At 41.8% G+C, this 144,179-nt stretch overlaps 2 protein-coding genes and 1 long non-coding RNA gene across 4 annotated transcripts; 1 reads left to right on the top strand and 2 right to left on the bottom strand.

Moving 5' to 3' along the window:
- Positions 1 to 75,232: 75,232 nt before the first annotated feature.
- Positions 75,233 to 84,177, bottom strand: DLL1 (delta like canonical Notch ligand 1). The gene is made up of 11 exons (XM_041468653.1): positions 83,289 to 84,177; positions 82,776 to 83,087; positions 82,510 to 82,570; positions 81,992 to 82,249; positions 79,496 to 79,556; positions 78,876 to 79,006; positions 78,561 to 78,730; positions 78,217 to 78,433; positions 76,450 to 77,242; positions 76,220 to 76,334; positions 75,233 to 75,909 (listed from the first exon to the last, which is right to left on the bottom strand). The coding sequence occupies exons 1-11, from the start codon at positions 83,346 to 83,348 to the stop codon at positions 75,904 to 75,906; spliced, it is 2,184 nt and encodes a 727-aa protein (XP_041324587.1). The 5' UTR covers positions 83,349 to 84,177; the 3' UTR covers positions 75,233 to 75,903.
- Positions 84,178 to 86,295: 2,118 nt separating this feature from the next.
- Positions 86,296 to 139,384, top strand: FAM120B (family with sequence similarity 120B). Of its 2 annotated transcripts, none has more exons than XM_041469106.1 (10): positions 86,296 to 86,634; positions 91,512 to 92,557; positions 96,948 to 97,128; positions 103,206 to 103,301; positions 109,470 to 109,642; positions 113,444 to 113,536; positions 128,518 to 128,724; positions 132,477 to 132,585; positions 133,856 to 133,969; positions 137,654 to 139,384. In XM_041469106.1, exons 2-10 carry the CDS (start codon positions 91,538 to 91,540, stop codon positions 137,704 to 137,706), a joined length of 2,046 nt encoding a protein of 681 aa, XP_041325040.1. In that variant the 5' UTR covers positions 86,296 to 86,634; positions 91,512 to 91,537; the 3' UTR covers positions 137,707 to 139,384. The 2 variants fall into 2 exon arrangements, with proteins under 2 accessions (XP_041325040.1, XP_041325049.1); XM_041469115.1 differs by lacking the exon at positions 86,296 to 86,634 and adding an exon at positions 90,764 to 90,778.
- LOC121354460 lies at positions 86,614 to 88,750 on the bottom strand. Its single transcript, XR_005955283.1, has 3 exons — positions 88,610 to 88,750; positions 86,929 to 87,094; positions 86,614 to 86,750 (listed from the first exon to the last, which is right to left on the bottom strand). It is a non-coding gene; the product is annotated as an uncharacterized LOC121354460 (long non-coding RNA).
- Positions 139,385 to 144,179: the final 4,795 nt, after the last annotated feature.

The raw sequence follows: 144,179 nt of genomic DNA, 5'->3' as shown, positions 1-144,179 counted from the left end.
TGTCCCCAGCCTCTGCACACCTGGCCTGAGGTCAGAGGAAGAGAAAGGCACCGGTGTGACACCAACCTCTTGCAACACATGGAAATTCCAGGATGGGGACTGTGCATTTCCCTCAGGGCAGAAAAAGCAAGCCTTTGCAGAGTCGCAGTGTCCCACTGCATCCCACCCTGCCATAATGAATAGGTAGGCTGTAAGTACAAGCTATTAATAGGCCCTACAAAGTGCTACTAAAGCAGCATACACATCTGTGGTGTTGCTTGCCTCAGCCGAAAGTGTCACAAATTATGAGCACAACAGCAGAAAAGGATATCACAGCCTGATGAGCACTTGTGAGTGATTCTGCGGTCTAAGAGATAATGGAGCAACAAGTCTGCAGGCTGCAGAGCTCCCCAGCACCAGGACAGGCACCATCCCATCACTTCCTTCTTCTCAGGAGAGATGGCCAAAGAGGAAGACACAGCTCCTTTGCTATCTCCTCTCAGGCCTCAGCTGCTCTACCAAGAGCCACAACAAAGGTGTGAGTAAATAGCAATGATGAAATTTCCTCCATAATTGTCCAAGTAAGTGTCAAGTACCCCACCACAGAAGTACAGCCAGGGAGCAAAGTGATACATTATTCTTGCACAAGGCCAGCCATAAACAAGCACTCCTAATGGGTCTGGGGCAAGGGCTTTGCTGTCCATTAGTTACCTGCAGAGCATAAATGTCTTTGGCTGCATGGATGTACTGACATGGGCATGTTCATATGCTCTTCCTCTAAATAATGAGAATAGACAAAAATATGCACTGTAGTAAAAGCCATGAGAGAAACCTGTAGCTGCAGTCCTGCAAGAAAGAGGACTTCTGCTTCTGGGCTGCTTAGAAGCAGTGGGAATAGCTGTTCAATATAATTTTGTCTAATATTTGATCTCACCTATGGATGTCTGCACCAGGATGATCAGGATTTTCTGACATTCCAGGAATCTCTGTGCCACCTTGTGTAGTCTGGAACATTCCTTCCATCTTGCCATATACATAACATATGTTCACTGTTTTTCACTGATGTCATAAGATTGCAATATCCTTATCTGATTAGCAAGTTCAGGCTTGGCTCATGTTGTATCTCAATTAATTTTACCGACAAACATTGATGTACTAAATCCTGAAACAATGCCTACATAATTCCCCAGGGCATTGTTTTGATTCCACCCTGGAACAAGGTCACTCTCCTCTTGACGGATGGTTTTTCATTCTTTATCTTTTCCTAACAGTTGTTTCTTAAACCAGATTTTCACTGTCAATAAACAGAGTAATCTTCACAAACTGTTTCAAAATTTAATGTCTCCTGCCAGCTGTTGTTCAGAAGTTTATAGTACATATTTTAATTTTACTGCTTGTTGAATCCAATAGCCCAATACAGATTTGATGTCAAAGGTTTCCTCTAACAACCTGAGTACTCTGCAAAACAGAGATGCAGAGGTAGCAAGCACACAGTCTCCAAAGTAAGCCTGATTGCATTTGCAGAATGTCAAATGTACTGACCTGAAATTTTCTGACTGCTGTCAGTGCCCAGGCTGCACCTCTCCAGAGCACTGCATTGCTCACCCTACACACCTCTGTGGCCAGATGGCACCAGGTACTGGCAGGCACCTCTCACCATGGACAGCTGGGAGAATCTCTTGAGGAAATTGTGCTTTCACTGTTGCTTAACCTACTTTCTCATACCTCCCACCTGGATGGGAGGACCACACATCCTTTCCGGAATGCTTTTTTTTACTTTCTGCCTTATCAGCTCTGCTGGAAAAGAGTTCTGAACTGTTCCAGGATCCTGGCATGCTGCCTCACCCATCCTGCCTGCTGCTCGCAGCACCACCCATCCCACCAATATTTCATCCTCCAGTGACTATTACAAGCCACTTGTCTGGAGACCATGATTCTCCAGGCACTTGCACTTTTTAAAACTTTTCTCAGCATCCAGAGCACCTGAGAATTTGCCCCACATGCTGGGTGGGTGTTGGGGGACTGTGGGCCTCTGCCAAGGGGTTCAGCTCCAGACTTCCCTTCCAGCAAATGACCTGCGAGTGAAATGTAGGAAAAGTAGTATCCAGATCATCATCTGGTATAAATCAACAAAGTCCGACTAAAGACAGTAAAGCTCTACTGGTTTACACCATCTGGGAATTTGGCCACAGGGGAGGACTTAATGTTTTTAGCCTTTATCACAGATATACATGGGAGGAAGGCTAGTGCCCTATCTGCTCTCAGCTAGCATTACCAACCCCTACAGAGATCAATAGGAGCTCCCTGCTCACATCAAGAGCAGAATGATGCCCTAAAATGAGCATGTGTTTGAATCAGTGCATTGTATCTTGTTTGCAGATTAGTAGCACTGAACAGATATTGAGAGCATCACAAAGCTAGCCAGTTTAAAGAAAATAAGAATTGACCTAAATTTCTGCTAAGCCGAAACTGATCTTTTTGGAAGAGAGAGAGAGAAAAAGATATCCAGAAATACTCATGTTTTGGTTCATTTCATTATTTCATGCACCTATCTTCAGCAGACAAGAAATAGTAAAATTTCACAGCTTGGACTTGAACCAGGAAGTGTTGGGCTCCTGTCTTCAGAATGGAAGACTTCAATTCTAATTTATAGACCAAACAGATAATGACAAATAGGCTTTGGGAGGTTTATCTAAATCCACCAAAGCTGTGCCCATCAACTAGCTATAAGCTTGGGCAACAACTTGGTTAGTCCAGATTGTCTTGCAAAGACAATTCATATTTGCTGTGTAATGTATCACATATTTCTGCATGCTGTCTCACAATCATATTCTAAATAGCAAAATTGGAGGAAATCTGGAGTGAAATGAAAGTAACGTGTTTATTCTTTATATTATGGTGGCAATAAATTTCCTTAAGGTGCTGCCTTTTCCATTTAATGCAGTGAGTACCAAACATGGGCTGGCTAATGGATGTTTTATGAATACAGCCTTGCCTTGAGCAATTAACTGGTTAATTGAAAAGACTAAAGATTGAAGCAGGCAAAAATAAGAAAGAAAAAAAAAACTACCATGAACAGGCTATGATTATATATCGATTTCAGCAAGCTAGCAGATAAATTACAATTATAATAGAAGATTTAATATTATTAAATATTCAATAAAGACCCTCTTCCTCTAAGAACACTTTTGTAATATTTTACAACTTCTGTACTTTACTGAAAGAAAAAAGTCCCACACTCTGATTTGTACCTTATATTTCTTTAAACCGGACAAGATTTTTGGGGTGTTTCTTTTTTTTTTTTTTTTGTCATTGCATATTTCTTTTTCTGTGGATAATATTTTTCCTGATGGAAGAATGTAGAGGGTGTATGCAGAGAAATGTTTCCTCTACGTCCTGGTGCACTTGTCTCTCTGCATCTAAGCCACAAGCCTAAAAAGACCTGAGTGAGTTGCTATTTCACAATGCAGAAGTGTAAGCACTCTTGTTGTCTTTCTGTTGTTTTTTTTTTTTTTTTTTTCATCTAGCTGTGTGTTTTTCTTGTTTGTCGTGGAGATACATCTCTTTCATCTCTTTTTTTTTTTTCTTCATCTAATATAGCCCATGGGCAAATGATTAGAGATTCAGTGAAAAGTAAAATTACTGAGATGGTCTGGTTACTGATGTGAGGTGGTTTTGCTAGTGTATTTATCCACTGATTCCTCTGTTATGAATAATACACATATTCATCACACCACTGCTTCCAGAGACAATGTTCTCATCCAGGCCCTCTGTGCATTTTAAGTAGCTGGGGCATCCCCTGAGATCTGGGACTAAAGGACTAAACTTATCTTTGGTGTAAACTCTACAGAGATCAGTGAAACCACTGAGACCTAGGATGAATCTGACCCAGGGAGAGAGACGCTCAGGGGCTCCATTTAATCTCTGTCACAGCATGATTTTCCCCAGGAATCACCATAGCCATCCATCTCTCTAACACCCATAATAAATAATTTACTCACAGATATAAGGAAGCACTTTGCCTCAATCTACTAATGCTTTTAGCTCTGAAAAGGACTCTGCCATGCTTAAACCCTCTTTACATTGCCTGAGAGATTCAAAGAGCCATTATAGTAAAATGAGATAACAAGAAATGAATAGGAGACAGTACAGTACAGTAGTTATCAGCATTTCCACTGCAGTTTTCAAGTGGATCTTCAGCTATTTAAATATCCAAGTGACATTCATCTGAAGTCACCTTAGCTGTCCAGTCAACAGAGACCAACACTTCTGGAGTTGTATTACAGATGGAGCCTACGTGATGCGTAAAGGTTTTGACAGCTAAAGCCAAGTTAGATGAATCCCATTCCTAAATATCTGTTTGAACTCAGTCTCTTCTCATCAAGCTTGGTGTCCCCCCTGACACGTGCCTTGCGTACTTTCTTAAGCCACAGAGAAGGGACAATGGGGATTTGGCTTCAGCCATTTGCAAACACCACAGCTGGAAGCAGGATAGAGTTGCAAATGTCAGGATAGCCCTCATCTCCAGAGGCCGGCTTCCAGTCTTGCTTATATCCTGGCCTGACACCTGCTAAGTGTGGCAAGTGCAGCAGCAATCCTCAGAGGTGATGTCTTTGTAGCAGAGAAATGTACTTGCTGCAATCCTTTCCTCACTTGCACAGGGTCTGTCCTCTATTTGACTGGCCTCCATGTTATGTATATTTGAGGACCCTCCTCTCTAGGTAAAAATTTCCTGGATGCTGACTTTTCCTATCAAATGCTGTTCCAGTCTAGAAGCTTCCAATATAAGTCTTTCATGATAGCTTTAATATCTCTGGTTAATTTCCTCCTTGATCTGCCTGTTTTTTTATTGCCCTAAGTAATCCATTTCCATCCCTGGCACTGCACCTTTTAAGAATTGATTTAAAATTAATACATTAATAAAACATTATAAATAATGTATAGTTGCTGTATTTAATATTAATAGCCATTAAGCGAGGAGAAAAAATTGCATACCTGCAGATGATTTACAAAAGGATTGTGGGGCCATAATATTATATTTCAAAGAGAGACATTGAGGCTGCCAGTGCTTCCCATCAAAAAAGATTTTTATTTCAGCTGCCGACAAATTTGCCAGACTTCTCTCCTGCAGAGATTCTTTTGAAAACAGACTTTTGCCTCAGAGTGACTTATTCACTGCTATGCACATTGTGGAAAATATCTCCCAAATAGCTTAGACATTTCTGTGAATGGAACAAGGCAGAAAAGTGTGACATAAGACAAGCTCAGTGTACAGAGCTAGTAGCACTGTGCTGTGGAGCAGGAACGAGGCAGAGACGTAGCCAGTCTGTCTTGCAATGTCCCTGTGAAAATTCGTCTCCTCCCTCAAATCTGGCCTTGTGGAATTGTTTGAAACTACCAAGCACTGACTTGCTGGAACACCTCTGTACACATTTGCTTGCAGAGGGCATGCACCAGCCTGATACCAAGGAGTTTGTCCTCCTTTCTGTGCATCACAGCAAGCCTGAGCTCCTACAGCAGTGGTTCTGACCTTGATCTGAACTCAGTGGGCAAAAGGATCACACCAAGGAGAATCAGGATGGGGGATGCCATGGAGACATGGCAGAAAATAAGACTGCAGGCTGGTAGGCAAGGACCAGAAAGGCAAACTAGCAATTAGAGCAGAGTCCTAATGTGGTGAGGAGACCAGGACTTAGTGAAACTGGGAATTAAGGAGTGTAAGATAGAGAAGAAAACACTGGGAGGGGCAGTGCCATTCACAGAGATGCTGAATTTCCTGTCCCTGGGCATTTCAATGTGCCTTTACACCTGTGTCCCATAGCTAGTGCACACTACAGTGTACCCAGAACTTCTACAGAGCCATGAACTCCCCCACTGCCCTGCCACAAGCCCAAGCAAGCAGAAACCTGGAGGTTTTGTCTTGGCTTTCATACATACCTCTCTCTTTCATATGCTGTTTTATTCTGGGAGAAGAAGAACAGGAAGGCTCAGGCATTTAGGAAACAGCTCCCCTCCAGAAGAACTGCCCTCCCTCATCCTGACCATACACAGGGATCACACATTGCTCACTGTGTGGCTCTGCCATCACACAGGTCACATGAGCTGAGCTGACTGTCAGGGATGGTTACTAAGGGGAGGGAAAAGGCTCCCAAGAAGATCAGCATCTACAGGATATGTTTGGTATCCAGTAAGCAAAGGGTTAATGCTAGTTGTAGTCCTCACACAGGTGTCGGGGCAGAACTGATGGCTGTCAAGGGGGGAATACAGGAAACTTTCACTCTTTAGGAAGGAAGACAGAGGGGGGAAAGGATTGTTTTCACTCCTGATGAGCACAGGAGTGTTCATCACTCCATCAGTGCAGGGATTTCACCTCATTTTTTAATGAGTCAGTCAAAGGCTCGTTTTTCTCCGCATACTTTTCCATGGTGCAGACACAGCCCTGAAAGCTTTTCCTTACCTGCTTGTGCAGTTGTTATCCCACCATGACCTCATGACTCCCTTGTAAGTTTCAGTGGGGAGAGAAGGATCTTTATGTTGTTTTCACATCAGAGAGACCCTGATCAAACTTCAGCTGCAACAGCTGGGATGCTAGAAGCAAAAAGAAAGTTGTTCCAAAGATGCTTTATATGCCTGTTTAGAGGTTCTGTGAATCTGTTATTAATTTTTCTGTTTGTGTGTGATTATTTGTGAGGCTAAGACAGGAAGGAGCAAGTAGTGAGATGAGGGTTGTAGAGCTGAGAGGAACTTCTTCCACGATGAGTCCCTGCAGTGCCTCATCTGTGGGTAATTAGGCCTCCTGCACTTTGCCTTGTCTGGAGCCCTTTTCTGCTCTGGCCCCAGCTGTTTCCATAGTCTCCATAAGAAGAGAGGTTGCTTATTTATTCTTGGGTAACCTTCTCAGAAATAGGCAATGAGGATTTCCAAACCATCCTAGTGATGACAGTAAATTTCCAAGCTCTCTGGATGTGTTTTGTATACTGTTCACTTGTGATAGCAGCCTGACTTTAGAGGAAGACAGCTTCTGTCATTGAACAGCAAGACTTCATCAAGACATACTTTAGCTACAGGGCTGTCCCATGCCACAACTCAATTCCATCATTCAGCTAAAGAGGGAAAACTCAGCATCTCCAGGTGAAGCAATGACCAGAGACTACAAAATACAGCTGATTTATTTAAAATATTAAAATGTTTAAAATATTTATATGATATTAAATAATAACTGTTCTCAGAGATAATTTCATAGGGCAGAGAAAGGTAAGTTGAGTAGACCCTTCTCAGCCCATGCCTACACTGTATCTGATATCCAAGTCCAAACCCCCAGCAGCCAGGTGGGAACAGGCTTGTCTGGAGCAGCCTGACGGGGATGAAGTGATCATGCCCTGCAGAACAGCAGTTCAAATTCAGCAAAGGTCTGCAGTGATTTTTGCTACCAGAGGAAAACACAGAGTGTTTCTGCATGGAGTGACCATCACCAGTTCCACTGCACGTCTGCCTGCCTGGGGCATGAGGAAAGGAGCTGATCCACAAGGGCTGCGTGCCCAGAGGCCACTGTGGGGCCATGGCTTGTCCTGTGCGTCCAGAGAGTAGCAAACTGTGTAGGCAGACAGAAGGACTGAGAGCCTTCACCCACCCCTACCACAGCACAGCCCTCCCCATGCAGCCGAGGCTTCAGGCCTGGGGCCATATATGGAGCAGGAAGCAAACATGGAGAGCGTGACTGTTTAAATGCCTGAAGTCTGAATCGCCACCACTTTCTTGGAAGTTACGTGCTGCACTTCCCGGGTGAGTGGCGCACTGACAAACAGAGTGCTTGTCAGTTCTGAGAAACAAAAAAGAATGAAACCGTAAGTTGTCGAGTTGCTCAACCTTTGCTGTGGTTTGGCAACAAAACAATGTGTAGGAATTTCTTACTACTTACTGCAAAGGGATGGACAAGTCAAATTGGGAGCGAGGTATATTGGGAACACCTTAACACGTGAAGGAAAGGGGGAGCCCAGGAGCCAGGTTTTAGCCAGAGGTGAAAAATATTGCACATCCAAAAGATCAAGACAATTTGCAGGGACGGGGACTGCAAGGTCTCAGCTTCCTGACAGCCTCTAAAAGTCACCCTCCTGGTCCTCTTCTGCTCCCACAGTTTGCCTGACCTCATCTGCCCCTCAGTGATGGATCTCTGGTCCTGTCCAATGGCCTCCCAGTCTCCTTCAAATCTCTGAAGTGTTGTGGAAGCTGCAAGAGTTAGATCTTCCCCAGCTCCAGTGAAATGTAAGAAGTTTGTGAGGAAGGACCACAATGCAGAGTCACAGCAGCCAGTGGAGATTGAGCAGATGTGTGGCTGAGAGAAGTCATGTCTGCCGGCATTGAGGGAAGCATGGAAGTATGAGGCACCCTCTAGTCCTTCCAAACAAGGGAACTTGAAATGCTCCACAGAGGAAACAACTGACCACATTATCAATGACAGCTGAAGTCAGACAAATGATTGCTGAAGTGGACTCCATGTTGGAGTGCTACCAAAGGAATTGTAAGTTCCAGAGTTGTCATCATCTGCACTTTACATGGCATTTTTTGCCTGAGATCTCTCTTAGAGTCATCTCTACGTTCACCAAATTATCTGGATCTGTTGAAAATCTGTCATGTCATAGCTGGAAACTATACTCAGACCCCAAAATGTGAGAATCTCAGAGCCATGCCCTCCTCCAAGTATGAATGTCAAAGCACACGCACAGCTGTGGAGACCTTCCTGCCTCAGGGAGGTTTTCTTCCTCTTGTTGTCACAGGAGAAAAGAGGCTCCTTTCTCTGTGCTCCTTTCCCCAAACAGCTGTCAGCATCTCACATTTTAGCCAGCTAGTTTACAGTAAGAAACACCTTTCTAAGCCTACCCTCACTTCATGTGTGCAGTGCCGGCTGTCAGAGCAAAACAAGTAGGTTTTTTTCCTGTGCCCTGTGGGCTGTGCATGCTGAGTCTGGTCCTTCCAGCCTTTTCTAACTCCAGAAGACACAAGCCTTGGCACTGAGGCCGAGAAGCTGTCCTGTTCTAGAGCGGTGGGAGCCTCTGCCTCAACGTGCACAGCTAACAAGTGTGTCCTTCCCCAGCAGCCTTGAGGCTATGTTCTTGACTTTGACATGACCTAGTCATGCCTCTTGCCTGATTCCTGCATTGTTTCAAAGGCAGAATCCAAGCATTTGCTGTCATTTTAAAGCATTCATCATCCTCTACCTCTCAGTCATTCTGCCACAGGGCTCGGGAGCAGCCTGAGCATGATGCAGCAGTTCAGCTGCCACAGGGCTGCAGATGCAATCTTTCCCTGGCACATTCAGGTCTTGTTTGCAGTCAAACCTCTGCTCGTGCCGCATGCAGATAGTGGCATGTGCAGGAATCTGCCTAACAAATACACACCTTGCCAGCTGAGAAGGAAAGGGATTTGGGGTGGAAAGGTGCTGAGCAGAAGCCAACAAGCTTCTTACTTCCTGTTCAGCAAGCTGTGCAGCTCTACAGCCACTCTCAAAGGCTGTGGGCAGAGCCAGGCAGACACTGCCTGCAGAAAACAAATCCCACTTCTCCAAAATGGCTGTTGGTGCTCAGCAGAGATGCTGAAATTCACCTGGACCCCAAGTGGCTGCAGACAGCAGGGCTGCAAACACCCATATGCAACCTTGACCATACATGCCTCCATGCTGGGGTTGGGCTGTCAGAGCTGCCACGGCCAGCTCTCCATCCTCGCCATGAAGCAGCCTCACACCCCGTGGCCTATCCCTTCCTCCCAGAAGGCCATTCTGGCTGTTTCTGAACTGCTGCCTGAGCAGCATGAGGCAGAACCATGGCAGAGAAGGAGGCACAACGGCCCGATGTTATTGACGCCAGCCAGCGAGCGGGCAGTGTAATCTGTCTGCTTTTGTTCCGTTCGCTTGGTGGTGTGCTCTCATTAGCCCCCCACCAACAGTCAACCTGTCAGCAGGTCTGCACTCCAACTGCCTGACCTCTGACTTCCACTCATTCTTCCACAAATTAATTTCCCAAATTGACAAATTAAAGTGCACAGTATGCCCAAGGTCACTAAATCACACTGGGTTCTGGTAAATGTCAACTAGCGTTGAGGGGAGAAAAGACAAAAAAAGGAAAAAATAGGGGGAGGGAAGGGATAGAGGGTAAAAAGGGATAAAGGAAAAAAGTACCATATTTGTTTGAAAGAAATGGACAAAAACTCTGAAATGTAGTTTCCAATTTGCAGAGGACGATGTTGTGTGAGAGCAATAAAAATGGAGGCTGACAGCTCACCCGGCACACAAGAAGGGCTGAAACATGGCTGGCCAGGTCTCTGTGCTCCATCAGGTCACCCTGACAGCTTCCCAAAATGGGCTTGGCTGGCCCACAAAAATGGTGAAACTGTGAAGCCCAGGCTGGGTCTCCTCTCCCTTGCAGTGCCACCACACTGAGACGTTGCAGTTGAATGTTTCCTGATTCTTGTCAGTCAAATGGGAAAGCCAGACAGAGTCTGGGCACAGATGTTAGGAAAGCCAGTGCACACAGATACCCAGGGAAAGGGCAGAAGGGCAGACTGACATTGGAAAGTCCCACGGAGTGAAGAGCATTTACCATTGTACCATTGAGCCTCAGGTACCAGCCAGCAAGACATGGCCGCAAGGACCTGCAGGGACATCAGCCCCATGACCCTGCTGCCACTGTCACCATGGTCACAATCTCTCCCAAAGACCAAATTAATGCCTTTCTGCCAAACCCTGCCCATGAGTGACCATAAACCCTGCAGTCCTCAGTGTATCCATGATCAGTTTGTATTTGTTTATTTGCCAGTTTTGTCTCTGAAGTCATGCTTTCCTCTCTACTGCGTTTACCCACTGCTTATTTAGAGAAAGCCGCTGTGTCACCTCGCAGCTGCCACTCACTGGGTGATGGAGACCAGAGCTGATATGATCCTCTGCTCCTAATAGCCTGTCTCTGCACCTGCGCTGCCAGGGCTTCATCTTTCTTTACCACAGGAGACAGCAGTGCTCCAGGGGAGATCTCACCCCTCTCCAGTGGCATTAATACTTCCCTGCCTCTTGGGAAGGCTGTGACTCATATACCCTACACTCACATTTGTCTTTTTCATGGTGGCATGATATCTCTGCTTCTTAGTTATCCCATCAACTAATACACCCAGGTCTTTCTCTTCTACGCTTGTTTTGAGCTGATAAGCTTTCAGCTTATAGTGGAAATTCGTGTTATTACTTCCTAAGTGCATGACCTTGCACTCTGTAATATTGAATTTCATCCCATTTCTATTTGTCCAGCCCTCAAGGTCAGTCAGTGCTTCCTGTATCATACCCTCATCTTGCATAATAATTATGATCCCAAACTTGCTGTCATCTATGAATTTCATCCACGCACTCCTACATTCCATCATGAGACCATACTGAAAATATTCAGACCCAAAATTATTCCTTGAGCAACTGCACAAGCAGTCCCCTCCTCCAGCTCGATCATTCCCATACCATCATCACTTGTATTCATCCCTTCCTTAGCCAGACCTCCACATACTCTTCTTCTGCTTAACCCCATCATCCCCTATTGAATTAAGTATTTCCCATGTGGCATCATATCAAATGCTTTGCTGATAGTCAGATCAGCCATGTTTCCTTTACCAGGAAAATCAACTAGCTTTCTTTGATAAGACATCAGATTCTTCTAGCACAATTCACCTTTGACAAAACCAGGCACCATGCAATCTTGCTTTTTATTTGTGTCCTTTTTTCTGTTCTGTACAGACCCCAAAGATGTTTGTCTTGCACAGAGTGTTGATGAAAGCACACTTGCTGTGCAGATACAAACAGTGATTGGTGTTCCGTTAATGGTGGTTTCATCTAGGAGGACACAAGAAAGAAAGTGCCGCGGTTGCAGTGATCCTTCTTCTGTCCTGATTTCTGTAGCCCTTCCCCCTCTACAGTGGGGATGTAGCAGCATTTGGCATAACCCCTGTCCAAATCAAGGTATTGTACATAGTGAAGAATTTGCCTACACAAGCAAAAATTGGTGTTCATTAAAAACACTAAAGAGCAGACTAAGACTAGATACTCCTGTTCTATTCTCCCTGCACATGGCACTTCGTGATCCTGTTGAAATCCCTGGGACTGTTCATGGAGTAAACTCTATTACTCTATAAACTGGGTTCAGTGGATGCCATCTGGAAAAATTTTATGGCTTGCCTGAGTTGTTTCTATGATCACTATGGACAGAGGTCAGCAAATATGAGCACTCGGCCTACATTTGTTATCTTCATTGTTTTTCTGGCTTATCAGAGTACTCTCCCAAGGAGTTATGGTTTTTATAGGCTCCACTGTCAGGTTGTCCCTTAACAGAAATATAGTCAATGCCATCCTACCATTCAGGAAGTCATTGAGAAGTGGAGAACTGAGGTTTTACTCTTGATGCATCAAGACAAAACTACCAGTCAGGAATTACTTGAAACAATTTTGTGATTCTGTAGGGCTAAGTTCTGCACAGCCCTGTACTTCCTGTATTGGGAAAGAAGTACAAGACAAGGCTTAGGGCACCGACTCCATAGGCATGATATGAAATGTTGTAACCCTGGTGAGCACAGGTTATTCCATGGTTACATCATGGTTCTGTGAAAGGATCCCTGCATCCTTCACTCTATAAGCAAAGGACAAGGAGAAATGACAGCTCTCATCCCTTCCCATATTCTCCTTCTCAGGCATCAGTACTGACAGCACAAGGGAAAAGTTTGGTCTTCCCCCTCCAAAGTGAAGCAATGCCTCTTGAAGGAAAGCATGGCAATACATTCTCTTAAGTCTTGGAGGGCAGCACTATGGTTTTGAACAGAAATCCCTCTGGGTTCCCCCTGCCCACCAAGTGTCTCCTCTAACTTGAAGGAGGGTAGGCATCTGCTGCTTCTCTCTGTCATGGGCAGTTGGAGCTACGTAGCGGGGGACAAAGACTCCACCTGTCAATGCTCAACATTCGCTGCAGCAAAAAATGAATCAGTCAAATAGTCCTGTATATTTTTATGTGTTTGGATAAAAGATGGAATCTTCCTATTAGATGTCTGAGGGTAATTCTTATGCACCTTGACTCCCTTGCACTGGCACATAATCTGGGTTAAAGATCAGCAGAATAAACTCCTAGTCCTAACTCCTCTGAGCATGGTCAGACAGGTATGAATCTGTGCATTTCTCATGGAAACTCCTTTCTTCTTCCCTGCTCCCACATGGTAAAATACAGAGTAAAAGCAAAACAGCGTCTGAATAATTTTGTTGGTCTTGGGAGGGGAATTTTTTAATGGTTTATCTGCTTCCCTAGAGTAATGACATTGCACCTCTCCAGCTAGCAGTTCAGCTCATAAAATACACTCATCTGAGTAAAAAATTAGTGTCACACAGAAGTCTAAGCATTACATTTAAGACCACTAATTGAATCTGCTGCTCTGATATCCTCTTGCAAGGGATTCCAGAGCCTAGAAACAGGCAAATGGTCTGGCACCAGCTGTCTTAAGCCTAAATCTAGTGTCCACCAAAAGTCTGGCATTAGATGTCTTCTCATTTTACATGTTTGCATTTTTAAAACATTCCACAGTTTTGAGGCTACTGTAGGCTGGCTGAAGAATCAATTTGGTGACCTACAATCTGAGTCTTACACCAGGAGATGAAAAGCAATGACCACAATAGAAAAGAAAGCTGTAAATTATTCTTTGCATCAGCTCTGGAGAGCATGCACCTCCCAGGACATGGATATAAACTAGTGTGACCATGTCATTTATTCTTCTGGGTCCAGGGACTTGTCCAATATAAGTAACGATGGGTGGTTTGTTTCCATATTGGTTGAAACCCATGAAAATTCTACCATCTCCTTTTTAATACTGCATGCTGCTGCATTTATCCTGCTGCTGCTCATGACAGCAATGTCCTCCTGCATGCTGCCTTTCTACAAGGCACACCGGGCAATCAGGATAGGCAGACACAAGTGGACAAGTCTTTTACAGCAGCTACTTAGCTAACACAGCTTGAAGTCCCATGGCACTAACGAGAATCACCTCTCCTATCTTGTAACACGTAGTGATTTTAATTTAAAAGAGATCAAACCTCGCTCCTTAGTCCTCATATCCCTTTTCACAAAACATGGGAAGTGAAAACCACAAACCACAGAGCATGTAACAAAATTCAATGGGCTACCAGTTTAAACCTCTAGCTTGGAGCTGGCAGGCACACTCTAGATTTACCCTGCTGCATCTGAAATCTCCATTTCAACCTGTTTCCTTCACAGCTAGCTGTGATTAGAGTCTGCACCTGGGATTTGCTGTTTTCAGTGTGTTAAAATAAAGCACAAAAACCGCAAACACATAAGTGAAACACAGGCACAGGAAAGAAAGGCAAGAGCATTTATTACAACCAAAGCTTTGCACTTCATGTCACCAAGTGGACTTGTCAGTCTCACATGCATAGCCAAGGAAATCAACCCTAGACCCCAGAAATTACACTACATATCATATAACCTGCTGGCATATTAATACCCTTTCCTTTTAAAATCTTTGCTCTCCCTTTGGAGCCTGCCCTCTCACTGGGGATCAGACTGACACATTATAGGCTCAGTTTTCTTTCTGAGCTGACACCTCGTCTTGGAAGAGCTGGCTAGGATGTCAGTCTTTGGAGGGTACATACAAAATTCCAATGTGCAATTTGCATATCATCACTTTACTGGAAGGCATCGTAAGAAGAAACAAATACTTTTCTCTTTTAGGGCAATACCTTCAGATTTTAGCCAGCATATGACACTTGAATTTAAAAAAAAAAAAAAATTGCACTGAGTTTCACTAGATTACCATCTTCTCAATAATTTTGAGCTGAGAAAAAGCCAGTGCAGAAACAACCACTTCGTGCATCTCCCTTTTTCCTTCTCTCCATATCTATTTATGGAAATATGTGGAAACTGAAATATAGTCCTTATTTTAGGTGACTCCAGTTGTTACCTTTTGAAACCTTCCTGAAAAGCTGCCTATAAAAAAAGAACTCTGTATAAAATGAAGTCTAGAATGATAAAATAGGAAAGAGAAAACTTGAGAAATGGATTAGTTGCTTACATCATCTTCCCAACACAGAGATTTTGGTCCCAGAAAAACCACTACTGAAAATGATAAATTGTGGGTTTTTCAAACAGAGCAGATGATTACACAGTTACGGCAATATAACATCACCTCACATACTAGAGTGACCATCTTGTAAGTATTTTTGCCATCCAACAGAGGCTTCATGTCTCCCATCACATGGTGAGTATACACTTGTATGGACATGGAATTAAATAAACTCAGAGGAAAAGCTACACCTGGACCAGAAGCCACCTACTCATAACAGTGACCTTTCAAGGGAGCCCTCTTGTAGGAGCTCAGACTGACTGGAGTCTGGGAAACATGGTGGGTCCTCCTAGCCCAGCAATGTGAGAGCAATGTAAAGCTCCACATACAAGTCAGCTACTACTGATGTCTAATTTACAAACCAGCCTTTGGATGATGTCTGTGGTCAAGAAAGGGATGAGCCTCAGCTTGCTCCCAGGACCTCAGCAGATCTAGCAGGCAGCCCAGTAGCATGTGGAGGTAGGAAAAACACAACCAGCAGCCATGAAGGGAACATGCTCTGACACAGAAATTTTTACATCTTCCACAATTTCCTATCCCATATCCTTCTAGAAAGACAGAATTCTCTTGCCTGCTGAAGAAGAAATGTGAAAAACTGAGTTATTTGGACCTTCTCAACTTGTTCCCCCATAAAGCCTATCAGAATACAGCCCTCAGCGACCTAGAGAAATTTACACGGGGCAGACCATAAAAAATTTTAAAAGTGAAGAATTTGAGAAACTAATTACATTCTGTTTATTCTATGATCTGTTTGTACATATTTTGGATCTTCTTGCACAGGAAAGGTATTATCCCACAGAGACTTGACACAGGAAAGCAAGCATTAAAATTAACTCAAACTTGTACTATCAGGATAGATGAAGGATCAGAAATGTATGAGCTCTTTTCTCCCAACTTTTGTTGAGCAAATTCTTTTCTCCTTAGAGTTACTTGCAGAAGTGGTACTGGGTGACTGTTTCCAGAGGTCTTTCTATTTTTGCCCATATGACCACAGGGTGCTTAAAAAACTGGCATGACTTACACCAAGGAGGCACAGCTGTGTGCCCAAGAAGAGTTTATTGCATTTTGCGTCTTAAAAATGTTGTCTGTTCCAAGTTAAATCCTTTTGTCTGCATTCTTCTATCCACAAAGCAGAAAGGAACAAGGCTGTGGCTCCCAAAAGTAGCTTTAGATATAGAGAGAGTCCCCCACGTCAGAGGCTTTCAGCCCTGCAGCTCTGAATTCACCTGTCTCAATGGCTTTGTCCCTACTGATTCTGACATGTTTTACTGCAGTCCTTTTGTTCTTTTTCTACTGGCCAGGCCTTTAATGGCCTGACTTGTGTCAGACAGAAGCATTTTAAAACCTCATTCCAGATCTCTGCAGCTAACACTGTACATGGCTAGCACAGTTAGGTGAACAAGGACACAGCTGCAAGCTGATGGTAGAACCTCTCCTCTCACTCACTGAATACCAGGAAAGTCCATGTGTCTTCAGCTAGTTAACGTCTTCCATAAGAAGACTTTTTTCCTCAACAATTTAATAAAAATGACCCCTAAGTCAATTTACTGACTGGTAATGACTGTACCTTCCTTCCAGTTTCTCTCCTGTAATTATTTGTGGCCAGGAGTGGCCAAGCAGATTTAATTAGTGGAAATAAAATGTTGTGGGAAGTTCTGTATCCATGACATTGCTGTTGTTCTCCAAGGATTGCTTTCAGAGGTTCTCCTAATGTTACGAAATTGCATCCTTCGGGTTTAGGGGCTGGAATATCAGGAACACAACTTTTCTCTGAGGTACTTCCTTCCTCTGCCTTACACTGATGTTGAGGTTGACTAAAGTTCACACAGGGACCAAGATGCCAAGGGAACATCAGTCCATATTGTGCTGTCTAAAGACACTCCAACAGCAGGATAAGTTCAACTCTCTCAGCACAGTAGCAACTGAAAAGAGAGCCCAGAGAAACTCTGAGGAGCAAGCCATCTATCTTGCTTTTCTTTTTACCAGGGAGCATGAGAAATTCCTGCCCTTTCCTAGGTGCTTTTCACTCTCTCTTTGGGGGTTGCTCTATCTCACCACACGTTGCTGATCTGGGAAATTCCAGAACAGCCTGGTGTGCCCCACATCAGAAAGGCAGTGCATGAGCTGCTGATCTGCAGGTGAGAGCCCCCAGGTGCGTGTGCTGGTCAGCCCTACTGCCCAGCAAACTCAATGAGAGTGGGACAACATTCCTGCTGCACAAGTTCAGTGAGGAACCACCTCAAACTGAAGGCTATCAGATTGCCACTAGCATACAGTGCTCCATCTCCAACACGGTGTAGCCAGCCTGCATTTTGTGGGTTTATTTTTTCCTGGGGGCCTTAATCTGGTCCATGGTGTTTTCCCTGTACAATAAACTCACAGAATCTTTGAGGAGGAGCTGGGATTTCAGTCAGGAAATCTCTGAACAGTATCTAAGTACTTTTCAGCATCAGCTATGGTCGGCTGTGTAGTTTCATCCGCAGATGAATCATCCACAAGAATAAACACCCTGGGTGGGGCATGGATGGGTCTCCCTCCTTACCCCACCCCCAATGCTTTGAATACTGCAGTGTTTTGATTTTTAAAACATATGTCTAACAAATGTAGCGGTGATAATGAGGAACATGTCTATCTGCCATGTTTCCTGTTCAAATTTCCCTTTTCATTTCTGAAGTTCAAGTACTTCTTGATGCCGAAAAGATAAACATGAAACAAGCAAGTACAACAGAAGTGTGAAGAGGTGAGAGTCCAGAGCTGCAATGAAAGCCAGAACCACTGCAAAACACAGCCAGGTTCTGCTGGGGGTTAAGATTGGCCCAGCAGCCCCACACCACCCTGATGACCCAGTTAGGTTGTAAGACCTCATCCCCAGTTTTGGCAGAGCCTGTGCACTGCCCCAGTGAGCCTTGTTGTGTTCAGGGTCTAATAGATTTGCTTTCTGCTGCCAAAGAGACAGTGAAAGTTTCTGTGGTCAAAATCTCCACTTCCCTCTCACACCCCAATTGCATCTAACAATTTTTTCAAACTTACCTGAACACCAAGGACCACATAAGCTGACATTTTAAGTGCCTGAAGTGCCATGTGCTGTGTCCTTGTTGCCCAGAGTCCTGCCTGTCTCAGTGGCTGATGCTGAGACTTCACAATCAGCAAAGGGCACTACCACACATAACATGATGTTATGATGTTTCAGGAAAGAGATGGCAGAGAGAAAGTTTACTCTCTTTCAAACACAATATGCATGCAGAAACTCCTCTATCACCGGACACACAGCTAAAATTTTACCAACATGAAAATACTATCCACATCTCTTAGAACACTCTTCAGCTTTTTTAGTAAAAAGAGAACGCTTTGAGTCATCCTTTCAACCACAGGCCAGTTCTGAGAGTTTGTGAGCCAATTAGATCAGTCCATCCTGACACACTTCTCTGTGGTTTTGATTCTGAGAACATCTTCACTAAGCTTAAGATTAGAGATTATAAGAAATGGAAAAATCTTGGGGGGAAGGGAAAGGAGAGAAGATGACTATCTAGGTTTATGAGAGGTATATTCGGAGATTTCAGAAGAATGGTGAACAGCTACAGAAAAGCTGACTGATCTTGCCAAAAGCCCTAATGAAAAAATATGGTCTAGATATCATGGAAGTAAAGACAAGGAGATAACATATGAAATTGCTATCAAGAGATTACTTCTGAGATGAAATCTCCTGCTTGCCACAATCATGAGTAGTTAAATTAAGTAACCAAATTCTGTCTATCACCAATGGGTTGGAACAGATAAGGGCGGTCCACTTAAGCTATTGTTCATCTGTTCCTGGCAACCTTTGAGACCAACCAACCTTCTGAGAAGCAGCATTATCTATCACAAGTTCCTCCTTGTCCTTCTCCCAGTCATGCATTTCAGGAGAAGTCCCACAGTGCCAGCCAGCACCTGGAGTTGTCTCTTTCTCCAAAGGAGACTCAGCCATACTCCTGTTTTGACTACCCTCCCATGTGCATGCAATCAGAGAAGGTTTCCACTGTCCTCAGCTGTTGTTATGCAGTCTAATATGGCCAAATAACCAGCCTAAAAAATGGGTTAAACACATTTGTCTCCTATCCCAGCTTCACCAGTGCTGGGATTTTTTCACATCTCTTAACACTAAGTCAAACACATAGGTGTCCACTGTCATTTGGGATGTCTCTGGGCATCCAGCACATCTAGAGAACAGCTGCACCTTTTAGGAGTAGGAGTTGGATGCCAGGTGGGTGTGGGGAATTGCACCGTGTGCCTCTGTGTAGGTACTACATTTATTCCTCCCTCTGGGCTGAGCTACCAGCCTCTAAGTAAACACACTTGCTTCTCCTACTCTAAAAATGCTGATGACATCTTTTAAAAGACTTCTGTACTTCAGAATAATCTTGTTTTATAGCTTCTGACAAGCCCTGATAAAGCACTTTCTCAGTTGTTTCTGCAGAAAACAGTAAATATCAGTAGAGCAAGTATCAAGATAAAACTGCAGAATCTGGCAGTGGAGCACCCAAAATCCCCATCCATTTAAGAGAACAGCCCTTTATTAATAACAATGAACTTTCCTCTGTCAAGTCTTTAAAATTCACAATACTCATAATGATGCCACTTATTTATTAGCAATGCACTAGGAACCAGGGATTGATTGTTGCATTATAATTTATCAACAGCTACTTCTGCTAGGGAAAGGGAAGAATTACTTATGGAGCTGGACACTGTGACATTTAGGCTGGCAGGGGACAGCCTGGCTGCCTCTTGCTTAAGGTTGAGCTGACTGATCAAGTGTCACACCCAAGGTGACCCTGCAAACCCATGGCTTAGGGGGGATTACAGCACAGCAAGATCCTTAGCGACACTCACTCTTGCCCTCTGAACCCTAGACCTTATGGCTCCTCATCAAAACGTGACCTGCTTAGATAAAAATATCCAGTATTTTTTCACTCTGGAGCAACTGGTTTAAAAAATGACTGGAGCCTGGTCTTGTTGTGTTTTCAGTGAGCAGCACAGTTTTTCTGCTCTGCCTGCACTACTTTTAACATGCTGTTACTGTTAAAACTAAATAGCTAAGCAAAGATCACTGGAAATGAGAATGTGCCCAATCAGCACATATTGACATGAACACACATCATCATTTTATCAGTGCATTTGGTAAAACCAGACCAGTCAATCCTTAAGGTTGCATCCAGAAAAATCACCCTCTCCCTGAGAGTATAGGAGGAGCAGGCAGCACACCGGGTTCACCAGGGGCAGTGTCTCTCAAAAATACTGCCTGTGCATCACAACCCACATGCATGTGTGGTAAACAACCCAAGTTTTGTGAGCATGCAGCTCAAGAGTTCAGACACACAGCCTGTGTGCAGGGTTTATGGATATATGTCAATCAAACCTCTACAATTGTCCGTGTCTGTGTTTTTAATCTGTTTCAGTTTAAGCTCCTTTCAGCAAGTTTTCAACCAAATGGCATCACCTCACATCTAGGGCAGACCAAAGGCAAGCATAGCAAAGAGCTGCCAAGGTTGCCACAGCTCAGCCAACCATGGCTTGTGTACAAGGGCACTACGTAGAGGAGGCTCGCACAATCAGGTAAAAACGAAGAATGCTGGGTGAAGACTACCCCAGTCCTTTAACATTTTCTTTCTGAAATCCAGAAGGCTCAGGAGGTTGGATTATTTACCTGATACCACTGAGATATATTTTCAATATGCAGTCTTTCACTGGACATTTTGCTGCCTGGAACTAGAGAAACCTAGGTGCTGAGCATGGAGTAGTGAAGCATTCCCTTCAAAGCAAAGCACTCTTTGCAGAGTCTTTAATGTTGTAGTAGGCAATCCTTACAATGAAATAATAAACCTGAAGCCACTGAATGTTGGGACTGCACAGGAACTGAGTTCCCAACATGCACCCATGGCTGATTACAAAAAAGAGCTGATGTCATAACACTTCCAAATGTCTCAATAAGATGTTGAATATGCTCAGTTTTAACTAAGGCTGTAATACAGCCTGTGCATCATCAGTGACTTCCTGCATATGAGGAATATTCATGGCAATTCAAAGCTAAAAAAAAGCCCATCACTCTGCCAAGAGTTGCATGGGAAAATGCTGCTATCTGAGGACAAGGGAGCTTAGAGATCCCATTTAAACTGGAAGGAGATTGACCACATTTCCACCATGAAATGCCTAGGATACTCAGACTTGGTAGTCTGTTTCAGTTTCATTTCCCATCAGGGCTCACTGCAATCACAGCTCCACACCACAACTTCAAGCATTTGATTTTCATTCTGCATCTTGACATCCTTTCTCTAAAGAAAATAAGTAACTCTAGAATTCCTCACTGGAGGTCTTCTGAGATTTGTTTCATGCTTGCTCAGCAACATAAGGCCCCCAGAAGGAAGGTGAAAAGGAATGCAAGGGAGGGTTATTGTTAACAAGTATTATCTGTGGGGTGAGAATATCTCTTGCTACAAAAAAAAAAAAAAAATCTCTGCACTTTCCAACTGTCGTTAATTGAACTTGTGACGTAGAGTGGAGCTGCTGGCTTTCTCAGCAATTTCAGCTCAGCTGTTATTGAGGATGTTTCTCAACACGTTGGAACAATGGAAAAGCAAACACAAATACCCAATGTCTTACCAGCAGCAGAGGAAACATTTGCAAGCAAAGTTTAGCTTAGCACACCAGGCTGAAAGTCTACTTGATTATACCAATACATGGTAGTGTGATAAAGGCAGTCCTGTGCTGGTTCAGTAATTGAAACAAAACAGGTTTTTCTCCATCTCATTCAGACCTGCTCATTCCAGTGACAATGAAGTTATCTGGGATGAAAAGTGTCATAATTGGGCTTTCATTAGCTTTGAGTTGCTGACAGAACTTCCCTCTTTCATGTTCTATCTCTCTGTCTCTTCGCTAAGAGAGCAGTGGGGAACCAGCACAGACAAAAAGCAATCCTTTATCAAAGCACCTGGTTAGTGGACAGGTGAACCACTTTAATTCCTCAAAAAGAGCTCTTGAACACTGACTCAAGTTATCCCAGTGTAGGTTTCTGGCTGGAAATGAGGTCACAGTTTCTTTATATCTCACCAAAAAAACTGGTCTTGTTCCACCAACATTGTCAACCACCCCTATCACTTTGACCAGGATGGGCTAAAGTATGCAAGGAACCTCTGTTCAATTACTCTCTCTGCCTCTCTCTGCAGTGGTCACCCACCTTTTCAGGCATTCAGGAACACATTAAGTCATTCTAGACAAGCTTTGCTATGCAGCTAAACAAATTACTCTTTCTGAGCATCAAGCAAAATAAGAGCTTGGGAACAATTGGAGGAAGTGAACCAAGCAGACTCTCCTGCAGTAATAATCATCATTCACTTAGGGAAGAGGGGGAGCAGGGGAGCACCCTAGCTAGGACCACCCTCTCCTCTGAGGCTGGGGTCTGCTCCCATTGTTCTCACCAGGAGCCATACCACTGCCTCCAGCGGGAGCAGGACCAGGTCCTTTAATCCCCATTTCCTCTTGGCCGAATGAACCACAGTGTATGCCAGTGACAGCTAAATGAAGGATTCCTTTTTCCAGAGGACCAGCAACAGCTTTTAACTCATAAACTCAAGGTAATTGACATTACAAACAAGCCTTACCCAGAGGGACCCCAAACCAGTCAACAATTGTGCTTTAATGAGTAGGAAGGGAGAAGGGGGGAAGTCTTTATATTCTGCAGTAGGACATTCTAAGAAAAGCTCTTTCCCTTTTCCAGACAAGGCAATGATTAAAGTCTGTGCATGAAACCCAGCAAGGAGGGAGACCTTGCTGAGAATGCCTTTCTTCCTGGCTTTCCTGTGGAAAAACAAGGGGGTTGAAAAATGGTTATTGGGACTTGAGAAGGACAACAGAAGCCAGTAAACAAACCCAAACAATAAAAGAGGAAGCCAAGCTCAGATGAAAAAATATGAAGATCCCAGCACTCTGGAGTTTTGCACACAAACAGAATTCAAATACTATATGAACTGCCATAGAAGGGCAGAGAGTGGGGTGGAAGTAGCTAAGGCTGATGTAACACCACTACCTTGCTGGCATTGTGCTTTAAATACAGTAAATCTGCACAAGGCAAATCAGGGGCAAATTTACAGCATACAGACTGTTGTATAAAATTAACCGTGAATTGCCCAGACCAGTAATATCATTTTGCTTGAGACCTCAAACTGAACCCAAACCACGTTACAAACTTTGAAAGGCCAGTGCATTATCTGCTAAGCCAGCCATCCTACTGGAAAATCTTCATACAAAAGAAAAATAAAATCCAGGCTGCTCTGGGCTGTAAGCCAAGTCTGAACACAACATACAACTCCCCAACAGGCAGGGGAAGTGTTGTACCAGGGTTTGGCAATTATGAACAGCACCAATATTTGCAAACTGGGCTTTTCCACAAAAGTCTTTATGTCAACTGCCTTGACTATGCTCTACCAGTTGTTTGTGAGCTGCAGGTACATTTCCTTGCTAGTGCTATTGCATTCCTCCTAGAAGGGAAGGCAAAGCTGGAGTATGCTAACCCTCAGTAGAGGAGAGCTATTTACAAAGACACTCCTGAAATGCAGGGCATCATCTTGTTTGTTCTTTTCTTCTCTGCCCTTCTGGACTGTAAGCACCTGTGTTTTACCAGGACAGGTGCAGAGGCACTCAGAACAAGATTTTCTCCTATCTTGTTCTTTGCTTTGAAATGTCTTGTCACTGCAGTCTCCTGTGAAATCTGTGTCCTACATTCCATGATAGAAACTTTCACCCAGCTGACGCGCAGTTATTCTTCAAGAACATACCTATGTGAGGCTCCATCACAGCGTAGGTCTGTTGCGACTTACACTTTAACAATTTATTGGCTTGTTCCATATCAAAGCAAGGCACCATTTATTACCCTTTATCTGCATGCCAAACTCCCCTTGAGGTGACTGAAAATGTACCCATATTTAGCTGTTATATTGCAAATAAGCTGCAGCACCCATATTTTGGTTATTGGTTAATAGTGCTCGGCTGGCACTCATGGTTTCCACAAGGATGGTGACACTTTGCCAGCAGATATGACACACTGAAAGCCCATTTCCAGGGGATACTACTGTATATTAATAAGTGACTCCCCCAACTTCTGCTTCAGAAAAACCAGCCCCATTGCCCTTCCTAGTGTTATGTTCAAGGAAAACAGCCACAGTGCTGAGGGGTGGCAACACTCCTGCAGGGTGCTGCAGTACGTGGCACTAGGCTGAAGGCAGAGCTCTGCAAATGAACTTCTCCACTGGCACTACAGGATACCCTCTTCAAGGTCACAGAACTACTTCTGATGGGATATTTTTATTGTGGAAAGACTTCCAAAAAAGTAAATGAGATGTATACACAGTGCTGGAAGGGACCTGACAGCATTACAAAAGACAGGACAGAGGGGTTATTTTTTGGATACATCAATGAAGACCAATAGCAACATGGAAAGAGCAGGAGATATCCATGTCTTTGAAAAAAGTGTAAGGCTATTTTGAATTAATTATATTTATATTTACAGAGCACAGGCATCCTGTGAGGCTTGAAAATTCATATACACCATTGCACACTGCATGTCAAGAAAGTTAAGGAGCTGAAGTGCACGCAGCTGACAAGCCTGATTCAGAGAAAAGGAAATTTATTCAGAGTCCTTCTGAGTAAACCCCTAATTTTATAAGAAACACAATGAACTACATGGCTTAGCCAATTCTGCATAGCAAACTCCTCAGTTTATCAGTTTCAAAGTGGCTTAAGACAGTATCAATTTTACCTAGATTTATATCTACAGTTCAAGAGTACAGAGATAAAATAAACTTGTGTTTAGACCACAAAGTCAATACCCCAACTCCCTCAGTAGGGTTCTTTTTATGGATCTTTTACTGCTTACTCATTGCATGGAAGAGATAAACGGACACTAGTTCACAGAATCACAGAATGGGTCAGGTTGGAAGGGACCATAGGAATTCATCTGGCCCAACCTCCCTGCTCAAGCAGGGTCATCCTAGAGCACATTGCACAGCATTGTGTCCAGGCAGTTCTTGAATATCTCCAATGAAGGACACTCCACAACCACAGTGGTTCAGAAACCATTAAAATGCACATTAGTAAACATTGGTGAGCATTATCATTGAGGTCATAATTGTGGACTCCTTGGTGATACCCCAGGAGCAATGTGGTGCTTTAATGTGGTTCCAGGTGATGTGAGATGCTTCCCAGCCACTAGCGCTTGGAAGCAGCATTTGGCAGAGTGAAAACCTTCCTAAGCTTTGGCATTTGGAAACACTGACCCCCTACCAGATTATTGCCATCCACTGAGAAATCATTCCTAGCCATGGGAATTGCCACAAACTACTCCCCAGACACTCTGTTACCATTGGGAGTGACTTCAAGTACTACATTATTTGAATTTCTTGCCTCCTTGGAGACAAAGTGCCCTATGCATGAAACTCACCTGGCCTTCTTCTAGCCACCAAATCTCCTTGGGTTGGGCATGGGTCCGACATGGATGCCCCTGGGGATTGAAAGAGCCTATAGCCCTCTGGCCTTGCCAAATCCCCAGTCAGTGCCTCCTAAGCCAGGCCAAGCTTCCCTCCTGGTCCTGCAGGAAACAGCAAGTGCTGCAAGCCGCTATGCCACTTGCATGTGCCTCCACCCAGGCTTGAAAAAAGTCCCAATCCGACTGTGGTGCAGCAATAGATTGCTTTAGATGGACGTGCCTGCAAGAGAGGGCTCCCTTCCTTCTCCAAAATATGGCTTGTTCCATGAGACCACAGGCAGGTTCACAAGACCACACATAAGACCACAAAGCAAGTTCCTCATCCTCCTAAGTGATTCTGTGGCTTCATTTTCTCAGACCCACTGAATAGGTCCAGTGTTTTCTTCGAGTAATGGGAGCTGTAGCCACTAAGCATCTGAAACACGTGGATTTCAGAGCCTTTATTCCCCATGATCAATCATTTTAACCCCTCCACGGCATTCAGAGACTAAGCTGGAGGGGCATATAGCAACCAGGGATCAGACTTCTGTGGACTGTAGCCACGTAAAGGTCTCAATCAGCAATGCAGCTGTATAAAACTGGTACAGGCACCTGGAGACAAAGAGAGCGGCTTGGAAAAAGCCTCTTCCGCCTGCCCAGCCAGCCCAGCACAGCCCCACTGCGCAGCCCAGCAGCCACGAGACGCACACACTGCCTGCAGCAGCAACTGCTATTCACAGAGATGGAAGGAGCCATTTTTTTGTCATTAACAAAAGGCAGTGTCTATTCAAAAAATAAAAGGCGTCACAAAACAAACACAATGATTCATTGGGATTTTAGAACTCACCTCCAGACACAGTGGGAGGGGAAGAGCTTGCCATTACCCATTCTGGCTACAGAATGGGATCAGCCCAAGAAAAAGCATGTTCCCACAGTAGACAGTTTGAGCTTGTTTTGTCAGACACTGAGGTTCAAATGACCTTTCTTTTTTGGCACAAGGATTTTGGCAGCCTGGAGAATGCTGGTGCTAAATAACAGTAACACCAGCTTTTTCCTGGTACCACATGGAGTAAACAATGCAAACAGTGTTTCCGGGACTTGGTGGGACTGAGCTCCCGATTCAGATACAGAGATGGATCAAACCTTGGTTAGAGAATGAATAGCTCCAATTTACTTGTAATCCCCACCTTGGTGGGAGGCACAGACATGCATGGAGAGAAACTCCTTCAAAAAGATTTTTCACCTTTCTTGTCTTTGTGCTCTTCTTGTTCAAGTATCTTCTTAGATGTCATCTTGTCAGCTAATGTGTCATGTAGAAAAGGTACCCACTCAAATTAACAGTATTGAGAAGCAATTGTACAGTATTAACAGCTACAGAAAAAGCAAACATAATCCTGCACTGCAAGTTTTCTACCTCAAGTTATCTTTTAATTCAGCTAGTTGTGACTTTATGTCTATTTTTTGTTTAAAAACTTTTGAATTCATAGGAAAATGTCAATGAATTTTGTCAGAGGGATAGGGATATTTTGTACTTCACCTTCTCACAAGGTTTGTGAAAGGCTCTGTGAGGAAAGAGTCCCTCTTAGGTTCTGATACAGAAGGACCCTGCTCTCTGGGGTCTCTCAGTCATTATTAGACACCAAAGAATCCAAGCAGAAGCCAGATTCCTTTTCCAGACCTGTCTGGTCTGCATCTTACTGAATTGCACTCCACTCCAAAATTGAGCATGCAGGTATCTACAACTCCCTCCAGCTTCCTACTGGGAGCAGACTTCTCAGAAGGCCAATAAAAGGCATTTCAGTTAGGGAAAAAAAATAAAAATAAAAAAAAAATCCAAAAAGCTAAGTGTCATTATCTTTTGATCAGCTCAGCTTTAGATTCACTCAAGGCAGCAAGGCAGAAGGCTTGCTGGGAACTCTCAAAGACACCAGACACATATTGCATGGCTCAGTATTACCTGGAAGTGTTTGATTTATTTTCTGAAGATACTGACCCACTCAAATGCTCCAACAGCTTTACTTTCTGTCTGGCTGGTTTTCCCACTGTTGACCTCACTCCTAAAAAATGTCTTCCAAATTAAGATGTTTTACACATTATTACAGCATTGAAATGAAATCAGGTGAGAGTTTTCAAAGGAGCTGAAGGTAGAAAGCCAGCATCTTGCTTCCTTTTAGAACCTTTGACAATCCCATCTTCAATCCCAACTCCCTGCAGCAGTGGGCACAGCAATTCACGCAGGAAGCACAGGGAGGGAGGGTGCAGTCAGCCACCAGCTCAAAAGAAGGACTGAGTTAGTAGTCATCAGTCTCAGCTGTGGTACCCACTTGGCAGGGAGCAATGTCCTCTGCAGTCACTGGAATGGATGCAGTGGTGCAGACTAAGCTCCCACAAAAACATAAAGCTGTCCAGGTGTCAGGCTGCAGGGAGTGCCAGAGTCTGGCACTGGAACTGGATGACAGCAGAGACAACAGCTGTGTGAAATGCAACCAGGCAGATGATGTGCTCATCACGGTGGCAGCGCTAGGAGAGGCGGGGGAAAGGTTAAAGAAGCATCAGGGACCCTGAGGAGAATATTGGCTGGTGGAGCTACTCTACACCACCCCTGTGGCAAATGCACCAGCTGGCTGCATCACAAGGAGCAGAGGATCCCCTACCGTCTCACCATGTCAGGCAGAAGAAGGGGACCTCAGATATGAGGTGGCGGGGGGAATGGAAATAAGTCTCTGCTAGAGTCAGCAGGTGAATCACTTTCCACAGGGAAATCTGGTGTACAAGTTCTTTCAAAGTGAAATTGCTTTTTGTATTGACCTGAAATATACTTTAAAACATCAGGAGGTATATGTCATCCTGTGGAAACTGATGATACTAGTTTTTTCACTGAAAGCATGTAAATGTGATATTGCTTTTGCTCTGTTCGTGTATAACAAATACTGCCCTAACCTCATGGCAGCAAAAAAGTTAAGATTGAATGAAGAAAACCTTGAACAGAATCAAGCCCTACTACATGCCAATTAACATCTACTCCTAAGGAAGGTACTTATCTTGCAATATTAAACCATTTTTCCTTTACATAACAAAAATTTATTTTTATTAAAATAGTGGGTTTGTGGTACTTCTTTCTAATCCGACCATAGATTATTCTTCTGCATATCTTTCTCTCTGTCCATCTACTTCTGTTCTCCCCACAGACACACCTGTAACACCTCAAACGTAAATAAGTTCAAACTCCTCACAAAGGTGAGAGCAACTCATGCTTTTGGTGAGGAATAACACTTTCTCATCAAGGAGATGAGGTGGAACCTGAACAGAAGCATCCAGGGGTCCCACTGTCAGTGGGAATCAGAGGAGACATACATTAAAGAAAATAATTATGTATTTTCCTATTTGTCCAAAATAATGCAGAAAAAGGAAAGGCCAGAGGCTATCTACAGGAGCGGCATGGATTAACACAGCTAACAACAGGCATTTGACCACCTTAAGTAGAAATAAGTCATTCAGGTTTAGAAACATAAGCAAAAGTATAATCTGTTCAGAAAATAGCTTATCTAACTGTTGAGCAGACAGTGTGTCCACATAGATGTCAGTGGCACAAATTCGATTTGCTTGTGTCTGGTCATATGTGTCTGGAGTATGAACAGCAGATTTTCAGGACCAAAGGTGGCTTGAAGGTGTCTTGATCAGCTGCCTGGGTATTAAGTCACAGCCTGTCCAAATGCCAAGAGAGCTGTTAAATATTTCTTCCTTTAAACTCAACTAACACTACCTCTGCTTTCCGCATGAGCAGATGGCCATACAACCCAAACCCAGCCTGATCCTTCCTGCAGCCCTTATACCCAGCCCTGACCTCAGATCCCAGGCCTTTCCTTCCCTCTAAAACTAGAGTTCTGTCTCTGCTTCAGCCTCTGCCTGAGGCACACTGCCTTGCTGCTGCCAATGAAGCTCTGAGACTGGAGTGGATGGCGATCAGAGTTCCTTTCTGCTTCTGAACTCCTGGGATGAAATGCCCCATTTTCAAACTCAGTCAATGAAGTTCAGCACCCTGACCCTGCAACACATTCTTCAAGTCTCTTTTAAATTAGTAAAACAGGTATTTAGGGAACAGTGTACTCATTTGAATGTTCAGACACAGTAATTTGGCACCTGTTCCTGATTTGAAAACTGGGTCAACTGTTATTTTCTCCTCAGATCTGCCTCCCTTTCACTGGTGACCATCAGCAAAAACTAATTTTCTAATCCGAGTCAGTCTTGCAGATTAATATGGCAGAACATCAGCACCTATATCAGAGAATTACTATCTATGGAGTTGCAAAACTACGTGGTTCATCCTATTTAAAAAGTAGGATCTCAGCAGCCTTTTCAGAATTACATCCTGAAACATTCGACAATTCTCCCAACAAACAGCTGTGTCTAGTGTAAGAGAGCTTTAATATGTCCCTGAAAAACTTTCATAGGTTGATGTTGTGAACTTGGTCAACACGTATAATTTGCAGTGTCCCTGGAGCAGATACTCAGGTAGAAGACTATATGGAGGGCAGCAGGAAAGACTGAAAAGAGGATTGATTGTGAAAAACATACTCTACAGGCTGACTGCATGTTGAGTTTATATCAGTTTCATTTTTGGTCACCTGTGTGCTGACATACTAAGGAGGGCTTGCTGTCTACTTCTCAGTTTTATTATATTTTGTGTCAATCCTGTACACAGAACTGCTCACAACCAGAAAGCCTGGGGTGCTACCCATTTTGATTCAGAAACTGTCAAAGTGAGACAAGTTGACCTCAAGCTTTCTGTTCACTAGAACAAAACCAAAAGTCTGCAAGTCCATGTTAACTCGCTTTGATCAACTACACAGAAAAACCATTATCAGGCTGGGCTCAGTCTTTTATTAGGCTGTGCCAATCTCAAACCCCAGCCCACTCCATGGAGCCTGTGAGAAGGGACAACTGAGGTAGGATAGCAAATCACAGAATCAGAGCCTCGATGCCTTTGCATGGTACCTCCAACCCAGCTTGTCTCGCCTGAAGGTGCCACAGTCCTGGGTGAACACATAAGCACCAAGCCCAAGTGGGGTCTTCAACACAGAGGCTACTTGGGTACTCAAGCCTAGTATCCGGTGACATCTTTTTAGCCTGATTCATAAATCACAGCTTCCTATACATAATTGGTGACAGTGATATAATTGTATCCAGCCCTTCTGGATACAATTACAGGTTGTTGTCTGTAGCTAAATCATTCCCTCTGTGTCATCTTGTGTGAACTCCTGCCAGTAAACCTTCATCCCAGCCCAAACCTTCTGTATATATGAGATCATCTTTTCCACCACACCAGCAACACCAACTGTAGTGAAAACATCACACTAGGTTTAGCCCCATGCTGCAGACATCACACGTGGTGTTTGCTGATTCACCCTCAGGGACTGGACACTTGAAGCCTCTGGGATCTCCCAAAGGAAAGTGATGGAGGTGACCAGTGCTTGATTGGCTTGATTGTAGCTTTGGGTGTTGCCATGATCTACTTGCAGTGCCCTTGCCCTGGCCTCTGTTATTCTCAGCATGCTGGACACACTTTAATTCACATTCTCATTTACACTTGGTGTTTTGGTATGACCCTGCAAAATTCAAATTCCTCTTTTGAGCAGCACGGTGCATGTTTATGGTGATAAGCCCCAAGACACTCATCAACAGATGCTTGTTGCTCAGGCTAACAAATGTCCTATGTCTCTCTTGTGTCTGAGATCATATACTGCGTTTTGGCTATGTGTCTTTTAAGTCTCAATTCAAGACAATTTTTTTGCCAGTTACAAAGCACAGCTGAACTACTAGAGGGACTCATGTTTAACTTGGATGTATTTACTATCAAGTGTATTATTAAAGCTCACCTTTTTCTAAATTAACTGACCTTGTGCATTTCCCTTGCAACTACTTTGGAAAGAGATGCTTGGGGGAACAGAAGCTTCTCAGAGCTCTAGTGAGACCAATCCATCTCCAAGCCCTCTTTAAGAAAAGTTACCCTGAAGACTCTTATGGTTTTGGCAGAGGCTGGCTCCAGCAGTGTGTTCCCCCAACCATCCTCTCCCAATGATAGGGCCTAAGCAGGGAGCTGTGAGGGCCAGCTGCATGGCCAAGGACTTTCAGCTGGTCACATCAGGATTTCTCCAGCCAGAAGAACTGGAAAAGTAACAAAACACTGTGTCAGCATACAGAATGTTTAAGTCTTCCAGAGAGTTGGTTTAATTTTATGATTCTGCTAATACAACATAGGGGATTGACCTATTTCACATTGTTTCTTCTTTTCCTTACTGCTTCTTCTATATTTTTCTTATCGGCTGTTCTTCCCATAAACACTTGCTGAAGCAGTGAATTTTTTTCATTAAAAAAAAAAACTCATTATCATTTCTACAGCCTGACCATGCTTCTCTGTTTGTTACACTGTGCCCCACTAGGAACTGGGAGGATGAGGTCCATGGCAGGACCCCCACTTCGAAAGCACCGGGATGCACGTGTGCATGAGCGTGTGCATGTATGCAGAAAGGGAATGCGAGAGGGAGAGTATGTGTGTGTCCCCAGTTTAATTAGAAAATTTAATTGGATGGAGTTTGGGTCATTTTTTCCCCCCCTTTAGAGCTGGGTGCAATAAACAGACTTTTCTCTTTCCCTTTCATCCTTCAGTGGTTTGTAGTTCTGCATCTGCTCTGCTGGCATTGTCTCTGCTAACGGCCATACCGATCAGGAAGCCAGAGCCAGGAGGCAAATGAAGGGACTGCATTGATACCGCTGATCACTGAGCCCCACATAACTGGCAACTGTTTCTGTCTTCTACCTCTGGAGATGAGTTGAACAGATTGTGTAAAATTTGGTGGCTTCCAAAAAAGAAAGGGGGGTGGGGGAAGAGGGAGGGACATCTTACTGCCTCGGCCCTCTTACTACCTGGTGCCCAGGGGTCTGTTCAAACAACATCCTCAACACAGGAAGCAAAAGTGAAAAATTCATGGAAGTGTGCAAATCCGCTGATTTCAGGGAATGTTTGTTCAAAAGAGAGAGAGACTAAACACACTGCTCCTTTTTCTCTGGGGGCGGATGCTACAGGCTTAAGCCCTGCCACAGTACCCTTCACCTCTCAGCTTTGGCTCTGCTGTGGCAAGAGAGCAGGCAAAGCCTTGCACCACATGCTTGGGAAAGTGCTCAGCTCGGACACAGAGGAACCAGTGCCAGGAACAGTGACTAACATTCGAGAGCGTCTGAGCATGTAGGACACTTCTCACAGGTGCTGTTTTCCATTGCTCAGCAGCATCTCATCACACAGGATATAGGCCACAGTCATAAGGTAAGATGGATATTTGTCATCTCTACCCAGAAAAAATGGCATGGGCAAACCAAGTGGTGGCTTTCTTGTTCTCCTCAGTTTGACTTTCAAGCAAGATAGTGAAGTTCTTCTCCCTCACCATGTTCTGCCACCTTTCTGCACATGTTAGCAGCTCTTCTGATGTTTGCTGTGTGTTTGAGAACACAGAGGATTTACATGGAAGAAGATGTTTACCCATCCTTGTCTAGCACAGACAAGGATTATGACAAAATAAACCTCTAATAGAGGACAAATTTTGATGCAAACAGTTCCTTTCCCTGAATTTTAAGACAAAAGGAACAAGGTGGGCCCCTACCATATCATCCTGCTGGTTCCTCAGGTGGATCAAGTTCAAACACAGAATTATATGGTCCACACGCCCCATAATCTCTCTCTCTTTTTCTTCTTGCTTTCCCTGCCCCCCCCCCCCCCCCCCCCCCCAACCACATTACACAGTCAGGCTGGGATCAAATTCAGCTTACTTGAATGTATATCATTTCCAAGTTGAACTCTAATCTGCAGCCTTGTCCCCAGTGAGATACTCAATTTACCACTCCTGTAACTAAAGCTCATTGTTACGGCTATAATAATCAAATGTATCACTTTCCTAAAGGATACTTATGGTCAACATTTTGCATTTTTAGAAAGTTCTCTAACAAACTCTTCTCTTTGTTATGTCACACGCAGGCTTCCTGCTCCATTCAACCTTTCTTTTTCTTTCTGTGTCCTGTTCACTACACCAATCTAGAGGCCAAAAAAAAAAAAAAAAAAAGCCCAAAAAAAAAATTATATTTCCCTTGGAAGAATCAAAACTGCTAGTGTCTATGAAAAAATAACAGCATCACCAGAGGACTATAGATCAATGTCATCCAGATCAGCACTTAAATGGAAATCACTCTGCATGAAAAATTCACGATGCCCTCTATCCTTCACATGGATAATGGGGACATCTGGTTATAGCAGGCAGAATCATTTTACGTACATATATATATATATGTGTGTGATATACAGAATTGTGGGCTTTCAGTGTAATCCAGACAATGACTGACATTGCCAGAATTAGTTATTTTGTAACTATTTTGAGATTAATACACCTTCCTCTAATGAAGACAAGTTCCAAATAGTAGCATTAGCAAGACAGGACAATGGGCTAGATAAGATCACTGATGAGATCCCACGATACCTGCAGGTTTTACCTGCTTGTATTTTTTAACTGAAATTTTTCATATTGATAAAAGGAATGGTGGCCAATCTTCTTGTCCATTCATTTCTCCTTCTTTGAGAAAGAGCCCCAGCGAGGTCTCTGCAGCCCTTGGACTCTTGGCAACACCTGCATTAAGGAGAAAGTGCAGAGCCTCCCCACACCCCAGACACTTTGCACACTTTTTGCCCACAGGTGTCCAAAGCAGTTTATGCCATGATGGACTCATATACAGTAGCTAGGGAAAAATCGTGTCTTAAATTTCTGACCATGCTACTGAGGATTGTACAAACCACACACTTATCTACCACCTTGACTGCCCTTCTAAAGGCTAATTCCTCAATGCTTTATGTCCCAGGACTGAACAGGACCTTCTTACCCTTTAAACACAGCTGGAGGACAAATGTCAGCAGCTCCTCTGACCTTCTGATGTGGTGTACTTGGGTTAGGAACAACCCTCAAGAAAGTGGAAAACCCAGCTTGTTCCCTTCACCGCTCCCACAGGATTTGATTCCATGCTGTCACCAGTCTGGGGAGGGAAAGCCTTGAGGAAGAGGCTGATTGGAGAGGCAATGCCTCCATCTTTCCTTCCACAAGAGGCCACTGCATGAAGGCTTCAAGGGCTAGAAGGAGAAGCAGTGTCAAACAAAGCCCTGTGCTGCAATCTTCACATTTAAAGGCATACATGAGTCTCAATTTCTCAGCCTTACCCCTCGGTGGATTTATACTTAACATGATCCAGTCTTTGGACAGAAGTTGCTCGTTTTGATTTGTAATGGGGATATCCCTGTCTTTAGTTAGTCTTTTGAAAAGAACATTAGGCCTATATTGTATTTCTTCTCATAGAACTCTCACAGCTGCTTCAGTTTTGCCTGAAAACACATCAGAAGTTTAAAGAGATCAGTAAGCTTCCCTCCTCTTTCTCAGGAAAGTCAAGAGTCATTGTGCAGTGCTGCACAGCACCACAGAACCCACAGGGTGCATCTCCTGTCTGTCCCCATTGGCAGCCAAGAACAGAGGACAGGAGGCCAAGTCTGGAGTCCAGGAAGGGACACAGCAGCACCTCATCAGTGTGCAGTAACATGAAGGAATGAAAAGTGGGCAGCAGTTGTGCTTTTAACTGTTGGGCATGAAATGTAAAGGCAGAGGCCAGCATGGAGGGAAGACCAACCCAAATGGCTTCAGAATACGCATATACAAAGGTGCACATATGTTAGAATTTGAGAATAATACTTGCAGATTAATATCTTGTCTTAAACCTTGGAAAAGACATGAACAAAATGTATAGAATCTCAGCAATCCAGAGAGAGATATTATAACAGATGAATCAAGATTATCTCCCACCACAGAGAAAAATCAAATAGCATATTTGTCATTGAAGTTAATGATATATCAGCATGTGCTTTTATTATCTATATATATTTAGCTGTCTTGGACAAGATAATCAGATTTGATCAGCAGAAGAGGAACCCATACTACACATTTATGTCCTAATAAATATGCACAAGAACTACTTCACACGCTACTCAGGCCAGAAGCTGCTCTCTCCACTGCCATTAATATTGATTGGTGTTTAAGTGGAACTCACTGTCAGTCCATTGCACCAGCTCTAATGTGACGGCCATGGTTAGTGCAATTTCTCTTTCTAACAGTGACCTTAACCTTCCTGCACTTTCTGATTCCTTCAATACCCACTGTCTCCTCAGGTGCTGCCTCAATCAAACAAAGGCCCTAGATGTGGTTTGCATAGAGGAGACTTTTTCATATATTAAAAGCATAATTTTTTTCCCATCACTACACAATTTTAAACATTCAAATGAGGAAATTAGTGTTGAGTGGTACAGACTAGATCTAATCTCATTAGTCCAACAATAATTGAAATACAGGACTTCCCCTGAGGCCATGGATTAATGACCAGCTAGGTGGAGCTGCTGACATGAAGCACAGCCAAGTGCCATTAACCCCAGCCAGGCATTATTTAATCTCAGAGGAAATGCCCTGTGCAAAATTTGTTAGCTCTTGGGCGAGAGGAAGAGGGAGGAGAAAGGTGCACGTGGTCTGGGTGCATGGAGGGCGCCCTTCCGGCTGTTGCGCACGGGGCATCCCTGCAGACTCCCACATATCTCCCATGTCTGCCCCAAACCACGCTGACCAGTGGACACATAATTAAAATGAAGTAATGATCTGAAGCAGAAACTGTGTTTAATTAAGCCCCACTCAGACTTGTGTGCTAATGCCAGCCCTGTTTGCAGACAAATATTTACTAACCTTCTGTGCATAAAGTGATAGGCCACCTGTTCTCCCCTCTCATTATGTCTCCCTAAGTCTAAAGGTAACACAGCCTGGTTAGATCTACAACATTCAACCCATTTCAGAGGCTCATAAACATCTTCAACAAAGCTGAGCCAGATCTGCCAAGCTCTATTTGTTTCAGCCTCCATCTTTTTTAACTCCAGCTACTGTACACCCCCTAGATGCAAACTCAACTAAATGCTGTTGCGTCTTCTAGCACAGGAGGTAATTTCCTGTCTAGATTCTCACCAAATAATTTCTGTCTTCTCAACCAGAAATCCTTTAAGGTTGCTCCCAGCTTTGATAAAGAGCTCCAAAGAGAAAAGCAATAGGCAATGCCATATTATTAGTTGCAATAACGATACTGGCAATACTAATAGTTATAAAAGACATCACAGTCATAACAGTCATAGCAGTTGCATTTAGCATCATTGTAATGTAATTAATAACAGTAATGGTTTAAGAGTCTACTCTTGTTTTCATTTAACTAGATGGCAGTTTTGGGATTTACGTCAGGGGGAACAGGGTCGGATCCTAAACAAGCAAGGATTAGCCTACCAAAAAAAAAAGATATCACAAAAAAAAAAAAAAAAAAAAAAAAAAAAAAGGAAGTGGTATGGGATTAAGTCTCCCTCCTCTTTCCACTCCAAGCAAAAGAAAACCAGGAAAGATTAGAAAGCTGTCAAGGAGACAGACAAGCAAGAGACAAGCAGAGGTTAAAAAGCAAACAAAGCTGCATGCATAGCACTGGGTGGTGCCCCTATTCACACCAGCAGGGGAATGTCCACATGAGCAGTCCCTTACCAACCCGAATGAGGGACTCTGTGCACAGCTCCTTTGGAGGAATTAAAGTGTGCCTCACATTTCACCTTTCTGCTCAGTGGTACATGCTTTCATGCTGTACTGAGGTGTTAGGTGCTCCTACGTGCTTGGGTTGCCCACCCATCACAACACGTGAGCATGGAAGTTCTGGCATCCATGGGAGGAGACAATGTTCCCACACAGGCAGGTAACTCTCCGCCTGTGGCACACAGGATGGAGGCTGCTGCACACAGACAGGCCTACACACTGGGGTGAGCAACTGCAGCTTGGACATTCAAGTGACACCAAACATGAGTTTCTTTACAGCAGGCCAAGTCTGAGATCACAAGAGCCAACGCTGAACCAAAACACACCCTGACAAAGACCCAGGAAAAAGAGCCCTACAGGCAGCCCTGCTCACACTGCACCACGTTCAGCACAGGTTTTGGGGTTTTTTTCAGCACAGGGTAAGCTAGACCCAGAAGGGCAGCTCTGACCCTGGAGGTAGGCTGACTCATGCACTCATGGTGGCATAAGGAAGAGTGGTTGTGAGCGCATATGAAGTCAACAGCTTTTTTCCACCTCTGCCTCTTCTGATCTGCCATCAGTGACAAAACTTTCTGTTTCACATCTGTATTTTTCTGGGAATGGCATGACACAAAGCAAAGCCCCACAGTATCACAAAGTCATGAAAAAAAGGCAACCAAAAAAAAAAAAAAAAAAAGGTACTGCCTGCTTGCTTATTCCTCCAATCTCACCACAGCCAAACATTAACAACTGACTGTTCCTTTGTAGATAGTTGACTGCTTCCAGCCCTGACATGTGCAATCACTTTCTGACGTCCCACCCGACAAAGCACAGTGTGAAAGGATGTACACATGAAAGCTAGGGTAAATTCAAAAACATCAGTCCCGGGCTGCAAGGGAGCTGAATTCAATATCAGCAAAACATACAGGAAAGGACAATGTATAATGGAAGCGGAGGGGGACAGAAGGGAGGGTGTGCAGGGGGAGGGAATAACGTAAACATTCACGCATGAAAATATTAGATGATTCTTGTTGCACAGTGACTTGAATTCAAAGTACTTATGTGGTCTTTTCCATTTCTTTTCCCAAGAGGGTGCTGGGACTGGCATGGCTGTCAGAGTAGTGTGAGAAGATGCCAGCACAGGCAAGCAGTTTCCAGGGCAGAACTACAGCAATGCCTGATATTGTATTAATGTGAGTGCTGGCCATCTGGCCATTAGGGACAAGCTGCTGCCAGGGTGTCTCTCTTTTTCCATCTCATTTCAGAAGCTCTGGAGCCTGGGACCAAGACCCCTAGGGAGATTCTGGCTAAAGATCATTCCAGCATCCACTCAGATGTTGTAGAGAAAGGGCCAGAGAGCTGATAAGGCAGGAGAATGTGCTCACACCCACACAGGAAAAAAAAAAAATTAAAAAACCAATAAACAACAGAGAATAACACTGAATGAGGGGGTTAAAGGCAGAAAGAAAATGAGAGCAGATGAACAAGGGAATGGTTTAAACAAATAAGAGGGAGGAAGCAGGAAAAGGAAAAGAAAAATAAGAGGCACAGCATTTACTCAAAGGAGCTTTTAAAAGAGAAGCGAGGAACAGAGAAGAAAAGGAGTAGAAAGGGTTCAATAAGGAGAAATGGCTATCATTAAAGGCACAGCGGCTATGAAAGAACTACTAGCACAATGCACCTTTTTGGTTTTTAACTACTCAGTACTAAAGTAAGGGCTTTCAGTCTGCCCTGCTGAATAGTACCTTATCCCAGGAGCCTGCTGTAGCCAGTGCTTGGGTTAACGGATTAGAGAGTGTGGGTAAAGGTGCCAAAACTTTGTCCTGACAAAATAAATGCTCTTCCTTATGCTTGTTTATCTACTTTTTAACAATCATTGGAGGTGCTTAGACTGGGAATTTTTCAGTGTATGGAAAGACAAGTATAAAGGTGATAGTCACTATTTATATCAGTATAGAAGATTGCATTCCTGGAAATGTCAGTGGCTTTACTTGATTGCTGCTGAGTCAGACACAGAGAGAGAGAGAGAGAGAGAAAGGAAAAAAGGGGAGAGGAAAGAAAGAAAGAAAGAAAGAAAGAAAGAAAGAAAGAAAGAAAGAAAGAAAGAAAGAAAGAAAGAAAGAAATGGATGTGGGCACCCAATTCTTCTGCAAAGTAAAGCAAACCATCACCCTACAAAATAAGTCTTGGCTAATGGGCAAGAAAGTGTCATGGAAGATCAAGAGCACTACAATGACAACCTGTGAAACCTCACTTCCTGCAAAAACTGCTCAAGAACCAGCATTACTGTGTGATTTCCTGAGTAAATTACTGTAAAGCAGGCATTATGTGCAACTGTTATTTCTGCTGCTATTATTACTACACTACTATTATTTTGGTCCTAGCAGATCTGCAGGAGGCACTGAAGTCTGACAACAGGACCTCTTCTGAGATTTCCCATGCTTCCTCATTTTACCTAACATCTGCCTGATCTGTCTCTAACATTTAAAGGATCTTCTTCAAAAAGATGCTTCTGGCATGAAAACTGGGGCATTAACTCCACAGAGAAGAGCCTAAGTCCATCTCTGGATCATGCCAGCCTAGGAGGGGCAATCTGAACTCCACTGTGACACAAAGGACATTCAAGTCTCAGTGGTGAGTCTGGTATGGGTCTCACAGTTTGGGGTTATCAGTAGTTCCAGAGGACATGGATTACAAGAGAGGGGAGCTGGGAGGAGAAGGCTTTTCACTGACATGGGGTCTCCCTCATCAGTAGAGCCACTGCAGGAGTGGTCAAAGAGATACCAGTGTTCTCTGGGGCCTCTGGGTTAATCTGATTGGACAAAGCAACCCAGAGCCCAAGTATCTGTTGCCCAGTGGAGTTAAAGATGAGAAATCAAGATGCTCCCTTCTCTCTGCAGATCACGTGGAGAAGTACAATTTCCCCCCACTTCTGAGAAGCCTGCGGCCATTACTGATTCCCCAGGGAGGTGATGTGGGGCACAGCCTGTCCTGGACTAGGAGAATAGGGGATCCCCACATTGTTCAGAGAGGTAACACTCAGCAGAAGGTTTTCTTGGGCACCGCCTGCACAGGTGCACTCCTGGTACTTCTGTTCTTTCTGAGGCCAGGAGGCAGCCACCACTGCTCTGTGGCTGGAGTCAGGCAGCTGGGGCACAAATACAGCTACTGGTTTTGCCAGAAGCACATGTTCTTGCAGCTGTGGAGATGTCTTGCCTCATCTGCTTGAGACAGCGGAGAGTAGCACAGGAATGAGAAGTGAGATGGAGACAAAACTCTGGGAAATCCAAGCAGGATACCACCAGCACCTGCCAAAACAGGAGTCTGCAATGGCCATTTCACAGAGCAACCTCAGAAATTATCACAAAACTGTTGTCAGTGTGGTTCTGTGATCTTGGCTGGACAGAGAAGCAAAGACACAGAAATAAATTACAAAGTTTCCCACGGTGTCAGTTACATGAGGTTCACAGCACAGGAGAAAGCTGAAGATCATCCTGCAGGAATGCACAAACCTTTACATCACAAGTAGTGTTGAGCCCAGCTTTACAATATTTACACCCTGTGATTATGATATTCCCTGGTTAGGAGAACAACCACCTAGCGATAATGGATTACACACGTTGTTTAGGATTTGATTTTGTCTGTGAAGGCAGAAAAGCTATGAATGACTTAATATTCAGAAATAATATAATTCATACTCCAGAAAAAGCAAATCCTAATGCAAACATTTAAAAATAAATACAACTTTTTTCATAATATGCATTTTAACACTGGAACCTAACCTTGGCATGTCCTGAAAGACCAAGTTCTTGAAAAAGAAACTAAAGGTTCTTGTTACCTTTCAGGACAAGTCCTCAGTCTCTTCTTAATGTTCATATGGGACTTTCTTCCCTTTTTAAGCTTATTTTTGTTTTTAACCAAGAGCCAATTAGACAGATTTTGAATAAGGTTGGAGGACTTTTTGTTCAAATGAGAAATTTTTAGTCCCTTGAAGTGTAATGGGTTTTCAATAGAAATCCTCTCCTGCTGTGCATTGATCAGCTATTGATTGGTGAGAGTTTAAACTAAATTATCACTGCCAAATAAAAGACTTTCAGGACGAAGGAACTGAGCTGAGCACAGTGTTATATGAAAAGTAAGCCAATCCTTTGTGATGGAATCGAAAGGCCCTGGTCACTCTTGAAGAAAAAAAATGTTAATTGAAAAATTCCTTACATAGGTAACAGCTCTGAAAGTCTGCTTTACATAAAAGATATGAAATCACAATCAGCCGACAGAGAGAAAAGGATCCTGCAGCTCAAGTGGTTTTTCTCTCTAAATGGTGCTGATTACTTTCCCATTCATGGATGACATGGAATGATGGAAATTAGTAATTTCAGAAGAAAGGACTAATGACAGCTGAACTAGTGGGCATTGGGGGAAGTTTGATGATTGGCTCCTCGAGACAGAAAGTTAAAACAAAAGAACTTCCTATTGGGTGGAAAGATTTGTCCCAAAACTAGCAGGAAAACAAACACACAAACTTGGTCAGGTTTCATAATATCAGGGTTTTAATTTTTGCTTTCACCAGCAATCACAGGAGTTTCAAACTTTGTGGAAAGAGCAAGGGAAAATAATTGCGTTGACTACACACAATTGGCTATTAAAAAAAGAGTTCTCAAGCCATTTTCTTTCAATTTGGAAATTAGAAGAATGGATCCTGCTGATTGTCTGAGACAGGTGTGGGAGGTCAGAGCTTCATCCAGCTGTTAGAACTTCAATCAAAGACGTGATCTACAGAGGCACTAAAAAGCTTTTGGTAACCTCTGTATAAGTTAAAAAGGGAGGTCAATGTTCTTGAAGACAGGCCAGATCTTTGAGGAGATAACTCTAGATACCTGTATCTCAACATGGATTGCACTCTGCCAGAGTCACAGAGCATTGCAGTCGCTCCAAAGTCTCCAAAGCTACATCCTCATATTCCCAAAGGAGCATGGACATGTCTTGTCTTGCCCACATCCTTGACTACATTCATCTCTGTCTCTATGCTGCACCACCCTGAACACCAGCACCACCCTGAACACAACTCTGCCGTCTCTGCTGGGAAATGTCTTTATTGCCAGCCCCCAGTATGTCTTTTTATGGGCCAGGTGGCATGTACATAATACTGAATATCTTTCTTATCCTATCAAAGGGTAATATGGAATAGGATCATTTAGCCAACACATTTAAACATGTCATTTTATTACAAAGTTATTTCAGGAGAACAAATCTATAACCCTGTTTGCAAGATTTCAGTACTTCAAAGTCCAATATTCAGGACAATCTTTTTCCTATTTCTGAACAGCTGGCTCCACAACTCAAACCAAAATACCATCATTCAAATTCATATTTACAGGGCTCTGTAGTGTCTGGTTTAGGGATTAGTTTAGCATGTTATTCATACCTCTGGAAAAGAAAGATCTAGTTTAGACTCCACAAAAATTCACTTTCAGCCTGGCACTTTGTACAAAAAAATCACATGCATTTCAAAATTTCAAAGGTGTCAGAGCCAAGATGGTTCATTGGTTTCTTTCAGTTAGGGGAACCATATCTACCTAGTAAAAGCAGTCTCCATAGACATGTAGATTATGCTACTCTGTAGACATTTAGCTGCTGCTAGTTGTAAACTCAGTGCTTGCCCAGATTGTGATGCAAATATTTCCTCCAGGAAGATCCAGTAGAAGCCTGCCATATAGCAGGATATCACAGCAGTAACAGAATAAATACTCCTCTCACATAACTTTGCCAGTATCAGAAATATATTGGTCAAAGCCAGAGCCCTCAAAAGAATAATAAAATGCATCATAAACCCCTCAATATTGTGGTGTAGATACTTTGAATGTTAATGTCCCAGAAGAGCCTTATCATTCATAATAAAAGACTGGACAACATTCATGTAGGTAATCTTTTTATGCACAGAGGTCTCTGCTGCTTTTTTATTTATTTTACTTATTAATATCCCAAAGCTGTGAATTTCATTAGATAATCACCTGTGCATCAAGAGAGCACAAGCTATGCTTTAGGCAAGCATGCATTCAACCAGACTTGAGAGAAAGGTAACTGGAAAAAATGCAATCTTTTCTGATAAACATGAGGTCAAACTAAATTTTTTAGTTGTCCCATCTGGCCCACAGCTCTGTGAAATGATTTAGCATTAAAAAATCATTCCCTTCTGCTAATTTTACACCCTCTGCCTCTTAATGGAGACAATTCATTTTTCATGTACTCTGTGTGCTAGAGTAAGTAGGAAATAACATCTATCTCCAGTGCAATCTCCCATTGAATACACAGATCTCCCCCAATTTTGGTTAAGAAATTACAACAGAAGAGTATGTTGGATAATGAAAGCTCAAGTTTTTTACCCTTTCAGTAGTGATGAGTCACCTGGCCTTAGTAGGAGTAGACCCTAAGGCAAATGAATTTCATGATGCCGAAGATAGCAGTCTGGGAGAAGGAAAACATATGAAAAGGAGACTGCAAATATTTTCTTTCCCTGCTGGGCACAAAATATCTTCTTCATTCTTGCTCATCTCAGCATATTTATGCAACAGACAGATTAATAAATTAAATAGTAGCTCCCTAATCTCCAATTCATCCCCAGCATGGATAGGATGAATTTTAGAATTAGAATTAAAAGAAAAACCTCTAATGAGGATGCGGAAGTTTATCATCCACATAGCAAATATCGACCAAATCACGTCAAGTTAAATCTGATGGTTTTATTGGAGGACCTGATTTGACCCACAACTCATTGCCAGATACCCTGTTATGTCTCTAGGGAATCAATGCTTTGGGTGGCCAGGAAGGTCCACTGGCCTGGAAAGTCAGGGTGCTGGAGCAATGCTGGGTGTCTTCCCAGAACACTCTCCACAAGCCTGGGGCCAGAGTTTGAAAAAATTCAATAAAGGGAAGCCAAGTCTCACCTCTCGTGCACCTTGAATTTCAGAACCTACATTTTATGTGTCAAAGTTTCAGATTACAAGCGCCTCACTGTCAGACTTTGGCATCTGACACAACATGCCTACTGGACATGTTTTTCAGACTCCAGAAACTCACTGGGCAAATGAAGAATAATTTGTTTAACCATCCACACTACTCCTTTGATGCAGGTATAATGAAAATGTCAATTTCACAACAGAAAAAATGGAGGAATGGAAAAAGTATCATCTACCTAAGGTGAGAAAACCAGCATCACAGACAATGCTAGAATGCAGATCCTCTAATTACTGGAGTGTGTTCTTCTAATTGCCAAATAAACCCACAACCCTAGCACTGGAATGATTATACCATCATCACCATCCTGTTTACTCAACAGTCCAGTAATAGAGCAATGACTGGGAGAAAATACACTTTGGTTTTGTAAAATTATCTCAAGGTTTGACAAGTCCTCACACAGAGGCCTGTAACAAGTTCAAACCACTCTTAAAACTAAAATCTGAAACAAGCTTCTGAAAAGGAATCTGTGTCACTTTCTGAAATGAACTGTTCATTTACATTCCTTTAATGATCTGACTGTATTGTATTGAACCGAACGCACTGAGCAGCCCGTACAAGAAAGCTCATTTACACTTCCAACTTTGTTTTTCCAAGGGAGCTGTATTATTTACCTCCTCATTTCCTTTGGAACATTTACGACAGGAGCTATAAGCTAAATGTTTCGAGCAATACATGGAAGATGAAAGGTGACAAAATATATTCAAGTGGGTAATAAACAGAGAGCATTTGTAGGTGAAAACAACCAGTTTGGCATGAGAGAGAGGAAGAGAGGGATAGAGGGAGAGAGGGAGAGGGGGAGAGAGAGAGAAAAAAAGAGAAAGAGAGAGAGGGAGATAATGCAGTGGATTTAATAGGAGGCTTTTATCGTTTCCTGTTCAGGATTGGCTGGCTTATTAATGATTTAAGCACAAATTGAATTAACCAAATATTGAACATATGTTCTTTTAAACTCTCTTAAATCTACCAGAGCCTTGCACGAGAGAGCTATGCGGCCATGCTGTTCAAGAGGGGGGAGGATGACAAGGGGGTATTGAGGGTGACTGGGTAAGTAAAACATAACCTGAAGGTGGTCAATTTAATGCTGTGTTAGTGGCCTGAACTTTCAGTTCCCAAAGGGAAAGGATGATTAATGCCACTACCAAATGTATACCCATACCTGACCCTGATCTCATCAAATCCTGCTGCCACCATCTGCTGTTTTTAATTCCTCTGCAATATTTGTATTTGCTACCTCCCTCCTACAAAGAGAGGGAGAAAAAAAAATGTTCCCTGCTTATGAATGGTGTGATCTGGTTGTACTGGCTGAACGCTGGCCAGGAGGCATCTGTTGCTTACAGTCCTGACAGCATCTGCTACTATTTCTCACTTTTCCCAGCATGCTGTGAGATATGGTTTCTCCCAAAGGTGGCCTTTGTATGCACCATTGTCAATTCCATCATTGTCTGCCACAGCCTGTTCCCACGATGCAATGGTAGTTATTACCATGCTGCAAAACCTTTTCTTGCAGGCTATCTGTAATCTAAGATATTGTGTGATTGAGTTATGCAGTTAACCCTTCTCCTATGCAGCAAACCATTAAAATAAAAAGAAACAGGCTGGACCATTTTTGGTAGAAAAAGCTTCAGAGCTTGCAATGGATGGGAAAATGAAGCAGATTTTTTGTTGTTATTGTTGGGGTTTTTTGGTTGTTTTTTTGTTTGTTTGTTTTTTTAGGGGTTTTTTTGGGTTTTTTTTTTTTTTTTTTTTTTTTTTTTGGGTTTTTTTTTTTTTTTTTTTTTTTTTGTTAGGTTGTTTTGGTTTAGATTTGGGGGTTTTTTTTTTCTTTTAAAATAGTGACAGTTTGGCATTAAGTCAAGGTTTAAAAACAAACAAAGATACAAAAAGCAAAAAATGTCCCAACTAGCAGTTTTAATTCCTTTAAAAATACTACAAAGGATGCATTGTTTTTTCTCCTGATTCCTGATACGGCTATTAAGCATTGTAACCAAATGTGTGTGAATGCTATTATTTATGTGTCTGATCTTTAAATACCCTCTGCTAGTGGGATACAGACTGAGACTTCTGATGGACATAGGCGTCCCAAGCTGTCATCTTCCCTTGTCCTTCTGTCAAACAGTTAGTGTGTCAAGCACTTCTCCTGGGAACTTTTAGAGTACGAGACTGGAAGCACAGAACGGTCCTGTCTCCAGAGAGCCACTTTTAACTCACGACAATATCCTTGGTGTCAGCTCAGAATAGTCCACTATGGGGCAAGGAGAACGAAAGCACAACAGATGTTACTAGTAAAACCATGTTTACAATTCAGTAAAATTACTGCCCTTGTGTACCTTCTGACCAAAACCCACTCAAAAGACAGCCAGGTTCCTAGCGGTTGAATTTTTTAAGTCAATTCTGTTCACATAAATCTTCATGTAGAGAACCAGTGCTATTAAAAGAGACTTCACACCTCTCATATGTATGTGCCTCTCCCATTCCCCCCGAATCATCTGTAACACTGTGGACTTTCAACTCATATAGTTATCACTTACATATGTATTTATGGCAATTTCTCTATCCACATAAGCATTGTAAGTATCTCTTCCTATAATACGAAGATCGCAAGTGATATTTTATCTCCTCAAATGCATTCATGCATCTCTTATCCTCTTTTTTTCCTCTTCAACTTTTCATTAATTTGGAGCTACTGACTACATATAAAATCATATTTAATCCCTTCAGAGGTACTTCTAAAATTTCACAGTAGTTAAAGTAACCAAGCTGGCTGACTCTGGAAGTAGTACTGACAATTACCTGAATTTTTAAATCCATTTTAGTGCTGACCAAAACACTGGAGAGAGGGAGGGAAAACAACCAACTATGGAATTTGTGAAGAAAGCTTTTAAAACTAAGCCCCCCACTCCCCAAATTATCATCTCTCCTTCTGCCTAGTCTCAAGGAACTGTTAGGCAGTGCAATACAACACATGGTGACAAAACAAATATCAGAGAAGCATTTACAAGACTGCATTTGGCTACTGTTTCTCTTAGTCTCATTTGTATTATATTTTGCATCATCTCTATTACATTTTTGGGTGGAAAAATACCGAGGTAATAAAATTATACCATTTAATATCTCTGTGATTCCTATTTTAAATGGGGACTCGTGCTATTTTAACAGTATTTAACACTGCCAGCTCAAATAAGGCCAAGTGCACTAACAGCATGGAAGGAACATGAACAAGTACTGTACAGACATACTACTCTCTTTAGCACCAGATCACCTTGCCTTCACACATTTGCAAGTTACTTAACATCTATTTTTGGTTTTACCATAAATTTAAATGAGGACTTCTGATTTAAAACTGGTTTGTATTCTCTCTGATCATGTAACAAGTTTAGGGAGAATAAGGACACTTTACAGGCTAAGCCAGGTATGATGTTAGACAACAGATCTGCTGAGGTGCTGCTGGTTAAGACCATTTAAAATACATTGCTGAACCCACGATCAAGGTTCTCTCTGCAGTCTGAAACCCTTTTTCCACAGGCAACAGATAGCAGAAAAACATGTATGGGTAACTCACTTGCAGCTTTTCTACCACTAAAATGAGATGAGCCTGGGGAAGCACAGATTCTCTAGAGCTGGACCCCTGGAAGTAGTATCTAGTCTTCACAATGGCTACAAAATCTGAGCAATGGAGAAATTCAGTAGTTCTTTTTAAAAATGGAGGATGAAAAAGTGTGTATGTGAAGGAATTCACATGTACAAACTGTGTATGATCCACTTTATTTATAAAACTTTATATCCATAGTCAGAAAGCAATAAAATTATCTTAGCAGGCAGAAAACACGACTTGTGACATTGAGCAGCATTATAACATACAAATGCTCTGAATGACAGATTTGAAGCTACAGATTCTTCCCAGGTCAGCTTGAGAGCTAAGTTGCTGAAAACCTACTACCCACCATTCCTGACTCTGTAGGTCCCTGAGGCACCACTGCATCCTTTGCTACTGCCATTAAGATACGGGATCCTTTACTGACAGCTTTTTTTTGCAGAAGGACCTGTGTGTTTATTATTTCCTGTAACAGGGTGAATCAAGCTAAGACCTGCCATGAAGAGCACTATGACCTTCTCGAGATCTTCAGTAAAACACAGCAAACCCCAGATGTGATGCAAGGAGGCACATAAGTGCTGCTTTCAACAGAAAGAGATTTGCACCTTATTGGCACAATATGGCTTCAACAAGCCTCACTGGGTATTTTTTCCAGCTTCAGGCCAACCATACAAACTCTGAAGCTTTTCATTTTCACCGCTTTCTGCTGGCAGCCTCGCTGGAGCCAGCACATGGCTCCTGTAAGAGGTGCCAGCCAGGGGCACAAGCCCCACCTGAACCAGCGTCAGTCAGGCTGCCAGCAGCTGCCCTGAGTGAAGAGCAGCACTGGCACATTTACAGAAACGCCTGTGTATAAATGTTTTCGTGTGTCAGGAAATACTGCAGCAGTGATTTTCTTTTTTCCCTGTTGTTCCAGCAGCAGGAACAAGTATGGACAAAATTCCTTTTAGGATGGGTGTGCAGGGTATTTAGGTGAGGAGCTGTTGCCTCTACTCCTCCCTGCAGCATTACTGCCAGCAGATACGTTTGCAAACTAGGAAAGGGCCCCTGCTGTGTGCAGGCAGGTTTGGATGGCAAGCGAGAGCTGCTGGCCGCCCCTGCTCACCCACCCTCTGTTTGGCGTGGGTTTAGCCAAGCGGCTCCAGCTCCCGCCCCGCGAAACAGAGATGGAAATAACAGCGCAGTAGCGGCAGGAGAGGCCTGTCCTGGATCGGGAAGGGGTCACAAAGGGAGCAGATCATGGCTGATCGCGCCATCGGCAGCGGCCGCCCAGGAGCTCGCCTCAGATCTCCGGGCCACGCGTGACCTCCTTCCCATCGCCCATGTGTCATCAGCCAGCGGCCTCCGCCCGCCACTGCAGCAGCGCCCAGCAGCAGGGCCGGCTGCGATGCTTCCTCCAGCCTCCTCTGGCCTTTCCCGGCCTTCTCTGGCCTGTCGCCGGCCTTCCTACCCCGGCAACAGCGGGGCGGCAGCCAATGGGGCCGTGGCGGGTCAGGGCGGCACGGTGGCGGCCGCGGCGGTGGCGGCGGCGCGAGCCTTTGTGCGGGGTGGCAGGTGACCACGGCGGGGTAACAAAGCGGGGTCAGGGCGGGAGCCGGGTCCCTTTTCTCAGGCCCATGTTCTCCACTCCTCACAATCTGTCTGAATTTAACTTGCCATTGAGAGCCCTGGCTGTAGAAAACAGCTTTATGTCGACTAATCCAGGCAGAAGTAAGGGTAGACACAGAGACAGGTTTGAAGGCGGGGACGTGGCTATTCTGCTGCCTCTTTTTTTTTTTTTTTTTTTTTTAAACTCCCCCTCCCTTCCCCACTGCCTCCAGTGAAAAGTTTTCTGAACCAAAAAACAAAAAAAATGGTGACAAGATTAATCAACCCGTGGAGCTGAAACACATGCTTGACTTAAACAACCTCTTTGCTGTTATTAACAACTGCTCCAGCATTTCTCTTGTTATGCTAATAGTACAGATTAGAGTAAAATCTATTCCTTCTTTGCTGAACAGGCCAATTGATAGACGCTGATCTATTTTCTTCCCCATTTTAATTCTTTTTTTTTGCCAGGCACAAGTGTTTGCAGCAGCAAGAACAACAGAACATGAAAAAAAAATCCTAAAAAGCAAAACTGCACACAAGAGTGACTAGACCCCACATTCACTAAAATCATTAATAAATACAAATCTATATCATTCTCCACCATGGCCTGGAAGTAATGTCTGATATTGGAAATATGTCTGTTGTAAGAGACTGACCATAAAAGACAGGAAATTCAGCATTGTGTCTGATGTCCTGCCTTTAACTCATTCATTTTTTTTAACTTGCAGACAAGTGCCTGCTAAAGGAGATGGCTTTGATTAGTTTTAATACCTTCCTTGGATGTAATATGAAGGAGAAGGGAGTGTTGCTGGCTAGTCCTGGAGAGGGCAGCTTGACTCAACACCACACCATGTGCTGGAGCGTCATTTGGATGGAATGGAAGGAGACAGTGCTGTTGCCACCATAGGTTGTAAGGCCATTTGCTCTATGGCATCAAGGGGAGCAGGGAGGGGCCTGCCTATCAGTCTGGACTTGGTGGTTTGTGCCTCCTGTTAGCTTGGGCCTGACCCTAAGTGCTCTTTAGTTTTGCAGTGTTTTCCCCCCACAGCTTTTTTGTAATCAAAGCCTGGACTCTGTCACAGGTAACTGCAAAGATGACATTGCAATCTATGAGTCTACAGTATGGTAAATATTTAAAAGCCTAGCATGTCTGAAATGTCAGAGATGACCATTCAGCATGTAATAGCTGCTGAATTAGAATGACTGCACCATCAACTTCCATTAGCAGCATGTGTATGGTATTTATATTAAACCCTTTAACATTTCATCTGGATTTGAATTGTTCCTATCTAAATAAGTGGAAATATCATCACCCAGGTTTGGCATAATCCTAAATCAACTTAAATCAGTGAGAATCCTTCCACTGATCGTGCTGATTTTCTAGATTTGGCCTACCACTGTATACAGTGTATCTGTATACAGTCACTGCCAAAAGATTAACATCTGCTGCTGCCGCCTACCTCCTTCTTCAACCCAGCCAGACCCAGTCACAGCTGGTAGATACTGTAAACTTGCTCAGTTTCAACATTCCATTGCTTCAGTGAGTCCATCTACTTGTGATGCCCAAGGTAACACCAGGCTGATCTGCCTCGGTCCAAAGACATTGAAGACAGTCCTAGGCCAAGCCTAGATTTGGAGGTCTGCACTTGGCTAGCACTAAATTTGATCACACAGATTTCATATTTGCACAGAGTCAAAGACCACAGGGATTTTTAGATCATCTGCTCTGACTTTCTGCATACCATATGCCATCATATTTTTTCCCAGTCATTCCCATATTGAATCTAATTACCTGTACTTGATTAAAATAGATCACCCATCCTGCTTTAATGAGTAGAAATTAAAAAAAAAAAAAAAAAAAGGAAACTGCTAGCTCCTGTGGTAGTTTGTGCCAGTATTTTAATGACTTTAATTCTGAAAGTCATGTATCTAATTTCTTATTTGAGTGTGCCTTGCTTCCATGTCCATTTTTGCCTGATTTGGCCTTCCTGAACCTGACTTTTTCACCTTGTAAATATATTTCTTCACAAACTTGTGTCTATATTTAAATTTTTTGACAATATAAACTGGTTGAACTCCTTAAGGTGTTCAGTGAATGCTGCTTCCTTGATCTTTCTTGGCTATTAAGTGAGGATTGACTGCTGTCACTTACAAATCCTGTGCAGGCACCCAAGGACTGCTTTGACTCCTTTGCCATAGCTCAAGCAGCTTGCCACCTGTTTCCAAAATTGTCTTGTTTCAAGAAGCAAATCCACTTTTTTCCAGGAGTGGCTCACCTATTTTGCTTCTAAGTATGGACTATTTTGGAGTTTTAAAGATGTTTTGTTTGTCTGACACATGATCACATTACTTCATATGAACTGGTGTGTCCTCAAGCCTTCCACTAATCTTTTTATGTAAATTTATATTTAGAAAGGCAATTTTTTACTCCAAGATAAGCAGGATGAGGCTTGCATCTGGCTGTTGTCAAGCACACTAGGAACAATCTCATTGAAAGATAATTAAACAGGGACACCTTCTTTTCCATACACGCCAATGTCTAGCTCTTGATCTGTTTATAATATGATCTATTGTGATATTTTAAAGGATTTCAGTCTTATTTTGTGTCCCATAGTATATAATGCTTTATGAAGTATATTTTATTTCCATAGTTATCTTTAAAAGTGGAACTTCGAATCTCATTAAAGAAGTTAGCAGTTATCTGGCAAGTTCAACTTTCTTTGGTGTCATTAATTCAAAAAATATTTCCATCATCTAATTCCTTATTGATTAAAATCTTTACTAGTCTAAGCATTATTTGCCTCAGATAAATGGTAGGCTAATTGGGTCACTGTTTCTTGAATCATCCTACTTGCTCTCTTTGAATGTTTTGCACCCTTTACAGCTGTAGTATCTGGCTCTGAGGTGGATTTAAACTGAATGTCAACAAACTGAGGATTTCATCAGTCAGTGGTTTCCAAATTTCTGTGTATAAATTACTGATCCCTGATGTTTCATGAATGACTATCACTGAAAGATGTTGCCTTGTTTTTCTTCCAGTAACTCAGTGTCTAAAAGATACTTCTATGAAAATAGGAGTACATCAAGAAAAGGGGGAAAAAAGCTGTGAAATATTTATTTTTCCACATCTGAGTAATCAATTTTTGTAATTTTCATCTCTTAATATTTATCATATCAACGGGATTTCTTTTTTTCCTACTGTGGTTTAAAAATTTGTGTTCATTGTCTTTAGCAACTCCAAACACCAATTTAGTGAACTTTAGCTTTCCCTTACCAATTTTCTAAATTTTGTCCCTTATTATATCCTATAGAGGAAGCTAGTGGGTTTTAAGAAGAGTCACCACATTGTTCAGCACTAATGCCTCTTACAGCAAAAAACTGCAACCCAACGTAGTATTATAAAAAGGGATGAAGACAATATTCCTGCAGACCAATAAGGAAAGAGCAAAAGTGGCTATAGTTGTACATGTTAGTTATATAATAATATTTGCTGTTATTATTATTATACATCATTTTTATTCCTAATGCTTCAGCCAGAGACAGTGAACTTCCTATCACAGCAAATAGTCAGGAAAGCTGAACAAAACTACAGTTTCCATTTACCAGCATTCACACAATTTGCTTTGGTCAACATACCATGCAATCCCTGGTTTACCCAGAAATAGCTTGTAGACAGAATCTGTGTCTAAAAATAAGCCAGCAAGGGAACTAAACACAGTAATAAAGAGATTTTGGTGCTGTGTGTACATTTTTCAAAAACTTGCACAATATCTAGCAACAAACACTTTTCCAAACCTGAACTACTCTGTCATTAGTTGTGTTGTGCACTGTCTCCTGTGTTGTTTATGTTTCTGTAGCATTACAGAGTCCTATTTGTGGACCCATTATATTTAGGCATCAGCACTTTGTTGAACAATACCAGATTTTGTGGTCTTGCAAACCAGCTACTGGTTGGAGAAGAAGTAATGCAGAATTGGGAGATTTTCTCAGTGTGGAAGTTATCAGGCTTTCTGGATCAGAGGCTTGTGACAGCCACTCACATTTCTATCATGAAGTAACCTTAAACATTCACCTTTTAGCTCAGTGCACTCCAGTGTGAATACTGTTTCATAAACTAGCTCCTTGGACAGCTGATGGTGTACTGCACTCAGGCTGGAAAACAACTGATTAGGCAGTATTTCATAAAAGCTCCAGGGGACAGAGTTTTTGAAATGAATCAGAACATAATAAAGAAATGCCTAGACTCTGTATCACTGTCTTAGGGTTTGGCTGCAAAAACCTGTGTAGGCTGACACAAGCTCACTCTGCCCATACTCCAGGGAAGCACAAACTCTTTCCACCCTAGTCAAAACCAAGGAAATTTTGTTTTAGCAGCCATGCAGCTGTATTAGTGCTGCATGGATCCAAGGTGGTTTCTTCTGTATCTCTCAATAGGACTTCCTATCAAAGCCTCAACAGCCCTTTAGCCACAGATTTCAGTTTGGAGCTGCCATGGGTCCAGTTACCTCACTGAACAAGCAGATTATCACACAGCATCATACAAAAATGTATTCTGTATAGTCTTTTGTGCACAAGAGATGCGCAAAACCCACTCAAAAGTCCATTGTATAAGACCCCTTAGCAAAAAATATTGCTGTACAATTCATAAGAAAAAAAATCTTATTTCTAGAATTTGTCGTAGTTATACAAAAACAGGTCAAAATCTTCTAATCTGGAAGCGACTTCTCCAGGAAAGAGGCAAAAATATCTAGTCTAGCAGTTTTTCAAGGGCAGAATAGTGTTCTTCCCAAGAAAAACAACTGGTAAAGCCACAGGTACCAGCCCCATGCCAGGACTGTGTCAGACTGCAGTTGCTGTACACTCTGAATGAATGATGCCACTGCTGTATTAATTTGGCTTGTATAAGATGTTCTGTTTATTTTCATAAATATATGTAATTTTGTAGTTTATCCTCTATGTTATATGTATATATTGACTTTACAGCAGGTGTTGTCAGTGTGTGACAGTCCTGAAGTTAGCTCACCACTGGTGCTCTGTGGAAATTTGAGTATAGCTGTAAAAGCAAAATGCACAGAAATTGGAGGAACCCCCAAGAAGATGAGAGAATGCTAAATAATTTCAGCCTGTAACGTTCAGAAAAGTCTGACTGGTACTAGATTAGGAGTCTTCAAATATGCAAAAGTTTCCAGTAAAGAAGAGAATAACCTGCTCTGCTTATCCACAAGTCAAGAGCTTAGACATTAGAAAACAGACAGACATGAGAAAGTCTTTCTGACAGTCATGACAGTGAAGCACCCAACTGGATCACTAGGAGTGGTTGCAGGATCTATGTCACTAAAAATCTGAAAGAAGCAGATAGAAAATATTTCTCAGGAAGGAGGATGAGTCTGCCTTGGTGCAGTGCTATAGACTTGAAGACCTCCCAGGGTACCTTCCAAGACTATTTTTCTGTATTTTCAGTATAACAACCTGAATATAAAGGGCTCTCCATAAAAAATGAAAGAATTCTCCCTCTAAAGACCCAAAGACAAGCAAGCTCCAGCTTGTAAATGCTAAAAGCTTCAGAATAAGGGCTAGTGCCTGCAGATTTCTGTGGGTTAAATGAAAGTGTCAGGAGAAATTAACTGCTACCCATTCCAGGTTCTCAACCATCACCCATGTGCTGGAAATGCAACTGCAGACATGACAAAGAAGCAATTATCCCAACAAAATCAGTTATTACCAGTGATTCATATGGTAATGATGGTGGTGAGGATGATGATGGTACTGCTGAACTGTAGCAAGGATGATAATAACCAGTGTTTTAGGGGATGGATTACAGGTTTAATCAAAATAAGTAGTTTATCACAGATAATGAATTTTACAGGGGAATATGGTCCTAGAAAAATTACTTGTTCTGAATGCCTCAAAATTACATTGATTTAAGTAGTGGGCTACCATATTTGCACTATTAATTTAGAAGAAGAGAGAAGCATTTTTATGTAGACATTTTTTGCCATCCTTAAAAAGTCGGTATTAATGTCATGATCATAGCAAGGAGAACCACTGGAGAGTTCCACATCTTTACTGGCATCAATTGTGTAAGACCTAAAATTTTACTTGGTTCTCATTATTTGTTTTGTCCCTGACATCAAAAGAAAAAAAAAAAAAAAAACTATGCATGTGCTAACATAAAACTAAGATTTGTGAGCATTTTGTGAATTTCATAAGCAACAATTCAGGAGAATATTTGGGCTCCTATTATTACAGTGGGAGTTAAGCATAGATGAGAGGGAAGGTCTCTCTAACAAAGAACAAATGGAGAAGCTCTGGAATAGTATATTATCGCAAAAATTGTTAAGCACATTCATTTCCCAGTATATGTTCTTTTTTCTAACAAAAAAAAAGTTAGAAGCTTCGTTTATATGTTGTAAGGGGAGACTAAGGAACAAAAAATTAGAGGGAATGGGGTGATAAAATTAAAGAGTTATCCATATTTTAAAAATGGATAGAGACATTTCAGATCCAAGAGAACATTGCTTTATTCATCAAAAGAAGTAGGTCTGGGCTACTAGCCTACTAGCTCTCCTCTCCCATTCATTTTAACTTTTGCTTGTATAGTTTGCATGTTGAAGTCTCTGTAAGACTGATTCTTGTTCATGCTTTTTTGCTACTGTTGTGATTTCAACCTATGCTCTAGTTTACTTCGCCGAGTACCCTCCAAATTCAAACAAGCTGCAGAAATCCTGAAATCAATACGTGTCTCTTGAAGGATAGACCTTCTGCAACACAAAGGGGAGAATGACTAATAGATTACTGAAGCCTTAACAAAACCTCAACAGATCCCCATATGGTGCATTGCAATTAAGAGTAGAAGATGGATTTCTAATTTTTTGGGTGGAGGAAAAAAAAAGAAAAAAAAGAAAAGAAAGCATTTTGGGCAAGAAAATGAGTGAGATGGAGACAGAAGTGATGTGTGACCATACACCAGATAGAAACCCTTCTTTCTGAGCCTTTCATCTCTGGGTCACTGGTTCCAATCGAGCCCAGGTCGATGGCGAACAAAAATCATTTTAATCTGATGGCTGTTTGCTGACCTATGTGAAATGAACTGGTTGTGTCAGTCCACTTCCCAGCTGACAGCTCTCCCCATCATCAAGGCCATTGCTACAGGTGGCAGTAATTGGTGCTTTTTTGAGGCCAGCTCAGCTAAAAGGCTGAAGAATGGAAAAATCAGTAGGGCTGAACCACCTCTTCCTCTTATTCAGCTGCTCCCTCCAGGTGAGCGCTGGGGGAAGCTGGCACTGCTGTTGCCTGCACCACATCTGCTCTTTGAGCCAACAAAAGACTTCAGGGCAAAGGCGACTCCTCCGAAGTGGTAAAGACCTCTTGTCAACACAGATCTCGGGGAGGCTGAGGGGTAGTAGGGCCTCAGGCCTGCAGTGCCCTGCAGGTGGATACCATTGTTTGTTGGTGGCCCAGGAGAGTGTTGGTGTGGGCATGGGGCTCCGAAAGGACCTATCAGGCTACCAAGGCCTCTCTCCTAGACCTAAGGGTCTATAGTTAAAAATCTGTCTGCAAAGCAGGACCAAGGCCTAAGCGCAGCTTTCACTCATGTACGTGAAGGGACATTGAGCCTCACATGCAGATATGTCCGAAGAACTTTAATAAGCTTATGTGAGGGGGGACCTGACAAAGTGAGCTCAATCTAAGATGTTAAAATAATGTAGGAAGAAATAAAATATGAACTTTGATAGCTTAACAAAAATAACGCCCTGGAGAGGAGAGCTTTAATCTTTTATTTGATCAGTGTTTCTCTGAGCAGCTGATACCTCCCCTGTTGTGAGGAGATAAAGTATTAGGAAGGGGATATTACGAGGAGGACTTTCAATTACACTGTAAGCCACAGCTACCTACCTTGTGTCCTTCAGACACCTCCTGGGAATGCTGATTTTGCCATGGGACATCAGAGATGCCAGGATGGTCTGGCTAACTGGGGCACCAACAGGTTCTCCAAAGCCTGCTCACATGGTGCTGGCCAGTGATGTTTTCCACAAGGTAAATCTGGGCCTGCCCCACTGCAGACAAGAAGAAAAGCAGTGAAGGGTGTCAGAACTGCCAGCAACACTGTCAAACCAAACCTCAAGAAGAGGAAAATGCACCTTGTAAGTATCTGTTTTCCCTTTCAGGGACACATACAGAAGTATTAAGAGGGTGAGTTCCCATCAGGCAATCTCCAAGTGAAGGATCCATGCTGCTCGTAGATTACCTGGCATCTGAATGAGCTACTCCCAAGATTGCAGTTCATGAGAAGTTTGTGTGCTAGTACAGCTATGACACATAGATGCATGGGATATGGACAAGGAATGAAAGAGGCCTTAAAAATTAGGAGGAATCTGTCTTTTGCACATTGTGCCCTGTGCAAGTCTGTACCATATGTGCTCCTCTCACACATACACAAATGTCCTTTTCACCACCTACATCAAGCATCACTGTTCATTGGTGTTGTATTCCATTTTGTTTAAATGGTATGCCCTGTCTCACCCCTCCGAAATGTATGGTATATTCTAAGCCTGTGGTCCTGCCCTGAACCATCCTGTATCTGTCATCCCACTGGCCCAATGCGATTCCGCGCCCACTTCAATTCCCCTCTTAAGCCGTGCTATAAAATCAGTCGGTCTCTTAGCCCTTCGTCTCTCTCTCAGCCTCTTCCCCTCCTCTTGCCCCTTCCCTCCCCTAGGCTCCCCCTCCTTCCCCCTTCCCCCCTTTTCCCTCAGTAGCCATGCTGTTCCTAGGGTTGGGACCCCAAATAAACCTTCATCTGATCAGCACCCTCAGAAGCCGTGTGGAGTCTGCTTGCCTGCCTGCTGCTGCCAGCCAACTCACAGCTTAGGGGGCCCTCCGGGGACATCCCCAGGGTGCCCCACCTCAAAACGAACTGCAACACATTGGCAGACTAGGTACTAAGGAAAGCAGCACCTCAATTCTCAAAGTAGATTTTAAAAAAGACACGGTTGTCCCTCATGTGGTGCCGTCCTGAGCTCCCACAGTTCCCTTTCCAGCATCAGATGGACTGTGGCTAGAGGCAATCCATGTGGAAGGCTGGAAGTGGTCCTCACAGGCATAATATAATCTCTACTGCATTTCTCTAGAGGTGGAGAGAAATAAGTGATACATCTGCATGACAGATATTCCTTTTCAGTTCTCATTGGTGATCCCAATTTGATTTCTCTCAAGAAAAGAAAACTGGAAACTTTCAGCAGCTTCAGTCTGAACATTAATGAACATGGCCCACAAGCGAAGCTGTCTGTGCACGCTGAATTCCCTTGTAGCTCACAGTCTGAAGTGTGGGAATTCTCAGGATATTTCCAAAATCTAAAAGAAAGCTGTTGCTTGCTTGTTAGCTAAAAATATTCAGAAGGCCGTAGGAGGAAGTAATGGTTTAGTAGGCATTTGTCTCACCTGATCCTGAGTCCATCTCTAGGCAGGAGGATGAAGAGCAACCGCTTAGAGGACTGCAAATCAGAGGTACATGTGATGACAACTGAGCTATCTGGGCTTTGGCTGAAGCCTTTACTTTCTAGGATCCTTTCTCAGTTCAAATGAAGTTAAGCTTTTTTTGCTCAGAGGTTTACTAGTAGGGTAGGTGCAAGGTTAATTTTGCTACTGTGAATAAGGAGTTGGAATAAATGTCCTGCCATGGGCAAGGAAGTTAAATGGCAGAGCCAAGATGTAGAGTTTGTAGCATGAGCCCATCTCCACAGTATGCTGTGGGATATAAGGTCTGTGATTCATGAAAGGGTGAGGATTTATATTAAGAAGAATGTCATTCAGATATCATAAATGGTAAGCTGAAACATGCATTGTATGTTATATGCTAGTCTTCATCTCTTAGACTACAAAAGAAAAAATAGTTCAGGGACAGATAGAAACATCATCCAGAGGTGAATTGCACCTGTGAGGTTTCTGACCTTCCTCTGAATAATTTGATCTACTCTTAAATTAGATCAGTATTGGAATAAATAGACTGTGAATGGCAGAATGCTGTTTCAGTTGGAAACAAATTTTCACAGTGGCTCAGACTTCTGGTCCACTTAATCTAGTATCCCAGTGGAGTCACCACCACATGCTTCTTCAGAAGCAGTTACATGCCTGTAATAGACAGTTCTGTGAAGAAACACCTGTTTTGAGCTGTTTATGTCTAAATATTGCCATATTGTCAGCTCTTCAGAATTTGGGTGAACCTCAGTGAATATTCATAACTTGTAAGCTAGGGGGTTTAGGGCACTGGAGTTTTATGGTAATTGGGAATTACATGAGACCACCTACTTCATTAAAGCAAAATGAAAGACAGAGTCAAAGCCAGGCCTGCAAAGGTAAACAGTGCATGAATTCACTGCCTCCATATTTAAAGCCTTCAAAGCCTTTCAGTTAAAATCCTTTTCCGCTCTGGATCTCAGCATGAGTCTGGCTGCAGGGAGGTTTTGTGTGGTGGCCTGTCAGCTTCCATCTCCAACACAGTGAAATTCAACTAATTGTAAGTGCATATTGCTTCAGGCGTACACTGCACACTGCCACTCGGGCCATGCTCACTCGCCGTGACCCCATCCACCTACTGCAGAATGTGGTATTCTCTCCCCAAACACACACACTTTTCTTTTTTGTTACTTGCAATCACTGAAAAGATGACAGGCCAGAGCAAGGAGCAGGGATCCCTGTTGTGTTTCTGCAAAAACCAGTTTGGAGGGATTTAGTCCCACAACTACATATGTGCCAAGAGTTGCAGCAATCTTTGGATTGTGCCTCCATTAATGAAAATGGGTTGGCCGGAGAGCACAGTGTGAAGCTGTGCCTGCCTGTGGGCTTTGATCTTACCTGCTGAAGCTGACCTCCCTGCCATGTCAGGTTCTGCAATGCAGCAGAGGATCAGAAAGCATCAAGAGATGCTTTCAGAAAAATCAGAAATACCTCACAGTTGAAAACTCTCTGTGACCCAACATAGCCTCCATTAGTTCTAATTCTGAGCTGCTTGTAAAGTTTTGCAAGGTTCATAGGAATAGTAGAGTCACAGACTACTGGCAAACTGTCCCCAGCAGACTTTTTTTCAGCACATACTAATTCTTCAGATTTTTCCATCTGAAATTCACAGAAGTTACCTGCATTTGTTTCTCTTTCTAGTTTAGACTGGCCTACTGGATAGGTCAGTCTTTAGTTCTGTCAAACCAGGATTTCTTCTCTCACTCCTTAAACATGAATATTTTTCAGCTATTTAATTTGGCTATCAGCTTGACCATCACAGGTTATGAGTGATGAACTGCTTGCATGAATGCCATTATCTTCAACTGGACTCTCTTGTGGGGGGCAGAATGTAGGACTAGGTTTGCCTTCCTCCCCACTAAATTTCCTAATTTTTCAGCTGAGAGGATCATTTGCATAATTTCTGCTGCTGCCAGTTTATCAGCAAACTATGATGTCTGCAAACCATATATTTTACCCTTCTGTGCTCACACTTTGTCTTTCTCTTTGTGCTCAGTGAGTTAAGCAATCACATCCTCCACCCCGCCTAGCCTCCTTTGTACAGGCCTCCATATCTTGAGGTGCATTGGGATCCAGACACACTGCGAGGTCAATGTTAGGATTCTCAAGCAGAGCATAGATGTCTCCAAAGTTCAATGAGCTGGGCCTGAAGGCAAGTGCCTGCCCCCAGAATCATAAAGCTCCTGTAGCAATGGGGGAATTTTAGGGAACTATGTGATCCAAAGCTCAGAAGCTAAATGGTACTAAGCATGCCCCCAGCAATGGGGAACTGGGTTTCTAAATCAATCCCTTTGTGCCTTAGTCTTGTTTAGCTCCTGTACAAGGTCCTGGAAGGGGTAATTTCAATCCCACCCTATGACTTTATTGTGTGTTAGTACCTGATCCTTCACTGCTGACTCAAGGTACTCCAGTTGAATGAATCATGTAAATAAGATTAATATTTGGTTATTTGTTATCACAACCTTTAAACTGATCCTCATAAAGTTAAGCTCAGTTCTGAGCAACATTCCTGATGTGACTAGCCTTTATTTTTTCTGTTATTCTACTGCAGAAATGTTTCTTATCAGATCATCTGATAGTTCTGCTCTCATATTCGACCTGTGACACTCTGTAATTCAATGCTGCTTCAGTGACAAAAACATTGAAAATCGACCACACAAGATCAACAATTTAAATAAATAGTTCTGACTGCTCTAAAAGAACTCATAATCCAAAAGACTTTCACTGCCACTCACCACTGAACCTCACCACTTCTGCTCACCTAATTATACAACAATTTTCTTCCCAAGACATTGCACCTGAAGTGCTGATTATACTGTACTTTGAGCGCTGTATGCTCTCTGAAGGGCTGTTTGCCATCTCTGTGAGGCTGCTGCTTACTTCCTGACAGAAGTGATCCCACTGCTATTTCTACTTTGTTTTGGAGAGAATAACTGGAGTAATAATATTCAGAGGTGCTTCTAAAATACTACAAGTGCAACAATTCACTTTTTGGAGATAGGAAATTGGAGCACAGCAGTTAGCCCAATATCTTGTCATCAATTCAGTGTGAGAACTATGACCCAGAAGTACTAGACCCCTCTCCTGACTGTGAGAACACCTTTGTACAAAAATATATTCTAGTCATGGGAGTTCTGAGGAAGATAATGGCTGCCACTAGCTCTGCCAGAAATTTATTGAAGATAAGACAAATATAAAAATATTTGAAGGAACAATTCAATTTAATTAAATAAATTTTAAAATCTCTGAGAAGTTCATAGAAAGAAAAAATATGGTGATGTGTATGGTGTATGTGTGCATGTATGTCAGAGATATGGATACAGATAGGGATACACATGTGTAGAAAATAAAAATATATTGTTGCTCCCTAACTATTCTCACTAGTTTTATTGCTTCATTTCTTTGTTTCTAAGTGTTTGATAAATAAATTTAAAAGACATAAGTAATTCTATGTACTAGAGTCAAGAATTACTTTTCTTGAACCTTTTGATGTTGATATGGAATATACTGGATTTTTCTTATAGAGAAAAGACAGCCTCTGAACGTATGGACAGAAGGAACTAGTGCGCCAGTGAATTCTTATTTTGAGACCTTAAATGCTAGGGACCTATATAGCTTTTTACTGATACCCTGCAAGACATGAGTTTCATGCACAAGGCTTCACAAGGTAAAAAGTGGCACCACAGCAAACTGGAGACACAAGTATTCCTCTTCTCACTTGGCCTGAAATGTCTCACCAATTTGAACTCATGCTTCCAAGAAGAGATTACAATTAGGAAGAAGCAGATTAGATAGAATTGAGTGGCTCAGCTGATCTTCACATGTGTTCTGATAGGTTTTGTGTTTCTGGAAGTAGCTATTCAAGAATTAGGCCTCCTTCCTTTAAAGGAAACAAACAAATGGGTTCTCTCAGAACACCTCACCCACCTTGTGGGCTGAGAGCCAGTGTCTAACACCAAAGTGCAGAGGGAAATATGGGAAGCAGAGCTCAAAAGAATGACAAAGATAAATCACGTATCCTCACATGCCCTTCTTTACACAGGTTTTCAAGAAGAGCCAGACCCACCATTTCCACAGATTTCTCAGACCCTGCCTTTGGGTCTCCTGCCTTAAAACTGTTTTCTGCAAAAGGCTAAATTTTTCCAACTGGGAAACTCTCAAAGGCTATCTTCTGACAGCTGAGCCATTGCATTTGCAGAGCAAACAGCTTTCCATGCTTTAAATTTACAGATCATCTGCCTATTGTCAAATCTGGATTTTTGCTTGAGCATTCTGGAGCTGAAGGCAAAGCATTTTCTCACAACGGGGTGAATACGGGGTGAATTCACTTGCCTTTTCTCCCCTACAATTGCCCTATGGTTTCTCTGAGAAGTCAGAAATTACTGGCGTTATTGCTAGTATGGGTGATTTTTGCCATATTAACAGTAAATCGTAGTCATTAGCAAGCAAATACTGAATTCCCCCTGTTGTATCTTTTTCTTGCCGCTAAAGACATTTTTCATGTCTTTCTTGTCATACTTCTTCTAAGATATCTGTAGGGTACAAAACTCATGATTAGTCTTCGACTATTCTAATCTTGATAAGCAATATATTTAAAGAGTTACTGAGAAGTCAGGAGGAGCTGTTGGTTTGAGGTGCAGCAGAAAATTGTTAACTTTCAGCTAGTTAATAATCCCCAGGAAATGTCCACCCTGCAGACGTTACTGCTCTGATGATGAACAGTGTTATATAAAAACAGACTATAATTATGTGGTGGGAAGCAGGGGAAAAAGTTGTTTTTCTGAGACTAAGTGCCCTCCAAATTTTATTTGGTTTTGATTTCCTTTTTCTAACAGTATTAAACATAAGCGGAATGAGCAGTGGGTTGCTTTAAACCATTGCTTCCCTCATATGTAAGTCAGTTTATACAGACAAGGCGGGGGTTGGGCATTTGTTGGGGGGTTTTTTTGGTGGGTTTTTTTTTTTTTTTTTTTTTTTTTTTTTTTGTTTGGGAGTTTTTTGTAGGTTTTTGGTGTTTTGGGGTTTTGTTGTTGTTGTGAGTTTTTTGTTTTGTTTTCTTGGTGGTTTTGGGTTTTTTGTTTCTCTGAATACTGTTTATTTAAGTGCTCTTTTCCTGTCCTTTTTTGACCCCAGGAAACAACTTTTTTAAATGCGTTTCCATTCTGGGATTTCTATTATCTAGTGCCTTGTGCTGGGTGTACCTCAGTGAGCAGGCCCAAAAGAGAAGGAGGGAGCTGAAGTTCCTATTGAACTAAAGCCAGCTTGTCCTCCAGTTTGAGGCCCGAGAAAACCATCACTTGAATCAAAGCACTTTAGAAGGTAGTTTACAAGTCTACTTCCCAAGAAGAAACCAGGATGCAGTGTTATCACCTTCACGAAATTAAAGGAGGTGGTTTTACGATTTAATGGAGAGGAGCCATGCTGTGAATTAGTCACATTTATTTGACAAAAAAGGGGGAGGGTGAAAAGGAGAAAGGAAGTTGGGAAAGAAAAACAGAACAGAAGGGAAAAAATCTTTATGATGAGGTGCTTGGCAGGATGAAGGAACAAAAGGAAGGTTTTCTGGCTGTCTCCTGATATTTTCCAACTCAGCAAAAAAATCCATTGTGTAGCTTAAGGGGGAAAAAAAGTTAAAGTTGAAAGCTTAGTGTGTGAAAGCAACTGCTCAACCATTGTGTAATACGGGCTAATGTAATGTCACTGTTTCCCCATGATGTAAGTTGCGATTTTTGTTCCAGTTGCTGTGGTCAATGTTATCGCTTTCAGTTTTCAAAAAGGGGGCAAGGAGGTGCATGGAGATGGTATTTCTCTTTACCCCCACCACCCCTTCCCCACTTCCAAACAAATACTTCTGTTAGGACATATCAGTGCTGACCAGATGTCACTGATTTTTTTTCTTTTTTTGCATGTGTCCCTTAACAGCTGGCAAGAATATCAGCTCAAATTATTCACCACAAGCACACTCTTTCTGTTTGTCTCCAGATAAAGGGATTTGAAATCCTGGTTGTCAGAGAGGGATGCTGAAAACTGTGGAATGGATTTCTTTGGGGAGAGGGAATACTTCTTGAAGAACTTTAAACCAGTTGGAGGTGGTCATGACTAGGATGCACATCCAAAGACATCCCTTAGGGGTGGTACTTCATGTTTTTGGAAACTGTTTTAAGCCCAGGATGTTTTCTTGGAACCATTGTGAAGTGTTCATAGGAATCAGTAATTCTAAATGTAGAGTTTTTGTTTTTGTTTTGCTCATGTCAGCTAAAAAAATCTTAGATGTGGTTACAGGTGAGAAATACAATGGGTGGATGGCAAATAGACAGCACTGTGCAGGATGTTCTAGAATTGCTTGGGACCATATCCATGTGTCTTTGCTCCATCAGCCTTCAATCTCTACATTTTGCAAATGGTTTGAGGGCAGTGCTGGGTTTGCAGTGGGACCAAACACAGCCCTGGTGTCACAGCACTTGGGAGATGGCAGTGGGGACGTAGCAAATGGCATTACACCTGGAACCGCATTCGGTGGGTGCCATGGTGCACAGCACACAACAGGGGCTGATTTATCCTCATAAATCATGAGCTATGGCCCTTGTCATCCATGTTATTGCCTTCTGCCTAGCCATAGTCTTCTCCTCCTCCCCTCATATTTACAGTTGTATCTACTTTTGTCTTCAAAACTGTCACAACTAACCAGTGTTGTATAGAATAGTGCCGTGTTCTCCCCAGCTAAGGCTCTGTTGCAAAGTAAGTGTGTTTTCCTTGTGTGAGCAGAGATAATTGTGTCAGTATATGGAAGTCATGGCTTGGCAGCATTTCTAACATTATCTTCTGATGAGTGAAAAAAACAAGATCAGATGAAGATAACTGAGTTTCTGCATGCTCATAGACAGTTGGGATGCAAAGCAAGACTTTAAGCTTTAAGACAAAGCTCTGTCTCTAAACTGGAAAAAATCTTTGTGTTTATTACATACTGCATCTAGTCTTTGGTGATGTTTTTAAATAACCATTTTAAAAGAAAGAGAAAATTAATTTTAATGAACAGTAAGCACAGAAACTCACCTAGGAAGAATATGTAACACATGACATGCCCTAGGTATGGTAAAGTTATGCTTCACCTTATTACGGCTTGTGTTCTATTACTTATTGTCTTTACTGTTGCCTCATGGTTCATAGGAACATGGTTGATAGGAACAAGCATGCTAAGCTCTTGAAATTGTTCTTATTGTTCATATTTACCTGCTCTTTAGTGAGGAAACTCTAATATTTTATTATGATATGAAAGCCTTTCCATATGCCCCACCACCTCCACCAGTTCCTGAAATCCATTCAGTTATGAGGCCACCTGCTTTCAAGTGCAGAGATGGGAATTGGCTGTGGATTCTGTCCATTTTAGGATACAGGGAGATGGGGCTCTACACTAATGGAAAGGCAGTCTTGAGTGACCTAGATTTCTGTAAGAAATTCTGTCTCCATCTGACACAGTACTAGCCTTGCCATTGACTTCAAAGGAGCCAGGATAGAAGCCCCTGTGCCATTTTTGCTAAAATTGAGGTATTATGGTACTTGCCACTATTTCTGAAGTGGTTTTACATGCATATAAAATTATTAAATAAGAATTAATTCTAAATATTACTATATTTTCCATATTATTTTCCATCACACTGTTTTGTTTGTTTCCCTGATGGCCCCAAGGCACAGAGCAGATGTTTTCACTGAGCTGTCCTCAGTGACTTTTAAATTACTTCATCATTGAGAAATGGCAACAGTGGCAGTCTTTCTTGTGACATTCAATCTCATCATCCTTCATATGCTTATTAAAAAACTAACTTCAGGGCCAAATATAACCAGCATTGGAAGCACCATCTCCAGATATCTCAAGTAAAAAGAAAAAGGGGTGTGGAGAGATAAAGGGGAGGAGAGAGAGGGGAACAAAAAACAGTGAGAGAGCACAAGAAGGAAATTGGCAGAAAAAAATAAAGAAAGCAAGTAATTTGTGTAATTGAAAAGTATTATGGTTTGAACCCTCCTCAATAATTGATGGCCTGAAATTCAAATATTAATTTAGATTAAATCTTGAATCTGTTTAGCCTTAGAAATAATGGAGCACATTATTAGAAAAAGGAAAAAACATTCCTCTAATGTCTTACAATGGAGTATTACTGAAAACTTCTGATTCCCCCAACAGAAAACCTATTTAAAAAAAGACAAGTCATTAATCAGTAACAGCTGCTCCCAGCACCTGTTATTTATTCCAGTCATTAACACTTCCTTTAGCATTTCTGACAGAAATGGGTATCTTTTCTAACTGATAGAAAAGTGATCTTTGGAACATCCCCAGAACTTGGTGGCTACATTTGATCTACAACGTGTGTTTACATCTTATTGCAGCTTTTCTTTTTCACTTGTGGGCTCCTTCTTTTTTTAAAGCATAGATTCTAAAAGCACTGAGCATACCATTTCTTTTGTTCACCATTTGTGCAGCCTCTAATTTTTGGTGTGTCCTCGTTAGTTGGTCACAGAGGTGGGGGCACACAGTGCCTGTGGGGTGTGTACAGGTGTCAAAGGATTCCAAACCAGTGTGGCCCCCCCAGTGCCTAATTCTCATTGAGGAAAATGGAAATTCAGAGAGCATACGAACTGGGGTTTCTGTGCTACAGGTGTTGCAACGTTTCTGTGTCAGTTTTGCCTTCTGTCAGAGCCTCCTTGCTCAGATCAAGCATAGCCAGGGTACCCCACAGAGCTGCGGAGGAGGTTCCTCGCCTGCCTTTTCCCACTTTGACACTGTCTAGAGGAGCAGGGTTTCCCAGGCAAAATCATGTCCTGCCTTACCTCTTCCTACAACAACCTTTGGCTGCCTCTTGCCCTTTCTCTTCCCACTGCAGGAGGCATCTAAGCCTGGTGAATCAGGAGATAACAGAAAATCAAACAGCAACAAGTGTAGTTCAGAGGCACTTTCCTTCATGTGTGTTACCTGTAGACTTCCAGCAGCAAAGCTAGTTTGGCACAGCTGCTTTCCACAATGATCCAAAACCCTCCTGTGCATGTGCAGAAGTAAGGCCTGAAAGGCTAGCCTGGTTTAAAATCCTTATGCTAAACAGTAATATATAGTATAAAATAACATATAAAAGGTGCATAGATGTGGCATTTGGGGACATGGTTTAGTGGTGGATTTGGCAGTGCTGGGTTAACAGTTGGACATGGTATTAAGGATCTTTTCCAACATAAATGACTCTGATTCTCTATTTCTGTGTAGCTGAACACAGCACCAGTGAAGAAATGTAAGCATACATGTAATACTGCCGCTCTTTGTCACCATTTTCTTTTTCTAGGTCTCTCTTTTTGCTTAATAAATATCTGGAAAACTGTTTCATGCTTATTCACAGTTAAAACATTGAGATTTGTAGTGCTTTCCTACCACCTTTAGATAATGCTTTACATCTGAAAGCCACTGTTTTCATTTAAGACTGTTGACGTTGTGACAACATTTCTGTTAGTCTTGGGGTTTATAATGTTGTTTTAGTAAAAAGTATGCATGGGGTTGGATTTAGGAGAACATTGTTTCTTTAATACAGATAGATAAAGAAAGCAGTGTATTGTATTTATCAAAAGGAAATGTCAGCAGAACATTTATAGTCTGGTAATTAGATAACGCAGATAAGTCTGCTGAATTTGTGTGCTCACAACTGCCATTCCAGATAACACTTCCTGAAGTCAATTAGAAGAACTTACACAACATCATACATTTTTCACAATTCCTTTCTTTAAGTGGATACAGAAAGAAAGAAAGAAAATTAAGATACAGGCTATGACAAGCAGGATATGTAGTAGTTCCATGTTAGTTTTTGCTCTGAATAATCCTGCTCACTTTGAGTAACGGGCATCTGACTTTTCCAAAGACATCCACAGTCACAGAAGCAGCAGCTGTGCCAAACCATCACCACTGCAGGGCAATGGAGAATTCCATGGGCCCTTTGATTCACACTAAGGTAAAACCAGACTGAACTGAGAGGCTTACATTTTTCAGACAGGTGGCCTTGGTAAACACCCCCGTTTGCATGTATGGAAAACCTTGTAAAGGAAAATCCCTTAGTGCCTTGAAAAGGAAAGCACACAACTAATAGCCAAATTATCTTGGTTGCAGAACTTGGGTCCTGCAGAAGGCCTGGTTCTCCTCCATACAATGTTTATTTTAAATGTAGATGAGTGTCGTGGTTTGACATAGCTTGGTTTTTAGTTAAGGTATTAGTTAAGGTATAGTTAAGGTATTTTCACTTAAAACTTTCTGAATTATTTAGACTAATGGTAAAATATTGTGGTAACGTTCATACCTCATAACACATTTTGCCTCATGTAATTAGATGTCCTTGAGAATACCAGTTTTTCCTTATCCAGGCTAAAAAGTATTTTCTGATATCTGGCCAAAAATGCAGTTTGCTTATACTAAGTACAACCCTCCTCAGGACAGAAGTGCTACTTAGGGCCAGAAAATGGGATGAGGGGGCAGAACTTATCTTTAAAAATGCTTGCATTCTAAAGCAAAATCAAAAGTAAAATATACAACTTTTTAATGAGACAAAATTCCCAGATCAGTTCTATTTTTGGAAAGAAAAAAAAAAAAAAAAAAAAAAAAAAAAAAAAAGGAAGTTTCCAGATAATTTGTTGTTTGCTGGGAAACACTTGTCATTTTGCTATCTTGCTTCATGAAGAAAATGAAACTCATAAGAGGTTTTTAAGAGGGTATTTCAGTTTACCATTGCTGAAAAATAATTTCCCCACTAAAAATCTCTTTTGTAAAAGCATTGACTTGTAAGTGTCATAAAACATAGTTTTCAGGAATGTAAAAATTCTAACTAGAAATTATGATCAGCTGCCTCCAGCATGAATGTCTTGGCATTGGTGGGAGCAGAAATGACTCTGCAGCACATCCTTGCTGCAATAAGGGCTGGTCAGATTTGTCTATCTGCTGTGTTCTTTCCCACAGAAAAGTGCTGTCCCCACAAAGTTCCAGTTTCATGTTATGAAAAAGAACACAGGTCAGCCCAGTTCTGATCCTTTCTCCTGCTCAGCCTCCAGCACCCTGGGAAATTACCCTGTGAAGATACACTAACTTGCTGTAAGCTCTCAAACCTTGTCCGAGCAGCCATGTACTTTTGAATGATACTTGCTTCTTTATAGCTGCACAGCCATGCTCTGGAGAACACAATGGTACAAACTTGCCTTTACTGGCACACTTTAGATAAATAAACAAGGGGAATAAACTGATAAGCAATCAATGCAGATACGTGTATCTGCACTGATGTATGTGACTTTTTTCAATATAGCTTCATCCACACTGGCTGTTCAGATGGTATAGTTGTATACCATTAGAAAAAATTGCCCTGTTCATATGTAACACATGCAGGCTGTGAAGTAAGCAGTGCCAGTTGATATGGTAACAGAACACACCAAATGAATCCTGCACCACAACAGATATAGTTGCCCTAGCAGGTGAAATGGACCTGCACTGACCCTCAGAGTTACTCCCACAGCTGACACACACCATTCCTCATCTGTGCCAAGGAGTAAGGCATTCCTGAACATGTCACTGAGATACTCTGGATACACCTGTCCTGTAAAACTAAGCAGATTCTGGTTTCTAAAATGCAATCATTTGTAGGGTTGCACTGCTATGGTGGTCCCTGCCAAGCTTTTGCCCCCACAGTTATCAGAGTCCCAGGCTGTTCTTTGGCACAAAGCAGGAGCCATCCCTCACAGGCGGGGTGGATGTAAGCAGCTGATTTGATGGAGTAAGGCAGTTTAACACTGTGGGTGCAGACTGATCCATACTGACTGACAGCAGGGCCAGAGAGCAGAGTAGTGTTGAATTTTTTGGTGCAGCAGCAGGAAAAAAGACTGAGGATGTTTCTTCCTAAGAAAAAAAGCCAACCTGTCACAAGGATGCCGTCACTTCCAGCCCCACCTCCCATACGGCCCTGGCCCACTGACTAGGCAGCAAGCCCCAACATGGCAGTGGGTCTGTCATCCACCTCTGCTTCACCGAGAGTAGCAGCATCAGCTGTCCTGTTGTCACAACAGTAGGCTCCAGATTTCATCTGAAAATCTGCCTCTCAGTACCTGTTGGTGCTGAGTCTTGGGTCTTTTCTGGCCAGGCTCTGGATTTCTCTGATTTGCATAGCAGGTAACACAGACACAGGCAGAAAGTTAGGTTTTAATAGCCAGGTGAAAAATGTACCTCCCAAGGAGGGAAGGGAACAGAGAGGTTCCTCATTCTTCTGACACAAGTAGATGTCAGGTGTCAGAAGAGACTGCTTCTCAGGCTGGAATTTGGCCTAGGAATAGTTCTCAGGTAATTTGATTTGGAATACATGACTTTGGATGTTAGGCTGTAACAACAGGAAAGTTTTCCAGGGTCTGTCAGTAAAAAATTCCCATCTGTATAATTTCTGTGGCTTTCCTCCTTGACCCTCATAGTTCCAAGCTGAGATTCCAATTTGTATGTCTACCTGCAGAATTGTTTTGCTGTAAGAGAACCTACCTACAGCAGAGATGACTACAGACCTTGACTGCAGATGCTGATCTGCAGGAGGAGGCTGATGGCACTGTGGCCATCCATGTCAACACTGTGGTGTGTGACATCCTTTCTGGGCCATGGACACACAGCTGTATTACATTCCCCCTGCACACACTGTGCACACACATACGACCACATCTGTCTGCCTCCCCCTTCCAGTTTATCTCCTCGCTGCCATTGCAGGGTTTGCATGTCCTCTCTGAGATGATGGATGTTTCAATTGTGAGAGGGGGCTCTATTCCATGCAAGCATCTGAAAGTGCTTTGCAAAAATAGCTCACACCTCACAGACAAGCGGTCTGATGCACAGAAATAGGAAATAGCTTTACTTGCCTCAAAGGGTCTTTTAACATTCCCCACCACCACAGTATCCTCTCACAAGCACAAATGACCTTCTCCCTATGAGAGCAACCAGGAGGCCCCCATTTTCCTAAGGTCCTGGAAAGATTAAGTGACACAGGTCCAAGGTTGCACAGGAAGTCTGGAGGGAGTGCTGGAAATAGAAGGGGGCCCTCCTGAGTCCCTCTGCAGTGCCTTGACCACAAGACCATCCTTCCTTTCCCAAGGTTACGTATCAGGCTGATGGCAGAGCCAGGAATAGCACCCAAGTTTCCTGACACACAAACTGTCCTGCACTGTGTAAAAAATAAGCACAAATATAAATTTTAATCAATTTATAAAACTGTGTCTTGCAATTAAACCTAAGACTGCTATCTGAACCTAAAGTTTTCTATGTATTGAAAGATGTGACACTCTTGAGAAATCTCTGTCTACCACCAAGGCAGCTAATAACCCCCAGCAGCTAATCTCTTCTGCTTCTTCAGTGTTTCTAATTCCTTGACATGTTCTGTCTGTGCCAACAATGCAAATGCCACCTGCCACAGAGACACAGACTGGCAGAGACGTGGGCTGAGGGGTGCCCTCTCTGGCCACCCTGTTGAGAACTGGCCCCAAACAAGGAGGACAAGTCCTCCAGGGCTGCTGTGGGACGGAGAGAAGGAAACATTGCAGGTTGAGGTATGCATATGAATTAACAGTGCCACAGTGACAGCCTGAGGAGGAACCCCAGGTCCCCAAAGTCCTGGCTCTAGGGGGATGAGTGCCCAGGGCACAGACCTGCCTGGACCGGCTGCAGGCTTTCATATCCACCACCTGGAGGGCCACACGCTGCATCAGTGTGTGCAGCTTCCCTGGGGAGAGACGGAGATGTGCTGTGTCAGGAGGGGCACGGTGCCATGTGTCCCTGCAGCTTGCTGGAACCTTTCCATTAATTTAATGGGCTTTGGATTGGGCCCTGAATTCTCAGCTGTCCCAGCTAAATGGACTCCCCAGGCAGGCTCTCCTCTCGTTTTAGAATGAGGAGGCCATACAGAAACCCTGCTGACCAGGAGGTTCCTGCCGTTCTTTGGCAGCAGAGCTCTCATCCTGGAGTGAGCACTGCCCCGTCACTGCCCCTTGGCCACAGTGTGTACCACTTGCACACATGGCTCCCCACCTGCATCTGCCATCCTCTGTCTCAAGCAAGACATGCTCCATTTCCATCCCCCTGCCCAGATCACCCATTTTTTTATCCCAGTAAAGTCCAAATACTACGGGTGGGGAAGACGGAACCCATGCTCCGCACTGCATACCTCAACCCACTCTGGTCACTGAGAGCCACTGTATACACACATACTCAGGGCTAGGGGACTTGGTAATCCTGTATGAGAAGTAAATCCTCTGTGTGACTGTAGCCCTGCTCAAGACAGAAATAGAAGAAGCCATTGGGCTGATCTGTGTAGCCATCATTTCAGGAGGTGTTTCAGAAGGACAGGACCATGCCCTTCCCTTTGCCTATAGTTTTCTGTCATTCACCAAACTCAGCACTGCTGATAATTAGCACACTTGGACAAACTTATCTTTCCAAAGCTGTTTTATTTTTAAACAAAGATAGGTAGATACCAATGCTGCGCATTTTCACAAGAGAAGGAAGCTGTGTGCTTTTCCAAACCTTTACCTGACAGTAAATTAAAGTAGATCTTGCTGTAGCACCAAAAACCTGATGTTACAGAGGTACTCAACCACTGATGGCCTTCCTTTTGTTACTGCTGTTTCTACAGAAGCAGCATTAAGAAAGCCTAGCCACGACCATGGCACTGACTGCAAAGTTTAGTACATCATAAGAGATGAGCCTGCTCCATAAAGCTTGGGAAGAGTAAATACAGAGAAATAAAGTGTTTTGGCCAAGGTTAAAAAACAAATGAGTAACAAAGATAGCAACAACACCTTCCAAAGCTCCCTTTTGTGTCCAATCTGTGAGATTATGTTGCACTGAGCACCTGCTGCCATACACACCATCATTCCTTATTTAATATATGATGCATTGACTGATTATTGGCAGGCTGTTACGTCACTGCTCAAATTGAAACTGCTGTTCAGACCGTCACTGACAGGCTGGTTTTCAATAGCTCAGATCACTCTCCTTAGGAAAACTTTCGTTAAAAGGACACTTTTTAGGATAGATGAAGATGATAACTGCATCAGGGCCCTTTGTAGGAAGTGAGCCTATATGCCTTGTCTAAGGTTTCACTTAGCAAAAAGCTAAGCTTATGAGCAGACAAGCCTCTGCAGTTAAGTGTGAGTTTTCCACTGACCTCAGACAGAAGTGGAATTCCAGTCGTTCATGTACTTATGCACACTAAAATAAGGGGAATACATAAAGATCACCAGCCACAATAATTGCTTAATTATATCTGCTATCCCACTCGTTGTGTTTAGGATATCATCACCCTCCCCTGAAGTGAATGGGGACAGAGGATTTGCATGATCTTTGCAAAGCTGCAGAAGGTGGCCCACAATGATTTGGGTTCAGATTTAATGGAGTAAAAATGAGATTATTCCCTAGATTTTCCTTATTTTCCTGAAGTGGAAGAACCTTTTGCCTGTTTCTGAAGGATCTCTCTAGATTAACATGCAGTACAACATGAAGGCGAGCTCATTAGAGCAAACTAAATTGGGGAAATTGCCTGAGCATTCAGAGCCAGGCCAGGGGATGGGATCACACTCTGTCCCACTATGAAGGCAGCAGGCACCAGGAGCAGAGCAGAAACCAAAGACACAACTGGCACTTCAGTAGGTGTAGTAGTCAGGGGATTTGGGGCCACCAGTCAGTTCACTGTTACCATTTCCTGGAGAGGGAAGTCTGGGTGAGCTCACAGCCTGTGGGAGCACATCGAGGACCTGAGGTAGGGGTCCTCCCTCGCTGGGGTGTCCCAAGCTCCCCTGGACTGCAGGCAAGTGTTAGAGCTTGCAAAAAATTAGGAGTTGAGTCATGACATGCCCCAGGTCTGGATTGCAATGGAGTGCACTCAACTCTTGCTCTTCCTCAGGAAATGACTCCATATGTGTTTACATAAACACACAGCCCAACATGACTGGGCAAATATTACTTAAGGTTTTGCCATTTGCCTTTGGGGTAAGACTGAGCACAAGCATGGGGTCAAAAGGTCAGAGGTTAGGAGGGGAAAGATGGAGGGTCTACACACAACAAGTTGTTCCCCAGTCTTTGTAATAAGTCTCAGTCCTACTCAATGCCCCCATGAGTCCACACAGGTCTGTCAGATGCCTGGTTGCAAAGTTCAGTTGGTTCATCATCAGATATGGAATAAACATGGCACTCTGATTATCATTAATAATATTTATTTTGGAAAAATATTTTAAAAATGAATTTCTTCATTAACAAAACAGTAAAAAAATCAAATAACATTTGCACAATATTCCATAAATACATTTATATACAAAAAAATATAGTCACATAGACCCGAAGTGCCTTTGTACATATTTACCAAAAAAATTAAATTATAAAAAAATGAACATCACAAAATACTCAAGCTTTACAATTATCATGAAAATATTTTTACAGATTCAAAAAAATAACACACTTTTTCTCACCTAGTAAAAACACATTTTAGTATCAAAAAAGACAATAAAGGCAGTGTTTGTGTCTCTAATTCAAGAAAAGACTGGCTCATAATAATCCAAAATATACACTTCAGGCAGTGCATGCTTCTTATGTAGTAATTAAGTCCATTCATTTAAATATATATAGAAAAGCAACTGACCATAGTGCAATGATAAAATTCATAAAAGGCAGTGCAACAGTAATCCTTGAACACAGACCCTTGCCTGGTGTCCATCTTGTTTCTTTATTTTGCAGTCACTTTGCTAACTTCAGTAGAGAACCAGCTCAAGCCTGAATTTAGTTTCTCAGCAGCAGTCAGTGAAGGAATCTATCTCCCATTCCTCTTTCAGCAGCATTCATTGGGGCATGTCTCCTCTGAAATTGTTCTGAACAACCACCTTGCCATATGACCTCTGGTTTACACCTGGAAAGAGAAAACACAAGCAGAGATCAGGAGAGGTTCATGAAGCATATGAAGAGGGCTGTAAGCCACCAAGGGTCAGCACACCTCAACTTTTGTACCCTAGTCTACAGAACTTGTCAAACCCACAATATCCACAGCAGCAAGTCACTGTGCTTGTCTTTACAACGTCCACAGCATCAAAACTTGAGCTGGCTGTATTTCAACAGGTACAAACCACTGTGGCGTTATGGAAAGGAGTTTATCTGCCCAGGATTGTATTGGATGGGAGCTGCAGACCAAGACTTTTCTCTGCTGTTCCAACCCTACTAACCTCAGTTGCTATGATGCACTCATCTTTCTCTTCTGATATGACATACACGGACTGGTACTTTGTGTCCTTTGAAGTGGAATATACTGAATCTGGTCGCTTTCTTTCAGAAGTATCACTATTGAAGGCAAAAAGAGAAAAAACAAGTCAGATGACTGTTGTTTAATGCTACCTATTAGATATACACTCCCCCTTCAAAGCCAAACTGCCCCCTGCACTCAGATGTGAGATACCTCTTTAGTTGTACTGCACTTTTCTCCTCTGCCTCTGAATCATACGTTTCACACTTGGCTTCGCATTTGCTGTGCTCCTCCTTAACTGAGTCCTCATTCTTGAGTTCATGCACCAAATTGTAATCCACTGATGGGTATCTGACTTTGTAGCCATTTTTATCAGAGTTATCACTGTGAAAGTCTACTTTCTTATTTGTGTTTTTAATCTGAGTGGCACCAATGACACTTATGGAAATGTCCTTCTCGCGCTGGCAGTTTGCCAGGTTATTCATAGTCTCGGTCTCACTCCTGCAGGCATCAGGCTGGTGGTGCCTCTTCTGCACTCTGAGCCTGACGCAGACAACTACAGCAGCACACCCCAGCAGCAGCATGAGGACCAGAATAATCCCAGCGCAGACGGCAATCCAGGGGAACTGGGAGTTCTGGCCTTCTGTGTACTTTTCAGTGAAGTCAACAATGACGGGTCCCTGAGGTGGCTCAGGGAGCAGAAACTGGCAGTTGAGCCCGCCATAGCCCCGGGCACACTCGCAGACATAGCGGTTGTTTCTTTCATGGCAGGTGGCCCCATTGTGGCAAGGGTTGTGTTCGCATCTGCTCACCGGGGTGCTGCAGTTCTTCCCATTGTATCCTGGGGGGCAGGTGCAGGAATAGTCATTGATGCCATCCTGGCAGGTCCCTCCGTTGACACAGGGGAAGGAGGCACAGTCATCCACGTTGTCATCGCAGTGCCTCCCAGTGAAGCCAGCCTGGCACTGGCAGATATAGGAGTTCCCCAGATCAACACACTGGGCTCCTGCAAGATAGGAAGGGGGAAGAGCTGAGTGATGGGCAGCCAGACACAACAGCCCCCCACTCACTGATCTTGGGGCAAAAGGTACAACCAGCAGTTGAGGAAGGCTTTCTTTTTGAGAGGTCAGCTTGACCTTTGACAAGTCTAATCCAACATAGAAAGCACATGTTTTTAAGAAAGATTTTTGTTAAGCAGATTTATTTTTTATTCTCAATCCTATTCCTTTTTTAACATTTCATTCAGCTCAAACTAGAACATTAGTCCAGGTCAGATTAACACCACATCTCCTGCTACAGAGTTTGAATGGCAATGAATAAGGAGGATTACAGTACAGGAAGTCTTCACTAGTTTAATCAAAACTGGAAAATTACTGTTACCAGATTACAAGTAATAATGTTTAGCACTTGTGTGGCACTTGCATCCACAGACCTCTAAGACTCTTTATAAAGGATTTGAAAGTATAATCTTCCACATTTTCATGAATGAAGATTCAGATCAAGTTACTTGGCCACAGACACCCCATCAGAAAACGCAATCTGTAGTAATGGCCCAAGCCACACCATTGCTTTCTTAGTACAGATCCTCCTCCACCAAGTCAACTACTGACATGACAAGGACTTTTTTACAAGAGGATGTAGTGGTAGGGCAAGGCAGAATGGCTTAAACTGAAAGAGAGCAGGTTTAGATAAGATACTACAAAAAAATTCTTTACTGTGAGAGAACAAGTTGTCCAGAGAAGTGGTGGATGTTCCATCCCCTGGCAGTATTCAAGGCCAGCTTCGATGGGGCTTTCTACAACCTGGTCTAGTAAAAGGTATCCTTGCCCATGGCAGGGGCTTGGAACTAGATGACCTTTAAGGTCCCTTCCAACCCAGACCATTCTATGATTCTGTGATTGATCAGTGTGCCTTGATCAGTGTGCCTTGTTATGAACTCCAGACCAGACACCAAAGTAAGTGTATGCTGTTTGGCCTTACCATTAGCACAAGGACTGGAACTGCAGTAATCGATTTTCTTTTCACAGTTGAACCCAGAATAACCCAGTGGGCAGCGGCAGCTGTAGCCCCCGTCAGGGTTGTCGGTGCAGCGCCCACCGTTGAAGCATGGTCCATCTGCACAAGTCATCGCACTCAGCTCACAGTTCTTTCCATAGAAGCCTGGGGGGCAGGTACAGGAGTAGCTGTTCTCCAGGTCCTGGGGGAAGAAACGAGAAACAATCAAAACATTGGTCTGAACTTGCTCTGAAATCCAAAAAGGGATTTTAAAAATTAGTAAAACTGACATTAACTCCTCCCTTGAAGGAGTTTAACAAACAACTTACAGTGCAGCTTCCACCATTCTTGCAAGGGTTGGCATCACATTCATTGACTTCAATCTCACAGTTGGAGCCTGTATATCCAGGTCGGCACGAGCAAGTGTAGCTCCCCTGACCGGTATTGGTGCACGTGGCACCATTCTTGCAGGGCTTGTGGTGGGTGCAGTAGTTCAGGTCTGTAAAAGATATATTTTCTTTTTTTAAAGAGAGCAGCCAAGGTGCCTGCTACTTTGCAAGACTAGCAGACAATGGGTGAGCTGAAAATAGTTGCCTGTTTTCTGCATTTTGAAACAGATGCTCAGGCAAGGACTGAGAACTCACCCTGGTTGCAGAAAAGGCCACCCCAGCCTTCCTGGCAGTTGCACTGCCACGGCTGCTGACAGGTACCATGAAGGCAGCCTGGGTATCGGATGCACTCATCACAATATCGCCCCTGCCAGCCCACTCTGCATCTGAAAAAAAGATAACAAAAAAGTCGCTTCACATTTAGACTTCTTACAGTTGGAAACCCTATCACAAAACCTGCAAACACACTGATGCCAGAGATCAAGTTTCCTAAAAGCCCTCAGTGATCCTTCATGTGAGAAAGTCATCAAGTCCAACCATAGCATCAGCTTTCATCAGTCCTAGCTATTTCTTCCACTTCCTTAGATAGACCCATGGCTCTGATAGTTAATTTGTTTACTCTAATAACAAAGAGCCAAACCTTACACACATCACTGTAAACCCATTAGATTAATATTAATGGCACTGATGTTTGACTTATGGAATAATACTTTAATCTGGCATCAACCAGGAATTTCAATCTAATATGAAGAAATTTCATCTAATATGAAGAAAGGCCTTTAAACCAGCCCTTCAAATGTCCAGTGACTTATTTAACACCAGAGCATCAACACTGAAAGACAAAGAAGGAAGCAGGAAGGGAGTGGAAAACTTACTTGCATTCCCCCGGCTTGTCGCAAAAGCCGTGTTGCTCATCACATCCAGGCAAACAAATCGCTGTAAACAAACCGAGCAGGGAAAGACATCAGCACTGGTGCCAAAACAACTCTCTTTTACAAGTCTGAGTCTGAGTCTTGTGGGTGGGGACTGAGTCCCTTTTACTAGGTTGGGGCAGTTAAGCACAGCTGAATTAATCTCTGGAGTCTGAAGGAGTATTGATCTTGCCCCGTAACTGGGCACTTTACTTATCACCAGGGATGAGCATTCTTCTTAATACAGTTGCACACAGACAAAAGAGGGCTCACAATTGCTCCCTTCCCCACAGCCCCTCACCCCCCTTCCCTTCCCAGTGAGGGTCAGAAGTCCTTTTTTCCAATTCTATGCACACAGCTCCACCTCTTAATATCCCCCGAAAGTGTGTGTGCAGATAAGAGTGGACAGCTGGTGTGCAGGGTGCCAGTGCAAGACAGCTGCTCTATTGTCTATTCTCTCCCAGCAGCTGCCCCACTGCAACAATACCCAGCCCCGGAGCCAATGGGACCGGCGGCCAGCGACCGGGCAGCCTATCCCTGCCCACAGCTAATCTATGGCACGCGCGTGATTTCGCTGCAAAAAAACTTTTTTTTCTTATTCAAATAAATAAGTCTAAAGTTCTTCCTCCCTCCTTCCCCCCTCCTCCCTGCTCCGAAAAGGGGCGGGTGGGTTGTTGCAGCCCTGGTAAAAGAGGTAAGCGGGCCAGCGGGAGGGAGGATGAGAGAAGGGAAAAAAGGGACTTCTGCTCATTACTTCGCCTGGTTATGGAACTCATTAAGCAGGCACTGCAAAGTTTTAATTCAACAAAGCCAGCCGGAGACAATGGCATGCAAGGGGAAGGAGGGGGGAAGAAAAAGAAAGAATCAGCGCTGATAATCAGATCGCCTCCAAGTTGGAAAGAATGGAGCTGGGGGCAAGGCAACGGGAAGCAATCTGCAACTGGCAGCTCCACTCACTAACGGCAAAACATTCTTTTTGCATGCACACATAAACACATCTCCCCTGCCTAGTAGGTTTGTGTCAGTGCTATAAGCTGATTTTTTTCTGAGAGGGAAAACACAGCAAAGAACGTACATAATGAGTCAAGAAAGATGGACAGCCTTCTGCTTCGCTGTGGAAATAGCAGAGATGTACAGGCATTCAAAAGTGCTGACAGCCCCAAAAGAGCTCTTTATCAAAATGCTTCCTTTTTCCCCACCCCTTGACACAACTGGGCTAGGCACTTTTGATCATAGGAAAGGTTGTAGCTCTCATTTAAAACACTATCAAAGAAAATGTGAGCCCCTTTTCCTGCTGTTTCTTGTGCAACATTGTACCATGAACTGCTAAAAGCATCCTAGCAGTCACTAACAGTGTGAATAATCAATCAGGAATGGTTTGATAGCAGCTCAGCTGAGACCACAGTGTAGGTGGGTTTAAAGAGAAACAAAAATACAACAAGAAGAAAGCTGAGAGGCTGCTTTACAGCCTGGAACTGTTTTCTTCCTGCCTGCCTGGCCCTTTGAAGACTGCAGAGGAGCACTGGCCCAGTATGTCATCTGCCAGCATATTTCAGATCCGTGTATACACACAAACAGAGAATGCCATCACAGGCTGCAGCAGGGGCTCTGTGTGCGCGTTTGGGTGTACACTGCTATGGATCTACAAAGGGCGGAATCTCATACAACCGGAAAGTATCTGACATCCTGGACTATCCTGTCTGTGATCTGCTTACTGTCCCAGCTTTTCCTGCTGTATCAACACACCACATTCCTCAAAAACTTCAAGCTCTGGGGTATGTTTCATGTCCCTCACTACTTTATTGGTATTAATTATGATGGCAATGGGACAGAAGAGAGCTGGGGAATAAGTTGAATGTTCTCGTGGTCCCATGTGCAGAAATTTCTGTTAGTGGCAGTATATGAGTACCCCAAATGAAAAATGTACATTCTAGAAGCCATAGAGAATGTCTTGGACTTCCTGGTATTTTTCTTAATACAAAGCCGCAGAGGATCAGACCATAGCAAGCCTACCCATAAGGCTATCACATGGATGCTGCCAAAGCCTAGCTCCCTCCCCTGAAGCTATGTACTCTATAGGTGATGATATCAAAGTTGCATGGTTGGAGGATGTAGGTATAAAAAGTAGTCCTGATATATTTTAATAAATCCTCAAGCAATTGCTGAACATTTTGCTACCAGATTAAATGGTCTAAAGCAAATGAGCAAGAGTGTAGTGTTGGCACTGACATTTTGTTGGCTTGAGAAGGGGCTGTCTGCATTAACTTTCTGTGGCAATGCTGAGATTTCTCACCCCTCACACTGGTAAGGCTTGGGCATGGAACCAGACATCCATCCACCATTGCTGGTTCTCCCTCCCCATGGGGCCTGACGTCAGAGAAACACCCCTCCGCCAACCCCAAGAGCTCAGGAGACACTGCTGCAAGGGGCACCCAAGGAGACAAGGAGGTGGATACTTACGCTCAGTGCAGTATTGCCCTTTCCAACCCGGGTTGCAGACTTTCTCGCCACGCTCTCCACAGGTGAAGTGACCAAAGGCATCATCCCTGGGGCGGCAGAAGACAGAGCAGCCTTCTCCGTAGTAGTGCTCATCACACACAAAGCGATAGGAGTACTTGAGGTCAGTGCGGCCACTGCTATGCAGGTCCTGGGACCACTCTTCACCCACTGCCAAGTGTCTCTGGGTGGCCAGGCGGCTGATGAGGCGCTCAGGGTTTTCTGTGTGAAAGTGGAGAGGACAGTGGTTAGAGAGCACAAAGCAGGTAGGGCATAGGGGGGGGTCTCTGGTGGGAGGAGAACTGCAGAGGCAGGATGACATGGCTGCATGCCAACAGGATGGCCTCTGTTGCCACAGGTCAGCCTCTGTTGCCACAGGTCTACTGTAGAGGAGAATGTGCTACACACTGCAGAGAAAGGGGCCAAATAGGGCTGCAGGACTGGGATTATTACAGGGAAAAGATGTGTTTCAGGACACTTACCAGTGGTGAGGTCATCAGGTGAATCTGTATGCAGAGCCTCAATGATGAGCGAGAAGGTGCCCTGTGGAAAGAAGGAGCAGAGACAACCCACCAGGAGTTCATGAGAGCAGGTAGGCCCAAGGAACAGTGCCACCAGTCCCCAGAAATTATAAGTCATTGTCCCCCTCCCATCTTGACACTTCAAGGAGATTGGTGGCCTCTTGGAATGGCACGGGTCGGGACGGGATGGATGTGGACCGCCCCCTCCAGCATCGCCCCCCACTTACGGGCCAGGTGAAGCCAAAGGGAAAGCGGATGGGATTGCTGAAGGCGGGGTCGGCACCGCCCGCGCCATCGGGGACGCTGAAGGAGTTGGCGCCGAGGACGGGGGTGATGGCGCTGCCGTAAGTGCAGGGCGGCTCGGGGGACACGCTGGCCTGGTAGTGCTTGAGACAGACGCGGAAGAAGGTCTTGCAGTCGCACTGCTGGAGCCCGCCGGCGCCGGGGCCGCCCCCGCGGCAGCAATTGCGGTTGCTGAGGAGCCCCTTCTTATTGACAAACTCCTGCAGCTTCAGCTCGAAGACCCCGGAGGAGCCGACCTGCGGGGCGGGGACAGTGGACGTCAGCCACCGAGCAGCCCGCTCCCCAGCCCGACCCCGGCCCCGGCCCCGGCGGGCACCCCCTCCCCGCTCCTCACGGCTGCAACCGGCAGCGACAGTCCCCGGCATCCCCCGCGGGACTCCCCGGTGCAGGGACCCCACGGCGCAGGCATTCCTGTCCCCCACCCCGCGGGCACTTACCTGGCAGCGGCTCAGCAGCACCGAGAGGACGGCGAGCGTCAGCAGGAACCGACCTCCCATTTTGGAGGTGCAGCTCTGGTGCCCTCGCTTTCCTCCCGCTTATCTTCTCGTCAGAGGGAAAGGGGGAAAGTGTCTTTCGGGGTGAGGGAAAAAACACAGCGGCCAAAGCCGCTCGTCCCAGCGGAGCTGGAAGAGTTAGTGTCACGGTCTCCTTTCAGGAGTGTCTCTGACTTTTTTTTCCCTTTTGCCGACACCTCTAGATGTAGCCTGTCGGCAACTGACAGCTCTTTCGGATGGCAAAAGAAAAAGAGAGGAAAAGAGGACGGGAAAAAAAATATCTGTTAAACTCTTTTTCTTTCGCAATCCACGATGCTCCTCCTTTTCTCCAGGAAGAAAAAAATAAAAATAATAAAATAAAAGCAACTTAATTCCCAACAGAGGCAGAGAAAAGGCTTCCCACGGAAGATTAAAAATTGGTGATCTGGAAATCCCTGCAGAGACAGCGGCGGAGGCAGCGGCGATAATTCCCGGGGCGGTGCGATTGGGGAGCGGCTCTGCGCGGCTGCGCTCGCCCTGCGCACGTCGGGGCTGGTGGGTGTCAAACAGCAGCGGTGGCGGGCAGGTCACGTCGGAGCCTTGATCCCCTTTTTTTTTTCTCTTTTCCTTTTTTTTTTTTTTTTTTTTTTTTTTTTTTTTTTTGCAAAGGAAGCGAAGCTCTCTTTCCTTGTTGTGGGTTTACTTTTGTTTTTAGAGGAATCCCAGCCAACAAAAATAAGCTCGTGTCTCAAAAGCAGCGAACAGAGCGTGTCCGGGTGTGCTCCTACGGGGGAGGGGGTGCCTGCTCTGCGCTGCTCCGCTCCGCTCCGTGCCGCGGCTCGGCTCGGCTCGGCTCGGCGGCTTTCTCCGAGGGTGAAGCGCTAAGGATCTGCCTCTCCTTGGGAGCCTGCCGCCCTTATATCCCGCCGGCCGACTGCATGCCTAATGAGATGCAAATGAGCAGCCCCCCAATCTGGCTAGAGCTGTCACAAAGGAGCCACTTTTCCAAACCCTCCTCTCAATGGATCGCCAAATGGTCAGTGAGCTGTAAAATGTGCAACCCTCCTCCCCCTCCCCTTCGCACTCACAAAACGTGTTCATTTACATTCCTGCAAATTTGGTAACCGCAAGAATCCCCCTTCTGCTCCGGCGAGAGGGTAACACCCCCTCTGCACCGGGGAGAGACAGTGCAACACGCTCCGGCCAGAGAGCAGCCCCGGGGACGGCGGGCTGTAATTGCCTCTTGGAACGTGCAGAGCAGCCGCCGTGACCCCAAAAAGTGACTCTGTGATCGTGACTACTCCAAGGGGCTTCTCCGGCGTTAAAGGGACGAGGGAGGTGGGAGCCATCGAGCCACATCGAGGGGAGTCCCATCCCGTGAAATTCACACTGCATTTACCCTGGCATAACGGGGGTAACTGGGAAGTGGAACAACGAACGTGGACGAAGTGACTCGGGGTTCGCTCTTCCGCTCATGGCGCGCATCCCGCCGGCAGAGGCACAGGGGATCCCCGGGGGTCCGGCGGCGAGGGAGGACGCGGGCGGGCTCGCGGCGGGGACTCGTGGAGGGGACCGGTTTGCGGGGCTCCTTGGGTCCCCTCCCCGCCACCACCGCTGCTGGAGAGAGCCACTCGCTGCGCCCGGGTCCCGCACCCCTCTATGATTATTATCATCATCACCAGCAATCTCTCCCTCGCTCTCTCCGTCTCTCTCTCTCTCTCCCTCTCTCTTTTTTCGTCCTTCAGCTTAGTAAAAAGTGAGTTTGGTGTGTGTCGTTCGCGTGGCTGTCATTAAGGCCGTTTGTTATTGTGTGAGGGCTGAATCAGTTAGCTCTTTGTGCTCTCAGCTGTATGGTAATGTAGACAGCACCTGCTCCCTGCACAATGCGAGGGAGAGAAAGAGCTCCCCTCGGCGCACGCTACTGCCTCTACAACAATGTCCGCACATTTTTTAAAGAAATCCCTTCCAGCACTTCCCCCCTCCGCAACACACATCCACACACACTCACATACACACACATACGAGCACAAAATAAACTGGCCCAAATTTACACCAGTCGTCACCTTTACAAAAAATTTTACGTACCCATTAGACAGTACAACTTTTGTTTTGATCTTTAAAATACAGAAAGGAGTTTACTGGTGCAGTGAAAAAGGGATAGAGACTATTACCATTTGAGCAGTTTCTTAATGATGGATGGAAGCAGGGGATAAAAGTTGGAGGGCGACTCTGGCATGTCACTCGAAGCAGGGTTTTCCACTTTGTTTAGGCCCTCTGTTTAAACACCTTTGGTAGGCGCAGGCGGATTCATTAAGATGCAAGGTATAACTGTCTCTGTAAATGTCATTTTAATTGTAACAGATCATTTCAGCACAGATTAAGCTTGTGTGCAAAAGGAGAGGATTTGGCTACAATAACCTCACTGTAGGTATGCCGTGCTAAAAGCCTTATTATGGCGACTTTATTGGGTTGAAACGTGCATTTGCATGGCAAAATGTGGCTTCCATTGAAGCAGATGTCTTGATCACAAATTATCTTACAATGCGCTAGGAAAAAAAAAATCTTAAAGACTTCTTAAAGTAAAAGCATTGAGTAATACCAATTAAAAGAAAATCACTAATGAGTTCATTCAGCCCAGCTCTTCTTGACTGTTCCAGGACTGTAGCTGCCCACATTCATTTACTAGGGGTTTGTGGCACCTACCCCAAACCCAGGCCACCTACTCCAACCCTTGGTACAAGCATCCAGATCTTTGCAACGTTTTGCTACTCAACGTGCGTCCTTTACATCTAATTGTAGTCGAATGGCCATCTACATCCAGGCGCTCTTCCTCTCACCTCTTCCCGCCCCTCGACGCATAAGCAAAAGTTTAAAATGTACAGGAATGTTTGGGTTTGGTGGGTTTTTTTTTTTTTTGGTTTTGGGGTTTTTTTTTTTTTTTTTTTTTTTTTTGGTTTGTTTGGTTGGTTTGGTTTGGTTTGGTTTTTTTACCCGGGAGCTGTGTCTGGGCAGAGAAGGGACCAGCAATCCCGCAGGCATAGTGCGAGGACGTAGGGAAGGCGGCCCAGGAGGGAGCGGAGCGGAGCGGGCGGCGGATCCCCGGAGGCCCGGCCGCCCGCCCCCGCCGTGCCCAGCCTCAGCACGGGGAGCGGGGGGGCGCATCCCGCAGCAGCGCCGGTTTTCACTGCACATTACTTTTGCCACCTAGCGTCAACATCTTTTCAAGTGGCTTGTCGCTGCTTCGCAAACTTTGCTGCGGCGTTATCTCCGGGAAAAAGAGAGAGAGGGAGAAAACATCACTTCGTATGAGGTTTACTAAGCGAGTGGGGCGGGGGGGCGGGGGTGAGCGGCAATATCTTTCTTGAAATTTGGGTGGTGGCCCGTCGGTGGAGGCAAGAAGTGATATATCAACGCGTATCCTTTAATCTGCGAGAGATAGAAAGTTGGTCCATTAGCATCTCCTTGCTTAAGAAATTGGAAATAGAAAGTTAACACGCGCGAAGGCTTTAACCTAGCGATAGGGGAAAAAAATAAAAAAAAAAAAAAAAGAAGAAAAAAAAAGAAAAAAAAACAAAGCCAAAAAACCCAAACCGAAAAAACTTACCCCCAAATCCTTAACAACCCCCCTTCGGTACCGGGTATTTGTTAAATTGACGTGGCACAGATTTCTCGATTACCGCTGCTGAGCGTGACTGAAAGGCGCCGTGAGAGCCGGCAGGATCCTGCCCACGGCGCTCATTCTTCTCTGGCTTAATTTATGCCACGCGATTCTGTATTGGGGAAATCAAGCAGAAAGCTCCTTTTTCTGCTTTTTTCCCCCCTCTCCCTCTCTCTTTCAGATGCTGGACTAACGGGGAGACTGTTTAACTTAAGTGTTTCTATAGGAGGCTGTTGTAGTTTAACTCCTGCCCACCAGTAGCTGAGGCGAACAAAGGAGGGACTCGAGGTCTAACTATTCATCCATTCTCTGCACTTTAATTTTCATTGATTTCGAAGACAAGGGGAGCCCTTAGGGATTCTCGCTGAAGGGGGATGACACGCCTTTAGACGCGATCAGCCCCCCAGCCAGCCATCTGCTCCCAACCAAATGGCGCTTTTTCGCTCCCAACCGCGTGTCTCCGCACCGCGCTCGCCCGCCGCCCCCCGCCGCCCCCGCGCTGTTCGCCGTGCCCGCGCACCGCCACCGGCCCCCGCTGCCGGGCACGGCCAGCCGCCCGGTCCCTTCCCATCTCGTCCCGTCCCGCCCGACGTCCTGCGTGGCCATACCCGCCCTGCCGAGTGAGCCGGCGGCAGGACCCCCGGGGGCGGGCGCGGGAAGCGGGGCCCCGCCAGGGCGCGGTGACCCCGCACGGCCGGGACGCGGCGGGCCCGGCCCCGCCTGCCAGCGGCTCGCTGGGGCTGGTGGGGTATTGTGCTCTCCCTCCCTGCCCCTAATTGATACCCTTCCCGCAACGCCGACCCCCCTCTTCTGCTCCGGCGAGTATTTACGGTCGCGCCGCGGACCAGCGCGGCCGACAGCTCCCCACCAGCCGCAGCTTTTATTTCTAAGCGAGCCAGATTATGGGAAAAGTCACTTAAAAAGGGGGGTGGGTAGGATATGTGCGTGTATTAACTAGGGCGACGCCCTGCCATCGCTGGCGTGCAACACTGATTTTTCCCGGGACGGAGGGCTCCGGGCATATGGCGAACGGTGCGTCGGCGGAGGGACGTGAACGTGTGAAGCTATGTGTAGCCGAGTGTGCATAATATTTTAATTAGATCTATAGTCCCTACGGAGGTATGTGTGCGTGCCTGCCCCACCGCCGCACGCCCCCTTCACCTGTTCCTCCGGGCCGGGCCGGGCCGGGAGGGGATGAGAAGCGGGGGGAGGGCAGGCAGGGTGCCGCTGGGCCGGGGTTCTGGCTCCCCCGCTTGCCCCAGGCTCGGCGACGTGACCGGGGGTGCTGGCGCTGCCCCGGGCCCAGCCGCCGGGCGCCCCGACCTGAGGCGGGTGCGTGACGAGCGCGGAGGGTCCGCGGTGCCGGAGGGGCGCTCCGCCGCCCTTGCCGTGTGCGGGGAGGAGCATTAAGAAGTTTAGCGTGTAGGTTAGCCCAAAGTTGCAAAGGCATGTGCTGATTAGAATAAGAAAGGGCAGTCGCGTGGCTCAGCTGGCACACAGCGAGGCCAGATGATAGATAAGCAGCTCCGGGTCCTCCCTTCCCCCCAGCCCCCTTTTTGAAATCGCAAATCATCTGCTCCGGCCCTATCCTAGCCCCTCATTTTCATTACAATGGTTGTGTGTTTACCTGTGATCCTGGGACGGGGCATTCCTTTGTCTCCCGAGGAGATTACCGCAGCCAGCTGCTCTCCAACCCTTCCCTGGGCAAATCCCGAAGTGGCCCCTATATGTGTTTTACTGATTGCACACGAGGAGAAAGCCAGATACCCCCTCCCCCCCACCCCGGCCCCGTTTCTCTGCGCTACTTGTTTGTTTGGGTTTGCTCCCTGGCTTGCTTCCGACGGGATTTAGCTTGTGGGAAACTAAGAGGGATAAAATTAATCACTCGTGTGCGTGAGCTGTCATTGCTCCCAAAGTCGGAAGGATGAAGGGCTGCTTACCTCCACCCAGAGGGCCAGAACCACGGGATCCCCCAGGGAACAACAGGAGAAAAGGGGTTCGGGGAAATTTCCCCCTGCCTTGCCCTCCCTTAGCCCTCGGGTTCCCCCCATCCCGGTCTGGAACATAACTTTTCCCAAAACCTCCTGTGGGTGCCCTGAGCTAGGCAGGTCCCATTCCTTCCCCTACCCCTGCTCTGGAACGCGCAGTTTCAAATGCTCTTCTTGCCCGTACCCCCATGGGAGCACCTCGGCCTTGCATTTGGAGTACTGGCATCTTTGCCAGTAGGATATTCAAGGTCTTCACCACACCAGAAGCCACAGAACACATTTGAACTAGAAAACCTTCTGAAGTGCCTTACCACATTAAATATCCCTTGATCCTGATATTTATCCTGTGCCCCAGCACCCCATTTGTCCTGTCAAGCAAGGCCATGCAGTGCTGAGGCCTGGCTTGTCTTGGGAGCAGCGTCACAGAGGGAGGGTGAGTGGTAGGACTCAGATCATGTCCAGGTGATAAAAAATGTGTTGGCACTCCTCAAAAAAATATTCTGCATTGCAGCTACGAGATTCTGCTGGATGGCTGGAAAGATGCTGTTCTGCTACCAACTTCAGTAGCAATATTCACTGTCTCTGCCACTTCTTGTAGGAAAACTCCCTCTTGCCCAGCATTATTAATTGTTATCTTAAGACAGAACTATAAATAGTAGCTGCAAACCACCACTCCAGCACAGGTCACTCTCTAGAGCCCTGTGACAGCACAGAGTGCTGCTGTACTGTGTTGCATTTCATGCATGAAGGGTTTTTGTGTTCTCCCCCTTTGCACAGTGTGTGCATCTTGTGCACTGTATGCTGGCTGCAGCACAAAACTTGCCGCTAATAAACTTTGAGGGAGGAGAGGGGGCAGCAGTTTGATTACGTGCTTCCAGAGCTTTCCAAGCCACTTCCAATTTGTGCAGTTTTTATTTCTTTCTTCATTTCTTCACATTCAGGGTAGGCAGGGGATGAGAGAAGGTGCAGGCAAAAACTACTCTGCAGAAGGTGATTATGAGAAAGAGGATGCGTATGGATGGGGCGGGCCTGAGCTTTTGGAAATGCTCCCCCCTTTTCTGAGAGCATCTGCCCGGAGACGAACAGATGTGGGCACCTGCGGTGACAGGCCACATATGCTCCATCCTATTCACAGGCATTCAGACACAGCCACAATGGTGAGGCTTTGTGCACTCGGAGTCACCAAATATATTAATCTGCACTCTCCAGAGCACCGCTCTCTTTAATTTTTCACCGGCAGTAACATCTGATCTAATCTTCCCATGGGCTCCCCCGTGTCCCCCGTGTTTCTTCCCCCTCCCGGAAAGGGAGTGAAGTTATTCAGGTCCCCACCTGTTGCCGGCGGGCTGCGAGCGGGTCTCGCTCCTGCCCCGCACCCAGGGCGTTATCCCAGGATGTGCGGCCCGGGGGACAACGGGGGTTCTCCTCCGCTGGCAATCGTCGGGCACGACAAAGCGAACTCGCCCCCCGCCAAAGGTCGCGCTGCCCGGGGGAACATAAATCTCTCAAGCGCGACTCGGGGGGGGGAGGGGGTTTGAAGCGATTTCGGTGCGCGACGCTTTCATGTCCCCCGCCCCGTCCCTCAGTGGCGGCCGGGTTTTCTCGGGGGCACAATGGCCCCTCCGACCCCGTTGTGGCCGTACAATGCCGAGCGACTGCAGCCCGCGGGCAGGGACAGACGCCGCAGCGAGCGGCCCGACCCCTCCTTCACAGGCACGGGTCGGCCCCTCACAGGCACGGCCCGCCCCGCCGCTGGGCGCAGGCGCGGGGGCAGGCCCTGCCCTGAGGGAAGCGGAAGCGGCGCTCGGGTCAGTGCCGGGCGGTGGGGCCGGGGCCCAGGGGCTCCTCGGGACCGGACTGGACCGGAGCTGAGCGCAGCGCCCGCCGCATCCTGAGAGGTTCTGAAAAACCCCTTCCAAACCAAACTGTGATTAAAGAGGGTGGTATTCTGAACTCTGTCTTTAACTGATAGATTTCGGGAATGCTTTTAAAATTCACAGTACTCTGTAAACTCAACGTCCTTTCTTTGCCTTTTGAATACCATCAGCATGTATATTTCTTAATAAAAACCCGAAATCTAGTCTTGTTTTTCTAGTATTGTGTACTTCTCTACATGCTATTAACCTGAAATCTCCCTCACTGGAGATACTCAAGAACTGTCTGAACGCAATCTTGTGCTGTGTGCTCTAGGATGGCCCTGCTGGAGCAGAGAGGTTGGCCTTGTGGTTCCTTCCAGCCTTACTTATTCAGTGATTTCTGTGAATTTTGTTTGGTCAAACTTAGGAGAATCTCTTGATACTTTTATTTTTCACTGATACGGAAACCAGAGGTGGAAGGGAAAATGAACGAGTACTTATGTTCGGTTGGCAGAGGGGGAGTAAACTGTTTCAAATTGTTAAAAGTGGGATACGGCAATGAACTATTAGCAAAAGCAGAAAAATAACAGTTTGCTTCCAAGCAGCTTTAAAAAATATTATTGTAGAATTTCATTGTTTTCCAGTATTGCATCTTAGAACGTTGTTTTTATTTTTCTTCTTTCAGACTGCTGTGAGTTTTGGACATCAGCCATGGGTGTTAGAGGCTTGCAGGGATTTGTGGCAAGAGTTTGCCCTGATGCATGCCAAACAGTAGATCTGAGAGAAATGGCAGAAAAGCATCGCTTTGATCATCCTGATTGCCCACCTGTTATCGTGGTAGATGCCATGAGTTGTGTTAGACGCTGGTACACACCAGAATCCTGGGTGTGCGGTGGCCAGTGGCGGGAGTACCTTGCCATTTTAGAGGATTTTATCAATGCTTTTATGGCAGCTGGTATCAAGTTGGTGTTTTACTTCGACGGGGTAGTAGAAGAGAAAAAGAGAGATGAGTGGATCAAACGGAGGATGAAGAATACTGAGGAAATAGCCAGATTATTTCAGTTTATCAAGACTCACAGGAAACAGCCAGGGAGAGAAATGTTTGTCCTTCCTTCAGCTCTGCCTACTTTTACACGTTATGCCCTGAAATCACTCGGTCAAAAAACAGTTTGCACATTGCAAGAGGCAGACTTTGAGGTGGCTGCATATGGTTTGCAACACAACTGTATAGGAATTCTGGGGCAAGATAGTGACTATCTCATCTATAACACATGTCCCTACTTTTCCATTGAGAACCTCCATTTGGACAGACTGGTCACTGTTATGTACTCTCGAGAAGTTCTTTGCCATGTGCTGGGTATTAGTTTGGCACACCTTCCTCTCTTTGCGTGCTTGCTTGGCAATGATGTTGTTCCAGAAAGCATGTTGGAAGGCTTTTGGCACAAATGTTTAACCACCAGTCCACACAGGAATAATAGCTACAACAGAAGAACAAACATACTGCTGTCTGTAGCAAATTACATCTCAAAAATTCCATGCTCGTACAGCAGCGTGAAACACTTGGAAGAGATTCTACCTCTGGGATCAGACAAGACATTGCTTTGCAGAGGGGTGAACTCTTATCTTTTGCCTGGGCAGCAGTCTCCATGGGTTCCTCCCAATGAAACAAATTGTCGAATGTTGTCCCTTCAACAACAATCAGCTCTCTGTCAAGATAAAGAAATCTTTCAGGTAACTTGTTTTTTAAAGCTTAATGATCCCTTTATTGCCATGACTAGTTAGTGGAAGTTACTAATGAGTACATCAATCCTATTGATTTAAATTTGCTTGTGCAAAAATCTTTTGTCTGTTAAGTAGAGCCCCAGTTACGACTATTGCATGCATTAATATGAGCACAGATCCAGCATATTTAATGAAGTTTTTGTCTTTTTGTAATGTCAGGTAGGTCACATAATGGGGAGCAGCTCCTGTATAGGCCAGCAGCTGGGCACAGAAATGTACTTCCCATGTATTATATGATTTCCCATGTTAATATGATTGGTGTATTGACTTAGTTTTTACTTTGAGAACCCACAGGTCAACCGTAAGCTGGTCAGTGATCTGCTTGGTTGTGGTTTGCAATGGAGGTATCAAAGGTAGCTGTGCTAAGAATGCAGAAGTTGAAATTGCTTGTGGTGGAGACCTGGAAACTCCTACAGAATCATGTCATAGAGTCATAGAATAGTTGGGGTTGGGACTAAAGATAACCTAGTTCCAAACACCTGCCCTGAGTAGGGAGACTTCCACTAGTCCAGGTTACTTAGAACCCCATCCAACCTGGCCTTGAATACTTCCAGGGATGATCCAACTTCTCTCTTGTCAACCTAAGCCAGTGCCTCACCACCTTCACAGCAAAGGGCTTCTTCCTATACCTAATCTAAACCTACTTTCTGTTGGTTTAAATCCATTTCCCCTCATCCTGTCACTACACACCCTTTTGAAAAGTCCCTCTCCACCTCTTTTGCAGCCCTCTTTAGGTATTTGAAGGCTGCTCTAAGGTATCTCCAGAGCCTTCTCTTCTGCAGTTACACAATCCCTGCTCTCTCAGCCTGTCTTCATAGCAGAAGTGCTCCAGGCCTCTGATCATCTTTGCAGTCCTCTGGACTCCAACATGTCAAAGTCCTTCCTGTGCTGGGGATGTCAGAGCTGGGCACAGCACTCGGGGTAGGGTGTCACCAGAGCAGAGTAGACAGGAAGAATCCCCTTCCTTGCCCTGCTGGTCACACTGCCTTGCATGCAGCCCAGAGTTCAGCTGGCTTTCTGGGTTGGGAGCGCATGTTGCTGGTCAAGCTCATAGGTCAAGCAGCTTATTCAGCAACACCCTAAAGCCCTTCTTAGAGCTGCTCTCAATCCATTCTCCATCCAGCCTGTATTTGTGGTCAGGATTGCTCCAACCCAAGTGCAGGATCTTGTACTCGGCCCTGTTGAAATTGATGAGGTTTGCACAGGCCCACCTGTCCAGATGCCTCTGGATGGATCCTTTCCCTCCTGCATGTTGATGGCACCACATAGCCTGGTGTCACCAGCAGCCTTGCTGAGGGAGCACTCAATCCCGCTGTCCGTGTTCTTGACAAAGATGTTAAACTCTGCTGGTCTCAGTACTGACTCCTGAGGACACCTCTTGTCACTGGCCTCCCCTTGCACATCGAGCCCTTGATCACAGCTCTTTCAATGCAACCATCCAGCCAGCCAGTTCCTCATCCATCAAGAGGTCCATCTGTGAAATCCATGCTTCTCCAGTTCAGGGACAAGGATATTATACAGGACAGTGTCAAATGCAATACGTCTGTATTTTGTCTTTTTGGTTCAGGTTAAATTACCCTTATTTTCATTGTCCCTGAATGACCCAAAAGCACTACAATGGGTTTGTTAATTCCCAAAGGGCAGGGGTGCAGTAGCAAGTTTTAGTTATGGCATCCCACATGGACAGGGATGCACTGGTGTTGGGGTGAGATACGGTATGTCAGATTGAGTCACTCTGGGAAATTGGATATATTAGCTTAGGGTGGTGTACCTGGCTAATAGAAAATGTGCTACCTTGCATCAGAGTTTATGGTATAGTAGTAAGTCTAGAGTACAATTCTGTCAATTCGTGGCAATTAAGATAACATATTGAGATTTTTTAAAAAATCTATACAAGGAAGTGTATTTTAGACCCTATATTAGCCATCTGTTACTCCCTATTTTATTAGGTCCTTAGAGACTTCAAACACATAAATTTTTTTTTCTTTCTCTTGCTTATCTTAAGCATTTTCTTTTAAAACTATTTTTCTGTTTCCTCGTGTAACTCTAAAGTAACAATATTATTTACATTTTTCTTTCTAAAAATACTAAAACATTTCATAACTGCATTGTAACCTATGCAATGCTCATTTCAGCTAAACTGTAGATATATTTTGGTTTTTATATTCACCACACATAAATAGAGTATATATCACTTTTGACTATTGTAGTTAAATAAAAGGTATTTTTAAAACTCAGCAGCCATACATCATAATAAGGTGTTGAAAAATCTCTTTCTGCTTGAAGTGCAAGGGAAAAACAGCCAGAATGCAATTATCTAGGTTGGATTATGGCCAGGACAATAGTGGTAATATCCTTATTCCTTAAGAGAATGTACTGTGTGGTCTTTATGACAAATGTTCATTATTTCTTGGCTTGGTCTTTAATTTGAAGGGTTGAAGTTCTGAAGTATCTTGCTGAGCTACTGCTCTAATAAAATAATAATGTTTAGAAACTCCATTGAAGAACACCTCCCCGTTGCTGCAAGAATCCTACATGAAGTCAGTCCCTGGGCCAAGGAAATTACAGTCAAAATGTTAGACATGTTAACTTCTCTTTTGTTTTTGTTACAAGTGTTCAAATATTTGTATATGTAATGTGTGTGCTTTGCTTCATATTTGAAACCCATATGTAGTTCTGCTTACCTTGCACATTGTCTGAACTTCATGTAAATGGCACACAAAGCTCAATTCCCACCATGAGGGCATAGCTTGATGTTTCTGTTTCTCTCAGAAGGCCATAACTTTCTAGCTGATTGTAGGTATGAATCAGAAATATTTTTCAAAATACAGACATTGAATACATTGAATACATTGAATACAGCAACACTTTTGAAATCAGCTTGTCGTTTTTTCAGTACATAAGGATGTGTAGATTATTGACAAATTGCAATAAACTAGCATTGTTGATGGTCTCATCTGTGGCTGGTTTCCGTGCAATAGTTCAGGGCTTCATTAATATCATGCTTAGAAATACTTGATGCTCTGTTTTTGATTTTGTACAAAAGTATACTTGGGGGGATTACATTGTTTACACATATTAGGAATATTGAAGTATTTATTGCAGGGAAACCTTTAATATGTCATATAAGTGCTCTGTTGATTGGCACTGTACATAGAAAGTATGACAGTAGAATTAGTTTTGATCACTAATTACCCAATCAATGACTGCAGCTTTGACCTGCTGAGTTCCCGGGTTTGCAGATACTGGAATTCTGCAGAAATAGTGAATTTGTTTCCAGCCAGTGGTCCAGTAACTCCTGGTGAAAGAATTTGTGGTAGCTGCAGCTGTATGGCACAACCCAAACAGTAAAACTAGCATGACACATGCAGGGAGTGCAGAGCAGAGAAACGTCAGTGCCTACTCACCATATGGCACAGGTCCTGGACAATTTGTTAGTGGCACCCCATGGAAGTATTCACTCTGCTCAGCTGTTTGAACACCCTGAGTTTTGGTCTGGGGTTGTGAAGTAGAAGGTCTGTCTGTGTGTGCACTTGGCCAATCCAGATGGCCAGTGTTACTGGTGGGAATTCTGTGCTGATGAGAACAGAATGATGCTGAGAGCATCCTTGTTGCTTTCTCACCTAGGCTGTTCCAGACCAGCAGACCTTGCTGGTACTGAGGTTGCTTGTAGCCAGCTGCTGTAGCCAGATGTGTCTGCATACAGTGCGTGATTAATGTCCAGCCTGGGTGATGCTGTTAATTCTGCTTTTCAGCAACATGCCTGCAGGCCTGGTTTTCCTCACTGGAGTAGATGGCATTTCTTTTCATGGTGGAGAACTATTGCAAAGTAAAAGTGTGGTAAAATTAAGTATTCTAATTTTACCAGAATGTAAGCTTACACCAAGTCAGGTCAGGAAAGAACTACAGCTGTCTTATATAGTTCATCTTGCAATAGAATTGAAAGTTTGCATTTTGTTGTGCCTTCACTCACTGTTTAAAGAAAGAAAATACTTTTTCAGGTGACAAAAGGAGGGCAGCTATGCTGGAATTCAGAATTAATTTTAAGAATAATTACTTTCTAGAAAACTGTTGTTCAAGGTCTTAAATTTTAAGAATTGAAGGTGGGGCTAAGAAAGGTAATCATGGTTTTCCGGCGGATTCCTGTCCACAGAAAGATGGATGTCTGAAAATATACTATACTGGTGTTATTTGAAAAAGCATTTGTTCCCTCCCTGGATATTCCCTCATTTCTATTGATGGAGAAATATCTATTTCCTCAAACAGTGAATACATTTTGTTACTTTTTGATTCTTCTTAATTTTGGAGATAATGCCTTCTTCCTTCTTTGAATGAACAGTTAGCTAAAGAACAGCATATCCAATCTGAAAATTATTCGATCTTCAATATCCTAAGTCATGGAGAGATTGAGTGCAGCAACTCCTTGGAAGATGACTATGATACAGAGATTCCTGGACAGGCACTTATCTACCGCCCTGCTCGTCAGCATATTTATTCAATCTTATTGGAATCTGGAAAAGGTAAGGATTAAACTACTTACACCATTATACTTTCAAATTTGAAATATGAAATATTGAATTCATTGCTTCAGTGGCTCTATCAGCATTTAGGATAGAAAATGCATTTAGGATAAAAACTCTTAGCAGCTGAAATATAATTCTTATGGAAGTAAGAGAAAATGTGTGAGTGAAATTGTGGGGCTTTTTCTATATGCTGTTCCATGTCAGTGCTTTTAAAGTGATTTTTAAAAATTTGAGCTTTTTTCCTTGCTAAATGGGAAGTTGTGAAAGTTGTTAATGATCAAAAGATTGAGCAAAGCCATGGTCTTTACGAGATTTTTGAAAGTTTGAAGGTATATGAAACCTAATGTTGCTTGGACAAGTGTGGCTCTGGATGAATTAGTGAGTTGTAATACACTTTTACAGAACAATAATGCACTGTTAAAGTTTTACCTTCTGTTGATTTTAAGTCTGCAATTTTCAGAGTAGTCAAATACAGTTACTGTAATAATACAAATGCAAGTAGTCATGCCAGCTATTATTAGTGCTTTCATCCAAGTGCTAGAAAATATGATTTCCTTATCCAGTGGTATAAACAGATTCGGTAGCAAGTACTTATATCTGTGCTTGCATTCATCTCCTTGAAGACAGAGAGTTCTTTATTCACATCATTGGACCAATTTCATGTTCTTAAGACTTCCATTAGTTAAGTGTTATCTTTACAGTGTCTTTCAGCCAGTGAGTTGAAAATTAAAAGTGTACTGAACTTTATTCTTTTGAATGTGTTGATTTCTCCATGGTAATTGCTTTAAATTTTATTGATGAAAGTGCACCGCCATCAAACCTAATATTCAAACTATTTGCTTAGAAAGGCACAAAAAGGTAATTAAGTACATGATTTCCCTCAGCAGCCAGAGGCTGAAGTTGTGCTATAATAGGAAAAACTGAATCAGAGTTTACATAGCGATTTGGAGAGACTAACAAAAATCTCAGCAGTAATCATGCACATCTGTCATTTTTCATTTTTTGGTGTAGTGCCTCCAAATTTTGTAGATAATTATAACTTGGTTGGGTTTTACTTATTCATCTAAACAGCAGGATATTCATTGATGTTTTCAGAAACACCCAGACCAAAATTCCTAATTAACAGCTGTTGCTGCAAGATGGCAGGGTAGTAGGCAGGTTAGCATTTGTGTTACAGTGGGTTTAGTACTCAGAGAAGATTAGAATCGAAATACAGAAGCGTTTATTTAGAGTCATATTGAAAATGAAATTTTAATGTGAAAGTTGTCTTCTTTTAAGGAAGTGATTTTAGAATAAAACCACAGATAGCGTGGGTTATTTATTCTCAGTTCAGGCTTCCAATTCTAAAGATAATTTTCTAAACTAAGTCATAGTTCAGAAAATCAGTCCTTAACCCTTCCAGAAAGGTAGGTAGATTGTGTCTGCATGGGTGCCTCTATTAAATCTGCATTTTCAATGCATGTGTCTACCTCTAACTGCTTTAACCATGTCACTTCCTAGTAGTTCATGAGTTATTTTTTTATTCCAGTGTATAGTTGCTTCTAAGTCAAGAGTGTAGGTCATTAGTCACAGTCTGTATTGGAATGCATAGGTATGTGTAAGCATTAGTTTTTATGGATTCACTGCTAGAACTACAAAGAAGCTTTGTTCTTTACAAAATAAGTAGAATTTGCCAGTTTCCCTCAGATGAGGTCAAGTTGACTGCTTTTTGTAATTTGATAAGGGATAGGATGGGAAGAAGTAGTCTACACTGTCTGTAGGTTGTAGTATAATGTAGAATGACATTGGATTAGCATTATAAAAGAGTTTACTGGAACAAGACAACAAATTAAATTAGTCCATGTGGAGTCTGCCACCATTATACAGCTGCTGATGTAGCACATTTGAAGCTAACTCGACTAACTCTACACAATGTTTGTTCTAGTTTGCAGTGGTCATGCATGTGTTAGTGATCCTCTTTTTTACTCCTTAATATAGTCAATTAAAATATGGTGGAAACTGACCTCTTTGCAGTTTGCAGGTCTGCTTACTTACTGTTAATTGGCAAAACAGCCAAAATTTAGTAAAAGCAGTGGTTACAGTTTTAGTAAGAACAGGTTAAAGCTAATGTAAACTGGTTGCCCTCCTCTGAAACAAGAGACTGTGAGTTCTGAATGTCTAGATTGTGATTTCCAAGGGTGCTTAAGAGACCAACAAATGCATAGGAGCAGAATGTCATATCCTTTGAAGCTATCAGCCCATACCATGCCACTTTGCCTGGAGTCATAGTGGGATGTGTTGCTTTTGCTATCAGTGCCACTTTAAATCATTTTCTTGCACAGCCACTCATTTCAATCCTTGCACATCGTCTCAGTTGTGCTGTTGCAGCTGTTTGTGCAGCTGTGTGGTGGCCTAGTTTGAGAAACTGAAAATAGCCTCTGTCTCTCTTCCCTGCCTTTTTTGTAGTCAGGTAACTAACCTGGTCTGTTTCCCTATCTGGCTCTGTGTAGCCACAGGCAGCTGTGCTGAAACACCCCGAGGGAATGGCAGGGAGCAGGAATGAGCAAATCAGTGCCTGCCTGTTAAAGGTAGCAGAGCTGCTGAAAGAATTGCTTGTATAACACTATCTTTGGTATAGTTTGGTCTGTGGTGTGTGTACCTTTACTCTTGGAAATGTTTGAGAATCAAAGCCTTATTTTTGACCCTACAGAAATAAATAGGGGGCTGATGGTGATTCTGACAACATGGCATTTGTTGTCTCTGTATTTCAAAAGTCCATTTGTAGTTAATTGAGCCATTCTGATCAATATGTGAAATATTGCATGCAGTGATAGAAATGGTCAACACTTTGGAATCTTTCTGAGAAAAAAGTACTTCTGGAAAAATTCAAGTAGGAGGGGAAAATAACAGTAAATAATACACCCTGATAGGCCAGCCAAGCTTTCTTATGTGTGCAAAGGGTTCAGAACAAAGCCAGCAGGTTTTGGCACTAACACATTCCATGAAGATACCTGCACCTGCATGTCCACTGCCAATTAGGAGGTTATGTAATGTAGCCTGAGCCCATGGCCAGCTCCTCGAAGTCCTGGCATCACTCCCAGTTCTAACATTAGCAGGCCAGACTGATCCTTGCTTTGACACTGTCAAAAACAATCCCTTAGCAGAACTTTTGCCAGTTATCACCAGTGACCGCACTGGAGAGCTGGGGTTGTTGCAGGTATAGAGGAACACACATAACATTTTCCAACTCTCTCGTGGTTTGCACGTAGTTGAAGCTTTCCTTAGGCTGCCTAAGCAGTGCTTTCACAGGTCATTCAGAATTTATTTAAACAAATGAACTGCTTTTTTTTTTTTTCATTTCATTGGTGATATTCTTTATATGCATTGTGGGGAAAAAAGTTTGAAAACTTAGTGGGTTTTTTTCCCCAAGACTTTTCCATGCAGAGCGGGTTGACTTTTAGAAATCATATCTCCACTTTGTTCTTTGTATGTTAATGGGCTGTCAGTTTGCAGGACCTTGCTTTCAGCTATATTTATTTGGCTGTTTATGTGAACAGTGATATATGTTTGTTACTAATGGGCTATAGTAATGAAAAGCATTCAGCTGATGTGGTGCTATGTCCTGTACCTACATTTACAAACATTAAAAGAATGAAACTGTAGACTTCCTGTCAACTTCCCTTTTTACTGTGCATGAGTTCAATGGTTGATGTCAAAAATAATCTCTCACTGGTATTTAGAATCAAGACATATTTTGATATGTTTTTCTGTGAGTTGTGGAACTCATAAAGAGCAATGCTTCTCACCAGCAAAGTTTTTCTATTTCCATGCTTCTTTATACCATCTTCACATCTCCTTATGTCCTTGACAACTCCCTCCTGCAGTATATGGTGTTCCTAAGCATGTTCCCTATTGCTTCCTGCCCTTCCCGTCTACCTTTTCTCTCATCTCTAGCTCTTCTACGGCTATTTGTGTATTGATTTGCCATTCAGTCTGTTTGGATACAACAGGTAAGTTGACTTTCCTGCCTTTCTTTCAGTTGGTGCTCTAATAGAATCCCTCTGTCACCTGAGTCTTCCATTTCACAAAATGTTTAGGACTTTAATCCATTTGAAATCACTTCTCCTTTGGCAGATTTAGTTGAAGCTGAGCAGTGCATCCATGAATTAATTATAAGACAGATGTCCTAATTGTATTAGGTTTGCCTCCTTAAGAAACCAGGCTAAAATTTAGGAGTCTGAGTGTGCTGAATAAATTGAATAAAGCAGAGTAATCCACACACTAAGTCTTAAAACCGAATGTTAAAACATCAGAATGTTTCTGATAGTGACTTTGGGTTATTTAATGGAAGGGTTTTGTTCATGAAATAACATTATCATAGACAATGATTTATAATCAAGATGTGAGATTATTCAGCTATTGGAATGTACAGTTTAAGTATTTCCCCCCCTCTAGTGTAGGCATTTTAAATTTTATTTTTAATGTCATTGGTTTTTGAGTATATAAGCACGGCAAGTCATGTGTAACACGGTCGCTCATACTCCATGTGTTGGTTCTTCAGTCCCTCACCTTTTTTGGGAGTTTGTGCTGCAGACCCATTGGGAGGGAGGGAGGGAGAAGGAAGGAAGGAAGGAAGGAAGGAAGGAAGGAAGGAAGGAAGTTATAAAACAGATTTTTGTAGTGTTCTTTTTCCCTTCTCTTACCCCTGACACTAGAAATACATCTGAGGAATTTCTGCCCTTGCACCATAGCACAGTACTTTTTCATTAATGTCAACAGTTGTTTCCAGCATTGAGCTATGAGTGAGACCAGGAAATTATGTGACAAAACCTTTTTGGGTGGACAAGGAGAGGACAGTGTTGGAAAGATTTGTTTGGTTTGTTTTAATCTAGGGTAAGTCTTTGATTAGGGTTCACAACATGGCATCAAAAATACTTGTGCAGTAAATTTCAGGGAGATTGGAATTGGTGATAAAAGGCAGGAATTTTTAAGGATAGTGGCTTCAGTATTGGTTGAGAGCTGGAAGAAATTAGAGATGCAATCCTGTAAATCTGGAAAGGGACAAGGAAAGGAAAAAAATTTGAAAACACTATTCCAAGTGCTCAGGACTAGCTAAACCTTTTTAATTCACACTGTTTAACAAACTATGGAGGGGAAATTTAGGGCACTATGACATGGGTACCATAAGCAAAAATCTGGATAGAATGAGAAGCCCCATCGATAGTAGCACTGGTTCTATGTTTGTTTTTCTTTTTAATGAAGACTTGCATTGGAATGATTTTGAGCTGACTATTATAAATTGTATAGTCTGCATTTCAAAAATTCTTAAATGCTTGGTTTGTTTTCTGAGGGTTGGTTTGTTTGTTTTTTTTTTTTTTTTTTTTTTAAGCATCAAGTAGTTAGATACACAATTCCTGTAGTGAAATTTTTAATTTAAGGGCATCTTTAGGGGAACTGAGCAGGGTTGAGGTTAGGGACTAGGAACGCCACTTGAAGTATTATGTATGAACAATTCCTTTATGCTTCATAAAAGGTCTGGAACAATGGGTTGTAAAAGCTCTGCATCTGATGGTGGGATGACTCCATTGCTGTCAGCTTTCACATAGCCATCAAGGCCTCCCTGTTAAGATTTTGGCTCAAACCCTGACACAGGAAATGTCAGGGCAAGTTGGGAGGGGAATCATATTAAGCTCTGCCTGGATATGTGGCAGCATGACAGCGCTGAGAGACTTGAGATAGCTCATGCAGGTCCCTGCATTATGCCACGTGCCTCCAGAGCTTCCTGAGCTGCCTTGGGGTGGGAAGGCCTAAGCCTGTTTCAGAATGTTTTCCACAGACTCTTGTATTTACAGTTTTGGTTGCAGTTCCACAGTCCAAACTTATGTTTATAGTACGTAATTGAAACTCTTTTTATTTGTTCTGATGATTTGTCATAAAGATACTGAAACAATTTTTTCTTGGTTTTTTTTTTCTAAAGCTGAGCAAACAAATCATCAAGAAGTACCTTCTATTTAGAACCCTGATCACAGCTTATTCCGGCTGTTACAGTAGTGTCAATACTTGCATTTGACTTACTGCTCCAATTCTGTCTTTAGGTGGAACCTATCCTTTGGTAAAAGAGTGGTTTGTCTATTTTGGAAATCCTCTCAAGCAGCCGGACCTGATACAACCTGTACAACCTTCTGTTACAGGTAGAATAAAAATGTATATTAATTTAAGCTGAAAGAACCATTTCACTGAAATGAGGTTGGACAGTCCATCATATGTTTGATATAGAATCCAGGATGACTGTGGAGAACAAGGAGCTAAAGTGCTGCATGCTTGTAGTTGCTTTTAATTACCCTTTGTAATTATAATAGGATTCAACTTTGAGATACATGTTTTTGCTGCGTCTTGTTAAACCCAGTGCTAATTCAAACATGAGTTCTAAAATGCAGACAATTTCTTAGAAGTTCTAAATACTGCTCTGAGGCCAGGATAAGTGGTGTGTAGGTCCATATTAAAATTCATCCTTTAAGCTGTTTGACAGATTGTGTTAATGAGAACAGTGGAAAATGTAAAAGGAGTAATTTTTATATAATCTCTGACAACCCAGAGAGAGATTCCAGCTTTTAATTAAAAAAACACCAAAAAAAACCGACAAAAAAAACCAAAAAACAAACAAACAAACAAACAAAAACAAAACCCCAACGCTGTTTCTGTGAAGCTGTTTCTGCTCTCTTAAGCCTTAAGTATATTGTGTGGTTTTATCTTCTTCCCTTTAGTAAAAAAACCACATTAATGAGCACTCTTAGTGAAGGAATCTTCGTGAAATTGGAGTTATGAGAAATGTGCTACATTTATGAGGAAGTATCATACATTTCAGTGAAAAGATTGAGCACTGTATATATATAATTGTGTGTATGTATATAGACAATTGTATCATGCAGTATTAGTTTAGGATGGGGAGTAAACAATTTTATTATGTCAAGGAGAAAATCATTCTAAGTGTTCATTTGTCCATGCAGTTGTAGTCATCCTTGGTCTCACAGCTCTCTCTCTCTCTGTCATCTGTTAGCAAATAGATCAGCAGCTCAGGGATTTTTCTAGTCTTTGGCATAAAATGTATTTGTTCCACTGATACACAATAGCATTGATATCTTGTTAAGAAAAGTTACCATCTACCCAGCTTTTGGAGAGTAATTACCAGTGCATCTTCCCACAGCATCCAGAGCCTTCTGTAGCAGTCCTTGTGCTGATCTGGTCTAAATCCAAATTCAGAAGCTGAAATGCAGGCACTTCATTGTAAATTTATAGTAAATTTTCTTTTTCAATATCCAAGATTACACATATATTTTCATATTTGAAACTCATATATTTAATGAGAGCCTTTGAAATCAAAGATGAAGGAACACCAGTTGCTTTTTAGATATCAGCCTTTTCAAAATCCTTTTTAAAGGATTGTTCAGAAAGAAATAGGTTATATAGACAAAGTACAAAAGAGTTTTTATTTTATATACAGTACTTTCACTGTCCAGTACCCCTGACACAATATTAGGAGAGTGATTATCTAATTGGCTTTATGATAGCAAGAAATTGCTGTGAAATTTTCCAAATGGAATATGAATATGCAGAGTGAAAATTGATCAGTCTGTCCTGTGCAACTGTTTTATTTCAGCATACAGTGGTCTGGGAACATGCTGCAAAACAAGGAAACAAAACTCAACAAAGTACAAACCGTACCTATGTCGTTACATTTCAAATTGTCTGGCAAATGTGCTGTATTTATTGTTGTGAAGTTTTCCATCCCAGATAGTAAACTTCCTTCCTCCCTTACTGGAGAATCCACTTAATCTCCTGTACTCTGGTTCTATAGCTCTGCAAACATACAACACATAGAACACACCTTCATGTTGACAATAAACAGGATTTTAAGTGTGTTTGTTTATAGCAACCACATAAGTGGAGTTTATAAAAACAGAATCTTCTCAGATACAATCTTTACTAACTCAGTAATGAAAGGCTGTTTAAGCAGACTATTAAAAAACGGGAGGAGGACTTTTAGTGTTTATTTTTAGTGCTCTGTTGTCATTCCTTCAGCAGACAAATATTTTTCTAAAATTTTTGCAGTCCATATTTGTATGCCTTACATTCGCTCATGTATCTTTGATTTTCCACAGCATGACTTTCTAATTCACCAAATAAGGTTCTCAACAGCACATCACATTTTTCAGACAGGGATCTTATTTAGAGCTAAATTTAAAGTTGTTTTAGGAAGTTAGAGTTCAAGGCTGTCAATCAAGATCAGGTTACTCAAAAAGACAAAAAAGAATTTTACCAAAAACCTATTTGAAACATCAAAAGTGCAATTAATTTGGGAAGGCTCTTTTTTTTTTTTTTTTTTTTTTTTTAGTTTGAAAAAATATGATAACCTGATCATGAAAACTACCTTAGAACTGTACTGAGAATATATGGAAAATCCTGACTCTCTTCCAGTTTGATTTAGATCAAAAAGTCTAAAGAAACTGTGAACTTTAAACTATAGTGTACATAATGATAAATACTTTAAATTTTGCATTGATCTTAAAAAAAAAAAAAAAAGTAGAATTCCTACTAACTTTGTGTGTGTATAAAACAGCAGAAGTGCCTTGCATCTGGAAAGGTTGCAGGTTATAGATTGAATGTTAGCTTTTTTTAAAAACAAAATATCAAATCCTAAAGGCAGGATGGTAAGTAAGATGATAACTTAAAATATATTTAAAATATAGTATGTATTAACTATATTTTTTATTTTTGAGAAACAGTCTTCTGAATTAGCATCTGTGCTTGCTTGCATTGTCTGTGTCTCTTCCTTCCTTCTAGAATGTTTCTTTTTCACTTAAATCAATATGATCATGATTTACACACATTGACAGAGCAGCACTTACATTGATAAAAAATGTCACTGGCAAATCAATTTTGTTAGAAGATCCATGATCTAGGAAAATACTGTTTCACATCCATATCTTGTGAACATAGCAGCTATATTTGATATGTCTGCAGTTTATGTGGAGCAGAAAAAGTTCTAAAGGCTTTGCTGGAAATGTATAGATTCTTCTGTTCATTTTATTTCTGACAATGCACAGGATATTGTAGTTTCATACCAGAGTTTGGATGTACTTTCAGTATTCTAATCATTGCATCCTTCATGAATGTGTCATGGATATGTTTAAGTTCAAAATGCTGTCTCTGTCTTTAATGGTCAGATTTAATTGGCATTTGAGTTTTTTGGCCACAGTTGTTGAGAAGTTACTGTTGAATGTTCCTAGCAAGTACATTTTTATAAACTTATTTTTATTGCTTGGTATTTACATGAGCGTGTAAAAATGAAGAAGTATTAAAGTTCTATTACTGGTGTTATAAAATAAAATTTCAATAGTCATTACTTCAAATATACATTAACATTTGCTATTATACATCTATATACACAGTAATGGTGTGTTTAAAGTTGCTACAAATGTGAGGATCACCTTTGTTTAAGTGTTGAGTTAGATGATATAATAGAATTAATAGAATTATATTATAATAGAATTAATGTATTCCACAACTTTTGCATGTATTGCATATCCATAAATCGATTATTGAAATTCAGACAGATTAAATAAATGTTTATGTAGTCCCTTGAAGTGCTTATGTTTTTCATGCTGCTTTCTGTATGATAATGTGTGAGTATAAAGGAAAAAGGTAAAAAGTGATTTGTCCATGCTTTTTTTTTTTAACTTGTGTGTTGTCTGGTTTTGTGTTTAGGCAAGTAATATCTCACGTCCATGGAGGTCTTTTTAAAGCTCCTCTTCTTGAGGTACCTGAGGACTGCAGTTGACATAGTGCTGAATATGGTTTTCACACAATTTTGTGCATGTTGAGAGTAATTATGTTTGCATATGTTTGTGTAATTCATGGGAGATTGTGGTTCCTACAATCCCAATGGATAGTTTTATCATTACTAATCTTTATAGTAAAGATGTTTCAATTAGGTACATATAAATATGTTTTGGTGTTTTTTCCTTTTGTTACTCAGTTTTGGTTGTTTTTCAGGTTAATTTAGTAAATGTATAGACATGTTCAGAAAATATAATATTTCTCCTGCCTATCCAAGTAAATTTCTCTTTCAGAAATGTTTTCTAATTACTGTAAATAATGTAGTGAGGATGTGTGTAAAGCAGAGAACACTTTGAGGGTCTACCACAGATGAATCTTAGATCTGCTGTGGACTACATGTATGATGGGACAGTCATTAAACTTTAGGATATTTGTTTCTTTGTTTTACTTATCTTTCATTTGATTTAATAGATTAGTCTTAGGTATTACATGGAATTTTATTACTTGAAGAAGAGAACCCTTCAGAAAAAAAAAGTGCCTTTTGTTGGTGTGTTCCGAAAGGAGACAGCATCAGGTTTTCTTTCCCAGGGTAAATAACTCATAATTTATCTGTACCTTTTTATTCCCAGGCACAAGTAGATGTTTCTGAAAGTGTAAGAAACTGTTTATGGGAGAGATGTCTTGAATTTTTTTTTGAGTTCTCTCAATATAGATCTGTAGCCTTGAATATCGACAAAGTTAATAGTTTTACTCTGAAGAAGGAAGGATTTCTGTTATTGAGTATGCCCCTGGATGAAAAAGAGAACTTTTCTTTTGACTGATTCTTGGCATATCTCTTATTTTCATCTCTTCATTGTATCATCTCTTTTGATGGTGCAGAAACCATCAAAACTATTTGACTTTACCATGGGTACATGGGTAAACTCAAATAGTTTAAACTCATGTTTACCCATGTACAGCAATCAGGGTTGCTTAGGCTTGGTAGCAAAAGTTGGCCTTTTTTTTTGTTTTGTGCATGTTATATTTAATTTTCTTCCTGGAAGTCAGTCTCTACTGTTCTTTTTTTACTTAAGGCAGCAATTTCCAATATCAAAATCAGTAATGTGAGTCTTACTGTGCTGTCTGTACTACTCTCCACTCACTGCCACTATTTATTTTATCTCTTTTCTGCATTTCTACCTCCAAGCAAGCAAGTGGTTTTTTTTCTTAATAATACATTTCCCTTAGAAATAAGGTTAGAAACTTAGGGATTTTATGATAGTAGTTCTTTTTATGGTTAAAACTTTTGTCAGGAGAGTTAGCCTTGAAAATAGTAAAGGAAACATCCATCAGGGAGATAAAGAAAGAAAATACTAACTTTTCTTCTAGTTTCCCCGTCTCCAAAGGATTAGTACCATTTGGTTAATGGGCTTTCCTGGCTAAATAAACATCATCTATGTAGATTTCAGCACCTTGTCACTTTAACCATTTATTATCACCAAGTGTTCCTAACTGGTCTGCAGCTGCTGCATGTCACATAAAAAAGGAAGAGGTGTTACCAAATGTAGCTTAATTAGTCCACATTTAAAATTCACACCTCATTTTATTTAACTACAGAAGCAGCCGTACTTTATGGTACAATTCTGTCTTTTACTGAGATTCTCAGGCATAACCAGTTCTCTGTTCTGTTATTTCACGTGCCTTAGTGTTTATTTTGATAACAGATTAAATGCAATTTAAATGAGGGGCAAATTTTGCATTAGCCCACATGTGTCACAAGCTGGAGATGGCAGCATGGTGTAAATATTAAGGATTTAGAGACAAGTATAAATGATACTAGAGAGAGTCTGGAAAGATCCATTATTCATAACTGATGACAGTTCTTTTGTGTGTGTTTGCAACAGTGTTACATACAGTAGCCTAGGAAGTGAAAAATACCAGATCGCCTTGGTTTTTGTTCCCAAACTGGAACATGCTGCAGAGGAGCCAAACCCATGCAGTGCCTAGTGGAGAGTGCCTGCTCTCCACCGAGTGGCATAGGTGTTCATTGAAACAGGTGACAATGAGGGAGACAGTGTGAGCATCCTTTGGGGACCCCTGATACATTAACTCCAGCAGAGAAAGAGAAAAACAGACCTAGTGGTTCTCTGCTGAATCACTGTTTTACGATGAAGTGAGCCTCCTTTAATGCTGTGCATTCCCAAGGGAAAGAACACACTTGCAGGCAAACTTCACCCTTAGGTTAAATGCTTGCTGTCTCAGGTTGAGTATGTTATTGTAAGGGCTGAATTCAGTCCACTCTGCTTTAACATGCCTGTATTCAATAAATTTGGTTTAAATTACAGGCCATTTTTTTTGTTATTTTTTTTTTTTAAACACAAGTTTTGTCAAATACATTTTATTTTTGACTCTGTGGTCCTGGCAAGTGCCAAGAGCATTTCATTTCCTTTCCTGCCAGAGCAGTCATTTCCTTTCAGATTGTAATGAGGTAGACATGTTTCATCTTGTTGCTGCCAAAATAAAATAATGGATTTCTTTTATAGGTGGAACACCTAATTTGAAAACACTGTGGCTTGCCAAAGGGCCTGACGTGGAGAAGCAACGGTATAGTACATTTCTGGCATGCTTTCACCTTCAAGACGGGATGGAGGAACTCCAAGCTCTGGAAGCACCTGTTGCAGGATTCTGCTGCTTGCTGGCCTATCTTATGATGCAGGTAAGAGGGACAGTTGCTTTTTCCTCAGTCAGGGCTGTCAGTCCTGATAAGTGCGAAGGAAAGTGTTTTTTGCTGGCCTGTGCTGGGCATTCCTCTTAATCCTTACTGTAGGCATAGCTGATCAAACATAATAGTACTGCATTACAGTATTTTTAATTACTCCACTTAGCATGCACCATCCTGTTCAAGAAGTACTTGGGGTTTTTAGGAGCTAATCATAACTCTCACATGCCCATGACACAACCCCTTGGGCAGTCTAGCAGAGAGAGTATAAACTGAGGGATTTCCCCTGCTCTTTGGGACCTGTTTGCAAACTGAAGTATCTCCTTTTTCTTTCTTTTGTGTCATCAAAAGGAGACATTCTCTCAGGTGACTATGCAGACTGTGCAAACAGACAATATAAATATTTAGTCAGCTCCACTACTTTTTCATGCCTTCTTGGCAGTCTACTAATTTTCAAGCCAGAATTGAGGATATGGCTCTTCTCATTAAATTCTGAATAATAGGGGATCATTAGGTAGCATTTCTGTTATAATTCCAAATACTTGGCATCCTGCAGACTACATTAATTGTAATAAAAAGGGACACAAGATTAAATACAATATTGCTTCATTATTTACTTTTCTCTTAGGTATTTAATATATTGTCTGTACTTGACACATTTCAATGGTGATCTCAGAAGCAGATTTTCCCCTCTGAGGATTAGCAAATGATGCATTTATCTAATCTGATAAGCTCAGTTTCACTTGTACTTAAACTGAACTGCATTTTGTCTTTTGTTTTGCTTTTTTAGACTTCAAGTTCCTCAATAACAGATTTGTACTGGTGTATGATACATGAAAACAAGTTCTCCCTGAATTTTCCTTTCATTTCCCTTCATATGCTTACTCAAACTTAGATGACATATTGAGGAAGTACGTATGGGAATTACACAAATGATCCGTATGGGTCTTTTTTTTTTTTCTTTAATATTTGTATAACAGAATACAAATTGAAATTTTTTTGCAGATAATACTTATTAAACATCATTTCATGCTTTGCAGTTTCAAGTCAGCAATACCTTTTAACATTCTTGAAGTGTTTTTCCTGTTAGAATATAAAAATGCAGTTTCATTTATCACTATTTCACTTATTTATTGACTTATTCTGTGCATCCTTTCATAGCATGATAACTGAATTATTTAAGAAGGGTTTCTTTAGTGGGATTAAGAAGAGGACTAACAGGATGGAACACCTACAGAGATGTGGATTTACTGAACCTTGATCACAGGATATTAATAAAATAGAAAAAAAATGCTTGTCAGGAAAATGGTTTCAGAACTTATTATGCAATGGCCACTGTTATAAACAGAGACAAAATCAGATTTACAGCTCTTGCTTTCAACAGAAGTAAGAGCAGAGAGATCATGCAAAGGGCTTAGTTTTGGAAGGTTTTTCATGGCAGTGCCAGTTTCTCAAGAACTGCCCCATTTTCCTGATTCTGTTCTGCCCTCAGAGTTGCAGCGATACAGTCTACCCTGGGAACCAGACTGGGGAGTTGATTTGGGGTAAAGTGTTTTTCATTGCTGAGTTATTTTAAACTTTGGTTATTTCTCTGATATTGTCTGTTTGTTCTCTTGGGATGTTTGAGAGGAAAACGTGAGGGCAAGAGTAGCCATGGCAAGTAGCCATGCTTTGAGCTGGCCATATTGCTTCCATTTGTTTTACAGCTGAGAAAACAAGGCTTGTCTAGCTGTGTTCTGACTCTTGTCTTTACACTTTGGTCTTAAACTTTTATTAGAGAAGGAAGGTGAATTGTTTCCTCAGAAATTATTTAAGTTGAGAACATTGTAGGTTGCCTTGAAGCAGGCCTGAAGTCTTCCTTCAGCTCATATGAGGGAAAATAAAATTCTTAAAAATTTCATTACTTATAACTGAATCTAAGCTAAAAATGAGGGTGTTGCAGGAACCAGCATACTAACCAACCCGTCTGGCTTCCTCAGAATGTATGTGCAAGTATGTAATAAAAGCTTCAGATGCATTTTTTTTAAGTAAGAAAAAAATTCCAATTAATAAACCTTAACTATGTAAAAAAAGTGTTGATATGTAAAATGTTTTTTTCAAGGGTACCTTTTAAATATTCTCTAAATTAAGAACAAAAATAGTGAAAAAATGACAAAATACTAGGTCTGTCTTTAAAGTTGGCAAAACAGTGAATGAGTTCAAATCAAACAGTGAAGCTTCCAGAAAAAGGGGAATTTTCTCTTTCAATCTCCAGCAGTTTTGGATTAAATGTGACAATGGAACTGTGATAACTCACCAAGTTTGATCACTGAATAAAATATTTCTCTGAAGAAATGTTTTTACATTCATAAGCATTTTTGGTCGATCTGCTCTGTTAGGGAAATTTTGTTGCTGTTGTCCTTGCAAGCAATCTTTGATTTCCTTTTCTTAGGACAAAATTGTCCAGGTATCAAGAACTGTTTGTAGATAAAAGTCACTTTTTCTGTTACTTCAGTGTATGAAATGTGCAGGTTTAGTAAACTCCTCTTGTTGCCATCTACACAAAGGTGACTCCTGACTTGAATTACAGGGTAAAGTAGGACCATTATCAGATCTTAGCAGACAGGTGGAGATAATGAATACCAAGGAGCATTTTGAAAGCTTAAAATGTTTCTGGTATCCCCCGCATTCTTGTGCCTTATGCACAAGAGGAGAAAGTATTTTACAGTGGGACAAGCAGTGAGGCTTGATTTACCAAAAAAAAAAAAAAAATCTGAATCATGATTGATTTTTATTCTATTAAAAGAAAGGCAATGCAGAGGTTTTGGCAGCCTCTTAAGTGTACAACCACAATGCACATTTCCACATTTTTCAAGAGAAACCTTTCCTCAAGTTCCAATTGATTAGGAATTGTAATGCTTTGTGGATCTCACCTTGGAGCTCTCTGTATATCCTCGACTGCTGTAACAGATATGTGGTCTTGGTGTACTTGTGTAATATACAGTGTTTTCTAAGAGGAAGGAAAGGAGTAGAACTTGACTGGTACTGTCATGGAATCATGCCAGCTGCTCTCAAGGTGCTGGGTTTCTTCTAAGCTGATCATGTGCCTCTGCAACATCTCTAAACACTTTTTCACAGCAGAAGAAGTGTCCATTCCCCCTTTACTGATAGAAGTGAATTGTTACATCAATATAGACTTGTCATTTCCTTTTCCCCACTTGAACATTTTAGGTTTTAGTTTCCCTGCTTCCATATGTAGCCTTAAAACTTGAAAGAAATTAAATATGTTTTGATAAATCCTGAAATTTAGGTTAAAATAGGTAATTGAAATATTTTAGAATATTTTGACATTTCTAACAGGTAAGTGTGTACGCAATTTTTAAAATTCCTGATGGTCATCATATGTGTGGCTCATTGGGGTGGTTTTTGTCCTATGTCTTGATTATAAAGGAATTTTTTTAAAGTCTTTTTTTTTTTTTCTTTTTTACTCTGCTTGATGTAACAGAGAAGGAGAAATTTCCTGTTATTAAGAAACTCCAAGGGAAGTGGAGAAGGAAAAAATGAAGGGTGGGCATTTTGTTAGGTGTGTGGAAATCCATGTGTATACACTATACACAAGCATTGGGGTATGCATGTCATTCAAGCTGTGAAAGAAAGTATTTTGTTCCCTGTGAGCTTTCCTAGATGATGCATTCATGGTGGTCATCATTATGTGAGGTCACTGTTCCAAGTTTGATGTGCTTGAGCAAGAGGATTCAATTTTCAGAAAGGTCCTCTTCAGAGCCTTCAGATAATGTGTCATTTTTTCATCTGTTTCAGGTCAGTAGCCTCTCTCTGGAGGACTTAAATGCATTTCTGGCACTCATTCTCTGCCTCAAAGGGAAATCAGCAGCTCAACTGACAGGCCTGCAGGTATGGACTGGAATAATTATGTAGCATGAAATACTCATGGAAACATTGTGATTAATGTTTTGGGGGTAAATCATTCTACATTAGGTTTTTTACAGATACAGGAGCTAAGGGTCAAGGTAAATATGTAGGCTTTTCATGTGCTGTATTTTGTATGAATACTTATATTTGCTAATCACACAAAAAATTAAAATGGAAGGGGCATTTTGTAGTGGTTGCAGTCCTAGAGTGAGCAAATTGTTCTCAGATTTCTTCCTTCCTTAGCTTCCAAACTTCCATGTGATGAAAAATCGGTAACGTGAATCCTGTCATGCAACATCGCTTCATTTTTTCTTAACTGAGGAGGATTTTGGTTTTGGATGTGAGTTGTATGAAAATCTCTAGATTAAATGAAATTTTGGTATTACTGCTTGAGGGAGAATATAAACAATATAAACCTAACCAGAAAAAAGTTACCTAATGTGACTCACTGCAGTGAAAACCATTTGAATTGCACTGTTCTGTAACTATTTGGAAGGTCTTTTAAATATTTTATATATACTCCATGCAAATCTGGTTTTTTCCTTTCTTATCTTCTGCCTTTCCATGTGCAGATTGAAGGTTCCTAGATGGTTGTTGCAGAGGAACCATTTAAAAAGTTCTTCCTGCATATGAAATTATGCCGGAGTGTTTTTTATTTCATAGCCTGAAATTGCAATTAAAGTATTAGCAATGTGTAGCACAGACTCCACATGTCAATTCCTATTTGAGTTGTGGGTTTACATAAAAGTAAGTGGGAAAGGGTTAGAAATGGTTAAAACCTTAACATATCTTTATTCTGAAAATCTTGCTTGTATTTCCATTAAATTCCCTGTTTCTTTGTACAGTCCGTGAGAGAATTTTGAAAGTACTTTTTTGTTGATCTCAAGTTAACACTCCTGTTACTATCCATTTGTTTCTAGTGCACAAGTACCAAAATAACAAAACCAGTGTGATCCCAGTTCCATTATTTGATTCCTTATAACAGATGAAGTCCAGGCACCTACAAGTTTTTTCAAAGTTATCACAAATTTGATTTGTAGCTGGCCGTGTAACAAAAAGGAAGCAATGAAATGAAGGCAATATGGAACACAGCAGAAATGTAGGATTTATTTCTGTCAGATACATTACTGCACATGGTGTTGCACTCAGCATTGGGAGGATCAGTACTTCAAGTCTGCGTGGTAGTCATTCAGCAACAGCATAAAAGAAATCAAGCCCAAGCAGGAAGTGTTGAAACAACTTGTTTATAGATGCATTTACAGGGATTGGTGTGTAAGTTTCTAAAGTGCTTCAGAGTTTATTCAGCTTGAATTAGAGGTCTTTGTTTGATTCATTTGTGTTGTGGCTCTTTGGAAATACAAATCTGCATCCAAACACATAACATTAATCAATGTATGCTACTTATCAGCATTGTGCTGATTGAAAGTTGTTCACAAGATTTTGTTATTTACTCATAAAGCTTATGGCAGATCAGCTGTGCACACAGAAGTGCAGGAAGTATGAAGCTGGTCTTACACTGTGTCATGTATCACTTTATGAAGTGGACAGAATGTTGTTGGAATTGACTTCTGCCTTTGGCAACTCCTTTCCAAAGTTATGTCATTCTGCTGCTTATATAAGCACTTTATGCACTGTCCCAAAATGCCTTCTGCTGTGCTAGAAACCAACACAATGGTTGGTTTCTCTCCATGTAACATAGCTGAAATTTTTTGTATCAGGCCACTTTGTAGATCAGCTCCTTGTCTTATTCTATCAAAATTCATGGTGGTGCCTTTGGTAATAGTTTGAGCCAGAATAAATCCTTCTGAAGGGAGTAGTGAGGAAAGATTTTGGTCTCTTTCTCTTCTGAGGTTGTGAATACATAAATAAGAGTTTCAAAACTTTCCCTCATTGGCTTAAAGTGAACCTCTTTTCCTGTGTTTTCATGACCTGAATTTCCCTGTGGAAAAAAAGTTGCTGTTTCTCAGTTGTATGTGTATCTGTGTCCTGTCAAGCTGTATCAAGAATAGAGAACTTAATGATGACCTGGGAATTCTCTCTTGAAAGGGCAGGGGACTAAATAAATAGAATATCTTATACAAATATTCTAAGAATAATGATCAGTAAAGCAAGCTTTCTGAGAATTACCATTCATCCATCTAATTTTCAAGATCCTTTCTCAGAATAGCTTAAACAGTTTTTATTCATTACTGTGTTTATTTAGTCATTTTACAAACTTGAGTTATGCTCAATAGAGTTATTGAGTTATTTTAACAGTTAGTGAATAAGGTATCAATAGGTATTTAACAGCTTATTTTCTAGATATTTGTGTTTAAAATCAAAGGATCCAAGTGCAATGACTTACACTAACATGTGGTTGAATAATAAATGGAGTTTACAGTAAGAAATCAGGAATAGAGTTTAATCTGTTTACCGTAGTTTTTGTTCTCCATTGAAAAGTTAAAAACGATCCCTAAAAACAGCTAAATCACAGAGCTTCCAAAGAAAATGGTAAAATTAGTCAGCATCTGCAAAATTTTATGAAGATATTTTCTTATTTGCCATTTTGAACTTACCATTACAGTATTATTTAAATGTAGAAAAAAATGTTTATTTCTTGTAAATATTTCTTTGAAGAACACTAATTTGTTTAAAAAAAGTCAATTAGCAAATATGTTCTAGCAGAATACTTAACTTCCACTATGAAATATGAGAGGAAATATAAATAGAGCCCCTTCTGATGGAATGAAGAGAGTGTTTCAACCTTCCTTTTCAAATCTACTTTCTAATATGCTGTCCATGTTTCATAGTTAATAAGATCTATAAACCCGCAAGTCTATGAAACAGAAAAGTCTACTTTGAATGAAGTGGGTTAAAGCCATAAAAAATATAGTTTATCTCATGCTGAAAGAAAGTGGGCTGTGAACATGTAACAACACTGTACATTAAATATTACTTTCTGAGAATAACATAATGTTTATACATGAAGATTTGATTATTTTTCAAGATTGATGGTTTCAAAATGCCAAAATGTGCACACGATAAAAAAGACATTTTTCTGGTTAGATTTTTTCTAGTTTTCTTGTGGTGCCCCCCTTGTATAGTAAATTAGCATTCTACTTTGCCCAAGCCTCCCATAGAGCTTAGACATAAGGTCAGAATTAAATTTTGGACCCCAGGTTGTCTAGTTCCCTTCTTTCTATTTTAATCTGGTGTGGGGTGTTGGCAAAAAGCCCAGAGAGCCATCAGTCTAACTTTTGGCCGTTGCAGAGAAAAAGAGGCACCAGCAGTTGTGCTTCCAGACTTGTTTCTTATATTGTGCTGGCCCTGGTTTACAAGTGCAATTACAATAATGCATGTAAAATACAGCCCAAACAGGAGAAACCATAATGACTTATAAACACAATTACATTTTTCTAAGATTTCTCTAAATATGTGACAATATTAAAAAATTGTGTTGGAGCTGTAAAGCTGTGAATCACATCTTTTCTGAAAGTTGTGACCAAAGATGAAATGGAAAAATTTGGTTAAAAAGGAAATAAAAACTGGAAAGCAGTAGATTAATTTTGGGTCCTGATAAATTATTTTAGAAGTGAAATGTATGTCAGCAAATGGGAAATCAAAGTTAATAGCAGGTGCGTGGGTAGGCATACACATCACTGCTGGAATTTAGGGCATTTGCAAACCCTTGATAGATTTGCTTTAAAATGTTCCATTTTGCCAGAATATCTGCTACATCTTTTGTCCTGCTTGTAAAAGGAGCAATTTGGCTGCATATGTATGAGATATAAGACAGTCAAGCACAGAAATATATTCCTTCAATTTTTCAAGAGCTATTTATTATTTAAAATCGTTACCGATGTGAAATTAGTGCAATCATTTTAGATGAAATTGTAAGATTCAGAGACTCTTCGCAACTTGGTTGCAAATGAACTTTCACACAATATGTATTAGGTATTATTTAATTAGCTTTTGGAGTAATAATAGAAGAAGTACTCAGCAAACTAGTTAACTAGCTTGAAAGCTGGAAATAGCTTTAGCAAGAATTTTAGTTGCACAGAACTTTTGGCTATTTTTCATTGTGCAGTGTCATGGAAGCAAAATTACTTTGGTTTACCTTGGTATTATACCACTATTACACAAGGAACTTTTCTATGAATATATTCCTGAGGGATACTTGGCCACATCCATGTAAAATATCACTATGTTTTAGAGTCATAAGTAGTAGTGTAGATGTCTTGGTTGGGATCCCTCACATTTAAAGGATGTTGCTGCGTCTATTCTGTGTTTTTTCTTCTGTGCCATGCCGACAGAAAGACATAAATAATACCCATATTCTGAAGACTCGATAATTTCAGTCTCCTGATGTGTTGGCAAGCCAAGGTGTGTTTGTCAGCACCATTATGTGTGATATTTTCCAAAGAGACCCCAAACAGCCTTTGTGAGCTATCCGTATTTTTCAAAATATGATTATTGAAAAAAATCCTTTTTTCCTCCAGGGAGTGTATGTTTATTGTGTCTGTGTGACTGTTTCCTAATTAATATTTGCTTGAAGTCTAATTGGATTGAGTAAAACATAAAATGCAAGTAAGAATATTGTAAAGATCTTAGGGATAAACCCTTCTTATATACGAAAGGACCTGCTTCTGTATTGTACACTAGTATTAACTAAAATGGAATTTGAGTGCATTCCCAGATGCTTTACTGAATCAGGGTTCATATTCCCTCAAAATTTGCATCTGTCAAAAGTGTTCTGAAAATTGTAGGCGGGATTGTAACTGGCAGGTGGTGGAGAGCAGGGGGAATTGAGGTGATTTGCTGATCTTGGCGTTACTTCCCAGCCCATTTTCTCATCTGCAGTCTTTAGGTTTCCTCAGTGTTCTGGGCTAATCTGGAACTAAAGTGCAGCAGTATGGAATGTGATTTCAAGTTGGAATTGATTCAGTTCCTGTTCAAAATTAGAAATATTCTTCTCATATACTCAAGATCTTAAATGAACCAGTCAAAATAGAACAATTCCACTGCACTTACATGGGTCAAGCATTAGTGCAAATACAATTATGTTTCAGGAGCTGTAGTTACGCTCTGCTTACAGCACTTTTCAAAGACCCATCTCTAAATTTGTGGCTATTTTCATAAGCATCTTTTGAAGTTCTGAATAAAGTTTTCTTAGTCTATTGACAACTAGCTCTACCTTTTTTGCTGCTGTTGGTTCATAAGCTTATTAAAAAGAAATCTTGGGCATAACTAACCTATTCAACTTGCTGACATGGTTGGTTTTCTGCCCCACTCTCCCCATTTTCTTCCTGACAAAATTTGTGATATTTATTAGTATTATTAGAGTCTATTTTCCAGAACATTTTTTGCAGTTGATGTGAGCCCCAATGCCAGAATTCACATAGCTGTGTAAATTTTATTATATGAAACTGGCACAAATACAAACCACAGCATAACTAGATCACAGAACTGTCAAGGTTGGAAAAGGCCTCCAAGATCATGGAGCCCAACCATCAGCCCAGCACCACCATATTTACTCCTAAACAACGTCCCCAAGTGCCATCTTCAGATGCTTCTTGAACACTTCCAGAGGTGGCGACTTTGCCACCTTCCTGGGCAAATTACTCCAGTGTCTAACCACTCTTGTGTCTCCGTCTCTCTTGCAGTGAAAAAAATTTCCTATTATCTAGCCTGTATCTCTACTAGTGCAGCTTTAGGCCATTTGCCTCTCATCCTTTCACTTTGAAGCATTGCAGAAGTTACCAACCCCCACCTCACTACAGACTCTTTCAGGTAGCTGTAGAGAGCTGAGTTGTAGGTCATCTCTTCTACTTTGTGAAAAAAATTAATTTGTTTAGATGGATTCAGTTTACCCAGGGAGAAAATCTTGCTCAAGGTTTTGAGCAAGGGTCTTAAAAAGAGGATTTTTATGATTTTTATTCCTTTGCGGAAGATAATCTTGCATTTTTCTGCATAATTGTGTAAAGTTTGCTGTGCATTTCTGTGACTTTTCCCCTTTACTGTCCTGTAGCTCATAATTAGCAAAGTTTCAACAACATGGAAATAGCAGCAATGTTTCAGTTATAAATTGCTTTTAGACTGTATATAGGGTAAAGAATATTTCAGGATGCTTAAGGTAAAAGACACTCTGGAATTTCAGATAACAAAATTGCTGTTAATTTTTAATCCATGGCAAATAATATTGCAGGAAGTGAAACATGTTTGTCAATAGTGAGGATAATAAAGCTCTCCCAAAATATCAAGCAAACTGACAGCTTTGAAAAAGTCAGAGATAACTTATTATAGAGAGGGAAAAATAAATATTTCTGGAATCAATTGGCATTTTCCTGCCAAGTTTGTGTTGGTCAAAGTGTACGTTTACTTCTGAGTTCAATAGTTAGCACTTGCTTGCATATTGTATGCTGGAAGGAGCCAGCAGCCCATGAAGGTTGGAGGTGGTGTTTGTGTGGCATAGGTGGGGTTGCTCCCTGCTGCCTTTGAGGGTGACCTGTGTCCCCCAGGGCAGGTGACATCCAGGGGCTGGAGCAGGGAGGGAATGGAGCTGTCGGGAGGCGGTGGCACGCGCGCACCTGCCCATTATCTGCCCAGGGCCGCCTGCACCTGCCCACGCACCTCTGTCACACCCGAACAGGAATGCGAGCTGCACATCTGTCCGGGCTTTCCCTGGCAAAAGAAGCAGATGGCTGTGTGCAGCTTCAGAGAAGCCAAGTGTTTGCTGAAATGAGCTCCTTGGAGGTGGATGCATTTATAGGCGTGTGGTTGCAGTGCTTTGCTGGACGTACTGGAGGTTTTCAAATTATTATAGTAGAAATGTTCATCTGGAAGGTATCAGAAACAGCAAGAACTGATTTGTTCCCTTTCTTTTCATGTGTATTCTTGATTGACATGGCCACTGTCCAGGGGTTAAAAGTCAAGACAGTGTCCAGTTCCTATCTGTTGCTTCTTTTATGACTTTGGTCAAATTGTTCAGTTCTTTCTTGTATTTTAGTTCTTGCTTGTAACAATAGTCTCAGTAATTTAAGTTTTTTAGCCAAAATTGCTGTGTGAAAGTGAACTTTTAATATTAACATTAATATTGATGTCATGCATATATTCTTCTCCCCTTCATCTTTGTTTTGGGGTTATTTCACTTGATGTTCACTGAGAAACAGCTGAGATGTGGTTGAAGGAACTTTTTATAAAGAAATGGAGCTGTGTTAAGAGAAAAGTGATAAAAGCACATTATAATATCCCTTACCAGCATTATTTTTTAGCATCCAAAGACATCATCACTTGTTAAGACATTCTAATCCCAATGTTACATGTGAGGAAGGAACAAACAGGGACAATAAACACCAAATGTGTAAAGGTAGTTGTGTATTACCTCCAAAGAAAATTAGTGATTTATGGAGAGATTTAGTTAATTGTTTATAATCTCATCAGCATGTTTAACTTTCTAGCAAAATCATACAATTTTATGTTGTATTTGCACCCTGAGGCTCCAGTACAATAGAGGAATAGTTCAGGCTAGGAGCAATGGTCAGTACTATTTTTCAATTACAAGAGGCTGAAAGCATAGTGGTGTTCTGCAGGAAGTTTATTTTGGCACAGCATCTTCTGCATTAAAAAAAAAAAAAAAAAAAAAAAAACAACAAACCAAAAAAACAAAGGTACCCTTTGTTTTAAAATGGCTGCAGATCAGTTCCTGAGGCTGAAATGTTATCAGCAAAGTGCCTGCAGAGTCCAGTGCTGGCTGAAGGGCTGCAATGCCAAAGTTTGGCTTATTACAGAGCATGCATTTTCTTTAAAACAGCATTCTTCTCTGTATTCAATAAGTCTTTAAAAATGGCCAAGTTACTCTCACATAAACTCTTTCTCTGTTTATTTTTAATTTGCTCTGACATAGTGCTAATACAAGAAAATGTAGAATACTACCTGTAAATAATTTTATTTTCTTTAAAACCTAAATTTGTAGTCAGTTCTTCAGTTGCTCAGAAGACCATCTTTATGCAACAGCTGTGTGCACCAAACAAGGATTCTCTAATTTCTGTGTATGTATTCATCTAAACCACAGCACAGGGTTGGCATTCTTGTGCCAAATGCAGCAGCTTTCAAGCTGTGTATGGCAATTTTCCATTTTGAAATGAATAGGTGTTCTGGAAGTGGATATTCTACTGTAGTTTAGTTTCAAATGAAATCCTGATCTCTTGAACATCCCTGATCACAAGTTACAGTTTGTCAGTTTCTTTCACAGGTCACCTGAAATGCTGCTGCGTGACTCATTTGATTTGTCTCGGGATTGTCATGAAATAGAAGCAGACAAGTTCTTCTTTTCCTCCTCAACCTATGGACTTAACACCTAGAAAATTCCTTAGCCAGAATTGTTTGCTGTGAACCATATCACTTCAAAGGGTGAACCGCAGTATCAACAATCTTACTGTGCAGCTGCTTTGCAATACAAAGAAAGTCAATGGGGGAAAAAAATCAACCTACAAAACCGATATTGCACTAGCAAGCAATATTGCTCTACTGGAATTCTCTACACAAGGTATCTTGGTTTAATGACAGTTTTATTTGAAGAGCTTATGCACATTATTATGGCATGAATAACAGTTGTGATAATGTTTCTGGAAGCTGCAGTGCTGCAGACATGCTAAATTTTGTGAGATCTAATTCTTCTGAAATTCACTGATCTTTCTGTTGGTGGCGGTGCGAAATAAAACAGACCCTTAAGAAATATAAACTCAAACATCTTAAGAGAGGGGGTGGTCCTACCTTAGGACAATTGAATAAATCTTGAACTTCCACTCTGAATCTTGGGAGAAAAATAAAGAATATGATTTTTAAGGTTGGCTAATTAAGCCTGGGACAATTGTAGCAGTGAACTGAGCAGTTGCAGGCCTAAGAAGCTGTCATTTGCCAATGGAGTCTGAGGCTGTGGCAGGACAGCCTGCATCAGCATAGGCAGCCACGCACACTGCCCAGTAGTTCTGTCGGTGGCAGAATTATTACACCTAAAACTATGTTCCATGGACCAGTCCTATGATTAAACAAAGGCATAGTGCTGGATTAAGGTGTGGATAAGGACTTCAGATCAGGAGTATGGTCAGGATGAGGCAGCAGCAAATGAAGACCCTCATTTTGAAGATTTTGGTAATGGAGCTAGACAGTGTAGAGTAGAATACAGAAATACATAGTGAGTGACAGAAAGTAAAAGAGTGGAAAAACTTCGGTGTTTGAAGACTTACAATGGAAAGTTACTGTGAGAGAAGGGACCTTTTGCGTGCTTTCCGAATGTTTTCTCTGTGTCCCCTAATAACGTTTGAATGCGTTGGCCAATATCAGCTGCATTTAACAGAAATGTAGGAGTCTGGGAGAGCAATACTTACTGCTGGCTTTTTTAAATAGGCAGCAGGGAAGATGGAGAAGGCACTGTAAGTTGCACAACAGGATGAAACTTTATTGTGGCATCACTTTTATTAGGGCATCCATGCAAGAGAGAGACATCATTACAGAGGGCTACAAGAATTTTCAGAGTCCCTGTTCACATTTGTAGAAGGGATATGGCTGCTGGCTGGACTACAGTCAGATGGTTAGCTTGGTGACTATAATTCAAAATTGATATCAACATTCTGTAGATGTCATAGGTATTGTGGACTGTCATAGCACTTTAGATCAGAGTGAGCAGTTGTGGCTAAAATAAGGGAAGTAATGTTATTTCAGTCATCTCAAGAAATGATATGTAATCTTTTTGGAACTGAAGGAAATTTTTTTCTAGTTGTAAATTGGTTAGCAGTAGTACTTTTGTGTTATTATTTGTAGAGTGCTTAATGGTAAAAGCAATTTTTAATTTTTGTTTCTAAGTTTACTTCAGTGGTGGTTTTGGCTTAATGTAAATATGAGTGTTGATCCACAGAGAGGTATCATTTTACATCAAAGTCCTGACAAAATCCAGTAAATAAACTTTCCTGAACATATAAATACTAAACAAATGGGTTGTTTACAGCTAAATATTTACTTCAAAGTCTTAGAAGTGTTTAAAAACTGGTTTTTCTGGTTTCTGTTGCAGACGATGCCCTCATAGGATCTCTTTTCAATCCCCTTTTTCCTTTGTGCACACCTTGTTTAAGCAGGAAGAGCTTAATTTAAGGTGTAATCTTCCATCAGAATAAACCTTAGACTGTTTTCAAAACATTGGTGCTCCTCTCCTTCCTCAGTTGGACAAGGCCTAGCAGCTTATTGCTTAAAGCTGACTGATACCTAGTAAATGCACTATTTCACCAGCCCACCTCTGCAGGGTGACACTCCTGTAATTTACCAACATTGCACCAGTTTAGTTTATCTTTTTCTCAAGAACAGAGGGTAGAGCTCCTGTGTGCAGGGGCTTTAGCATCTTTTGCCACCTCCCACTGAGAACTTAGAGTAATGGCTGAAGGCAGAACAATCTGGGCTTTGTCTTTGGGTTGAGGTTGTTTAGTGATGCTTTCCATTGCAAAGACTTGTCATCAGCTGATCGTTCATCTCTCTGTGTTTAGAACACGGAGTGCCTTAGAGTTCTCAGGCAAAGCTAAGCCTTACTGCTCTAGTGACAAGTTCCTGAGATAGGATCCACCTGCTGCCTTTATTGCCCAAGCACAAATTGCCTATGGTTAAATATTTGATCATTTATGATACAGGTGGCTGCTAGGGGAGTTAATGTAAGAAGCAGCAATACTGATGATGTACCAGCTGAGTTCAAATGGATCTAAAAGGAGCTGGTTAAACTAGACAAGTACACACATTTTGATCACTACCACTTGAATCCCAGCAGTTTATTTTGTGTGACAAATTACATTGATTTTTAACTATTGTTGTTGAATTGGTTAATTTTAAGTAGGAATGATCAAATACTAACCTGTCCTTGAGTGTTATGTTTTCCCTTTCATCTCAAAAACAGGTGTGTTCTTTTGTAGGTGGGTGGGGAAGGGAGGAGTGGAGAAATGCATTATGTAATGTTAAAGCTTTTTCTTTTTAAATTTCTATGCCAAAATGTTAGCCATAGTCATGTCTTCTGTATTCAACTTCAACACAGGAAGAAGGCAACAGAAAGGAAAAAAGTAAACTCTAACCTAAGTAACAATTATTAATAGAGACTTTTTACATTGAAAAAGAGCATGCCCAGAATGTTGTTGAAAATCCTACTAAAGGAACACATTTTTAAATGAAAATGTTGTATTTAGTACATTGAGATACAGAGGACATGTAAAGCAGCACAAGTAAAGAAGTGTGAAATTGTCATAATATATTTTCTCCTTGGTTTCAAGAAATTCTCATGGTGAGATGGCTTTGCTGTATCTGCAGACATCCGGCATGTTCAGATACTCACCCTCACATTTCAACTGTCATAGAACCTATTTATCATTTTGACAGAATGTGAAGCTTTTAAACTCCAATCAGTTGAGGGGCAAATGATTTTTTTAGTATGCTCCTGGAAATAGTTTGTACAGCTTTCAAAATGCAAAGAATCAGGTTTGCACCTTTATCAAAAAATCCCTTCTGAATCTACAAAGAAGAGTCAGAAGACTACTAGTATTTCCTTAAAACATAAAGGTATTTTTACATCCTGATTATTTTTTAAAATTATTATTTTATTAGATAAAATTTGAACTGGAAATTTGCATTTCATATACAAAAGCCATGTATTTTCTCTTCCTGTAAGTTAAAACTATTCAGCAGGATGCGCAGTCTCTGTCTAGACTTGCAAAGTGCTGCTGTGAGCAAACACCTTCCACCCTGCCAAGGCTTTCTGTCACCAATGCACGTGCACACAGCCACAGAGATTGGCCTGAACTCAGTGATATAAGTCTTCTAGCAAAGAAATTTCTGAAATTGTTAGAAAAAAAACTTCATGCATAGTGTTGTGGATGCTGTAGCACTTCCCTTTCTCTTTTGAAGTAGCTTACCCTGTTCAGATCAAGCCTCTGATATCAGTAACCTCTGGTGCAGTGATGCTAAAGGACTGGGAACTTTCGAGTTCTGAGTCTTCAAATAGGAAAAAGTTTTCTTTTTCCCCAAGTGATGGAAGGGTGGGGAGCTGCCGTTGGTAGGTTCAGCAGCAGGGTCACAGCCGAGGCAGCTGGTGCAGGAGGAGCAGTTCTCACGTATTTCCTGTGTCTCTCACACAAATGTCATCAGCCTGTGGTAGGAGTAGCAGCAGCGAGATCACAGGGCTGCATCTCACGTGGTTCACGGGGGTCCTGAGTTTATAGAAATGGTAAAAAGTGCAGACACAATTTCCAAAAGGAAGTAATCTCTGGGGTGAAATGCCCTGGAAGACAAGGTTTCTTTTCTTTCGGAATTTTCCACTTCTCATCATGATGTCTTAACACTCCAGACACCAAGCAGTTGTGAGCATTCCCATGTCAAGGCCCCTCTGTTGTTTGCCATGTGCCCAGCCTCATTGTTACAGACTCACCGTGCTTTCATTTTCTTTGGTTTTCATTGCCAGACATGGAAAATAGAAATTACCCTTTAGTCAATGTATTTCCTGTCCTATTAAAATAAAGAAATCACTGTTGATAGCTCTTGCATTGGTCTTGCTCATACTAATTTCTATTAAAACACCAAGCCTTACCTGATCTCACTCACACATGCACACACACAAACCCTCCACCTCCCAATACTAAAGTGCTTTAGGGAAGTCCTGGACTGATATCCCAAGATAATGTAATCTTCTAACCACCGAGCCTGTCAGCAGCAACATTATTTTATCTTTTTGGTCACTATGTCTCAAGTTTAACTGTAAAGAGCACAGCTAGGGTTGTAAATGATGCGGACACACTTCCTTAGCAGATCTTCAGGTTTGATCTGGTGATCAGAAACAATCTAGTAAATGCAATGTAAGAATCTCAGCTGCAACATGATAAGTGACTGTGTGCAGTAAAGTAAACTCTAGCAGTTTACTTTAGTACAAATACTGGTTCACTTAAACCACATTCCTCTTTCAAGTACCCTTCAGCATCGTTAAACAGTTTGCAAACCCCTGCTTTACTTGCCAGAGCAAGAGAATTATGAGTGTGCATGTAGTTAGTAGTCTCAGCTGGCAAAATGGGAGCTAACATCTGGAGGCAATAAATTCCTGAAACTCAGTGGCCTGATACCCTACTGAAAATACATTTGTTTTAAAGGGAGGGCAGGAGGGAGTTTCCTTACTCTAATATGAAGTGTCAAACTCAAATTCTAGTGGGAGGTGCCCCTGCCCATGGCAGGAGGCTTGAAACTTTAAGGTTAACTTTAAAGTTAGATGAACTTTAAGGTCCCTTTCAACCCGAACCATCTTACAGTTCTGTGAAATTAACTTGTGTTGTCTGCGTTTGTCTGGATGTCAGTGGTTGTCTCCAGCTGTCTGCACTGGATGAATTTCAGCTACTGACTGTCATGTTGGGTCAGTGCCCTGGCGGCCAGCTTGATACCTTTCCAGGAATCACTAGAGACAGAAGAAGTTCTTCCCAGAGGGCTCTGAACCTCCCTGCCTGGCATCTTCCCTGACTGCGTCTTCATATCTGAGTCCTCTTTTGCTTTTGCATTTTACAGAAAGCAGCCCATGGAGATGCACCTCATATCTTCAACCCTACTGCCCCTTGTCTGTGGCTGGGGAGAACCCCATCACGGAAGTCAGCTTCACCTAGTCAAATTTTGCAACAGAATTCAGCTTTTTGCATAATAGTGCAAAAAACCTAATTCCTTCACCAGGCTCTGGCTCTATTCTCCAAATGATTTATGATTTTCATTTTTGGAAGAAGCTTTGTAGCTCTCTATTGCTAGCAAAGGTTTCCTGATTTTGTTATGTGGACCTTAGGAAGGAAAAATTCTCATTCATTAGTACTACATTTCACAGATTTTGCTACTACTTGTCATTTTTTAAAACATAAGGCACTGATGCTGTATGTCCATACCTTTAAGTCTTTTGAAGATCTTTCAAGGTGTAAGATGCAGTAATAATGGCCAACCCTTTCCATTGCATTTCAGACAAACAGTTCAACAGCTCTGCAGGAGCTAGAGCTAAGACAATTTGAGTCACTTTTTGCCCTTTCTGTTCTGGACTGTTTTGGATACTATTCTATTTCTGGTATAATTTATACCCTAAGGGTACACCAGCTACAAGGGATTACAGTATTGATGGCTACACTGTTATGAATCTCTCCCGATCCTAACGGACTGCTGTGGAAGAGACTGGAAAAGGCATTGCCCACTGAGAGCTTTGTACTGTTTAAACAATACTTAAAATCAGAGTTTTCCCCATACTGGATTCAAGATTTTTATCTTTTGCTGTCCTCTGCCACAACAGGATGTTAAATTCACGCATGGAGTTTATCTTGGCTGTGAATTTTAATTGTCTTGTTGAGTTTCTCATTTTTCATTTTCAAAATGTTGTCACACGATTCCAGTATTTCTTCTGGAGACATCCAGGTTGAAGTGAAATAATTTGACTTTCAGATTACAGTCAAAGGAAATTCTGGAGTGTTTAATATAAAAGCTAGGATTTTGTTCTGTCAAATGCTGCAATTTAAATGATCTCTAAATGCTGTAACATTTCCGGGGTAAGCAAACTCTGGAAGGTCAGTAGATCACTGTACACATCAATTTGTACTCCCAGTTCATGTTTTGCATTTCACTAACAGAACTTTTTTCCTGCAGAGCTGCTAACGCTTGAAAAATACTATGGAGCCATTTATTTTGTCTTTCCACTTATATTTTGAATGTATTGGTCTTAAAAACTTTAATGAGATGCTGTGTTTGTTAAACTTCACTTCTTCCACTTTATTGAATAAAACTAGATACAGAACCCTCAGATGAATTCTGCTGTGGAGTAGAGGGTCGTCGTTGTCACAACATCAGGACAGCTGACAATTTTCTTTGTTGCTTGTGTGTTTATATGTGGTGGTAAGATGGCTTATATTTCCTGACTTGTGAGACCTGCCTTTTTATGTGTGTGTGTGTGTTCACAGCTTGCACAGGTAGACTCCAGAGCTGTACATCTGGGTGCTGTCCTTATCCGTGGCCTTACAACTTTGCTCATGGCCAACAGTGCCTGTGGCTTTCCATTCAGGATGGATGATCTGATGCCTTGGGCAGTGTTTGATGGAAAACTTTTTCAAGAAAAATACCAGAAGGCACACCGAGGTTGCTCTGTGGAAGAACTTTTGGAAGGCAATGTAAGTGATCACTTCCTTTTAGTTCTGCATTCTTTGTAAAAATGTACCTGTCCACTTTGTTGTTTTTGTATTCATGTTTACACTTTCCCCCTTTCTTTGTATTTTTCTTCTCTTTCTTATTCTTTTTTATTCTCTCCACAAAAAAATAATTAAAAAAAAAAGAGTAGAAAAACTGAGCTTATAAAGGAATCTTTAATTTTACCTTTATTTTTGTTCCCACTACTCAGAAAATAATAGAAGGAAAATAGTTGTCAATTTCAAAAATGAAAATGCCCACAATAGTTTTCTAGTACTGAGATATTAATGAAACCTTTCTCCCATAAGATTTTAAGCAACATATTAAGAACACCTTTTAAAAAAGGTGTTTAAGCTGATATTTTTAAAGGAACCTAAATTTTGAGATGAAGGTTTGGCAAATTTGAAGAGGAGGTGCAAATCAGAAGAAGGTACCGTCTTTTAGAATAGGTAAATACGGGTATTTATTTTAGAATCTCACCAAGTACCTTCCTGTAGCTCTAGGTACTTATTTAGTTCTCAGTCCCACTTTATCTTACAGATCTGGGGATTTATAAGATGTGCATGCTGTGTTACCAAAAGAGCAGTGAAATTTCAGACATGTCTGGGCAGGGAGGTCCTGCTGAGCACTGTGCATTGCTCAGGGGCAGCGTGTCCAGGCTCAGAGGTCTGCTGGACTCGGTGCCAGACTGTGCTGATGCACTGCTGAAGCCTCAAACCTGCCTCGTGCCCCACCAGCACAGAATATGTGGAGAGATTCGGTAGATCTGTATCCACCTGGGAAGGTAGCTCTAAAGACCTTCAATTAATGTGTCTTTCTCAATTAATGTATCTGAAAAGCCTGTGTCATTTAATTACTTTCGAAAATCTTACCTTTGAAATGCTTTTACCTGCTACTGAATGTATCACTTGAGGTTAAAGTAATTACAGAGAAAAAAGGTTTCAGTTTTGATTTACTTTAATCTTATGCATCAGTGCCAGTTGTTTTTGTATAACTGGTTTTCTTTTGTGATTTTGTATCCAGCTGCATACCATGCTGGTCTGAAGTGAGGAGTGCAGCTCTTGTGGGTGGGTGGAATGAGCATGTTTTTAGCATGAAGGAGGAGAATAATCCTTTCCATATGTATTCAGTCATATGATTAGGACCATAACCTCTATCCAAATCCTGCGGTTCCTATTAATTGGTCTGTTGATTTCAGTAGATTTTGGATTGGGCTAATGGTTCATCCAGGAATTTCATGCAGGACTTTCACAAAACAATAGAGCGTTTAAAGAATAAATGGGAAAATGTTAAAGTATCCAAAATGAAATTGATACTTGTTTTCCTCTTGGGTAGAATTCAGGTTAGCGGGTAACTTTGACAATAAAAATTTAAATCTGTACAACTTTTATATTAATTGATACAGGTATTTTAAAATTTATTGTGTAGTATGTTTTAGCTAACATTTTAAAATCTTGTGTTAGTGTTGGAGTTCTATTTTATTCTGTTTTATAATGAAGATGAAGAAAGATCTTACTTTCCTAGAACAGAGTTAGAAATATGCTTGGTCAACTGTAATATCTAGGCTAGGATTTTTAAAAGCCTGATGCTCTGTTTTAAACAAACCCCAGATAAACTGTTCTGTTGTGAGGAAAAATGCTCTAGCTATGTGAGCTTTCTGAGTAGTTTAAATACCTTTTTCTTTTTTAGGTACAATTTTATGGTACATATATGGCAGAGATATGTACCCAGACTAATAAAATAGCTTTCCAGCTTATCAGTTTGAGGCAAGAATCTGTTTTGGGGAGAATTGCCAAGAGATGCCAGTTTAGTTGGGAACACTGGCAAGACAACAAGTATATGTGATTGGTTTTTCCTCTTATTATAAGTTCAACTTTAATAAATAAAAATGGTACTTAGTTCCTGGCAGAGCTTAATGTACTGCTGGAAGCCAAGATCTTTCAGCACTTGTTTGTTAATAATCTAAACTTGAGCACCACAAATCTAATCTGGTGATAGTGACAGTATTGTATTCAGAAAAGAAGTTATTCTACATTTTATGTTTTGTTATGGAAAAGAAAAATAATAGGAAAAATTTATTAGTTTGGTTGTTCAGTGCTTGTCTCTTAACTCCTGGGGTAATTTCTCTATTATCTGGACAGTTGCATTACTTCAGGGCCTTGAGGCAATCTCAGAATCAGTAGTGTTTTGAATATGATAGGCTTAAATACAGTTAATAGGTTTCTGACAATTACAGTGGAAATACAATCCTGGTTAAGTATTTACATGTATATCAAAAATTTTGAACATCTTAGGGTTTGCTTCCTACAGATTCTTATACCAAAAGAAGAAAATGTATACATTAAATACAACTGATATTTTTGTGGGCAAGTTTTTGTATAGCTCAGCTCTTTATAGCCTAACAGCTGTTAAAGATAAAAAAATGGACAGCTTCTGATAAGACTAAAAATAGAACCATCTTGTTTTCTTTACAAAATTATACTAAGCTCTTATTATGCTAGTTCTGTTTTTCAAAACTGTAATCATATTAGTTTGTTTATCCTCACAGAAAATTTGCTATAATAGTCTCATAAAGAAGTGAGGCAATGATATTATCACTTTATTAGCCTTTTTATTGTGCTTCTCACTAATGAGTATGTTCATGGTCAATTTTTAAAATTAAAACCAAATTACATCATGGGTGCAGCATAATTGATATGTTTTGTTCTTTTCTGATCTCACTTTTCATCCAACCTCCATTTCTCCCAGGAATAAAATGAAAGGTTTTTCTCTGTGTTCTTCACAGGCTGGACCCAGTTTGTGTGGTAAAACAAAATTTTAAAAAAATCTGTTAGTTTTAGTTAAGTCTCTCTAAAGATGTTTGTTAACTTAAGAAATGTATTAGGGAAGTTCTCAGCAGGGTTCATTCAGGGAGTCCGACTCTACCTTTAATTTAAGAAACCTCTCTAGTTACTGCAGTCTTGCTGCCTATTAGATTTTTTTAGTTTATCCTGTAATCTTCAAAAGGAAATGTCATCCTGTAAAAATCAGTTCAATTTTATGAAAATAACAAATTGTGCTATTGTTCAAAAAACTCTCTTCTCCTGATTCTCTTCATTGTGTAGTAAATCCCACATGCCCAGTACCAATCAGGAAAAAAAGAAATACATTCTAAGATCTGTCACTTTTTCAAAGCTCACAGAAATCAGAGAAAGTTAAGGATGTATCACATCTCTCAATATTGCATCCTTAAATAGCTTCAGCTTGTCCTTTTGACAAGTAGATTTTTTCATCACACCACAAGGTAAACACTTGAATTTAATTCCCCCATTTCTTTTTAGAGTTAGTTACACTTTATCAGTCAGGAGTTGGGGCAGATGTATTACTGTTGGGTAAGTTCTGTTTGTGATGTTTGAGATTAAGAGACTGATTCTAACTGGTGTATTTTCCATGAGTTCATCAGTCCTTATGTGGAGGCTTTAACCACCTCTGCCTGTGGTATTGCAGATGGAAGTCTAGTTAAGTGAGAAAGGGGAAAGCATTTCTTCTGCACCCCTGCTCATCTCTCCAGGTATCCACATTTAATATTAAATGTTCAAACTTTATTTCCTGTAAAAGTGTGAACCAGATCTATCAGCTTCATGCATGCACAAGTGTGGCTAAGACAAGTCTTATAGTTGTGTATGTGTTTCATTTGTGCTACACCTGAAGAAAGAAGAGCAGAAGAATAATTGATTTTTAACTGTGTTTTCTGCAGGAGTCTTTGTACACACCCTTCCAGAATCTGAAATCTCTCATTTGCAAGGTTTGCATGGCAAAGAACAGAACAATACAGAGCAGACCAAGAGGAAATGGATTTAACACAGGTTGGCATTGTGTGAATTTTATCAATAAAGTTCATATATAGATGAGCTAAATTTTCCTTCAACAGCAGCAGCAATTACACAGGCAGCCCATCAAGCTAAGTAAATTTTAAGTTCTTTCTCCAAGAAGCAATGAATAGATCTAAGAAAATATTAGATCTATTGCTCTTTTTAGCAATTTATGTGAATTTGATTATCCAAGTTTATATAGAATAATATTTCCATCTAGGTACATAGCTAGTGAGATATATGCAATAAGTATCATTAATTGACAGAAACATCACTATTTATTCAGTGACTAAAGATATTTTTGTAGGAGAAATTAAATGTCCAAGCTTTTTCTTTCAATCCCACAGGGGAGCTATTTAACATTGATAGTTAAAGGTCGGAATGAGGCATTGAAGATTAAATACTTCTTATTGCATTTGCTGACATATTTCAAAATAGAAGAGAGCTTTTGGGCAATTTGAAAAACTGTGTTTTCTTGCTTAAGATCTTGCTCTTTCCCCCCAGCTTTATGGCTCAGTTTGCAAAATTGTTTTCCCTACCTGAGCTGCCTGACTTTTGGGGTAAAAAACATTTAAAATGTTTTTAACATCAAGATCAGGCTGAATGTTGAGGCTTCGAGACTTTGAAATAATTTACACTGAATCTCAGTGTTTATGCTCATATTATGTTTATTACCTGCTTAATACGTGAGCAGTTATAATGTCTGTAAATAATGTCTGTAATGAGGATAAAAATTACCCCTTCAGAATTCCTTGAGCAAATTACAACAGGCAAAATGATTTTCTGCTAGTTCAGTACTTTGCATTATGTGGCAGCAATACTTCTGATGTGGCTCTATAACAAGCTCATGCTGGACACTCAAAATTGAGCATATCTGTTGGTGTTTTATAATACCAGACCTTGGTAGCATCTGCTTTTCCTTGAGAGCTATATTTAACTATTTTAATTATGATTTGTGATTCCAATTTGGAGAGAGATTTCTGTTTGTTTTAATGACTGCAGTCTCCAAATCTGTGTCATAAAATTTTGATCTGGTTTCTAAATACACTTGTTAGCAGCTTGTAATCATGATGTGCATAGATGGAAATGAGGACAAGAACCATGCTTGTTAGACTGACTTTAGCTTGGAAAGATTGTAATTGTGCTTGAGTATTTTGGCACAAAACTAAGAAATATGGTTTCCTGAAAAAGAATACACTGTCTCTCTTTTTCTCCATGTAATCTTACATATTGTCAGAGTTGCTTAGTGAATACTGTTTTTCAGGAAGAGAACAAAGAGATTTTAATCCCAGGTTACAACAGCCACACAGAAGTCATTTTGTTTCTCCATATCATAACCAGATGAGGGGGTTCACACAAAGACATCTGCAATCCCAAGGTAAAAAATGGGTACATGTTTGTGGGTTTGGAATTGTCCCTATCACCTATATAACAGCTCTGTGTCTACCTGCAGTTCATGTTTATGTGTGCAGTAACCTTGCAGCAGTCAGCAACAAAACTTGCATTGATGCCTTAAGTTTTAGCTTTTATATTTTTCTGATTCTGTGCTGCTTTAGTGTGTAGTCCTGAGCTTCATCTTAAGACTTGATAAGCTCTCTTCACAGAATAGGTAGACAGAACAAGTCCTTTTCTAGCTTGGGACCAAGGACAATCCATGCTAGTTTTGGGCCCAAGACCATAAACAATGGTGGACTGAAGAGAGAAAACAAGAAGGATGTGACTTCATAACCTAAAGCTGTTAACTAAATTGTCCTAAAGCTGAGCAATTAACTCCAATATGCTAACGGATCAAAACTTGCAAAAGTGTGAGACCCCATGACTGGTCATCCATTTTGGGTTCATCTTGGGTGCAGCTCTTGGGCTCTTGTACTGCCCAAGGTGTATCTATTGAGGCCTTTTAATAAATACCTACTTCATTCTTTAACTCTGTCTAGCCTCTGTTCTAGGTCAGCCTTCACAAGACATCAGTATCAGTTACACAGTTGTGTATTGTCCCTTGCAAAAACCAACTCTGCAGGGTGAGGTGGAGTGTAGTATTGTAATCTGCAGTCATCTTCTACTCACAGTGTTCTGGGAAATAAGCTTTCATGTGGTATTTGTAATTTTCATGCTTGGTCTCAGCTGAACTGTGTTTAAAATTGCAACAGTTCTAAAACAAATTGGCACAGCTGCACAGAAATGTGTCTGAAGTCTTTAGCTGCAGATCTTCGTTCATACTTCAACAAAACCCTAAAGCATATGAATAAAGTTAAACACATTCTTAAGTGGTTTTCTAGACCAGCATCCCTGCTTCCAGGTCACTGCCTAAGTGATACAAATGCAAGTTTTGTCTTGCCTTGGCATTAATCTTAAGTCATTCACCAGCCTCACTTCAGACATTTCAGTGAAAAACCACAGTGGATAACACTGTTGAGGTGACTTAATTCAGTTTTGCTTCCTCATTACTGTGAGTTGAAGCACATACACATAGATTAAAGAAAATAAGCAAAAGGAAGAGAGGTGTCTAAGAAGCATAAATTATTTTATTAAGTCTGCAGAGCCTTGAATTACTTTTATGTTTCCATGTGAGATTTTCAAATAAGATTGCTGATGTGATCAGGAAAGATAAATAATAAATAGATACAGTGAAGACTTTAATGTGTTTCAGCTGCCACTGTTGAATGCTTCAGAGTAAGATAATATCATTTGATTCACAAATAATATTCTTTGATCCTCTATGTAAAACATAAAGCTAAATTATAGAGTATGTATACTGACCATAAGCAAAACCCAAACTGGTCATTGTTACCAGTTCTTGACCATCTGAAGAAACCTGATTATTCAGGGGTCAGATAATCTCTGACCAGCTCCAGAGATCTTATGGCTAGGTGTATTCCACAAAGTATGTTCCACAGTAACTGTGCTGTGTCGCTCTGATTTTGTAAGACTTTGTTAAGCCTTCTGATGTTTACATTCTTTCAACAAACTTTCTCACACACAGTTCTGTAAATAACCTATGTTTTGCATTCTTTCATGGAAGTGGAGAGAATTGATGGACCCTTGGTCTGTCCAGTGGCATTGGAGAGGTGGCACTGTCACCCTCCAATCCACTGTCACCTTTGGAAAACTATAAATGTTGGAGTCAAAAAATGAAGTTGCTTCTTTTTTGTTCCCCTCGAGAGCAGCAGTGTCTGTGTCATCATTTCGTGCCGTATCACAACAGTGCTGCTGTGTTATAAATGTCTTTCAGAAGCATTATTTAAACATCTTGGCTTCCTTTACACTATCCCTATTTCTTACCCTCAGGACACTCTTAAAACATGATCCCATAACTGCAGTTAAATTGCCTGTGTTGTAAGTAAAACAGGTTTATTGGAAAAATACATCTGTCCTTATAAAAGAACCCTGCAATGTTTTAGAGCTCCTTTTAAAGTGATCTGCCAACATGACTCATTTTGGCAAAATTGTTTTCCTAAGTTTGCTAATATTAGCACAGGTATTTGGGTTACTTCTCTATGTAGCTGTTGTCTGTTATATGTGTGTCTCAGCAAAGAGAGAAAAAAAACCCAAAAAAGTAGCCATTTTCTGTTCATGGTAGCTTATGTGATAAAACTCCCTAGCAATAATACTGATATCTGTCTTATCCTATCCTCTGTGTACCTTCCCATGGCACACTGTTATGGCTCTAGCTGTTGCATATCATACATAAATCATTGGATTAAATGCAGGAAAAAGTAGTGGAACAGTAACCATAGGACCCATATCTTCTGTATCAGGAGTGTATATAATGATTAGGCAGCCTTTGCTCTCTCTTATCAGTTAATGTTTAAGAATTCTGTGACAATGTCTCAGCTTCACCAGTGGAGGAAAGAGTGCCTCCACCAAGAAAGCATCAACCTGAGAAGCAGTGGCATTTCTCTGAGAGGATGACTTGAATCCCCTCAGGCAGAACAAAAGCTGGACTCAGGCATCCTTCATTATATGGCCAATAGTAGCTACCCAGCTGCTGTAATAAACAGCTCATCGTCTAACTGTATTTTGAGTGCAGGGAATTCAACTGTGGCTTTTTGTTTTGCATTTTGGGAAGGTTGGGGGGTTTTTGTTTGATTTTATTCATTTAACTTCTCTCCATAAATTTCTTGGCTGTGTGTTACAAATGGATAAAAGCACATCTGTGTTACTCAGAGCTGGACATCTAAGCCCCAGGAGGGTAGATTTTCCCTTAATATTTCTTGTTTGATAATGTATGGATTTTAGGTTTGTGGCTGCAACACCACACCACAGCCCATATACCCTATTGGTAGACAAGCTTCATTAATTAGAAGTTAAGACCACTAATACATTGCTTTACATCACAATGTTAACTCATTCTATAAGAACCTAAAAGTAAACTGAGCATTAAGAACTATGGAAATCACTGTTATTATCCATTTCTTCACAGAATATAATTGTATCAAAAGGGTACATTCACTTGAGTCTTAGCACACAGTAAAACACATAACGGCTGATAATACAAGCAGCCTCTCCTTTGCAAGATACTTAGTCAAGTCTTCCACACTGGTGTTGCTTTTAAGCATGCTTCTGATTAATAGGATTTTGGTAGAACTGTTATGCAGATGGGACCTGGTAGAACGTCAATGCTGAGAAATTATTTAATTTACATTGTGAGTACTGCTTTGCTAATAGGACTTTCTAACTAAGCAGTATAGTGCACAGGCATACTTAAAGCAGGATGAAAATATTTGTAAATGTAGCTTATGTCTGCTTCTAAACAGCATATTATCCTTACCTGAATTCATACAATCAGATCTACCAGGCACAGATGAGATTCACTATCCCAACCCATTAATTGGACTAAGTTTAAAAGTTACTGTCACCCAAGAGTTTTAAAAAGAGCCACCATGCACTTTATCCTCCAAGATCTCAGAATAGTAGACATAATTATACACCAACTGGACAGGGACATGTATTTTTTTAAGACATGTATAATTGTCACTTTTCTTGCATGCTATCTTAATAAGCCCTTGTTTTTCCTCCTTTAATGTTTACTGAATGTATTTAATTCCTCTCTTACTCTCTCCAGGTAGAGGATCAGGACATCCACATGGAAGGAGATATCACCTTCCTCCTCGGTAAAGAATTCATGTCTACAAGTGGCAAATGGAATAATTGCCACTGGGATAATTTTTGTTTACTCAGGCTTTCACCTGTTTTTATGAACTGTGCAGAGTAACTGGACAGTGTGACTGTGGCGGAAATCACACAAAGCTGAGGCTGTTCAGCTAGTTAATCACTTATCATGTTAGGTCTAAGCTTGTTATGAGACCAGAATCACCAAAACTTAAGGTACAGCTACCTGAGGCACAGTAGCATCCCAGTATAGCTACACTGTTTTCTCCATTTACAAAGGGAAAGTCTGAATTGTTTTTTATAACATTGGAGTGTAAATTTAAGATTTAAACTGTAATTTTTACATATTTTTGTAATAGTTTTTTATATTACAATACTTTCCTCACCATGAATAATGTGTCATGTCTATGCTGTATTGTGTTTTGTGTCTTGATTGTGGATTATATCTGTGTTTTAAGGGTTATACCATTGTTTCTGAAAAAGTTTGAAACATGACATCACTGATGTAAGCATCTTCTGCCAGTGAAACAATGTCATTTTCCTGTAAAATGTAACACTTCTTTACAAAGGAAAAAATTGCTTTTACATTTGATACTTTTAGTTAAGCAACTTTTTGTAATTTTTTCAACTGAGGAAAGAATCTATCATGCTCTACTTCTATAATGAATAATACATATGAGAGCTCAATATTTCTTTTCTGCCCCAGAAGTCTAATTTAAACACTGACCTTCAAAATTAAAAATTGGTGTGTTTCACTTTGTGATTCAGTTTTAGTAATATATGTATTTGTTTAGTTCTAAAATCAAGGGGGTGTCAAGAGAGGAGCCAGGCTCTTCTTAGTGGTGCCAAGCAGTAGGACAAGAGGCAATGGGCAGAAACTGATGCACAGGAAGTTCCACTTGAATATGAGGAAGAACTTCTTCACTGTGAGGGTGACTGAGCACTGGAACAGATTGTCCTGAGAGGTTGTGATGTTCAAGAACCTCCTGGCCTCAATCCTGTGCCCCATGCTCTGGGATGACCTCTCTGTGACTGAACAGGGAGGTTGGACCAGATGACCTCCTGTGGTCCCTTCCAGTGTGACCCATTCTGTGATTCTGTGATTATTCAGTTAATGTTGTTTCTTAGGCCTCGTGCAGGTGACTCCTTTGAGTCAACTGTCAGTGGAGCTTCATTCCTTTTTAGTATCCATGTTATGTCAAAGTGAATAGCAATGTCAGACATCCATAACTCCATACTCAATTTCCTCCTGTGTATTTTTCTGTTTGTAACCCAATAAATATATTTTTCATACTCTGTATATAGCAACAATCCAACAAAATAAATAAGCAATAAGGATTTCTAGTTTTATTGAAAGTCTGAGCAGACACCATTTCACACAACACAGTGTCTTGATTTGCATTTCAGGAAATGCACTGTCATCATAGGGGTATTCCTGCTTCCTTTTTCAATCGATTTTCCACTGACTGTAATTGTACTATCATTTTTATCCTTCCCCTCCAAACCTTTTGAAATAATGTGGTCTGAATTTTATGGAAACTTCTCTGGTTTCAGGGATCTCATGATGTATAATAGTGTATTTTGAAAGAATGTGATTGTGTGCCAGAATCTGTTGGTAATTCCCTCTTCAGGCTTTGATATGAGAAAAGATATCTGTTGTCCTCAATAAACAAAGTTAAATACAGTCAGAGTGGGAGTTTTGCTGTGCTAGCTGTGATATGAATTGTTGGTAATAATTACCCTGATTACTGAAGAATTGATAGCATCTCTGTGAGGTTGTTTTTTCTTCCTAATGTTAGACCATAAGAAGAAGCTGCTTATTATTATTATTTCCAAGCCAAAAGATATTTTTTCCCACCAAGAATAGTAGAGGGAAAGCAGAAGCATGAAGCTGAAGTATAGAGGTGCTACTTTCCTGTCTCACTGAACTTGGAATTGTTCACTATTCACAATACCACAAAGCTTATGGACTCTAGAAAGAAATAACATCAGAGAACATGACTGTAAAGGTTCCAGTTTAATAGGGTTCCCTTAATATGTGGACCACAGGGTTGTTTTGAATGGTTACAGAACAGAGGACAAACAGACGTGGATTTGAAGTGAAGGAATGTAAGTTTGTGAAGAAAGCATTCTTGTTCAGCTGTACTGCTTAGTCTTCTCTAGCCTGGGCGCTGGGTAGCTGCCTTTCATCAAATATTCACTGAAACTGTGGATTGATTTTTTAGCTTTATGTGTTCCCCTTCTGGAAGGGGATCCAGAGGACATTCTATTACATCAATAACTTAGTCAACAGTGACTCAGCAGAAATTGTGACAGTCATTGTGAGAGAGTGACTGACAGGAGCACATCTATCAGCTTTCCTCTTTATGAATCCTTCCTCTCAAATTACTTTGCTCATTTGTGACACCATCACACTGGGAATCTGAATCTGGACTGAAGAAAAAACCCCGAAATGATGCATTAATCGTATGATACTGTGGCACTGCAATTATCAAAACATATAATTTGTGCCTCTTTTATAAAGAGACTACAATTTTAATTGCTCTGCTATCTTAGCAAGTGCTGTGCTGAGATGGAGGGGAACGGCAGTCCTAAAGCTCTACAGATTTTTTGTGCCATGCTGTCTGAGCAAAATTATAAGGATACCATATTATGTTACAAATGTGATCTTTAAGTGCTGGGGAGGAAAATCAAAAGTTTACATGTTCACATTTAAACACTGACTCCCCATTGGCAGCCTAACTGGGAGACAGGCTAGTATATGCTCCTTCACTTGGAAGTTTGATGGGACAGTCCTGTGTGGTGCAGAGCCTCTTTCTCTTAGAGGGTGTCTTTTGGTTCTGTGGAAGCATGGTCAGCCCAGTAAATACTCAGAAACCTTGGTATGTTTCTGCCATAAAGGCACATGGTGCTTGGGGGCATGGGAATGCCATAAAGTTCTGTGAGTCTGGTGAGGCTGCCCTCTTGGGGACATGCTGCTGGCCTGGCAAACTCCTCAGTGCAGCTCATTCAGGGTGGCTGAGGTTGCCCAGGACAGGGCTCAGTGACTATTACAAGCACCAGAGTTTCCTGGTGTCCCTGGTGCAGAGGTGACTGATAGCACCATGCCTGCATCCTGGAGGTACTGCCAGGCTCTTCTGTGGTCCTCAAAGGGGTTTGACTGCCTACAGCTGGGTGCCCTTGGATCCAGCTGGTCAGTGAGGAAGATCTGTGTGAGAGAGCTGTGGGAAGCCTCCTTGGAAATCTCATGAGACTCGACTCAAGAGCAGTGTTTAAGCCCAGGTCCTTGCCCTTGGTGCTTGCCTAATCTACTTTGTAGGAATTCAGTCCCATGCCTGTCTGATTCTGCCTTTGCCTTGATGATTTGACTTCCTTGTGTGACATGGACATCCCTCATCCCCATGGACTTGTCCAGTGATCACAGGACTGTTGTGTGATTCTGGTTACCACCATCAAACCTACTCTGCTGTTCTTCAGGTACTGTGGGACTGCACCCTCAGCACTGAGGTCACTGCCCTACATTGCCCCTCCACTGCTGGCTTGCCTTCCCTTGTGGAGCCAGCCCCCCTTGCTGCTCCATGACAGCTTTAAGACCCTGACAGCACAGGGGGTCAGGAAGTTAGGCTGAAACTACCATAGTACTTGGATAGTGTCAAAACAATAGATATGGCCGGTGGGCTGAAAACAGCTGGAAAAACTGAAAATGGCTACAAACTAGCCAAGTGTCTTTGTGTATCCCTGCAGAATTAGGACTTTGCTTTCATTGCTTTCCTAAACCTTACAGCTGACAGCCAGACCTTTCTCACCCATAGCCAGGCTAATGGGTACACTGTGTTTCAGCTGTGCCCACCACAAATGTGAAGCTGGTTCAGAACAGAAGCTCATTTGATAAAGAGTATGTTCTTGAAGCTGATTCTTGTAGAGCTTTCTGGCTTGTACTGTTTTTGGAGCCTTAGGCTGGTGATCAGGCATTAAGTTTAGCCTACAGTTTTTACCTAGAAGTATGGCATTGAGAAAACACATGATGAGTTGAAAAGTTGTCTGTAACAGACAGGGGCAGCTGGCAGAGCATTCTGTCTGAGTACTCGCCAGCCTAAATTTATTTAGTCTTACTACACAATTGATTTTGCTTGTGCCAACTGGGAAAATACATCTTTTTTGTATTAAAACCCTTTGACCTTAGAGTCTGGAATGTTTGTTCATGTAAGGAATCCAAACCATTTACTGACTGTGATGCTGTACTAGGTGCTGCTCATTGCCTGGGCAGCATCTATGGTAGTGCACAGCTTAAAACTCAGTAACACACCTGAAATCAGAGTGCAGGCAGGACATCAGCTATAGCAATTGCAACTGCGATCTCCTACACCTCTAAAAACTACAAATGCAAATATACAGCACCAAGCCTGGCAGAGTTCAAGGAGAATTTGGACAATGCTCTCAGGCATGTGGTGTGACTCTTGGGGATGATGCTGGGCAGGGCTAGGGGTTGGACTCAATGATTCAGCTGGGCATATTCTGTGATTCTGTGAAATACGGAGAGAGGCATTTCTTCAGGGCAAAGAACTGTTCTGAGTGCGGTATTTCAGTCACACAGTGTTGTATTCCGCACTGAGTGTTCAGGCTCAACATCAAAATGTATCTTGCCAATAAGCATCACCAAAAGACTCTCTTCTCCTCAGTGATGACATTTGTGGTGACTGTTTACCATTCCTTTGGAGATGAAGGACTTGATTTGGTGATCAGATACAAGCACAAACCTCAAAGTTACACAGGCTAGGGAAGCAAGGACAAGACAGAATGCAAGGTATGGGTGCACACAACCCATCAATTTAGTATTTTGAGGCTTTGCAATATTTTGAGTCTTTTTGAGTATTTGTCTTTGCATTGATTCTTATTTTCCCAGTTACACATTAGATCACTTATCAAATGACCTTTTATTATTAGTGGTCCCATAGATAAACAGGGATATATTAAATGCTAATATAGTTAATCTAGGCATTATTTTTTTATATTAACACATTGATATTTCAAATGTATTAAGCTTCTCTTTTTCACACTAGAAGATACAAGAAATACTAGTCACAGAAACCAATCCTGGATATAAGCTATCTGAAAGTGCTTGATAGCTGCAGGCTTTTTTAATAGAAAACAGTGCACCCTGTCTCAAAAATTAGATAGCCATGTCTGCAGCTGGTTTTTGGACTCATATTAAAGAGCAAAACTGTACTGTAAGAGATGTTCTGACATCAGATGTGTTTCTTAAATGTGCTTTAGGTGGCTTAAAAACTCTTTAATCAGTGAAAGCAATCACAGTTTTTAGAAAAGTGATGAGAAACTTACATGGCATTTATGGCATTTGAAAAATGTAGGTCAAGGTAACCATTCAGGAGTTACCTTCATCACATTCAGCTTTATATTAGGCAGGAGGTTGTTTGTTAATAGCAGCAGATGACCACGCTCTGTATCTACTTCCTGATAACACTTGAATTTTCACTTGTGATCATGATGCAGCTCATCTAAAAGGGATGTAAGTGCATAATGTGCTGCCTTTTGATAATCATCTTTGTCCCCTAGTTTAATTACCCATCAGGTCCTTTAGTCCTTCTGATCTACATTCTGCTGGAGGGTTTTCAATTCCAGTGACGTTTATGGAGGTCTGAGGCAGGGTGCTGGTGACAAGGCTGAACCTCTGGTTACATAATACACATATGAAAGATCACCACATTTAAAGAGGATGATAAGGTTGCCCCCAAATGTTTGAGCAACTTGCAATACTCCTCTCTTTAACAAAGCCTTCATTTTGTAGGTGTGATCTATTTTCTACTCCACCTTCCCTATGCAGAGAGGGGATTTCATAAAGGAGCAAATAGAAGAGTTTCAAACAAATCCACTACGAAATTGCATTTCCAAACAGAAGAGGGAGAGCAGCTATACAGTTGATGTACAGTAGCACAGAGCATTCAGAAGCTGGCCAGTGCATCTAGACCAAAACTTCTGGGTTTTAAAAACAAATAAAAAACCTTGAGCATATACTGGTTTGGAATGCACTTAATGCAGATTTGTTTGTGTTTTTTATTGACTACCTGCCTATCTAGGCTCATCTGTAACTGTGTGACACCAGTGCGAGTCTAGGCATTGATTGTGGTTTATGCTTTAAATAAAGAATAGATTTTAATGATTTCCTGAAGTTTTTTGAACAAAAGAAATACTAACCTGCAAATTCAGCCTTCTTTTTATTTTGAGGAGGGAATTCTTTTACTTATTTGCATTGCTGGTTACTATATTAATTCGTGGCAATAAATAGTGCTGTAAGAAACTTTTGCTCCATGCAATTTAAAAAATAGCATCAAAGAAAAAATATTAAGTGCTAACAGGAGCCAGTTTCTATGTCTTAACACTTCCTTGTTGGGAGCAGGAAAGAAATCCCAAATTTGTCACTGTGCATTTGTTTACACTAAGGTGTTATTGCTTAATCACTC

This window comes from Pyrgilauda ruficollis, unplaced genomic scaffold (genome assembly GCF_017590135.1).
Source record: "Pyrgilauda ruficollis isolate IOZ18807 unplaced genomic scaffold, ASM1759013v1 scaffold101, whole genome shotgun sequence".
Classification (NCBI taxonomy): Eukaryota; Metazoa; Chordata; class Aves; order Passeriformes; family Passeridae; genus Pyrgilauda; species Pyrgilauda ruficollis.
This window is presented reverse-complemented; position numbering and strand designations above follow the sequence as displayed.

Coding starts and splice junctions, on each gene's coding strand:
- FAM120B (XM_041469106.1), top strand. CDS start 91,538: ATGGGTGTTAGAGGCTTGCAGGGATTTGTGGCAAGAGTTTGCCCTGAT. Junction 92,558..96,947: donor AAGATAAAGAAATCTTTCAG/GTAACTTGTTTT, acceptor TTGAATGAACAG/TTAGCTAAAGAACAGCATAT. Junction 109,643..113,443: donor TGGCCTATCTTATGATGCAG/GTAAGAGGGACA, acceptor CATCTGTTTCAG/GTCAGTAGCCTCTCTCTGGA.
- DLL1 (XM_041468653.1), bottom strand. CDS start 83,348: ATGGGAGGTCGGTTCCTGCTGACGCTCGCCGTCCTCTCGGTGCTGCTG. Junction 82,571..82,775: donor CCTTTGGCTTCACCTGGCCC/GTAAGTGGGGGG, acceptor TTCTTTCCACAG/GGCACCTTCTCGCTCATCAT. Junction 78,434..78,560: donor AGAATGGTGGAAGCTGCACT/GTAAGTTGTTTG, acceptor TTCTTCCCCCAG/GACCTGGAGAACAGCTACTC.